The sequence below is a fragment of the Leiobunum rupestre genome, chromosome 11, assembly GCF_980474605.1.
Source record: "Leiobunum rupestre chromosome 11, qqLeiRupe1.1.hap1, whole genome shotgun sequence".
Taxonomy (NCBI): Eukaryota; Metazoa; Arthropoda; class Arachnida; order Opiliones; family Sclerosomatidae; genus Leiobunum; species Leiobunum rupestre.
The window spans coordinates 49,815,801-49,949,729 of NC_143394.1; the positions used below are offsets into that span (position 1 = coordinate 49,815,801).

At 38.1% G+C, this 133,929-nt stretch overlaps 10 protein-coding genes and 1 long non-coding RNA gene across 14 annotated transcripts; 5 read left to right on the forward strand and 6 right to left on the reverse strand.

Moving 5' to 3' along the window:
• Positions 1-15,594: 15,594 nt before the first annotated feature.
• On the reverse strand, positions 15,595-18,814 carry LOC149923155 (lamin-like). Its single transcript, XM_090162780.1, has 10 exons — positions 18,330-18,814; positions 18,133-18,265; positions 17,919-18,068; positions 17,689-17,859; positions 17,276-17,622; positions 16,979-17,213; positions 16,815-16,919; positions 16,641-16,754; positions 16,466-16,579; positions 15,595-16,406 (listed from the first exon to the last, which is right to left on the reverse strand). The coding sequence occupies exons 1-10, from the start codon at positions 18,812-18,814 to the stop codon at positions 16,365-16,367; spliced, it is 1,896 nt and encodes a 631-aa protein (XP_090018906.1). The 3' UTR covers positions 15,595-16,364.
• On the forward strand, positions 18,460-19,086 carry LOC149923156 (uncharacterized). The gene is made up of 2 exons (XR_016477179.1): positions 18,460-18,550; positions 18,667-19,086. It is a non-coding gene; the product is annotated as an uncharacterized LOC149923156 (long non-coding RNA).
• Positions 19,087-19,633: 547 nt separating this feature from the next.
• Atg1 (serine/threonine-protein kinase unc-51-like protein Atg1) lies at positions 19,634-27,053 on the reverse strand. The gene is made up of 22 exons (XM_090164103.1): positions 26,825-27,053; positions 25,561-25,873; positions 25,396-25,485; positions 25,204-25,254; positions 25,009-25,041; positions 24,788-24,824; positions 24,673-24,723; positions 24,416-24,615; positions 24,188-24,348; positions 24,046-24,128; positions 23,931-23,975; positions 23,660-23,868; positions 23,207-23,603; positions 22,960-23,142; positions 22,578-22,895; positions 22,313-22,518; positions 22,115-22,243; positions 21,766-22,054; positions 21,555-21,703; positions 21,443-21,487; positions 21,295-21,385; positions 19,634-21,217 (listed from the first exon to the last, which is right to left on the reverse strand). The coding sequence occupies exons 2-22, from the start codon at positions 25,648-25,650 to the stop codon at positions 21,141-21,143; spliced, it is 2,934 nt and encodes a 977-aa protein (XP_090020229.1). The 5' UTR covers positions 25,651-25,873; positions 26,825-27,053; the 3' UTR covers positions 19,634-21,140.
• Positions 26,925-27,800, forward strand: mRpL54 (mitochondrial ribosomal protein L54). The gene is made up of 2 exons (XM_090164105.1): positions 26,925-27,316; positions 27,369-27,800. The coding sequence occupies exons 1-2, from the start codon at positions 27,226-27,228 to the stop codon at positions 27,755-27,757; spliced, it is 480 nt and encodes a 159-aa protein (XP_090020231.1). The 5' UTR covers positions 26,925-27,225; the 3' UTR covers positions 27,758-27,800.
• On the reverse strand, positions 27,773-30,630 carry LOC149923159 (ATPase family gene 2 protein homolog B-like). The gene is made up of 9 exons (XM_090164104.1): positions 29,759-30,630; positions 29,177-29,686; positions 28,954-29,118; positions 28,688-28,897; positions 28,476-28,635; positions 28,395-28,417; positions 28,199-28,306; positions 28,003-28,125; positions 27,773-27,949 (listed from the first exon to the last, which is right to left on the reverse strand). The coding sequence occupies exons 1-9, from the start codon at positions 30,521-30,523 to the stop codon at positions 27,794-27,796; spliced, it is 2,220 nt and encodes a 739-aa protein (XP_090020230.1). The 5' UTR covers positions 30,524-30,630; the 3' UTR covers positions 27,773-27,793.
• Positions 30,631-42,950: 12,320 nt separating this feature from the next.
• Positions 42,951-56,061, forward strand: sim (bHLH transcription factor single-minded). The gene is made up of 7 exons (XM_090163764.1): positions 42,951-43,052; positions 43,785-43,971; positions 51,733-51,818; positions 52,151-52,240; positions 52,816-53,329; positions 54,280-54,427; positions 54,496-56,061. Exons 2-7 carry the CDS (start codon positions 43,797-43,799, stop codon positions 55,925-55,927), a joined length of 2,445 nt encoding a protein of 814 aa, XP_090019890.1. The 5' UTR covers positions 42,951-43,052; positions 43,785-43,796; the 3' UTR covers positions 55,928-56,061.
• Positions 56,062-56,873: 812 nt separating this feature from the next.
• On the reverse strand, positions 56,874-70,063 carry LOC149923161 (nose resistant to fluoxetine protein 6-like). 2 transcript variants are annotated; one of them, XM_090162970.1, is made up of 15 exons: positions 69,612-70,063; positions 69,317-69,549; positions 66,910-67,024; positions 66,753-66,840; positions 64,764-64,873; positions 64,159-64,335; positions 63,997-64,090; positions 62,028-62,129; positions 61,804-61,969; positions 61,370-61,449; positions 61,187-61,309; positions 61,000-61,120; positions 60,746-60,932; positions 58,873-59,015; positions 56,874-58,222 (listed from the first exon to the last, which is right to left on the reverse strand). In XM_090162970.1, the coding sequence occupies exons 1-15, from the start codon at positions 69,949-69,951 to the stop codon at positions 57,959-57,961; spliced, it is 2,343 nt and encodes a 780-aa protein (XP_090019096.1). In that variant the 5' UTR covers positions 69,952-70,063; the 3' UTR covers positions 56,874-57,958. The 2 variants fall into 2 exon arrangements, with proteins under 2 accessions (XP_090019096.1, XP_090019097.1); XM_090162971.1 differs by lacking the exon at positions 56,874-58,222 and adding an exon at positions 58,566-58,599.
• Positions 70,064-84,204: 14,141 nt separating this feature from the next.
• Positions 84,205-85,208, forward strand: RpL17 (ribosomal protein L17). Its single transcript, XM_090163099.1, has 4 exons — positions 84,205-84,287; positions 84,477-84,700; positions 84,761-84,956; positions 85,018-85,208. Exons 2-4 carry the CDS (start codon positions 84,485-84,487, stop codon positions 85,161-85,163), a joined length of 558 nt encoding a protein of 185 aa, XP_090019225.1. The 5' UTR covers positions 84,205-84,287; positions 84,477-84,484; the 3' UTR covers positions 85,164-85,208.
• Positions 85,209-85,219: 11 nt separating this feature from the next.
• LOC149923163 (junction-mediating and -regulatory protein-like) lies at positions 85,220-88,212 on the reverse strand. 3 transcript variants are annotated; one of them, XM_090163098.1, is made up of 7 exons: positions 87,026-88,212; positions 86,821-86,968; positions 86,603-86,757; positions 86,449-86,535; positions 85,996-86,386; positions 85,738-85,923; positions 85,220-85,476 (listed from the first exon to the last, which is right to left on the reverse strand). In XM_090163098.1, exons 1-7 carry the CDS (start codon positions 88,013-88,015, stop codon positions 85,340-85,342), a joined length of 2,094 nt encoding a protein of 697 aa, XP_090019224.1. In that variant the 5' UTR covers positions 88,016-88,212; the 3' UTR covers positions 85,220-85,339. The 3 variants fall into 3 exon arrangements, with proteins under 3 accessions (XP_090019224.1, XP_090019223.1, XP_090019222.1); XM_090163097.1 differs by having other exon boundaries at positions 85,738-85,941; positions 85,975-86,386; XM_090163096.1 differs by having other exon boundaries at positions 85,221-85,476; positions 85,738-86,386.
• Positions 88,213-90,524: 2,312 nt separating this feature from the next.
• Upf1 (Upf1 RNA helicase) lies at positions 90,525-96,233 on the reverse strand. Its single transcript, XM_090162106.1, has 19 exons — positions 96,146-96,233; positions 95,292-95,483; positions 94,887-95,035; positions 94,723-94,812; positions 94,445-94,654; positions 94,171-94,383; positions 93,938-94,110; positions 93,780-93,878; positions 93,598-93,706; positions 93,327-93,534; positions 93,028-93,263; positions 92,488-92,963; positions 92,156-92,430; positions 91,895-92,080; positions 91,701-91,832; positions 91,544-91,634; positions 91,311-91,484; positions 90,986-91,239; positions 90,525-90,916 (listed from the first exon to the last, which is right to left on the reverse strand). The coding sequence occupies exons 2-19, from the start codon at positions 95,478-95,480 to the stop codon at positions 90,791-90,793; spliced, it is 3,390 nt and encodes a 1,129-aa protein (XP_090018232.1). The 5' UTR covers positions 95,481-95,483; positions 96,146-96,233; the 3' UTR covers positions 90,525-90,790.
• Positions 96,234-110,068: 13,835 nt separating this feature from the next.
• Positions 110,069-113,172, forward strand: LOC149923165 (uncharacterized). The gene is made up of 4 exons (XM_090162360.1): positions 110,069-110,528; positions 110,946-110,987; positions 111,055-111,273; positions 112,543-113,172. The coding sequence occupies exons 1-4, from the start codon at positions 110,169-110,171 to the stop codon at positions 113,170-113,172; spliced, it is 1,251 nt and encodes a 416-aa protein (XP_090018486.1). The 5' UTR covers positions 110,069-110,168.
• The last annotated feature ends 20,757 nt before the right edge of the window (positions 113,173-133,929 follow it).

A 133,929-nucleotide genomic window follows, 5' to 3' on the forward strand; every position in this document is an offset into this window, starting at 1 on the left:
CTTAAGCCTATTCGCCACCGAAAGCCGTCGAAAACTAGATAGGTAGCGTAGCAGACGCTATTACCGTTTGGCCACCAGTAGCGTTAAAATATCGTCTGCTTCCCAAATTCTATTAAACAGTTTCCAAAATCTACCCTTTTAATTTGACAATGGCAGACGATGGAGCATAGACCTACCTCGGAAAAGCATGGCGCCGCAGCGCCATCTAGATTCGTCGCGAATAAAAGTTATTGTTTAGAGAGTTATGTGAAAAATAAACGCAACCAATAATTTGTAATGTTTTCGACTATGTAGTACAAATTATGTTTCTTCTAACACCTAGAAGCAAAACATTTTTGTTCATTTTCGATATATCCCGAAAATTTCAAACCTCTGTTCAAATTTTATTTTTATATTATCAGTAAACCTAACCTGCTACTGGTGGTTTTCAATTTATTTTCCTAAAGCTAAATATAAAGCTATAAATGCATTATGGAAGGCAAAATTAACTTGAATTTTCCCCCTTTTAGAAGCTGGCTTCACAACACTCGGCTATGAGAATTATAGAAAGCCCGGATGAACACGCGTTCGCATATTCAAGTTCCCGCCTAACATTAGAAGGATCAAAAGTAATCCAGTCCAATTTATAGCTATAAATGGCGAATAAAAAGAGCAAAAGCCTCCAAGAAATGGATTTGGAGAGATTTTAGAATAGCCGGCAAAGTCTCATTTCAAGCGGAATAAGACCGGAAAAATCAACGCGTTTATAGGAGAGATTTCGACTAGGTATGGTTTGGTATGGTCCTTTGGGATGTACTTTTTCTCTTCGGCAGGAATAGAACCGTTTTGACGGTCCACCATTAGCGACGAAAGACGTTCTGTCCTTTTCCATAGTCAAGACGACTTTTGCGTTTGTCAAAGACATTTCTATTTCGCAAACCGGCGACTAGGCCTTGGCTCGGAAGCTTCTCGGAAAAGTGCCCTTCGACTGGAAAAGATGTTTCACGCATTTATATATTTACGTCACATTCTTAGAACAAATACGGGCGAAGGTGAATAACAACAATTTTCCGTTTGCAATCGGCACAAAGTTTCAAATTATACTATTAAAATTTAATTAATTAGTAGTAGCTACAGCGGCATTTATACCTAAAATTACAATAAAAACCAAATGTGGACTCTTCTATAGTATTGTTGTAAAATTTAATTTGCCTGGAGGTTACGACGTGGAAGTACAACATTTGAGTTACGAAAGTTGAAATTGGGTAAACTTAATAAGGGAATTTATAGATTAAACGAAACAAAATGATATCCTATTATTAGATAGCGATGGTTTTAATGAAACAAATAATATTAATTAATATTAATTAACATTAATAATGCTAACACTCAATAGCGACGCTAGATAATTTTTATGGAGTGCTTTCAATTCGAAACTCACGACGTCACCGATGTAATTTGCCTATTGATAAAAAAACGGTAACTGTCATGGAGACCACTATTAGCACTACAGCTGTGACGTTGCAAGTTTTCAAAATCATATAAGACGAAAACACTCTATAGGTAACCTACAAACTATGTGGTCTCTATAATCTTTTATAATTTTTTTTGTCTTCCATATTAAGACTAAATTTTGATTTAAAAAATTTGAAAATTAACTTTAAATGTTGATTTTCTTACGGTTTGATCATTGATAGCGTTTTTCATTTGACTGCTCTCGAGCACTCTAGATCGCTCTGATCAACATTTTATGTTCCATTAGCGTGCTCTGATCTGCTCCGACCCTCCGATCAAGTTTCGCGTGTTACATTTCACGCTCTTGGGTTTATCAAAGCCCAAAAATAATTGAATTATCTAGAAAATTAAAGTACACAAGTACGGCCAGCTTTGATTATTCGCTATACAGTGGTAGCACATGATCATAGTTGACCGTACTCACTTATTTATTGCGTCACCCACTTCCCAGTTCCAAGGCCTAATGGCCTATTTCTTTCCTTCAACACGCTTGTAGTTGGCCGTATTTGGGTGTCAGAAGGTACAAGCCAAACACTCCAAGGAGTATAACATTTCCATTCTTGGCCTACTAGGAGTAATAAAACCGACTGGAAACGGCGTTCTTAAGTTAACAGAAGGGAACTTTCTAAAATGTCTTTAATTATCGCGCAAATATCGGAATTATAGTACGGAGAAAATCGAAATGTACTATAATTATAGTACGGTTGGTAACGCTGCCGCGATCTCAATATTTGGCTAAATACACATAAACTTGGTAGAAATAACCGTTTTTTAATATTTGGCTCTTGTGACCCATAAAATGGACATTTGATTTTTCTGAAAGAATTTGGGCAAAAAAACTAATTGATTCATCATTTTGTATTTGACATAGGCATACCGATAGCGGGGGCATGTTGAACCGGGCGCCGCTATAGAGGTCATCTGGAGGGGAGTCAAGGCCCAAAATTAGTCCAAATATACACGTAGCTTATATTGAAATGTTCTCAAAGGTCTTTTAGACGCGTTTGACGTTTCGAATTAATGCGCGCGTAGAATTTAGTCTTTAACGCTTTAAATGACCGAACACTGTCGAAGGTCGAACCATTGAGTTGGGAATATTAATCTAGAGATCCAATCAAATCTGCTCCCCGCGAAACAAGTTTTTGAAAAATACGAATGTGACGTCTGCTCTAAAATGACGAGCAAACGTTATCATATGACCCGTGGCGCCATCCATTATTTTGAAGAAAAAAATCTTTTTGCTTGAAAACGCGTCTTATTTGAACGAATCATTGAGAGATAGACGGCGCCACGGGTAGAATGATAACGTTTTCTCGTCATTTTTAAAAACTTGTTTCGCGAAATACTGAAATCCGACGTTTCGATTGGACCTCTAGATTAATATTCCCAACTCAATGGTCGAACTCATCTGGATTTCGTTGGGAATTTATTCGTGAGTTCGTTGAAGGCAACCGTCTTGTTTTGTATATATATATATCGTTGATTTATGATATTTCAGTTTAAATGTGCCAAACGTTTATGGACCAGACACATTCTGAGTCACGTGACCTCACGTCACGTCAACTTACGTGACCAGGTGATGTAGGCGTGTCTACTTGTTTGTTAGAAATTTTCACCAAGAGATTCCCAATCATAGAAATCTTATCTTATGTTCCTTACGCGTTTATTATTGAAGTAATCGTGAAACTAATGAGATCGTCTATTCGGACACCAAATTATCGATTTTATAGCACGCCAATAACGAATTATCGAAAAATAAGTACTATATAGTACCAAAAGTGACATAATTACCAAAAGTGTGTCAATCGGACCTATTTCTTAATGAATGTTACGAGCGAAATACAAGTTGGGAGGGGAGAAGGGAAAGTATGCCTTGGGGAGGGAAGGAACGTTAAAACCAACAAATAACGCCTCGTAGTGAGGAACGGAGGAACTAAGTAGCACTGGTCAAAGTTAATGTTTTTTTTATTTTTCGTCGTTCTGTGGAGATGCTTACGCCATCTACCTGCGATATAATACCATAGACTAAAAAAAGATCCAGAAATGCGACAATAAATAGTCTTTTATGTGGTCGATCTCGAGTCGAGCATTCATTAAACCTTTAGCATACGAAAGTACAGGGATTGTCACACTTTTTGTAATTATGTCACTTTTGATAGTACGAAGTTGAAATAAAGTATCCCCCAAAAATAATATTCTATACTAGAAATATAGGACGTCTGGCAACGCTGATCTTGGCCATAATAGGAAGATACCATATGTCTATAATACTATTCCATAAGTTTGTCACTTTGTGGAATATTTTACTGAGAGCTAGTAACGAAGTGACGTCATCACAAGAAGAAAATCACACCCTAGCGTTAGCAAGCGGACGCAAAACTGCGACGAAGCCCGTAATGCAGTCTGTCTTGTGAATAGCTCTCAGACATATGAGAGACATATAAGAAAAAGAGTCTACCTCGAAAGCTCTTCCCTAGCTTCCAGCACAGGTTTCCGGAAAACTTCCAACTTCACCAGCCTCCCTCTTACTACACTAGCGAGCCAATCATATTGTTAGAATTCAAATCTTTATTTTGGTGAAAAAATAGTATCGCGACACTAGCGACCCTATTAGCAGGGTACCCTGCTATTAGTAATTCCAGCGAATTCACGAAACGTCGTCTGCTTTAGTTAACGAGTTTCCAAACGTTATAATCGTTTTTTATTATACTTTTACGTGAAATAAATTTTAAAATGTCGGGAAAGAAAAGTAGGGTGAAGTTGACAAATAAGTCAACGCAGTACAATGCTTTTGCACAGCTTAAAGATGTTCGGGAAATTGATGTTCAGGGCCTTTTCAAGATACTTGTTAAAGGGGAACGGCCAAGCTCTTCCAAATATGGCCTTATTTCCGTATCAAAAGATTAACAAGACGTTCAATATACTAACACGTACCTTTTTTTGTCTTGAAAAAATAGCTTTTGGACCAAAATGTTGAAACTAAAAATAACGCCAGGTGTTTGGGTTTGAATTTTCGCCGCCATATTAGGGGCTGCCGCCAGCGCCCCTAACCCCGTATGAGCGATTTGCGAACTATCCTAACATTTAAAATCGCTCAATTTAGGCCTAGGTCTCTTAAAACTGGAACGCGCCGCGCGTGAAAAACAAATTTTTGGCGTCTTCAGCAGCGCGCGTTTTTACGTTGTTTTTCTGTCTCACCGACTTCTCACCAGGTGTCGCGGCGGATGCGCGCTTTTCGATTTCCCGAAATTTCTTTATTTTATTAAAAATTAACCACTCAATATTTTTTGATGCGGTTTTCGCCATAAATTTTTGTTTTTAATGGGCTATAGGGCTATCTAACTGGTTAAAGCTTGACCGTTCCCCTTTAAGAATCAATCAAAATTGTGCGTATATTAAAAAAAATTATATTTTAATTACTTATACATACTATGTCTCTCGCTTATACTGATAACTCATATCTTCTAATATTTCTTTTAGGCAAGCGTTATCTCTGAATGCAATTTATTGCCGGTTTTCTTACTTCAGTTTCATAATATTTCAATATAATTTCCCTAGTTTCCATTTCAATTGGTTTATAAAATTTTCAGTGCTTCCTAACATCAAAAGAGTCTCTTGCTAACATTCAATAAATATAATTTTTTTTTCGATATATTCAATGTGGTGTCGGAATTATAATATTAAATAACACACTAAGCCTTAGTAAAAACGTGTTTGTTAAGTTGCAACTATGCAAGGAGTATAATTTCAGCCAGAATATTTTTCTCAGCCGAATAACGCATTTTCAAAGTGCTACGCCCGTCAAATTTCTAGTAATCTAGCGCCACCCCTCAATGGGAAAAAAACTGAGGGAGTAGTTGGAAGTTTTCACGGCACACGGGGGCAGCGCTGAGGCAGACTCTTTTTCTTCTATGTCTCTAAAACTGTTGCATGTGAAGAATAGGAAGTGTCACACTTATATAACAATATTATACTCTTATGGAATTAGCTCTGATTCCCAACTTTTTTGACGTCCCAACTTCGAATCGGTAGGGTCCGGTTTTTAATGAAAGACACGATTTCTCGAACATACTTTCTGTGAAGTAAAAATTATAGCTTGGTTCGTATCACGAAAACTGCACAGATGGATCGATTCTGAGTTCAATTTCCAAATTCGTACAGGGATAGGGAGATCAAACGTTTTCACAGCTATGATAAGTCCAAAACCTCTTACCATTAGCCTATCACCTCTAAGTTTGAAACGCGCATAGCGCCCTTTGTACCACCACTGAAGAAAAAGAAGAAATCAGGCGATAGTATCGCCACCTGGTAGAGATAAATTGAAGCTTCTTCCTTCCCCCTTTCTCTCTCTACGCACCTCTCTCTTACCAAAGCAGCTGGCATCATGCATTGCGGGACGCGTTACGTTTCTATTTTCCGCCACCGGGTGGATTTAGCGCTGTACTATCGCCAGTCGTTTGCTTGAACCAACACTGCCTTTCGATTCAAACTTAGGGTTGATAGGCTTATGCTCTTACTTTAAAGGGAAAAATCTTAAAGGTGTAGTATTCTTGAAGGTACAGTGAGCCTAAACAATCTTCAAGGTATAGTGAATTAAAAAATCCTTAAACTTATGGTGGGTCCAAAAATTGTCAAAGAGATAGTTAACTCAAAAAATCTGAAAAGTATAGTAATTCAAAAATGGAAGTTTAAAAAAAGTAAACTAAATTTTTTTTAAAGGAATAGTAAAATCAAAATTTCTTAAAGGGGTAGTAAAATCAAAATTTCTTAAAGGGGCAGTAAAGTCAAAATTTCTTAAAGGGGTAGTAAAGTCAAAATTTCTTAAAGGGGTAGTAAAGTCAAAATTTCTTAAAGTGATAAATATCAAAATGAAATAAATCTTGGATAGAAAATTATCTTATAAATTATATTTCAAAAAATATTTTCATTCCTAAAACAATTTTATACAAAAACGTAGTTTTGATTCGTAATGTAGATAAATTAAAAATTAATAGTTTAAGTTCTTGTTACGCAATAAGAAAGTAGTTCTTCGTCACATTACCATTAACTTTCTATTTATCATTTTTGCTCTAAACCTAATGGTTCTCGAGAAAAGTTTAGTATGACCTTGAAGACTTGGTTCAAGGTCATTCAATTTTCCGAATATTAAAATCTCCCACCATGATGAGATTGTCAAGCAAATTTCGACAATGTAGCACGACTTGATTTGGAGTTATTAGCGCTTTCTTGCAATTTTCCCTTTTACGACCTTTGTGATTTTGGTAAATGTTTCTCGACTTCCTATTGGTCGAATCCGATTGGGTCTACGCTATTTAGATCTAAAACGTGACGGGGAACACTTTTCTAATTGGAACCAACTTTCTTACACTTACGGTTCTCGAGATAGTTTTTGGATGACCTTGATGTCTTAAAATATACTAAAAAATATCAGTCGCAAAATTGTATCTTTTTTTAATGACGAGAAATTAATTTTTAAACGAGCGAAATTTACCGCCAAGCGAGCTGCCATTTTCTTTCGCCTTCCCTCCGCAGACCGCACGCGGAGCAAGCGCGCGCGGGGAACAGAGCGCTGTTCAAGCCTGTTATAGCGCGAACAGCGCGTGATCTAGGAGTAGTAAAAACATCCGGATGTTTTTACTACTCCTAGGCGTGATTAAAGTCCTAAATCGTCACCCCGAAACAAAAAATGGCAGATCGCTTGGCGGTAAATTTCGCTCGTTTAAAAATTAATTTCTCGTCATTAAAAAAAGATACAATTTTGCGACTGATATTTTTGAGTTTATTTAAACATGATCTTTCAAATAGACCCAAGTTTTACCAAACCTGGACTTTTCCTTTAAAATTTGGCTAACTTAGAAAATTTAAAATTGAATGTGTTTTAAGAATATTTATTAATATCCCCCCTTTTCATTTTGCTCTATGCTTAAAAATTATTAAATTTTTCAATATGTCGCCACATCCTACGCTACTCAAACATTGCAACTTTCAAATACGGAATGCCGGTTTTGAAACAAAGCAAAACTTCATATCCGATCCTTTCATCGGATTCGTTTCGATAATTACGCCGTTATCAACGCTCCTTTTCGACGACTTACGAGTATTTGTGATAAGGCGCTCTTCCTCGCAATACGGTGGAGTGTCGCCGTTGGAACATTACTACAGGCGCTCGACAGGGAAAATTTCGAGTCAGAGACGCGATAATTGGAAGGGAAAAACCGTGATCAATCTGTCAGAACAGCTTTTATCAATTTGCTAATACTCGAAAGCGTATCACTCAGAACGAAATAATTATCGTTCGATACGTATAATCAAACCATTTCGGAAAACAGGAAGAAATGTAAATACCGTGCGCGTTCCAAGAACTTCCACTAGAGCCTAAAGTTCGAGAAGTTGAAATTCTATAAATGGCAAAGCGTCGCCTTTCAATAGAGCTGAACTTCCACTTTGACCTCTCGCGTATTAATAGAAGCGTACTTTATTAAAAGGGGTGGAAGCAACTATGAAGGACCTTTTCGTAAGAACGTGAATAGATCATTTCCTACTCGAAATTCTATTAAGTTAGTCCAGTTTAAGAATATTTCCAAAACTAACTTAGAAAGGAAACTTTTAAAATATACATGAACGTAATATAATTTATTTTTTAAAGAAATGATCATCGCGACATTCAGTGACTGGCACTCGGGACTCTTGGTTGAGCTTTAGTTAAAGTCCCATGACCCTGCCCCCTCAATGTACCCTAGTTCCCTGAAGATTTGTAGGGGGAAGGGAATGAAGAAGGTAGCCTAAAGGGAGTATTGATATCAAATAATAATACAGATGATTCGGAGAGAAAGAGAGTTTGCTAAAGGATAAACACACAAAGATCTGCACTGAACCAATAAAGAATCACCTCAAATATATTTTGCTATTAATTTACTTTATAAGCTTTTCCATATACAAAGGCTTAGTTCACTAAATCTAAAAATATCTCATACGAACGTTACAAAAATTGTATCCTTTAACCGGTAGCTAACTGATGCTTACATGTATGTAACTTTTGCAGAAATTCGCACACTTCAGTAGGTTAAAAACTAAGAACTAACCCTTATAATTTGATAAAGCCAACATGTCATAGATTTCCTATGATAAATCTAGATAACTTTTAGGGAATTAATTTAAGGCCAACCTCACTTAACATAAAACCTAATAGTCCAAGAGCCCATGACAAAATAAGCATGTGATAAGGTACACGATGGGTCAAGGTATTTTGTAATTAGGTTAGTGATTTGTAACAAAGAACTGTTTGTCTTACGGGTCAAAGTGGAGGCTTTCCGGAAATACGAACCACGTGACGTCACTTCCGGTGACCTTTAAAATTGATATGACCTGATATTGGTATCATTCGATTGGTCTCAACGTGCTCTTACCAAATATCAATAAATTAACCTTCAAATCTGAACCAACCAGCGATAGGCGTAATAGGCTAATATCCACTGCGCTAGTGCGAAGGTATCACCATAGACATGGGTATCACAAGCAGCAACCATGCTTAAAATTCCGAATATTGAACGTAAGCTACGCCACCTCCTAGCTATTAAAGATATTACTATTTCTTTTCTAGCAGACCACTTAAAAATTGACAGGTGAATGCCAAAAGAGGACGCTACCTAACAGGATCGCTCCGTGTGATACTTTCGCGTTTGCGCAGAGTGAATAACGCATTTTTTCGCCTGCAGAGTGATTTCCCTAATTAGTGTGGTTTTTAGGGGAGTCAAAACGTCCCTGTGTTAATTAGTCGCTTCGTTACAAAACTATCAATCGGAGAGCTTTTTGAATTTTAATTTAAGATACGGAGTTCTTTATTATTTTTGGTGGATCAAAGACAAACTAGTTGGTCTATGGGTGGATTGATTATCCTCATTCACCTTACGAATGTAGAATGGCACCAACCTTGGACTATATTAGGCCTAATTAGTCCAAGCAAGCACCGAACATCTTAGCCCTAGATGGTAGAACCGGTAATGATATAATTCGATATACGCGGCATATACGGGTGAGCCGTGGCATCCGTCCACATATGAGACGATAGCGAGCCTCGGGTAAGCGACAAGGGTCCCAGCAGCTTCGGTACTAACGGATCCATGGAAGGGCCGTCAGCCAACACCGACAATGCCGAGCAATAATCTGAACAGACAACCGTAGACAAGATCTTATGGTCAATATGACAAAATAACTCCAGACACAAGGCACATATATCTCGGCGCGGGAAATAATCAAACTCTGGGGACCCCGGTAATGACGATGAATACCCAAGCAAGGAATGACGAAGTTAAATCTCTCAAAATACGAAGACAAAACCCGGGCACATGGCACCGTTTCAGATAGAGGGGATAAAAGGCCGAGGTAAAAGAATGGGCATAGTTATCGGATTTGGAAGCCACCGTGCATCCAAAAAAAGGAGGTTTATTCGGAGGTCAAGAAGGAGAGAGAACCTGAGAGACAACGACATAAAAAAATCTGTCAAATCCCACCGCTGGGAAAGTTGGACGAAGGTACCACGAAGGGAAATATAGGGCAGAACTTGGCTGCGAAACCAGCTTTAGGTCAAATGAGAGGGTGGGTCACGAAGACAATACAAGGTTAGTGAAGACACTGAGAATCACGACGAAGAGAAAGGGGAGGCGCAAACGGCATCACCGACACCACCGTCGAACGACGGGTACCCAAGATAAGACGTAGCGCCGCACATTGAACGGCATCTAGAGAACAGAAGGAGAGATGTACAGTAAACAGCGGAAGAATAACCAAGCCAGCTGCGGATCGATGCAGAATAGAAAAATCGCAGGATGACTTGATCAAGTCCCCAATGTGACCCAAAGACGTCCCGAATAACGGACAAAAGCTGGAAACACCGAGATCGAAGTTCCTCTGGGCCGGATTAAAGGGCCACATCGGCATTGGAATTTGAGCTGCTTTCACGCGCTAGTTTTCAGAATAGGATTGGTCGTATATCAAAAGTAAATAGTTGGAGAAAGTCTATCACTGCCATCAGATTTTACCTTCCACCATGCTTGACACCCTTTTTAAAGAGCTAGTGATCACGTGATATTTCTAACCATTAAGGATAACACATTACGCGCGAAGTAGCGCATTTGTGGTATTCCGGTCCGCGCTCAAGATGAAAATTTTGAATTTTATACCCTGGCAACCATGTCACCGTCTCGCGATTTCAAATAGTCTCCCTGTCAAATGCTGACCATTATTTCCTTCGATAACGGTTGATTTTAATTAATAATTACTATATCAATTGTAAAATAAACAAAAAAGCTCGTAGCTATAGCTATTATTTCAGTTAAACTTGCTAATTGTTAGGCCTTAACATCGTAGATTTACCTATTAGTCCCGATCTCTGCTCTTAGATGGCGCCACGCTCTCCACGATTTAAGTGAGCGTTTTTCTAGTTACGGTTTATTTCTTTTCAAAAGTCGTATTATTATTTTTCAAATGTCGCATTTTAGTTTCTATCATATATCTACTTTATTTAGGAACTAAATTAACCAAATTATCGAAAGCAAAAGTTTAATATTCACGTATTTTATAGAGAACAATTTTTCATCGTGGCGGAATACAACCGATCCCTTTGTGTCCCTGTAAAGAGGCGAGGGGAAGTCATTTTCGAAGACCAAAAATTTTACCCCTCAAATAAGACGTCGTGCGGTTGGACAAAAGTGCCAGACTTTCTCCCCCTATTTAATTTTGATCGTATCTGCTACCACAAGCCGAATTTTTCCAATGCGGGTGTGGCCCTTTAAGGGGGGGGGGAAGTAATCTTGTTATATATCAAATCACGCAATCCAAAATATTTTTAAAATGTGTGATATAAGGCAGTAACTAGCAGCGGCATGACTAGGGACTTAAACGGGGTGTTACGTTTTGCGGCCACCCCCTTGGGTTTTGAGCCCGTTAGGGGGCGTTCACGGAGATATTGTCCCCGGACGAAACTCTGCTTAATTCGTCCCTGAGGAGCGCCAAGTAAACCTCCAGTCAAAAGCAGCACTGAAACCGTAAAGGAAGAACAACGCTAGAAATCTTAAAGGGGCAGCCTCCGAGACGTCCTGTTTCAACGAGAAACAAAAAAAATACTTCTCGGGAAACAAACAAAACCCCAAGTTTCCCAAAAACAAACTCTGCACAATCTAAGGCTTCGTGCATTACTTCATTTGACAGACCAGCCAGGGCAAAGGAAAACTAGGTAAAACCAAATTAATATCATCAGCAATTAGCGTACCATCCGGAAGAACCCGAGGAAGATCAACAAGGAGCAATCTAAAAAGAAGTGGGCTAAGTACCGCCCCCTGGGGCACTCCGCAACTGACAAGATAGGCATCGGACACAAAAGCCAGACAAGTGGTCAGTCAAATAGGACATAAAAACCTGGGGTAATGTAAAGAAAGCCCCAACATCGAAAGCTTGACAAGAAGTTGATAATGACGACACTACCGAAAGCGTCCTCAATGTCCATAAAAACCGCCAAGCAAGCCCCGTTAGGAGAGACCACGCAGCGAGCGGTATGGGAGAGATACATCATAATATCGGCTCTACGTCAACCATTACGAAAACCGGACTGGAACAGAGTAAGGTTATCAGCCGACTCCAACCACCAGTCCAGACGAACAGTTTACCAAGTACCGATAGAAGCGTGATAGGGCGGTAAGACAATGACAAGCAAGCATTTTTGCCCGGTTTAAGAAACGCCAGAAAACCCCAAGGTTCGTAAATCGTGCATGCTCTAAGTGAGAAAACCCACTTAGAATAACAAATCTACTCCTTTTCGGCATACCTAGCAGGCTTTCACATCCCTAAAAAAATTCCCCCTCAGTCTTTGATGAGAGTTCAGTTCAGTACGTTCCAGATCTAAGACCGTCGGCGCGACTCGCATGAATGAATCACGTCGGAAGAGATACGGGTCAGTCCATGTCAAATCGAGAGGTTGGGAGGCACTACCTCACTGATTTGTACATCAAATTTTGGTGCGTAAGTAGCCTTGAAATAATGACCATTTCCAAAATTTTGGCCCTCTATCGATAAAATTGGCCATTTTATGAACAATTGAAATTTTCCCACACCAAAGGCTCCGCCGACCCAAAAATCAACATTTTTGGCCATATCTTCCAGCTAAATACCTTTAAACAATCGCAAATTTGTTTTCTAGGCGTATTTTGGACAAGGAATCGTATTATTGCTTCAAAAATTACCTGTAGATATTGGTTTGGAAGAGATTAACGTTTTCGGGGGGTCTAAGAAACCCCCAAAAAACGGAAATGACGTCACCTTCGATTTTTTTTCTTGTTTTTTACATTTTTTAGCTATTGACCCAAGAATCATACATTTAATGTTTCAACAATGAGAAATGTTTGGTTAAAAATTTATAAGAAAAATTCTAGTTCGAATTGAATTTTTTAATCTGTTGATATTAGATATAATTTGTGAATGACCTTGAAAAAGGTGTTCAAGGTCATCAAAATTTACTTTATCGCTGGGCCATTTATATGGTTAATGTGCCCTGAAAGTTTGAATTATACGGTACTTTTAGTTTCAGACTTATTATACCTGAAGTGTATGGTCATAGACATTATTCATTTAGAGTTAATATAATTTCGAAATAAACTCTTTACATTGAACATTGTTCAGTTTATGTTAAACAGACATGGTCCAATAAGACGCACTTAAGGGTCAATAATTCTAAAGCTAATAATGTCAAGTAAATGAAACTTTTAGGGCACGTTAACCATTTAAAAGCCTCAGCGATAATGTAAATTTTGATGACCTTGAACACATTTTTCAAGGTCATTCACAAATCAACAGAATCAAAAATTCAATTCGAACTAGAATTTTTCTTATAAATTTTTAACCAAACATTTCTCATTGTTGAAACATTAAATGTATGCTTCTTGGGTCAATAGCTAAAAAATATAAAAAAATTAAAAAAATCGGAGGTGATGTCATTTCCGTTTTTTGGGGGTTTCTTAGACCCCCCGAAAACGTTAATCTCTTCCAAACCAATATATACAGGTAATATTTGAAGCAAGAATACGATTCCTTGTCCAAAATACGCCTAGAAAACAAATTTGCGATTGTTTAAAGATATTTAGCTGGAAGATATGGCCAAAAATGTTGATTTTTAGGTCCGCGGAGCCTTTGGTGTGGGAAAATTTCAATTGTTCAGAAAATGGCCAATTTCATCGATAGAGGGCCAAAATTTTGGAAATGGTCATTATTTCAAGGCTACTTACGCACCAAAATTTGATGTACAAATCGGTGAGGTAGTGCCTCCCAACCTCTCGATTTGACATGGACTGACCCATATCTGACCTATTTGATTTTTTTGGGGGAAGGAGCTTGCTCCTCGAGCATAAGGGGGCAGTGGCGTAGCGAGGATATTTGGCGTCCAGGGCAAAAATCCAAAATTTGCCCCCCCCCCGGCTACCCATTATATACCCACAAAACTGTCCGTAAAATTGACAAATATCGTTAATTTAAGCCTTCAGTCATGTTCGAGAACTAAATGGTTATTCGAAAATAAGCTTCCTAGAAAACCAGGAACAATTATTAGAGTTTAATTGCTAAAAAAAAACGATATTTTTTATCTTTCTTCAAACGCCCGTAAAACTGACTACCGAATGGCAGAAAATGCCACATTCACAATTCAACTTTTTAATTTTCAACAATAAAGAGTGTAATATATTAATACAATATCCGTTTTAATACTTTGGGTGCCTCTTTGGCGCCCCTCTGACCGCCGGCGCCCGGGGCGGATGCCCCGCCTGCCCTCCCTTCGCTACACCTCTGTAAGGGGGTAATGGGAGCCACACTTAAATTCATCTCAACATGATAATTCGCCAGTTTTAATCATGTAAAGCTATTTTCAAATACCACCAGTACAGCCAACTTCAATAGTTTTGACGAGTGCTTTTATTTTATCGCAACTCGCCAATATGGTGCTTTTGCGCGAGGCTAATTTTAAGAACGCCCTGCCTCATTCAGTGGTAAATTTTTGAAACCGATAGATGGCGGTAATTTTATTGAAACTGGCAAATTATCCCCGAAGTTAAAATAATACATTCCTGTTTATACTTAGGGAAAATGACTAGACAGTAGAGACGATTTTCAGCGTTGCTGCCAACATGGACTGGTATTTTTTGGTTCAAGCTGCCAATCTCCCTCATGCCTCATGCTCAAAGAGTAAGCTCCTGGCTCTTAAAAAAAATCTCATTGGTTCACTAAAATTTGCTTTTTCCTACGTTGGTTCCAAAGGGGAATTGTAAATTAAACCATGATACCGCCGTGAGTAGTGGCGTAATCCTGTAATCCCAAGCGTCTGGGAGGCAGAGTTTGTGGATGGCCGTGTGGTTGACCAAAGATAATTTAAACTCGTACCCTAGATTCGAAATCACTCTCTCTTGCGTTGCCGATAGCGTTTACCCACTTCCCGCCGGAACTCAGAAAAAATTCGCTCCATGGTTTGCGCCTTACCGCAACCACGGCCAACTTCGATCACGCGCTATATAGCGCGGCAGCGCGTGATTGAAGTTGGCCGTGCCACAACCGATGGAGCCCGATTTTTCTGAGGTCACGTGCCGGAAAAGGGTAAACGCTTCGTAACAAAACCGTCAATGTGAAAGCTCTCAGTATTCGAATCTAGGGTACGAGTTTAAATTATCTTTGGGTTGACATACTTCTGCCACGGGTGGCCCGTCCCTATCCCCAAGTATCCCCCTGTTGGCGTGGCCGTAACACACATCCCATACCTGATTAATCAGATGGATGAGCGGACTGAATTATCCCACACGTCACAATCGCTCATAAGGAGTTTTAAAAATAAACATGATACATCTACTCCCCTGATGATACCCAAGGACCCTTCAACATAGTCATTCTCCATAACTATTGTAAGTATAAATAAATACATTCAAAATGCCTGTTGGATATTTTCACAAATTAACATAAAAAGGAAATAATGAAACTAATTTCTATATTTATTAAAAAGAACTTTTTTAATTATTGGTAAAAACAACCAAATGAGAGTAGAATATTTAAGTTTAAAAACCCAACGACTTAACAAATGGTTGGGCTCAGTATTTTGTAAAATGACTTTTTCTTACATGGCACAAAAGATAAAAAAAATTGTTGCATTTTAGAGAAATTGTGATATTTTTTATCAACAGAAAAAAAAAGGAACACAAAGAAATTTGTTAGGCATCGCTCGCTTCCTTACAATACTTAAGAACCAATACATGTATTAGGATAAAATTGTTTTTCCCTCTAAATTTATTCATTTTGAATATTTTTCATAGAGAATGCCATTAATTAAGGCACCATTATTTTTTCTCATATCATAATCTAATTGTATTTTTTCCTCATAACATTACAGACCTTACAAAAAGTTTAAAGTAATAAAAATATGGTTATTGCTTATAAAAATGCAGCAGACCTTTATCCCCATAAATAAGAATTAAGCCTTCTATATAAACTAAATCTTATTTAGAACAAAATATTACAGTTAATATTTGTTTATAAAACTAAGAACTAGTCTACTTTAGCGCACGCAAATCCAAATTTTGACTAGACTATTACAGCGAAAAAAAAGTAATTTTTTTATCTAACAGAAAATCTATTACGTGGTGCAATATCTATCAGAATCGGAGGAAAATAGAAACAAATGATTATGTGATATTTAAAATTAAAACTAATTAAATTTACTAGACTTAAAACCCATATATTTATAAAGATTTGTTTTAGAGAACTAGTCTTGATGGAAGTTTTATTTTGTAGTCTCTGTAAGAATATCCCATAAACCTGACCATTTTTCATTAAATAACTAATAAATTCTTTCACATGATTGAACACTTTTCCTGCGAACTATTGGGATCTCCCTGCAACATAAATTGATATGAGATATTGGTATATGTAAGGTATATTTTAAGTATCATACTATCTGATGATAAATATCTTCTCCTTCATCAGTCTCGTAAAAGCCGCCAGTTTCTCGAGTCCTTTCAGCAAGGGCGCTCGTTAGAGTTTTGGATGTCTCTCGAATAGCTACCTCCTATGGAAATAAGTAAAAATAATTATTATTCAATCATTTTTAGATGATTAATTTATCTTACATCTCCATCAATGTTTATCAATTTAGTGACCATGGAATCAGATACAGCCCAGCCTTGTTTCATTACAAAATCACTCGGTGGATTATGAGTAGCATTTGCATTTGAACTCCAAACCTTAATAAAAAATTTACATAAGATCCGAATTATATTAAACTAAAACCCCACTTTACTTACAGTGATAAAAGAATCAGCTTTAATAACAATGTTTCGGTGAAATTTGTAGTGAATTTCCTGGTCTCCAGCTTGGCGAAGTAACTGCCATCCACCGATTGCTATGTCCTGTAAGTTGTGATTTATATAGAAGTGTGGTAGCACATTTAGAGCAAAATTCAAAATACCTTAGTTCCCTTGTTATACAGCCTAACAAACTTTCCTTCTTGGCAGTGTTCATGAATTTCCACTTCACCTTTAGCAGAAGCTAGAACTTGACGGTCGCTACTACTTTTCTTCTCAGACTCTGTAACAATTGTACGCTTGCGTTTGACACCACGTACTGGGGTTCGTCTGATGGGGGTCATCCTACGATGAGTAGTTTCTTCAGCTGGTGAAGTGGCCGAGGGTGTGATATTCAATCTATAATAACAAAATTTTGGTTTAAAAAAAACAATAAGTTGTTAATCTGCAGATGTTATTACCTAGATTCTTCCGACTCGAGAAGTTTTCTATAGGCAGCAATTTCAAGATCCAATGCAATTTTAATATCCAAGAGGTTGTGATATTCTATAAGCTGCTGATCCAATCTCTCCCGAAGTTTTCTAATTTCTTCCTCCTTGTCCTGCATGGCTGTCAAATGCCAATCTCGTTCTTGCTCCAGCATTCGTTCCAAATCTTTAATTCGACTTTGCAAAGAAGAATTCTGGGATTCCATATCTGCCAATTTGCCAGCTAGAGTTTCAGCCCTGCTGCGATAAGTTCGGATTTCTTCTTGCCAATTTGCGGTTTGGGCTGTCTTTTGTTGAACGAGATTCTCCAAGTCATTCAACTATAGATGAAAACAAATACCGTTAAGACTAGGTTATATATAGAGTTAATTTTAAAGATAAATAACCTTAGCATCATAAAGCGTTTCAATTTCATCTCTATTAATTTTCATTTGAGATTCATATTGTTCTCTTATTTCCCTGAGAGTATCCGCCAGCTTTTGTTCATATTGATCTTTGAGACGGCTGTCTATTTCCGATATTTCAGTCTGCTTAATCATGCGAGTCTCTGACAATTGCTGGAATTGAAGTTTGTATTAATGAAACTACAAATAAATTAAAATTTTAAAAATCCAACCTTCTCATGAACATTTTCCTTAAAAGCCAACTCTTCTTTCATACTCTGAAGCCTATTTTCCAAATCGACACGTCTTAGTGTTTCATCCTCTAATTGGGCTTTGGCAACTGATAATTGTTTGGCCAATTTATCTCTTTCAATATGTAATTCCTAAAAATGCAAACAATTGTATAAATGTTGATAATCTATCTGTTATCAAACATTTTTAATTTACATCAACTTCATCTTCTAATCTTTTACGGTCTTGTACAGCTTGATTAAATCGAGCGGTAAGATCATTATTCAAAGTTTCAAGAGTGACAACTCTTTTCTCGTAAATAGTGCAATCTTTTTCTTTCTTATTGTACCTAGAAATCAAAATATAGTAAATAACACAATATATACTTGAGAGTAACAAAGGAGTTTCATTACTTAGTTTGAAGTTCATCCACTTGACTTTTCCATTTTCCAGCCTCAATTTGCATTTTGGCTTTCTCTTTAGCAGTATCATCCAATAGCTTTCTAGCATCAGAAAGCTCTTGTTCGTACATCGTTTTAATATTGGTGACCTCACGTGTGATAGTTTCTTGGGTGGTTTGCACCTGAACGGTGAGTCTGCTGTTTTCATTTTCCAAGTGTCGTACACGATCAATGTAAGTAGCTAGCCGATCATTCAGGTTTTGGAGATCAAGTTTTTCTTGTAATCTACTGATTCTAGTTGGACTTAGGGGAGAACTGGACCTTTGCGAAGATCTACTTTCTTTTCCAGAAGCCGAAGACGATGAGGCAATCACTTGCTGAGGAGTTTGGATAGACTGAGATGAAGTACTGGCTTGACCTATTTGTTGGGACGAAACGCTACTGGTAGTCGTGACTTGTGACCGCCTGGTCGTCGTTTTGCCACTTTTAGCACTCATGTTGTTGATTATTACTTATTTAATCTAAATTTTAGTACTTAATATATTCACCACATTGGTTATCAAACCTTACGTTTTGTTACTTCAAGGAAAAAAACCACAGCAACAACGGGCGATGGAAGAACACGCCTTGGCCTTCCAACACGTTACCGGACCGGGAGAAAAAATGGCCGCTACTCTTCGCCGCTATGAGATTATCACGTGACTAAAAAGCGCGAAAATGTTGCAAGAAAGTTTGTAAGCGCAATAGCCGAATTTTTAAACATTAAAAACACAGCAAAAAACAGCGTTTCTGTACAAATATTTAGTTTCTAAAATCTCGGGTTCAGGATGATTGAACTCAATACCGTAAAAACGGTGAAGAAAACGCTAATTTCATTGTTTAAAATAGCCACACCTAAAAAGAGCGGTGATAAATTTCATTCGTTATTCAAATAGCTAACGCCCACACTCAGCGAGGCCAGTCAAAGGTGATGTACGAATGAGGTCATCATTCTCCGTAATCTCCTCCCACCCCCTCAATTGAAATCCAGCGTTATCTTTACTTTTTTTTTACCGGTATCCTTAATTATAAGGCTTTTTTAAGAGGTACAAGATGAGCTACTCAAAATTTTTAAAAAATACCGTAAAAACTAGTTTCAACATACGTAAAACCAATATGGGACATAGGGCGAAACATTCTTCAAATTTCCCAACACAAATTCACCCCAAAAACCGCTTAAAAATAATTTAGATCACTATAGTTGTCATCCCCAATGAAAAATAGTTATTTTTTTAAATTTTTTATTACTATTGTAGGACAGATTCGCGTGCTTTTTTTTAAGTATTGCGACTTTTTGAGTCCTGAATTGCACTGTTCAACATTTCCATCATAATAAAAATAAACAGAAACTGTACATAGTAAAACACCAATATACACATAATGTTATACACCTTATATCCTAAATTAATATAGGACTAGCGAGAACCTCCTTTCAATTTTATATTTCAGTTGATTTCCTTATGTTTATTATTTACTTTGTACATGTTTCGCTGTAGTAAACGAATGTAAAACCCAAAATATTCAAACTTGTACATGAAATATACATTGGAGTTAATGGGTTTTTCAATAGAGTTTAGTAGTTATGAAGAAAAAGGGGGTTTCAAAATTACATCACTCCTAATCGATACAAGCCACCTACCACTTTCTTCAACAATATGTTCACACACGTAGCTTACAATTTGCCAAAAACTAAAGAGTTTCGTTTAAGCTTCTTTAAATTAGATTATATACATGAGAGTAAATAAAGGATATTTACAATTTTTGTAGTAAAAAATGCTTTCAAAATGCAATATTTATAAAGTTTCGAAACACTTTAGAGCATTTTCACGTGTCAACTATTATTCAAAGGCTGTTAATAATTTATGTAAATCCCCTAGGGCTATTAATGTCAACTAATAAGGATTAGCTATATGATAATGTAGATACCAATCAAACAACTACACACTACTTTTACACACACATTCGCATAATTTATAGTTTTATACTTCGTCATCTTTATCTAAAATCAAGCTACACAGCCTTTGGCACACTCAAATCTATTCTCTTCTTTTTTAAAGGCCTAAAATTATTTAAACCATACATCGGAAATATATCTAACTTAACTTTAGTTTGATAAAAGATCCAGCCTTTTAAACGTTTTTTTTTTTTTTTACAAGTCAGTCTAATTACAATTATCTCCTCATTCAAATATATTTCCAATACTAAATAAAGCTAATTGTAAAATTTTTGTATTTCTTTTCTTTCCATACATAAAAAAGGGTACTATCGCTTTCCCAATTTTAAATTTTGAACGAGTTTTCAACTTTTCTATGATAAAAAAGGAACTTTAGGCCGCATTTCTATTTTTTTTTGCCTTATCTTATCACCTTATTTCTAAGCATCCTGTATGATGATATGTAAACAATTTACCAGTCGTAAAGTCATTTACACAATTTGAAACCTTTCAGTACAGTTAAGATACACACCGGATAAGGTAAAACGCGCACTTAAATTTTCTTTCACATAGATTTTCAATTTTTCATGTCAGCTCTTACTTTTTAGGCGTAGTTTGTTTTAGCTTCATAGATAACGTACTTTATCTAATTCTAAATTAAATTAAACAACTACTGAATCTAGTAGCTATGCCTAACTTACACGATTAAAATATTACATAAAGAGTATTTATTAAATAAAATTAAACCTAGGTGTTAAAAGAAAACTAAAAACAATAAAGCTCTACCTTATTCAGTTCCTGTACATTTTCAGTTTGGTCGAGATCGTTATTTACTTTGCATAATAATTGATTTAAGTGGTAGCATCATACGCACACACGAAACCTTGACTTTGAAGAACAAAGAGTCGTTTTTCAACCGCATCTTTATCTAGAAACAAATAGAGAATACCTTTTCTTAATAGTACTTATAGTTAATTTTAAAAATGCCCTTAAAATGGTACGCACATCGTAAAAGAACTCTCCTATCATCATCAAATTCAACTTGTTGGGCCAAACTATGCAATAATATTTGCGCAGTTTGATAATGGTGAAAACACTGAAATTATAAAATAATTAGGAAAAACCATTACTGCCATTATAATTGTCAATTTACTTCTTCGGGATTTCCAAATAATTCTTTCAGGGCTGCAGACTGACACTGTAATAACATATGAAAAAAATAATGTAAGGGCTGAATTTGAAAAAAAAATTCAGTATTAAATTACCATTTCAATAGCATGATCATAAAGGAGTCGGTCTGCGGTGAGACTAGAAGCAAGGGGATCCACTCCAACCCCTTTCAACAGAGTAGGCGAGTCCAAGGCTTTACAAGTCTCCAAACACAAGTGAAAGCGATCTTTCATTGTTTTCAGTACTAAAATTAAGAGGATAATTTTTAGTATACTACACTGATGGCTATAGGAAGTTGTCTCATACCATTCCTAACTGAGGAAGATGGCCTCAGTTTCCCAGCTTGAACCTCCTGTCTCGAAAGTTGTAAAGAAGATGAGAGAAGTTGTAGGGCTCTCATGTAAAGAACCAGTTGCTCTGCTCGTTTGTAGCTATCAGAGGATGTGTTCCCCATTGCAGTTGCGTTATTACTCGCCGCCAAGACGGGAGAGGTTGCATTTGGGTTTGACCCTGGACTGGAAGAGGGAGAATTATTTGCTTGGTTGTTTGCTCTTTGTTGTTCTGCCGTTTGGCAAGACTCTTGTCTACTTGATTTCTGTAGAAACAAAAGGTATTAGTATTACGATAAGTACATAAACTTCCAACCTTATATTACATCTCTCCTCGCATTTGATGAATGCGTTAGAACACCAAATGGTGTCGCTTTCGATTCGGCCAGTTCCAATATACAATCAACCAATGCCAAAACAAAGTTAAGTTTGGCTAGAGTTTCATTGTGTTCTCTCTGAAATATGTGAAATAAATTAAATTACTTATTTTAATTACTAATATTTGTAAAAGCACTGGACAATACTTCAAAAAGAGTTTCCTCTGACAATTCGGGAGCAACAAAAGTCAGAGGCCCATCCATTCCATTAGCACTAGGCAAGGACGAGCATCGTGAAATTGGCTGAGGAGGTGAAACTCCAGAAGACAGAGCCAAATGACTTTCGGATTGATTTCTATGGCAACGTCTCTGTCTACGGTTTTCAGACATCGAGCCCTCAGTCCCATTAGTACCTAAAACCACAAAAGCAAGTTAGGTAAACAAAGACGTTCAAATACATCCCAAAACTTGCCCTGCGGCCAAAAATTTGGTTGATGATGAGGACTCATGTCCGGCAGTGTGAAGGCGCGACCAGAACCAAAAGCAACTTGAAATGGAGCAGGATTTGGTGAAGTGACATCCATACCAGCTTGGTTTAAATTAGATCCATAAGAGTCATTTGCTGGCCTCTTTTGGGATGAGAAAGGAACAAGCGATGGTTCAGTTCGATTTTGTTCGGCCCATCCCGTTCTCATAGGGTTAGTCAGTTTCTCCTCATCAAGCACCAAATTGTTTTGTTGGAAATCCAGAATAGGAGATAATACTGGGTTCCCATTCATTCTCACGAGAGCTAACAAACAATGTTTAATAAAATTATAATTTGATTAATATAAGTTATTAGATCAATGGCGTACAATTTCTACGGATGTAGCCAGCAGCACCAAGGCCAGAGGACTGGTGTATTAAATATCCTGGGTTTACAATAACTCCTGTTCCAGGAATGAAACTAGAGGGTGGAGGAGTAGTTCCCGTACTACTTCTGCTCCCACTGAGACTTCTTGTCCTTCCACCCGGAGGCGTTCCAATAACAAATTGAACTATAGTAATGAGCAAAATTAATAACGCAATCAAAATGTGGAAAAAATACAACTAAAATATTACTGGAAGGTGGAGATATGGATGCAAGATCTGGAATTCCCCTGCTTTTCTCACTAGATAATGATGAAGAAGAGGAAGATTCGTGTAGGCCTCCAGTTCGTGACTTCCCAACACCAGGTGATCCTGCCACTGGTGATTTACTCTTTATTGGTGGCGAAGCTTGAGGAAGTGACATTTCCTGAGCTAAGCTTCTTTGAATTTGCTCATAAGCTTCCTTCTGGGTTGGGACTGGTACTGGTTCAGTATTTAGATGATGTCCACCTCGAGAAGCATTTACTGGATTGGGGGAATTCCTTCCCACGTAAGGTGTGTTAGCATTATTTGCCGAATGACTGGAGATTTCGCATATATTGCCACTGGAAGTCTCATTACCAACACATTCAGGAACAAAAACAAAATCCTGTGAAAATAAAGAGATTAAAACTGAGAAAATTGTCACTAAAAGAATAAACCTACCTGCTCATCCGGGGACGACAATGTTCCCCCATCACCCATATTTCGTACATTGCCTCTGGCATTGCTAGCCAATTGAGGAGATGTAGTTTCCATAGGATTTTCTCCCCATGATGATAAACGAGGCGAAACAGGTATGTCTGTAGGTGACATACCACTGCCAGCTGCCATAGGAGAGCTTGACCTTCGGTGAGGAACTGGCATTGGTGAACCTTGACACACAAAATCATATATGTTAAAAAGTAATACACTAATATAAGAGGACTGTATTTACTAAGTTTAGTCGTTGATTTCAGAAAGGGATGGGTGAAGAATTCATCTATTAATTATTTATTAAAAAAATTAGGTGACATTTCTTTTCTTCCAAATTTATTTTTTAAATTTCTTACCAAATTCCATTCTGTCTTTTGAATTTCGTTTTAAAAGTCTCAATAATAAATTAGTCAGATCAGTGGATGTGTCACTCGGTATTCTGTAATCAAATTTTAAATATTATAAATCACATTAGAAAATGAGAGTTAATTTTCATACTTTGGAAGCAGGTTTGCATTTTTTTCATAAAATTGCTTCAGAGCTTGAGGTGTTTGAGCTTGGAACGGAGCTTTTCCAGTTAAGCACTGAAACACAATCGTCCCTATGCTCCAAAGATCAGCTTTAGCATCATACTGTAGTGACATAATAACTTCAGGAGCCTAAAATGTACGCAATCATTGTTAAATTTAAACTTACACAGAAATGTATGGTAGATATGTATCGTACCATATACATTGGAGAACCGCACAAAGTAGCTGCCATATTGCCATCTTGCAGGAAACGTGCAAACCCAAAATCGGCTATTTTTAACACTATTTCAGTAGGAGGTGGATTTACACGACCTGCTGCGTGGCATAAAAGAATGTTCTGTGGTTTTAAATCCCTATGTACAACTCCTTTCTGGTATAGAGCTCTCATGGCACCAGCTAAAGAGTGTAAGAAGAATTAAACTTACGATTAAGTTCACATGTATTAATTCATACCAATTTGCCTCAAAAATGAACGTATAGTGTCTTCACTCAGGGTCCCTTTGGCTTTAAAACGATAGTAAACATTTAGATAAGGGTCTAATTGTTGTCACAAGAAAGAAATAATTACCATGCAAGTAATCGGCCAAATCTCCTCCATTACAGAACTTTAGATAATAATAATAAATACAATTAACAATTTTATCTTAAACATAATAGTTTTAAAGGGTTAGAGATAAGAAAATCTATAAAAAAAATTAAAATTTAAGTCTAAATAGACATTTACCAATAAAACTTGAAAATTTACGTCTATAACCCTTTTGAAATATAAAATAATTCAATATAACATACTTCCATAACTAGGTACACGTGATGAGCAGTTTCCTAATGAATAAATAAAAAATGTAGAAAATTGTCTTTGAATTGTGCCTACACATTTTATCAGTATTCTAACAATGACTATACACATAACATATTTTTGTATGATTATGTAATGTCAAAGAGCTCTGGCTAAAAACCTAGATTCTAAGATATTCTTAGAATTACTTTGCAATCCAGTAATGCCACTACATTTTCATGATGAAGTTCCGTAAGTTCCTAAAAGTTGAAAAATTAAATATTTAAGTCATAACCAATGTTATTGAGAAATACGTATGACACACCAGCTCAAGGAATGTAATACATTATAGAATGCAAAGGCAAAGTAAATGCCAAACACTTAAGGATTCAGAGAATTACCTTGAGTATTTTTATTTCCTTTCCCAATAAATTTTGTGACTTTGCCAAGTTCTTTTTAGTGATACTCTTGATGGCAACAAGAGTATTGCGCTGAATAAATGGAATAAAAAAAAAATAAATCTAGGTCCTAGGCTCTATAAAGATGTTTATACGTAATTTACATACTGCTTTATGTCTGCCTTTAAAGACCACCGCAAATGCACCATGACCAATGAGATCTTTGGTGTTATACTCAAAATCTCCGATAGTTTCCATAGTAAATTTGTTTAGTTTTTCTTTTCAGGTGGTACAATGGGTAGTAATAAAAGGCTCACGCATTTAGCGAGTTATTTTTTTAATGTAATAGCAATACGCGATGTTATGGCACTCATGATTGTCCAGGAAAGTGACATATCCTACATCTTGAATGATGTACTTTCACGTCACAACGTTCCATAATCAAAATTGGGTTGAAATTTGTAAACCATTGTAATTTTTTCTGTAAAATATATCACTTCTTAGCTAACCACATCAATAATAATAATACCCACACCAAACTTATATACCTTTTATAAGTCAACTTTTTTAAAGTTTTCCAAAAAATAATAATGCACTATTTTTTAATCATTATAATCTGCCCATTTATATACCTTAAAGTGAAAAAGAATTGGCTTACACAAGGTAGTGGCATTGAACTTTAACAGATTTGAGGTTTTCCCTGAACAAAATGTAATACTATCCATTTTAAGAATCCATTTCCCACGAAACAATATACTTTAACTAAAGATTGTTATATAAAGAAAGTATAATCAAAAGGTAAACAGGTAATCAGTTTAAACACCGAGGGGCAAAACACAACCAATTTGCTTGTGCTATTTCTTACAGATTACTCTAACATTAACAAAAAAGCCATGTGGAAGCTTGTTCAGACACTTAAACTGGCCATAAAACAACCAACGACAGGGAAGCTAAAACATTTTTATGTTTAAGCAACTACAATGTGTGATGTAAAGTTAAATAATTGTGATATTCTTAAAACCCATAAAGGTATAAATAGAGCTAATAATTTATTTGGGATAGTGAAATTGATTTAAAATGGTAAAAAACCATTAAAACAATGAAAGCAAAAGCTGTTAAGTTAATGAAATTCAAAATTTCTTGTAACTATGGTAAAACGATTTAGTGGTTTGTAGATTGTAGGTACTGCAATAAAATCTTTGGTTAATTATGGGATAGCTGTGTTTTAAAATTACATAATAATTTCGAAGGGTATTAATTAAATCCTACCAAGGCCTCATGTATTTTAAAGGGACAGACAATAACAAAGGCCTATTATTAACATTATGCTTAAAATTGTTCAATTACTTGAATACAATCGCAAATTAATGCACAATACTAGCTCATAGAGTTATTATCACATGCAAAACAAATTATTTAAAGACATATTTACATATTTTTTAGGAAGCCAAATTCATTGTAATCCAAAAAAACTTAACTTCCAAGATCAAACTGTTCAAACCCAACTTCGTCACTCGCGTCTTGCCATCAAGCGTGGTTCCCATTCAACAACAAAAAAGAAGGCAAAAGTAATCTCTTCGCAATACTATTTTCACGGCCCCTATTTCCTGTCGTTGAAAACGAGGCGAATAAGGCATTTTTTAGCCTCACGTAAATGCAGCGAAGCTTACGCAAAAGATTGATATCTGATTGGTGAAAATAGTTCTTATTTTTGTATCATGTACCCGAAACGTGAACGCCCTTAGAGGTCACGAACTTTGTTTTAGATTTATTTCTAATCTGAAAGTGTCAATATACAGATATAAAAACCATCGTTAACGAACAAAAAAAAACATGAACTTTTATTTACGCGTGAGAAGTGTACTTTTACCTCCCAAAATATTGAAACATGCAAAAGCAAATTACTCCGTCAAAAAAGCTGAAGGTATATTTTGTATAAATTTTATAGCAAAAATCTCAAGTATCTTAATCCTTAGTTAAAGGAAAAGTAACAGCAACCACAGGAAAAAAGAGGTTGCCAGTTGAAACAGATCCAGTTAAACTAACAACTCAGGTTTGCGGCTTAAATTTCTATAAGACTGGTGAAGAAGTGAAGCTAAAACCAGATGAAGAATATCCAGAATGGCTTTGGACGCTAAGAATGGGAAAGCCCCCTTCACTGGAAGATTTAGACCCAAATACAATAGAATATTGGGAAAGGGCGGCTGATTTACAAACTCAGCGTAATATGAGACTTAAAAAAGGCGCTAAATTTGGGAGAATGGTTGTTAATAATAGGGAAAAACTGGCGGAATTAAAAGATTTAAGATTTAGAGCCTTAGCCGGTCATCATTATGATGCTGGAATTGACGAGCAATTTAAATAAGCTTAAAACTTGCATTTGAAAATAAATTTATTTGCATTACTCATTTGGTATATTATATTTTTTACAAATTTCATCAAACCAATTTAATTGTTGACTGGTTAACGATGGCTTCACCATTTTTAATGCGTGATTGAAATGCGATGCATTTAAACTGATACAGTTTATATTTTCATCCATAGCATTTAAAGCCGCCTATAATTGAGATTGAGTATGAAAAAGAAAAGAAAAATATATTGACTTCTCACCTCTTGACAAAGGTTTTTTAAGTCGGCTCCAGAGAATAAGTCAGTTTCTTTAGCTAAATATTCAACATCAACATCCTGCACTGGCAATTTTCCCAAAATGTTTTCTAGAATCGCTTTCCTTTCCTAATAGAAATTTCATTATTATAATATTATTTGATTTATTTCAAAAGTTAAGCACATAAAATTTAAATATTACTGCAAATTTTGGCTGTCCAACAAAAACTATGGAATCAAACCTCCCTGGTCTTAAAAGAGCCGCATCCAATAAATCAAACCGATTTGTAACTCCAATTACAATCACATTCTACTCAAATAAAAACTACTATAGTTACGATTATTGTTTCCTTGATAGAGAGATGTTTTATTAATCGCAGGTTTCCCTAATGACTTACATCTTTCTCCTCTGAAGATGCACCTATGTTAAGAAAAAAATTATTAGCTGATAACAGAGTTAGAATTGTGAAATTTCTTACAAAATCCATCCATTTCATTTAGTAAAGCAGAAAGCACTTGTTCTTGAACACCTCTCTGTATAGAACTAGACTTAGAGCCATATTCCCGGGAACCAACCAGAGAATCAATCTCATCAAAAAACACAATAGCTGGTGTAGCTGATCTAGCAGCTTCAAAAATCTTAAGGAAAATTATAGTTAGGTCTTAAATTGAAACAGCAGTCATGGTGTACCTCTGTTATAGTTCTTGAAGAATCCCCCACAAATGGAGAGAAAATCTGAGCTGGACTCGCAGAAAGAAAAGTTGCTTTGCACATTGAAGCCACTGCCCGAATCAGAGTAGTTTTGCAACACCCAGGTGGTCCAAAAAGTAAAACACCTTTGGGATGTTTCAATCCCAAGCGTTTGAATGATTTTGAGTACATTAGCGGCCATTCAACTGCCTAAAAAAACCTCTATTTTAATAACTTTACATTGCAACCAATTTTGAAACATATACCATTTTTATCCTTTTCTTTATTTTTTCCATTCCTATAATATCCTCCCATTCAACAGGTGTTAGTTGTATTTTCCAATCACTCATTGATTTATAAGCGGCAGGTCTGACTACTAAGAAAGCTTTAGATACATCTTCTAACGTGATTTTATCAGATATATTTTCTACCTGCAATTGGAACTTAAGCATTAGTTTAAAATTTAAGTATTGAAAAAAAAATATTAACATTTTTATCTTGAAAATGTAAGAAGACAATATTCTGCCATAAATTGAGCAAATCTGATGTCCCATATCCTGGCGTCTTCTCACCTATCGATTCAATATTTACTTCATCAGATAAGTGGTTTTCGCACAGGTTTTTCAGAATTTCAATCCTTTCTCCATATGACAGCCCTCCTATAACCACTTTCTTGTCGAGTCTTCCAGGTCTCAAAATAGACGGATCCACATCATTTATTGTCCGCAGTGTTCCAATTACGGCTATGTTTAAACCAATTTCTTCATCCAGAAATTGTAAAAAAGCTGTTAATAGCCTTTTCGATAGTCCTGCTTGCGATCTTGAGCATGAAAATATTATGTCCATATCTTCCAGTATTAGCACAACTGTACTTTTTGCAGACCATTCATACGCTTTAAATAATTTATCTTTCAATAGCGCCACAGTTTGCTCTATTGAATCTCTGAGAATTTCTGAAGGTCTTATAACAAATTTCATTGCGCCACATTTATAAACACACTAAAAATGTAGTAAAATTATAATAAACTGGCACTATCTATTCAGACTACCTGATTAATATTCTTTACTTACTCGGGATATTAATTGGTCTAAATGAAATTTGGAGGGATCTACAATGACCAATCCTTTGATACCTTGAAAACCAATGGGGCTATACGTAATTCCACTTTGAAATATTGCAGTCAACAAAGAAATGATATTTTGTTCAACTTGGTCACCATGCTCACCCCTTTTTAACACGTGCTTCGACATATTTAAACGTTCATTGAAGTAATCAAGTTCCATTTCATCAATAATTTCTACACTGGTATTACTCGTAACTTTTGCAACTTGATTATGTATTAAGCCATCAATTTCCACTTTAATAACCGCAAGACCCATAAGCTTTGCTAAAGGATGATTTTGGCAGGTAACTAAGCATTCTGATAATAGTCCATAATTCTTGAGTATGTATTTAACCCATTTAGAATTAACCTTCGCACCTTTCCTTCTGAAACAATCATTTTTATATATAGCTAACACCCTAATACTTTCAACTTTTTGGGTCTTTAAAACGGCTACACTCTTAACATCACTTTTTCTTAACAATTTACTGGTATTTAAACTAGACGGTACAGCAAATGTTACATATTCTTCAGATTTAACTACACCTATGCCATTATTATCAAACCACCTGAGTAATTTAAGATTTAAAGAACACACAAGAAGTTCTAATTCTGTTTGAATCGAGATATAGTCACCAATTTTTCCATTTTCAATCACATTAGTGAAGATGCTTTCACACATCATTTTAAATTTTAACGAGTAAACAACAGCAACCACGTGGATATCCAGCATGTACGAGGAGCATGTATGACATTTAGGCTTAGAGCAGACGAAACATTTTTATTCAGTTCAGTTCAGCTCTTTTCCCACCCCTGATAGGTAACATTTGCTTTAGGTAGCTCACTATCGCTTCGCGTTAGGGGCATAGTGAGGGGGAACGCGGTTGTGTCAGCACGTTGGTCGTTTGTTAGGTTTTCCAATCGCCTACCATTTATCAAGAAGGTGGCCATAGTAGTCTTCATTGTTAAATAGGTTCAATTCCTTTGAAAAAAGTTTGACGGCAATACAGAGCTCTCTTTTGTCGGAATTGGACCGTAGAGATAATGTAACAATAAAGAGGTGTGAAGAAATTGAGCAGAGGCAGCTAGCCCAAGAGAAAAACACAGCTGGTACAGGTGGACGAAGTCCAGGAATTAGTGCAACAATTGAATTCGATCTTTTCCCCCGAGAAGCTGAAACAACAAAAGGAGGAAACGGAGCTCTTGCGTGAAACAGTTAACGCTTTATCAGGGCAAGTGGAGATTCTTAAATTGAAACTAAACGAAAACACTACAGAAAAATAACTACAAGGTGTCCGGAAGGGCTCCAGTGGAGAATCTTGTCGCTTTTGGGGTTGCATTCGATGACTTGGGTACGCCGATAGAAGCGGAAAATTGGTTGCGTAAGAACCTTGAGTTGGAAGAGTCTTTTTCGTTTTCTGTCTCTACGTGCACGCGTTTTGGAAAAGGGAAGGAGAAAACTAGAGAAGAGTCGGGCCCACTTTTTTCCGGCCCGACCCAGGGCCGGATTAAGGGGGGGGGGCAGAGGGAGCAATTGCCCTCGGGCGCCATCCAAATAGGGGCGCCGAAGAAATCTTGTTATACCCATAGCCATAAGTGGTATTACTCTAAGTACCCAAGACGCGCTGTTCTCTGGGACGTGTTCTCCCCCTTTTCGTGACGTCAGCACGTAAGGTGGTGCAGGGGGCCGTTGCGAGCGCGAAAACCCCTCGAGAGAATCGAAGAGAGAAAGATTTGAATTTTATTTCTGCTAGTGGCGCCCACTAGTGTTCCAAACGGGAATTAACGGGGCGTTTGAAACTCATCGGGTTAGGCCGTTTCTCTTGTATAGGAGATTTTGGGGGAAAGAATATTCAAAACTATCCCCCTCTCCGCGAATCAAGCCGAGCCTCGGGAATCGTGAGGAAACTCGAGAGACATTAATTTTTGGTTTTCCCTTCGGTTTTCTATTAACCGAGCACTAAGGCGTAAGCTTACCGCGGCAATAGTTAGCATTCATTTTAATAGTAGGTAGAGGTAGTTCTATTTTAGAGAGAGAGAGTTGGGCACACTGACTCGCATGGCCCCCATAGAAGCCGTTCGAACTTGGGTACTTAGAGTAATACCACTTATGCCATAGCGAATTCGGAAAACACAAAAACATCAAAAAATAAAATTTACCCGTTTCAAATTTGAATAATGGCATTGTTACACACTTTATTGTCTTTTTTAAAAGTTAGTTTTAGTGACTGAGAGAGAAGAACGTAGCCCCGTTTTGATCATAGGCTAGCATAACAGCAACGAGCAAACTCGTGTTGAGGCGATAATGTTCCGACACCTAGCACCATCCACGGCAATCGCGTTTCTCCTCGGGATATAGATTCTTTTACGCGCGTATTTCATGGGAGTCGCCATTACCGTGCTACACGCGAGAGAACGGGTTTTGGGGAAAGAACTTTCCACAGTAGAGCTACGCACAGTACGTCTATGGCAGCTGCCTGTGTAGCAAATCGTGGGAGGGTCCTTGATGGGGGTAAAGACGCGCGTAAAAGAGTGTATACTTCCCTACTGTTAGTGACGTCATCTGGGAATCTTCTACTCGTCGCTGTAAATGTTAGCCCTAGTTGTATTTTGATTGTTTTTTATTAAACTTTTTATAACAGTCAATGTTATAATATAGACGGTAATTGTTGGTTTTTTAGATTTGGATTTTCAAATGTAAATAAACTTTAAATCATAATTTAAAAAGGTTTTAATTCCCAGCTCAACCTACAACTTTTTAATGTAATTTTTAAATATATCGCGTGTTAAACGGGCATTCAATATTTATTAGGTAATTGTTAAGTTAATTACGGTTATTGGACATTAAGATCGGTAACAAGTAATACAGTTTTAGTGAGTCAACAGACTACAGTGAGATAATGGGCCCCTAAGTGGTATACACAAAATATATATCAATGTATTTTTATTCTAAAAAATATACTATCATACCGAAGAGGGTCGGTTGGAGGGGGGGGAACTGGGGGTTTTGCCAACCCTATTTAAAGGGTTTCTCCGAGAAATTTTCAAGGGGGGGAGTGCTGATGAAGGGTTCACGGAGATTTATTTAAGGGGGGGGGTGCCATTTTGCCAAATGGGCCTCGATTTGCCAACTCTCCAAATTATTGGGGGGCGAGTTCATTTCTTGCACCCCCCAAGGGTACGCCTCAAACACGCTTGGTATCCAAGTGGTTTCCCTCAGAACAGAAACGAAATGCTAAGTTTGGCACCCCCCCTTCGCTCCTCGTGTTCCAAAGGGCGCTCACTCGGAAATTGCCCCCGGGCGAAAGTCGGCTTAATCCGGCCCTGGCCCAACCCGACCCGACCCGAAAAACGTAAAAATAATTTTTGCCCAACCCGACCCGACCCGATAAATTAAAAAATCGATTTTGCCCGGCCTGGCCCGGAAACCCGACAAGACCCGAAAACCAGATAATTCCCGAAAACCCGAACCGACCCGGAAACCCGATAAGACCCGAAGAACCGCCGCAACCCATAGCATGAAGCTTTTTTATTATATAGTGTATATGTAGATATGCAATACAAAATATAACAAGAGGCATTTATTTATTTAAACAATTTTTGTGAAGAACAGTTAGTTGCGAAAGAGTTGAACCTTTTAAATTCGTTCTTCGAGGACCAAGTGTCAGTCCCGTGCTGGAAAATACCCGTTCGTCACTCGTTTGTGACGCGGGAATATCTAGAATTCTTTCAAAGTACGCAGAGACACGCGACTTGCAAATAGGCCTTTCTATAAAGTAACATTGGCCTTCTTGTTTAGATGCCAATTGACGCTAGCATAAACTCTATTTATGTCTTATTAAATCTGGCCGAAAAATCTGCGATAGCGAGCCGAATAGTTGAATATATGCGTGATATACACTCTTTTTCGCGGTCTTTTCCATCCCTCTTTTTGGCCGCCCGCTAGTCGGTCATTAACCACCGGTGGGGGTCTAGGCTCGGGTCTTTGGTCCCAGGATATGGAGAATGGGGGTTAAGGGGGGTAAACTCAACATGGACGCGCCCAGCAAACTAACTGCCTCCATAGTAACGGACTGTGGTGACGCATTTGCGGTGCCTGGTGATATGCGGTCTGACAAGTACGCGGCTCCTAATGAACATGGTGGGGGCACTGCAACTCAAGTTTCTGCTACTGTTAGTTTGCTATCCGAGTTTTCATACAAAGATGTGACCGACGTCATAGCTCGATTGAAAACTGGAAAAGCTGCTGGCCTTGACGGGTTGTATGCTGAGGTTCTGAAGCGTCTTGGTCCAACTGCTAAAACGGCTCTCTGTAAGATATTCCGTGTGCGTGGCAAACGACTAGAGTCACCCTTCTGTATAAAGGCAAGGGAAAGAATGAACTGGAACTCGACTCTTTCCGCCCAATTGCGGTGGCCTCAGTGATGTACAAGTTTTACTCCATGTTGCTCAAAGACAAGCTTAGCGTATATGTCTAGGATTGCGGTCTTCTTAATGAGGAACAAGCGGGCTTTCGTCGGGATAGGAGGATAGCGGATCACCTTTTCGTTGTCACAAGTTTGATAGAGCTGTCGTTTAAGATGAATACACCCTTGGAAGTATCATTTTTGGACTTAAAAAAGGCGTATGACAGCGTTGATAAGTCACTCCTGTGGAAAAGTCTGTTATCAAAAGGTCTCCCATCTGAAATAGTGCGTGACATCTCTATATTGTATACCCACTGTAACTATACCTACAGCCTGCACGGTATTACCACAGGAATGGTCGAGAGTCATTTGGGCTTACGCCAGGGCTGCCCGCTCTCACCTATGCTGTTTATTCTTTATCTGGATGATCTTGCCGTTGAAATCCGATAAGCGAACGTTGGAGCGGAAATTCATGGACCTCACTGGGATGCTTACTCTACGCTGACGACGTGGTGCTTTTTGCGAATAATCATACGGACATGTGTAGGCTACTGGACATTTGTTCAAGTTTTGATTCCCGACGTGGCTTGACCTTTAGTATCGACAAGTCCAACTTTTTGAGTACAAGCCCTATGTCTACCGTCTCACCGGGATATCAGTTACAAGGCAAGCCTACGCAAAGAGTTACTAAATATACTTACCTCGGAGTTACTTTGATGGTCCAGGAAGCTTACCTTGCCCAAATGGAAAAAGACAAAATCGGGAAGTGTAATAAGCTACGTTGGATGGTAAGGAATTTGGCGGAATCGTCGTACAATAAATGCTCTGTTGGACGGACTCTGTGGAAAAGCGCGGCAGTCCCAGTGATTACATATGCCAACGAGGTTATTTGTTACTCCAAGCCAACTAAAACATCTTTGAGCGCGTGCAGCATGAGGTGGGATGCACTGCACTCAATAAAGGGCCAATTACAGCAAACGTTGCAGTTCAGGGTGAAATGGGCTGGAGTTCTATGGAACAGAGGGAGGCCAAAAGCAAACTGAAGTTCTTGGGCCGGTTAAAGTTTATGCCAGAAGCTCGAATCGCAAAAAGAATGATAAACTTTATCAGGTCCAACGTTATACAACTGCATGGACGTTGAGAGTGGCACAACTCGACCGCAGCTAGGGCATTGGGACCCGTCGGGGTACTGCTACCACGTATGATGAGTTGGTTACGACACTTGTGAGGGAAGTCACGGCTGCGGGGCAGCAAAATTGGCGTGCTCTTGTTAAAGGAAAGAAAAGTCTGTCAGTGTACGCCTTACACAAACAGAAGCCTGCGAAGGAATCATGCTACGACGGTAGTTTCAGCGGTGGTTTGCTCTTCCAGGCACGTACAGGGTCGATTCTCGTTGGAACGAGGAGATATGAATTGGACGGTTCTTCCTCAGCTTGCCTCCTATGTGGACATCCCAGTGAGGATTTGGTACATGTTCTCCTATCTTGTCCAGGTACTGCCCAAAATGGATTATTTGATGAGTGGAGGACGATGAATCAGGCCCATAGCCTGGGGGTCGTGTTTGGGCTGGAGGCAGAGAACTGGTGTCCCAGAACTGTACAATCTATCCTCCCAGAACTGTACAATCTATCCTCCCAGAACTGTACAATCTATCCTGTCCTGCTGGAGGTCACAGACGTTAAAAGTTAAGAAGGAAGTTATCGATTCTACCAGTGCTTTCTCTTACTTGAGTTTGGTCCAATGATTATTATGAACTTTGGCTTGCTTCTCGCTCGTCTACACGTTTCTTATATATAGATACGTTCCTTATATTTATAGTTTATTTTTTGTTCAGTTTGTATTGTTTTTTTTTTATTATTCAAAGAAGAAAGGGCTGATTGAGTCTGAGAAGACCGCGAGCCCGACGAAGACACCATCTGATTAATCAGGGCGAGATATGTGTAACAGCCACGCCAACGAGGGGATACGTGGGGCAGGGGTGGGGCCACCCGTGGCGGAAGTATTGCGACCACCCGTTGGGGGATTGGTAGTCGTCCTCACACGGCCATCCACAAACTCTGCCTCCCGGACGCCGGGCACGCGATAGGGTATAGGGGCGCCAAAATTGGTCCATATTATTATATTAGGGGGCGCCAAAATTGCAGCTCGCCCCTGGTGCCATTATCTCTAGCTACGGCCCTGTTGATAGCGTTAGTCCTAGCCATCGAAGGGGATCTGGTACTGGGTTTGGCTCTCCGGGGAGCACTGTCCCCATCGTGGTAATAGCGTTATAATGAACGCCATCCAGGTCAAAATTGTAAATAAATAAAAAAAAAACTGCAGGGAAAAATATAAATTTGGCAAAAAAATATTTCTGTTGAGAAAAAACATAAATTGGGCAAAAAATATTTCTGTTGAGAAAAAATATAAACTGAGCGAAAAAATATTATTTTTGTTGAGAAAAACATTTTCGTTGATAAAAAAATATTTTTGTTGAGAAAAACATTTTCGTTGAGAAAAAAATATTTTTGTTGAGAAAAATATAGTTTTTTGTTATTTTTTCTAAATTCCAATGGCATATTTGTCAGGACCTAGCGGGACCTAGAGGACAGTACCTAGCCATAATCGTACCCAGTATGGTCCAATTCCAATATTTTCTCAACACAAATATTTTTTTCTCAACACAAGTATTTTTTTCTCAACACAAATATTTTTTTCTCAACACAAATTTTTTTTCTCAACATAAATATTTTTTTCTCAACACAAAATATTTTTTCTCACCACAAAATATTTTTATTTTTTATTTTGAAATGAAAGGCGTTAAAAATAATGGTTTTTGCATTGAAATATAAAAAATATCGGTATTTTTTATTTTTATTGCAAAATGTGTGGAAAAAAGTCCATATTTTTTATTTATAATTTTGACCTGGATGGCATTCCATAATTAATGGACTATAATGAAAGAAAAAATTACAAACCAGGTAGTCAGCGTTGCCATAATTAGTATTTTTCGGTATAATTTCCAATAAAACATCCTTCAAGGATTTAATATGTAAAGAAGTAATATTTCCGAGAGCCAGGACCTGCAAGTACTGTTTATATAGTGCTTGTTGAAATAATGGAAACTTTTCACCAGTAAACCGAGCGTCGTGTTTTTTGTCAAAAAAAATCTATCTAGTTAAAAGGGAACACTGTCTTAGAGCCTGTTGCAAAAAAAAAAAATGTTTTTCTAGGATTTGAAAATATAACTTCTATGGTCGAATCCTCGCCAAGCATACTTTTGCAACAGGCCCTTAATACGGTAGTAGCACTCCGTAGCTTTGGCCATGGCCGCCATTTTGGTCGCAAAATTTTTATCTATAGGAAAGGTGACATACTAGAACGTCGCAGTGCCATTACTCTAATGTCGCATACCGTATAGGTGGAAAGTTTCCATTATTTCAACAAGCACTATATAAACAGTGTACTGCAGGTCCTGGCTCTCGAAAATATTACTTCTTGACACTTATTTGAAGATGTATTATTGTATATTTTCTTTGCTTTAACATTTCTTTCGATTTCAGTTTCCACTCAAGTAAGTCCGGCTATTCCAATTTAAAACCTAGTAAACAACAATTTTTCAAATTCGAGAAATTTAATTTATTTCTATTTCGATTTACATTACTTTTTACGACAATGTAAGTGATACTTATATCTCAGCATGAAATATTTTTCAGGGATTAGAATTTTCAAAATTGGGGTTTACTAGGTTTTGCTTTTCGAAATATTACTTCTTGGCGATTTCCTTGAAGGATGTTTTATTGAAGCGTCTATTAAATTAAATGGAACAAAAAAATACGCAAACTAAGAAAAAAAGTGAAAAAAATGTCACTGCAACCTAGGAGCAACAAACACAAGGAGAACGCAGCTATTCTGTAAACACGCTAACGCAGTGTTGCGTACAAATTTTATTGGTCGAGCTTTTACGCTGAGCGTTTTACGGAAAGGGGGAAGACAATTTCCGAATTTCCCCCTTCCGACGGCAGCAGGCGATAAAGCGTCTAACCAATGAAAAATGTACACGAGAAAATGCACGACTTTTGACGGGTTGCGTTCTCCTTGCGTGGGGTGCTGTGTTTGTTGCTCCTAGCTGCAACTGATTCAGGAACATAGATTTTCGCCATATTAGGAACAGTAATGTCAATAAAAATTAATAATAATAAAAAGAGAGATAAAAGAAGTATAATCCATAAAGAAAGTGGCGTCATGCATGTTTTTGAATGTGGAATATGATTTTTGAGTTACAATAACCAATAATATACATAAATTATAGGTGGCACTCTGTTTACTTTACCTTCCTTTTAGCAGTAAAAGACAACATAACTTGAAACGTTTTAGGGCTAGCGTGGTTTGACCAATAATAGAGCTAGAATTATCATATCCCATTGTTTCCCCTTTTTGACCCCCAAAAAGAGTCTAGCATTTAGTCGCAACTATTTATTAGGTCTTAGTAGGAGTGTCTTCTGCTACCATATCGTCTGCTAAAACAGACATAATTTAAAATAGGTCTGTATATAAGGTTAAAATTACATTTATCAAGTAGATAATATAACTTATTAAAGAGGGCTTCTACTATTGACTAGGTATGTCTGTTAACAGTTGTAATTTATAATAAATTTTTGATGATAGCTTAAAAAACTATCGCTATGCCCCCTTTGGTTCGCCATTGAAAACTAAATAGGTAGTGGCTATAGCAGACGCTATTAGTTTTTCCTTATCGTTATTGGTAAATTTGACTTCATAAAAAAAGATACTTGCATTTTAATATGATTTTTGCATCGTTTGCTTATATTTTAATAAGTTTATTTAAGAAAAAACGTTCTTATGACTTTTTCATTTGTCAGTTGCAGACGCTAGATCATAGGAGCAACCTCGCAGAAGTTAGCACCGCTACGCCACCTAGACTCGTTTCGGTTGCGAATAGCAATACAAAGTGCGTTTCTGTATTCTAAAAGGTACATTCGGAAAATATCTAGCGGCAGCACTGCAAGGTGTTCCTCAATAATTTTTTTTACTCAATCTAGAAATGGTTATTTCAACAAGAAAAGTTGATTTTGTTCCGCTAAAGACAGCAAAGATACCAAGCTTTCAAGAATTTTACCTGCAATTTATGTAGATAATTGCATATTCAGACGACTTTGATGATAATAATAGTCTCTTAAATAAAAGATAATTCATATCCGATTAAAGAGTTAGTGCTGCTGCGATTGGACATATAACTGGCTTGTCAATGGTTTATCTTTATGCTGCCAAAGCTGAGAATTCTCTATGCATAGATCTGGCAGCATTTTCCAACAGGGGGCAAGACAGTCAGAGAGGGGTTTATTTAACCGCCTATTGTTGCCAAATCTGTTGCTAATACAATCGACGAGGTTTTTTTTGTACAAAGCAGTGATTTCAGGATCTTTCTTAAAGGGAATATAACCTCAGGTTTTTTGGTGTGGAACACCAACACTTCGTTCATTGCTTCAGATATTTTTGGCGCTGGTTAGTGATTTCCCGCCAAAATTGTTAACATAAAAAACATAAAAAAGTCTTAAAAAAACTTGAGGTTATATTCCCTTTAAAACCAGTTAGTGATTTATCTACGAAAAAAATAAAATGGGTGACGAAGACCTTGGATTTTCCGGTGAGGGTTTAGGCCTAGATCAAATACTATATTAATTATATGTAGCGATAGATTACATAGTCTTTGGCTATATGTGAATACGGTTCGCTGTTTTCTAGTGGAGATAACTATTCGTCAAAATGTTTTCTTTTCGCTTGTTCCGGGATTTCGGAGTAGGGTAAGAACTTAACGAGGGGCTAACCACTCTTAAAAAATCTGTACACCGGATTACGCTTAGATTAGCACTGCCAAAGGCAGGGACTTCAAAGATTACGCGTAATCCCATTAGTACAGTCAAAGGTACGGCTCTGTACACCGATTACGCGGAGTGATCAGCCCCTCGGAACTTAAGAAGAGTAACGCTATAACGTCATTTTACTCCGATTCTGTGGTGGCGAATAGTTTGAGTCGGAGTAAAATCGTTTTTGCAAAATGGTTGCCTGCAGGGTTTTACTCTACTAAAATAAATGCTCTGACTACTAAAATTAATCGAAATCTGGGGGCTCACTAGTCAATTTGACTAGTGAAAAATTTACCTAAATATTCATAAATAATGGCGAATATGGCGTATCATAAATTCGTCATTAATCAATCCCATTTTATTTAAAAAAAATGTGATCGGCCAAAGTCATGTAATTCAATTTTTAATAAATTCCTATTTTAATTCTGATGGGTAAAGCAAAATGTTGGCTGTCCTACTGGACTTTAAACCCCCATTTTTACCCCCACTAGTCAGTGACTACTAAAATAAATTAATAAAGGAGGCTCACTAGTCAGGCTGACTACTAAAAAAATATCCTTATGTCCAACCCGGGTTGCCTGTCGCCTTTTCAGCGGATGAGTTCTGGCTAGCAGACGATAAAATCCAATTTACTCCTTGACACCAGTCCTCGAGTCAGAAGGGCTAAAAAGATTAGCCAGCGAATAGTTTATGGGGCGGAATCGAGGGGTAGGTCACTCCGCGAACTCGGTGTACACTGTCGTACCTCTGACTGTGCTAATAAGAGTTCGTTAACTTTTAAAAATCCGTACCTTTAACAGTACTAAGTACTCGAACTCGGTGTCATCCGAGAGTGTCTTACCCCTCGGGCGGAATCATTCTCATCCCCGGAACTGACGAATAAAACATTTTAGGGTAACTAAAAAGAGTACACTTTTAGTCCGAGAACACGCGAAAAGAAACCACCTAATGTCAAAGAATTTTGGCTACACTTTTACAGTTTTACTCCTGCTCAAAAGCGGGAGTAAAGAAAGTAAACTGATAATATCGTCTGCTTATTCAGACAATTTTACCCTGACTCGAACTATTCCCCATCACAGAATCGGAGTAAAATGACGTCATAGGGTTACACTTCTTACTCAACTCTGAAAAACCCAAAACAAACGCCAAGTATCCACCTAATAGTGTAAAATACGGGGTTTCTATACATTAAAGGTCGCGAACCCATATTAAACGCAACTATTTTAGTTTATCTTAAAACTTCCCAATGAACGAACTCTATACGATACAATACTACAAAGAGCGGCCGAACGGCGAGCTAAAAAGGAATGTACGTGTAAGCTACCATGGTCCTATTCACGCGGAGCTGGGACCCCTTCACGCGAAACCACTTGTCAGGAGACCCGGCTCTTTGTCCCCGGCTGGTGGCGTTCCCGTGGCGCCCTTTCAAATCACTCTCGGCTTTGAATACGAGTAAAGGCTACGCGGCACTTGCGGAGATTCCCCAAAATGTAGCCACTACATAATTAAAGGTCGGCTCTTTTGTATAGAAAACACCCCAAGTACGTGGGTTCGATGCCAATTACTCGTATCAAAATCAATGCACCGTTAGAAAGTTCGGGATAAAAAAATTTACTCTCCCCCTTAACGGGAAAAAAAATCATATCGAAAGGAGTTACAAAAATTTATTGTTTGAGTAAAATAACAACTTAAAATTTTTGCGTCATATGCCTATTTATTCCCCCCCCCCTTCCCCCCCCCGTGAATTAACAAAGAACAAGCAGTCCAATATGCTTCGGAAATGCAACTGAATACGGGAATATCTTACAAGGAGACTACCCGAGGTGTTACACACCGATTTTGTTCAAACTCGGGGGATTGGTAGACCTTCATGTAACTTGAAAAATCCTAAAGGGATTTTATTCAATGGGCAACGGGTTTGCCATGGCAACGAAAAATGTTTTTGACAACATAAAATAACATGGGATTTTGACCAATTTACCTGTGAAATGTTTTTTAAAAATTGATAAAAATGAGACCAATTTTGATTTTTTTCGTAAATTTGTATCAATTTTTTTATTATTTTTAGTATTTTAATTTTTTTTCAATTTTGTAAAATGTTTCACAGGGAATCGGTCAAAATCCCACGTTATTTTCAATGGGAAAATTTCCATTTTAAGTTGTCAAAAAAAATTTTCGTTGCCATGGCAAAACCGTTGCCCATTGAATAAAATCCCTTTAGGATTTTTCAAGTTACATGAAGGTCTACCAATCCCCCGAGTTTGAACAAAATCGGTGTGTAACACCTCTGGTAGTCTCCTTGTTAGTCGACTGTGGCTGCGCAATCTGGTTTCAAAGCTTATATTGTTTCAAAATTATAAATAATACGAAGGAAGGGGAAGGTCGACGCGTTCCCCTTTTAGAAATTTCACCTTTGGACGCGAATAATGACGTCTCGAGAGTTGAGAGAATAGAGATATTTCGGGAGGCCGTACCTTCCAAGCGTCGCCCAAAGCCGTCGAAATCGAGAAGGCGGTCTTTCGGCGGGATGCTCGCAGGCTGGCGGAGACTTCCTGGCTTACAGATTCGCAGCAGCGCCCACGGCCACCTGGAATTCCGGCCCCGCGATTGATCCTCTTTCCCCCGCCTTGACGCGTACCGTCGGGTGACGATCGCGTTCGCCGGCCGCTCACTGAAGAGGAGGAGGAGACTGGTGGATGGAGAGCACATGCGCTTGGTCCGGAGGGAGGCTGGAATCCCCCAACAGGTAACAGTCCCTGCCTCCTAAAAGGGGGAAGAAATACGACCCCTCCACATTTTTACAGCGGAAAATTTAACCCCCATTAGACCCTTGATAAAAGAGAAATTTGGGATTTCAACCTCCTAAAGTCCCAGGTACAGACCTTCCGTCTCATCCCTAACGCCGCGCCGTATAAAGACTCCGTTTAAACCCATTAAAAGCGATGATTTAACTTAATTTACGAAGCGCGCAAATGGAATTATCTAAAAGGTAAGTTAATTTCGTTATCCCCCTCGAATGATTCGTCTAAACAGAGAGCGGAACGACTTAACGAGACGCGAAACGAACGACGAAAGAAAACGAGACCACTTTTTACGAGCGACGCGTTAATGTTCGCGAAACAAACAGAAAATAAGGAGGATAAAGATGGCCGTTTTCACACGATAGTTATTTTTATTTAGCGACGCTAGTTGACAGTGTCTCCGTGCCCGGGGATTTCAGGGCCGTTTAAACCGGGAATGACCGCCAGTATTGTCGCGCGGACACTAGACGAGGCGGGAAAAGAAATCTAAAAAATAGACATCTAAGAAACCACGACCCGCAGCTGCGTAGATACGGAGCCGACACGAGAGTCAACATTGGGATCTACGCCGGCAACGAGAAAGATAATGCTTCCTCCGGTGGCTGGTTTTCCGGGAGCTAAAAACCAAACAAATTCGGCGCTCCACGGTAAACACGGCTCGAACATTCCAAATAACATTTGACCACACCGTCTACGAAAAATTCTTGTTCTACTTAATCCGATTTCCAAGGGTCAGACACGCTTACATACGTGTCGAATTTGCGGACGGATTTAGATCCATTTTAAAAAATATCGCCATGTTTCCCTCGTTTCAGACGCGGAATTATCAAAAGCTCTCCTTTCGTCGTTCGTTCAGTTTCGCCGGTCGAGTCAGGACAGTGTTTCCATCAACGCGTTGTAACAGAATTGTCTTGGATTAGGTAAAAAACAATATGAAGGAGAAATCGAAGAACGCGGCGCGTTCCAGACGCGAGAAAGAGAATGCCGAATTTCTGGAACTGGCCAAACTGTTGCCCTTACCGGCGGCTATCACCAGTCAGCTCGACAAAGCATCCGTCATCCGATTGACCACTTCGTACCTCAAAATGAGGGCCGTATTCCCCGATGGTAAGTACGTCCTTTGTTCATCTACTGAGAAACGGATTTATACAAAAGCGAAAAAGAGGACCACCCCAATTATCACGCAAAGCACATAAAGGGTTGTTTCTTTATCAAATAAAGGTTTTTTTTATTACTTATAGGGTAAATTATTGCAAAAATAAGGCAGATTAAATCCTTTTTTTAATTAAAGATACAAGGTTAAAATTATTCTTTATTTAGGGTCAAAATTAATTTAATGCGAAATTTTATTTATAGTCTGATAGGCTTAGAAAAGTAGCGTATGTCTTAGAAATTCATAAATTTTACTCGATTAAATTTTAGTCTAATTACTTGAATAATATATTGCCTCGCAGCCAAAGGAGCCGGGTTCGATCCCAGCTTGTGGCACTGATGGGTGAAAACTCGAAATAACTCCGCGTTGAGTTTGCAAGTCTCTCCACATTGGCTTAAAGGGATTTGCCCCTAGTTCTCGGTTTCCCCTTTCCATAAAAACTTGTTGAGGTTAACGGTAATAGTAGGGCGCTGTTGGCTCGCGTGGCATGAAGGGCTTGCCACCACACTATACGACGTAATTTAGCCCGGCCATCTGAATTTAATGGCAATAAAAGTCGCTAGATGACTTAGCAGGGTTGCCACAGTAACTGGAAAACCTGGAATTCCTGGAAAAGTCAGGGAATTTTAATATGGGTATAAAAATCAGGGAATTTTAAAACATAATCTAAAAATCAGGGAAATATCAGGGAATTTTAAAACATAATCTAAAAATCAGGGAAATGTTAGGGAATTTCATTTTGGTTGCCAATAGGAAACTTTTACTAAAATATAGGTTAATAATTACAAAATCTTGGCACAATTCATGCACAAAATAAGTCAGGGAAAATCTCCAGAGATGGTCACGGAAAACCTGGAAAAGTCAGGGAGTTTGATTGTGAAAAAACTGTGGCAACCCTCGATGACTTATTATTACTATTATTATTTCATCTTATATTTCAGTAATAGAGTTGTATGGAGGTCCAATCGAGCCTTGACCTCATCTTTTCCGCGTTAACCGATCATCATCCCTGAAACCCGCGCTACAAATTGAGCGGCCTAGTTAACGCGAAGGGTGGTACCATAGTGGGGCCCCGGTCACTCTCCTCACGACGCAAAATCGTAGTCAAGCGGCGTTACATGGACACGTGCCCGATTGTCCGAAACGCTTTTTAATTTGGCCGCGTGTCCTTTGAGCGACCCGTCGTCGATAATAATTGGAACGCGGCTATAATAGCCGTGACTTCTCGGCGTTATTTTTGCGTTTTCCAGCCCCTTATGTCCTCCGAAGTAACGTAATGAGTTGAGCGCTTCGCGAATCCCCGTCGATTCCCCCATTTTTGAAAAGAACGGATCGGAGAACGCGCCGCGGACGGATTCCCGGCTTAAAATTGGCTTTGTTAGCGTCCCAGCACGACCGATCCGCGGGATTTCGAGTTCTAGAAAGCCGCACTCGAACATGTCGTTCACCGCGGCCACCCCTCGTCATTACTACTCTCAAAATGTTTACTTTTCAACTATACCATTGTCCGGATTTATACGCAAAAATAATATCACAATCACGCGAGCTTTTTAGGGAACTGACGAACTATCCGCCTCTTGGGATGGGAATCGCTGGCTTCGGGAACAGATTTTATAGAACAATACCATAAGTCTATAATATTGTTCCATAAGAGTGACGTCATCGCAAGAAGACAATCTCCCCCTAGCGAGGCGCTGTCAAAGGCTACGTGTGACGCGTTAGCGAGCGGACGCAAAACGTCGACGAAGCCCGTAATGCAGTCTGTCTTATCATATGTAACATAATCATTCATAAGTATGCCATAAAAGCATTTTTGTTAATGAAACCTTGTTCACGGGATATGACGTAAATTACGTCACTTACAACTCCGTGACGAAATATGCATCATCAACTTTACAGATGGGAAACGGAAGTTAGTGAGAATTCCTCGCGCGTTTCTGGCTTTGCCAATGTCAATATTAGCTCGTGCCTCGCGATCACATGATTTCATTTCCATGGTAACCTTTTCAATAGCGCAAGGATTATAAGCATTTTTGCATTTTTGGGTCCGCTCAATGTATGTTCCGCGTGAAACCAGGTCTCATTGATTTTTTTTCAATGGAAATATTATACAGAGGCATACTTATGAGTAATTATGTTACATATGGTCTTATGAATAGCTCTCAGAAGGAGACTACCCGAGGTGGTTATCACCGATTTTGTTGTAACTCGGGGGTTAAGTAGACCTTATGTTAGTATGAAATTGCCAAAGGGAAAAGTTGCTTTAGTTTTCCCATGGCAACCGAAAAGGTTTTGACCTTTCCGTTTAAAAAAGCATGGGATTTTCTCGGTTACCCAAATTATGTTAAAATTTAATCAAAATTGATCAATTTTACCCAAAATAGGTCAAATTTATCTTTTTGGGTATGTTTTGAAATTATAATTTTTTTTTAATTTTTTTAAGTAAGTGAAACCGAGAAAATCCCATGCTTTTTTAAATGGAGATTTTTTGTTTTGAGAGATCAAAATTCTTTTCGGTTGCCATGGGAAAACTAAAGCAATTTTCATACTACCATAATGTCTACCTAACCCCCGAGTTTCAACAAAATCGGTGATAACCACCTCGGGTAGTCTCCTTGTCAGTAAAACTTTTGTATGTGAAGAATAGGAAGTGTCATACTTAAGTAACAATATTATACACTTATGCTATAAGAGGAAAGTGCGTTAAAAAGACGAGGGAGTAGGTAAAATCTACACGCGATAGGTCTCGCAGTATCCCTTGTCTAAATAATTGCAAGGACTACCCGCGGTTATCGTTTCCTAATCCATTTGTTCCGAACGCGGCTCCTTCCCCTTCGTCCGATTGTTGGGCGAGATTCGCTCCACCCTTAAAGCCGATATAAAGAACGCTAAATCGGACATTGGCAATTAAAATATAGTCTTCATTTCCGCGTAAGGAAGTGAACAAAAAATTGCAATGAATATACGAAGCGGGGGTATATTCCCATCAATTTAGTAGACACGATGTCCAAAGTAAATAGATCGAAATTTCTCACCTCCCGGCCGAGTCAACAGCAACGGCGCGGCTAACTTCTCACGCCTAAAATCTCAGGCGGGAGGTCTCCGGGGTCTCCCTCGGGTCTAGTCTCGGCCGCCCTCCGTTTAAAGGGGGAACCGCGTAGACTCTATTTAGCGCGTGATGGAACGGGGCGCGGGTGGAAATTGCGCGGAATCACGCCTCATCTAACGTTTCCTTCCTTTCAATCCGAGCCCGGGCAGTCCTCGCTTGTTTTACCGTCAAACCAGCTAGGCCTTTTACCGAATTCTCAAAACCTAACCTTAGCTGAACGAATCGCGAGTCAACGGTAGCGGCTTTCGCTCCCTACGCCAACTAGACCTCGAAGTTTATCACAGGGTTAAACTTCGCGTCTACCGAGGCTTAAGTTAAATGCCAAGTTACCTATTCTTTTTCCGGGTGTTAAACGGAGTTTAAGTTTTCCCTTATAAATGGGGGTTGAATCAGCGGGGTTACTTTCGGCGTAGTCAGACTCGCACCTGTATACCGTCGAGATCGTCTAATACCGAAAAAATTCCGCATTTTTGTTCGCATTAAACAATCGGTAGTGGATAAAATTGCGTAAAAAAAATCCTTTTCTATGCGGGACCATTCATTCCGCGCGGGACAGAAACGGGCCAGCGCTTTTTTAATAAGAAAGGAAGAGAGTAATCGGTTAAATCTAACGCTCTATTCTAGCCTGAATGTGAAAAGAAAATCCGGGAGGAGGGGGTTTGAACATATCTAAAACGTGTTCAAGTACCGATTTGTCGCGACGGTAAGAAGGAGACTGTCTGCTATCGCCAGCGGGCATCGACGACGCGAATCCCGCTCGCCGAACAACGGAAGGCATCGGCACAATCCTCCCGCATCCCGGCTCGATCGTTTCCACCCGTGCCGAGCCCAGGAAGGGATAAATCAATAAAATAACACTTTGCAGCACCCAATATTTTATAAATCATTGTTGAAAACGGTAGAAAGATGTAATGTCTGTGTATTGCGGTAGAAATGCTTCTACAGGAAAGGCGTTAATAAGCGACATCCTGGTGGTTCGCTTCTCCCTGAACACCACTAACGGATTTGCCCTTGTGCTAGGACGGTGTATCGCTTCACGGGCCATTGCCCGCCTCGTAATATATAGGAGGGGTGGATCACTAAGCACCCCTTAGTCAAAATCATTTTTTTAAATTTAAGATAATTAAGTTTTTTGATTTTGATTTATATGACTTCCTATGGTTACGAAAGTAATACTTACTGGCCTGGTTTGCTGGTTAAGATCAGAGTGATTTTTTTGAAAAAATCATTGATTTAAATCATACAATTTATTTTAATATAGAAAAATAATGACCAAAATAGTTTCTTAAAAAATTAAAATACATTCTGAGTAAACTAAAATATTAAATAATAATTAAATTCAATTAAGATTTCATTTAATTTAAGATTAGCTAACTCATAAAAGTAAAATATCCGTTAATTATACAGGAAAAGAACGATTAATTGTATTAAAATCAATAAAATCACACAAATCCGATTTAATTAAAAAAATCGATTGATTTGATTTTTATAAAAAAAAAATAAAAAAGTGCCAACTCTGCTTACTGGTATATATCATCGCGAATGTTTTTGGGGTCATAGCAATTTTTACAGTAACTGCGCAGTTCGAATTTATACTTGAATTTCCTACAAACTACAAATTTTCGAAATTGGTGTTTACTAGGTTTTGCTTTGAAACGGGTTTGTTGGTCAAATAATTAAAGTTTTATTGCAGATAATAAATTTATATAATTATTTAACAACGTATTAATGCGGTCTTTACCTAATTCTTCAATTCTAGTTCAAGAGCCATGCTTTGGCTTTAGAATTTACTTTCGTAATATACATTTTCACTCTTTTACGATAAAATAGTTTTGACATATTTAAATTCAATTCTAATTATTAGAACCAAAAGTATATAATATGTATTTTTACTAGATAAGTATCGTTCTATAGGACATAAAAATGAAACGTAAATCGAATAAATTTCCGGAAAATAACGGAGACCTTTTTTCCGGAAAATTTTCCGTATTTTTCCGAAAAAATAAAAAAAAGGTTGATTCCGCGATTAAACTAGTCTAATATATTGTTTACAAATTTAAATAAAGCTGAATTTTCGCCTAATGTTTCCGAATCTAAAAGTAAAACTAAACCTAACCAGACTAGTTTAAACTGATTAACAATGTAACACTATTAATGTTTTGTAGTATGCTTACTGATATTAATCATTTTATATCGATAAAAAGTTAAAAACATTAAAAACCCTTAAAAAGTAATTTATGTTTAAATTTTTTATTTTTCCGATTTGCGGAAAATTTTCCGCCTTTTTATTTTTCCGTAGAGGCTCTTTTATTCGACTTACAAGGAGACGACCCGAGGTGTTACACACCGATTTTGTTCAAACTCGGGGGATTGGTAGACCTTCATGTAACTTGAAAAATCCTAAAGGGAATTTATTCAATGGGCAACGGTTTCAATTTTGAAAAAAAATTATATTAATAAATTTTAGAATATTTTTTTCAATGTTTGTATTTTTTTAATTTTTTTCTCAATTTTTTTTTCCAATTTAAGCCACATCGATTCATTTTCACCCATTTGGTTCAAAATGTGATCAATTTTGATTTTTTTTCGTCAATTTTTATAAATTTTTTATAATTTTTGTATTTTAAATATTTTTAAATTTTCTTAAAATTCTTCACAGGGAATCGGTCAAAAGCCCATGTTATTTTCAATGGGAAAATTTCCATTTTATGTTGTCAAAAACATTTTTCGTTGCCATGGCAAAACCGTTGCCCATTGAATAAATTCCCTTTGGGATTTTTCAAGTTACATGAAGGTCTACCAATCCCCCGAGTTTGAACGAAATCGGTGTGTAACACCTCGGGTCGTCTCCTTGTTAGTCCATTCTCCCTGTAAAAAGAACCTGGAGAAACGGGTTGTTTGCAAACTGGAGTTGTAAGTCGTAAAATGACCGAGCCTTTTTTCCGGAAATTATTCCGCATTTTTCCGAAAAAAAAGGAAAAAAGGTTTTAATTCCATGATTAGCCTAATATTGATCGCCAATTTAAATTTCGCGCCATTTTCGGCTCATTTTTTAGAATCCAAAACTGAAACTAAACCTCTAGACTAGTCTAGAATAAAAACGCCTTAAAAAGTAATGTTTCAATTTTTTATTTTTCCGATTTGAAAATTTTCCGGAACTGTTTCTTAAAAATTAACAACTCTATAGGGCAAAACTGAGGGGCAGATCACTTCCATTTTGGGTGCGTCTTAATCATAGTAAAATGATTAAATCAGGGTTATCAAGATTAAAAAATCTAATCACGATTTAATAAATCTAATCACCATTTAAACGAGATTTAATAATTCTAATCATGATCTAATCGTTTTAATCAGGATTTAATCATTTGAATCAGATTTAATCATTTGAATCAGATTTAATCATTTGAATCATATTTAATCATTTTATTCACGATTTAATCATTTTAATCACGATTTAATCAATATAATCGGTCGAATCGACATTTTATAATTAAAATCAAAACTAAAGTGCGATAATTTAATATTAATTATTAATATTGATGGTTCTATCGCAATTGTTTCGATCAGGATTTAATCATTTAATCATGATGAAATCAGATTTAAACATTCTAATCATGATGAAATCAGATTTAAACATTATAATCATGATTAAATCAGATTTAAACATTATAATCATGATTAAATCAGATTTAAACATTCTAATCATGATGAAATCAGATTTAAACATTCTAATCATGATGAAATCAGATTTAAACATTATAATCATGATGAAATCAGATTTAAACATTATAATCATGATTAAATCAGATTTAAACATTCTAATCATGATGAAATCAGATTTAAACATTCTAATCACGATTAAACGTGATTTAATCAAAACTATCACGATTAAATCGGATTTAATTTTTTGAGGGCTGCGTCGTTAATCAAGGAAGTGACCGGCCCCTCGGCAAACTAAACCTCTAGTCCCGGTACTGTATCTTATTAACTAATTAACAAAAAATCAACAACTCTATTTGAAGCGATATAAGAATATTGAATTTGTACGGGAGAAAGTAGTTTAAAGGGTGTAAAGGTTTAATCAAAGACATTTACTTTGAAAGCCATTTTTATAGTGGCCATAATTTAGTAAAATAATTTGGCAACGAGACAGCGCATTTTAAACCCTACAATATCAGACTGCAAGCTGAACGGGTCAGAAAAAGGGTGTCTGACTAAATGAGGAGGAGACGAGAAATGGTCGCGGGAGGAGGAGGAGGAGAGAGCAGTTGGCTCGCAGTTGATAGGGAAGAAACCAAAAGAGTAAGAGCAAACACAGATAACTCAGGTTTAGTGTCGAGGGCTTTTTGTTCGACGCGCGAAATGTTTTCAACGGCCCCGGATTCCGATCCGCGGGGTTGGACCTCGCCGAAAGCGGCGGAGAAAAGCTATCCGGGATAATCCTCTGACCTAAAACAAACGAAAGTGGTTTTAGGGCTCCTGCAACCCGCTGATCAATATACCCCCGAAGAGTTATGGAAAATTGTATTTTTCTCCTCCAGCGCGCGTGATCTTCCATAAGTAAATTTCAGACAAATACTGATACATTCGCTTTGCTTTGTCGCAGGACTCGGGGATGGCTGGGGCTCTAGCCCACCGCCGCCCAATCCCAGAGAAGGGGCTATTAAAGAACTAGGCTCCCATTTGTTACAAGTAAGTATTTTTTCTATAAATTAGACCTCATTTGAAGCCGTCTGTATTTGAGCTATAAATATCCGAAAAAATTCCAGCTTAAAATTATGTTTTCGCTTTGGTTAGCGACCTACAATCGCTTATTGTTTTAATTCAAGTCATTTATGAAGATTGGGTTTCGAACGTGCCTCCGAATAAGTTGGCGTTTAATTATCCATTGTGCAGTCTTGGAAGCGAAACCCGCTCTCTCACGGACATATATATTCTGTTATTCTTAAACATTGCCCGTAGATATAGGCCAAAATGAATTTTTGAACGAATTTGACTATATACGCTATTGCAATATATTTTAGACTTTGGATGGTTTTGTATTTGTGGTCGCTCCTGATGGCAAAATCATGTACATATCGGAAACCGCCTCGGTACATTTAGGCCTATCTCAGGTAAGATTCTTACGATCAAAATACTTTTATTTACAAGGAGACATCCCGAAGTGTAACCCACCGTTTTGTTCAAACTCGGGGGATTGGTAGACATTCGTGAATCATGAAAAATCCTAAAGGGAATTCATTCAATGGGCAACCGTTTTGCCATGGCAACGAAAAATGTTTTTGACAACGCAAAATATTAAATTTTCCCATTGAAAATAACATGGGATTTTGACCTCAAATTGATCAAAAGTTGATCAGTTTTGATGTTTTGTTTGTCAATTTTTATCTATTTTTTACTATTTTTGGCTTTTTGAATTTTTGAAATTTATTAAAATTTTTCACAGGGGGGGGGGGGGGCTAGGAATCGGTCAGAATTCCATGTTATTTTCAATGCGAAAATTTAAATTTTTTGTTGTCAAAAACATTTTTCGTTGCCATGGCAAAACGGTTGCCCATTGAATAAATTCCCTTTAGTATTTTTCATGATACACGAAAGTCTACCAATCCCCCGAGTTTGAACAAAATCGGTGGGTTACACCTCGGGATGTCTCCTTGTTAGTTGAACGAAAAGTAACCGTGAATTATAGGTCGAACTAACGGGGAACAGTATCTACGAGTACATCCATCAGACGGATCACGAAGAAATGGGCGCCGTGCTGAGCCTTCACCCGCCATTGCCACCTTCGTACGCTCACCACATGGCCCAGGACTTCGAGGCCGAGAGATCTTTTTTCCTCAGGATGAAATGCGTCTTGGCCAAACGGAACGCCGGCTTGACCTCCGGGGGCTACAAGGTCATCCACTGCAGCGGCTATCTCAAAGTCAAACATTACTCGATGGACGTGGCGCCCTACGACGGTTGTTACCAGAACATGGGCCTGGTGGCGGTCGGACATTCTTTGCCTCCTAGCGCCATCACCGAAATCAAAATGTACGGCAACATGTTCATGTTCCGGGCTAGCCTGGATTTGAAACTGATCTTCTTAGACGCCCGAGTAGCTCACCTGACGGGTTACGAGCCCCAAGACTTGATCGAGAAGACGTTATATCATTACATCCACGGCAGCGATTGCGTTCATATGAACATATCTCATCATACACGTAAGGATATTTTCTTTTACGCGTATAGTCAGGGGCGGATTAACCCTTTTGGCGCCTTTAGGCACAGAAACATTTTTCGCCCCTGGGCATTGTCTAACGGGCTGGTCAACTAAGTAGGGGCAAGCCAAGTACATGGACCGTGGCGCTTTATCAGAGTTTTGGCGCCCCTAGAAAAATTCCGCCCTAGGCACGTGCCTACTCTGCCTAATGGTTAATACGCCCCTGCATATATTCTTAAATAAGCCGATCCTACCGCAGCTAAGTCGGTAAGAATATACTTATCTGTAAATTCCTGCCATAACAGACGAAATTTTGTAATAGACTTTTCTATAAATTCCTATAGCTAAACAGGCCTAACACTTTCACAAAGACAACATAGCGCTACTTCAGTAGGACTTGCAAACTTATTTATTCTTTATTTTTAAAATTTTGCTTATGCTCATTCCTATTTTTCTGAAGCGCCACCCTTAAAGTCGATTTTCAAAATATAGCTAATGTATCATACGTGAAGATAGTATATTTCAGAATATATTAAGTCCATAACTGAACTATTTTCAAAATCAATGAGATATAGTTAATTAACTATTTGTAATGGTTTGTATAAAACTATAACTATTCAATTTGCAGAATTTAATAAAAAATCCAATATTTATCCAGACAACTAGGTTCGCAGGTTTGCCAGAGAATCCTTTTTTGAACCTCCCTGGTGTATGAAAAATCGGGCCAAACCTTCCGCTTCTCTATACACAAAAGTAAATAACCACATAAGTAGTATTTTATAGAATGGTCTATTACCACTACGGCCATCTCTAGATTAATTGCTGAACTACCATTTATCTATTTAATAGTTCCGAAATGAATCTAGCAATTACTAATCGCCATGATTGGGTGGGATCGTCTTTTGATGAAGTTGATTTTATTTCGCCGCTTTACAAGTGTTTAATTTGCAGTTTTGGTAAAGGGACAAGTTACGACCAAATATTATCGATTTCTGGCCAAAAATGGCGGATGGGTTTGGATGCAAAGCTACGCTACTATCGTTCATAATACTAGATCCTCTAGGCCTCATTGCGTCGTTAGTGTAAATTACGTTCTCAGGTAGGTTTTACTTTTAAAACGGTTTCGTATTTATCGCCCCGATACCTGACTAAATACGTTTAATTTAGCGAGCTAGAAGCCAAGAACAACATCTTGCAGATGGACCAAATCGAAACGAAAAGCGACAGCGTGACGGCTTCCAGTCAGCAACTGTCCGAAAGCTCCAACGGGAACGGTGTCCCTTCTAACGCCAGCGCCAGCAACGGGAGGTCGGCGCCGTCCAAGACGCGCAGTCAGAAGAACAAAGCGAGTCGGAAGGCCCCTTACGCTTGCGCGGCTGAAACGCTGGACGACCTTCAAGCCAACCATCGGACGGAACAACTCAACTACGAAGGGAACTCCGGTTACGACGGATGCGCCGCCGGAGGAGACCTGCCGCACATGGCCATCTTCCAATCTCTGCCGCCGTACAACGCTCACAACGGGAACATTCCTCAGTCCCAAGCACCGACGCAACCGCCGCCTCGGTACTTCAACCTCTCGCGGCAGCAGTCACCGTACGCGATCAACCCGTCGCTTCAAGAAGAAAACGGGTGCGGGTTATACTACGCGGGAAATCACGTCAATTCCATCAACGCCGCGGGTGGTGGACAAATGTACCAAGAACAAAGGTACGTGACTCGAACGGACATGGCCAACTTCCCGGGTTACGCCAATAAGGGCGACGAAAGCCACATGAACCAATCTAGTCTATCCAATTCGGGGGCCATCATGAATAACGCTTTCGGACGCGATACGTTAACCACCCCAATCGCGAGTTCGAGGAGCAATAGCGCTCACGACTCGTTCCAAACGCCCGGTTCGGACCAGACGACGGGAGAACCGTACAGCAATCATTCCGATTCCACCGTTTCCGACTTGGACCTGGCCCACACGGACGCCTACGTCGCGTTGAGGAGTCATCATCGGAACTCGCCGTTGCGCGGTGTCTCTCCGGACAGTAGACATTTGGATACGGATCATTCCGCGTCGCCGCTGACCAGACCGGACAGCGGTATCGACCACCGTACCTTAACCCGCGTTAATGTAGCTCCGGAACCGCGTATTTCCGTAGCTACCGACATGGGGACTTCGAGTTTTAAATCGGTCATAACCCATACCACTCCCAACGAGGGAGAAACATTTTGCAATCACGACCAAAGAAAATTAACGGATTACGAGCGTCCGGCTGAAAGGAGATTCCACCAATACGAGGACGAACAACACGTCCTGAACGAGTATTACGGCACACCGCACGACGCTAATCTTCACGGGGTTGTGAACGGGATCGCCAGACGAAATTACGACGAAGAGGAAGACGAAGACGACGAAGTTGGTCAAACGCTGTGCGCTTTAGAAGGCTTGCGACACCATTGCGTGGTGCCGATGGTCCCGTGCGTCCCGACAACCGACCAAGAGACGTTGGCGGTGAGCGCCGGAGCCGCCGCTCCCGGCTATACGAGCGTTATAGTGGACGCCCAACAGTATCACGTTAATAACGACTATTCGCAACAATTGTGAAATTATAACCGCGTAAGTGTTGTGTACTGTTTAAACGTAAATTAGACAAAGCGGAGGTAAGCTTACGTTGGTTTCTATTATATCAATTGTTTACGTGCCAAAAATAATAATAATATAGTTTTAATTTAAAAACCAATCAAATAAATATGTGTTGCAAAACGATTAGCTGAGCATTACATTACAAAAAAAAAGGTAATTTACATTATAAAAAGCTAAGTAAAACGAAATTCCAATATGTTTCGCGTTATTTGGGAATGGAAGATATAAGTATTGTTCCATAGGGGAATATTTTATTGCGAGTTAGTAAAGGAGTGACGTCATCACAAGAAGAAAATCTACCCCTAGCGAGGCACTGTCAAAAGCTACGTGTGACGCAAGCGGACGCAAAACGACGACCAAGATGTTTCACGTTATTTGGGAATGGAAGATAGTTAGGCGTTCGCGTATACGTGCAGCGGAGGCCCGCTAAACTCTCTAATGGTGGAGAATGTAGTAATCGATCGTGTGTTAACTGTGTTTGCTTACGTCTGACTTTTTCGCGATTTTTTCCGAGTCAGCTTTTTATGGGACGAGGCGCCGTTGAAATTGCAATGCCAGCTTCCCGTGACTCTGAATTCTAATTCGCGATATTCGCTTTTTGACAAGGCCTAATATTATTCACGCTTTCGATAGAAACCAAAGTCCCACCTCCCTCTCGTCCAAAAGAATCTATCTCGAATTCCTGATCCTACTTGTCAAATTTAAGCAAAACCATTCCACAAAGCGAACTATCCAGCAAAACCAACCATTTTTTTACCCTATTTAATATTGAGAAATAAGCCTTGGTAAATGAACGGTGCTTTCAAATTAGATAATCCGTATATTTCATTCTACAAAATCAAATACATTAATGGAGATAATTATCAAAGCAAAATAAGGCGAAATGCAGTTCCTTATAACACTTGGCTAAATTTACACAACGCAAAAAGGAGGGGTTTTGCGAAGCGGATATATTTGAAAACGAGGGTCGAAAGTGGATGAAGGGTCGGGATATCTATGTTTACATTTCTACGAGCGGCAGTATCATCTCCGCTTGATTAAGCTCCGAACGCGTGCCCTCCTAGCGGTGTTTACCCACCCGCGCGAGAGACGCGTTTTCGACGGCCCATGATGGAAAATCGCCTAATTAGATACTATTAAGGACATTCTTTAATCCTACTATCCATTAAAACACTCCAGAAAGGACGCGTTATCTTATAGCGTAAGGATTAAACCTCAATAGACGCGGAATAGGACCGAATTTTTATTAGTTCCATAATCTTACTAGAAGGGAAAGTTCTTTAAAAATATAAGTGGGCCTTTAGAGCGGGAAAAAGCGAGCTAAGGGTTAAGGCCAGCGTCTCGACACCTCGTAAACCAACTTATCAGTATTCTATTACGGATCCGGGGAGAGGGCTAATGCTATGAATATAAATTAAAGCTAAGCTTCAGGGGGGACGAGAAAATTGGATCGGAGTAGTGGCAACGACGGATGGAAGGTCGAGAAAAGGTCACGAAAAAGCAATGCGAACGGGGCCAAATGGTGGGTAGAGAAAATGCCGAGGGTGGACCTCCTTGTTTACCTTTGGCCCCGCCAAAACCCTAAACTTTTTCGCGGGTCCATCTCTCCTCGAGCCAATAAAAGTCCAAGTGATTGATGCCTTCGATTTAAAGCGAAACCGAGCGTTTTTCCTGCCAACCCCGAAAAGATGCCAGACGGAACAGAAACACCTAAGCCGAATGCGAGTTTGCGCCCCGAAATGCTAGAAACCGCGAAAAAAGGGGGACCTCAGCCGCGAGGGGTCTTTCCCAGGTGCGCTATCCCGAAACATTACTTTTAGCGCGCCTTCTAGCGACCAGATTTTAAGTAGCCTTTACCGCGTCTTAACGCGGGATTTAGTTGGAATGCCCTTTTCATCCGCTGATATCGTAAATGATATTATTGAAGACAGGGAGGGGGGAGGTACGAGTTAGGAACTGTTCTGTTTTAGTTTATTTCAGACGAGCATTTTTTTAGGAGAATCGCGATACCGTGGTTATTTTTTTCGGCGGGTGGTCGATGGCGTCTTTCCAAGGGGAGTTTTCCGCGACTAATTTCCTCTTATTCTCAGCTTTGTCGACGTCGGCGGCTGCTAGCGTCGAGATGGAGTTGGCTGCCTTTGTCTCCCGGCGTGGAAACAGCGCCTTTTCGAGCTCCACCAAAGGACTTTCGAAAAATACGTGTAGCCAAAACGCCAATACTCCACTTACGACGGCGAATTGAATCGCCAAGCCCACCTACAAGAGATTAAATCTTTTAACGCGACTTAAAGCAAAATGAAACGAGCATAATCATACGTAACATAATCACTCATAAATATGCCACAAATGTATTTTCTTTAATGAAATTTTGTAAATTACGTCACTTCCAACTCCGGAACGAAAAGCGCGTCTGATGAGAAACGAAAGTTGGTGAATTCCTCTGGCTATGAATATCTATAGTTTAAACAGTGACTTGCAGGTCCTGGCTCTAGGAAATATTACTTCTTGGCGATTTCCTGGGAGGATGATTGATTGAAGCGTCTATTGCATATTCCATGTGATTGGGTGCGTCTAGTTTGTAGAATTCTAACTCAGAAGCTCAGCCATTTTTAATTCTGAGAAACTAGACTCGTCTATAAATTATTTATCGTCGATTGGAACAAATTAAAAGTATAATATTAATCGATAATTTCTTTTTTTTAACCGAGCTTGATCTATGGGAAGTTGTAGCAGACAACGGAAGAAATGACCGTGTTACGTCACAAACTGTAACCGGAAAAGAGTAGGCCTAATCTACTTGAAGTCGGAAATGCGACCGACTTTCCGTTCCTCTCTATAATTTCTATGGTTATATAGAGGCCTACTTATAAGTGATTATGTTACATACGGAATGTGACCAAACTTACCAGGGCGCTGTCGTAGGAATCGATGAGGCCTCCCGTCTTCGCGAAATAGTAAAAAATGACGGGCAGGTTGATTAAGTAGACCAGAAACGTGAATTTGGAGAACCATTCGAAACCCTTCCAAGAGAGAATTTCGTTGACGAACCCTAAAGACACATTTTGTTACTATTACATTCACAGACCAAGGCTTAAAACTATACTGCATTTTAAAACATGGAGATAAGTTAAGGGAATTTTAACCTTAACGCGTCACCATAATGCTAGCCGGATAATGGGGGATGACAAAACGGGGGTCGACATCATGTGATCGTGAAGAGGCGTGATGACGTCATAGTCCCAGATTATCCCGCTCTCAGACCCGTTGTTTAACCCCTTTTGTCAGCCCCCATTTTTACGCTGACTAGTTAAATTCTTTTTAAGCACGCACCATGCTCAAAAACAAAATGTCACGGACATTTGAATACACACAATCTCCCCAAAAGTGAGAAGAATATCTTGTTTTTAGGATTTTTTTAAACTCCCCAAAATTAAGATAAGATTGATAATCATGTCACTTTTGCAAAAATTTGTTGTCAACATCATTTTCACCAAAAAGTAGTATTCATTCAGACCTGCAACCCTAAAAGTCAAACAACTCTGAAGGAGCGTTTATTCCTACCGCTTAAGGCTTAGTTTCCACTAGCACGTGTAATAATGTATTTTTCATTACGCTCTTAAAAACCTTTGTACATATTAATGCTTACTGAAGGTGGGGCCCTCGGCAGATTTTTGTGGGGGACTATGTAAGGAAAGCGTAAAATCGCAAAACTCACGTGTCCCGAAGCTGAGTTTATAATGAATTTTCAAATAATAAAGCAACAAGCCTGATATGTTTTTATCTTAAACCGAATCAATGAAAAATTCATTAATTTCATCAGTGGTGGGGGCCTTCTGTTGGTGGGGGCCCATAGGCCAGTGCCTAGTAGGCCTAATCCTTAATCCGGCACTGCAAACTAGATTGCACATTTGGGAATGACGATTTTAATTAAGCCACAACTACTACTTGCAGTTGAGGAATCGCGTGAATGTATTAATTTCCAATAAGAATGTGTTTATTTATATATTTAGATAATATAGACAGCTCGTATCCTAGATTCGAAATCAGTAGCGGCCCTAGCAAGTTTTTGAGGTGGATCAAGATCTCATTGTGGCGCCCCAACAATAAGCATTCCAAGTCACAAGTTATTGGTCCCAATCTATTGTTGCATTTTCGGCGCCCCCCTTATGACGGCGCCCGGTGCGGTCGAACCGTTCACACCGCCCTAGGGCCGTCGCTGTTCGAAATCACCGCGTAGTCAATAGAGTTTACCCACTTCTTGCCGGAAAACATTAGCTCCACAGTTACCATAGTAACCAGGGCCGTGCAGAGGGGGGGCAGGGGGGCAAAATCCCCGGGGCCCAGGTGAAAAGGGCCCACGAGGGGGGCCCCGTAATTGTAGGGCTCATCGAAGAAGCTCAAGGGGGGTGCAAATCAAGATAACTTGGGAGAAGGTTTCAGGGCTCAAGGGGGGGTTCAAATCGAAGGGGCCCGCGAGTAAGTTTTCCCCGGGCCCCAGGTTACCTCTGCACGGCCCTGATAGTAACCAACTATAGATAGCGCCCAAAAGCAACCGGCGGAGCCCGACAAAACCCTCAATCGAAAAGCTATCTGAATTCGAATCTAGGTTACGGAGTTCTATATTATCTTTGCTTAAAAAGAATGACCATGTTGAGACGATGGTAGGGCACCGTGGTTTAGTTTTATTTCCGGTGGCACGAAAGGTTGTAAAGAAAAACGTCACCCTGGTGTGTTTCAAGACCATTGAGATTCCCCGGCAATTTTATTGATATAATTTACCTCCGTTTCCGGTGACGCAAAGGAAAGTCATCCAAGACAGGGCGATGGCGATGAAGGGTTTGCAGAGGGCCACGTACAGAAGAGTTTCGAATTGACCGGGATTGATACCCCGATTCCAACGCACGGACGAGAACATCACAAAACACATCATGAGCGCCGATATCAAGGACCCCAATACGCGTTTGCCCTTTAAAACAAAATCGTACATTTCAAGGGTGAACTGAAAGTTGAAACATTCGGGGTTAAATATATACCCGACTAACGCGGCAAGGTTGCTGCTGGGCCAAGTAGCTTCCCAAGGCCAGTCCGGCGCTGTAGACGCCGACGTGCCATTCCGGTGACTGATGAGCTCGGGCCAAGTATTCGTTTACCTTCCTGCGGTGGCAAAAGTCAAAGACGTTTCTTTCACACCCCAAAATCCCCCCATCCCCATAAATATACTCGATATCGTAGTTGTATTGGATCAGCGTCGGTGGGTCTCCGTAAAAGAACGTTTCCCACGTCGTCCAGATCGTCGACGCGACTCCAGTCGCGATTAGAGAACCGAAAGCTACTTTGCGATTTCTGCAAATTGAAATTACGCGTATTAGAATTTAAATTGGAGTAATTTTAGGCTACAATTACCTGTTATAGCAGTAGGCGAAAAGGGCGAAGACCAAGTAGAGTTGAACATCGACGCAAACGTACCAAGACTGAATACTGCACTGTTTGGTAGAACATCGTACTAATTATTCTATGAAAAATTTATAATTATGTCCAGATAAGTGTATCAGTTCCGTCAAGAATTTATTTATTTCTACTTAAAGGGAATATGGCTTTAGATATTTCTAGCGCTAGTTAGTGAATTCTTGCTCAAATTGTTAGGGTTCGATTTGGAATACTTCAGTTTTAGATACTGTGGGCAGATTTGATATTTTCAGGTGGAAGGAGCTTACAATTCGAGCGTAATTAGTTTGGCAAGAGCCATTTTTAGAATGGACACTCATTTTTGGTTGACTTCAGACAAAGCTCTCTGACTGATTCACTTATTGAACGTAATTATTGACCTGATGACTTACAGCTTTGTCGAATGGTATGAAGTTGCTACCGAAGTACAAAATGGTCCACCAATTATTCAGACATTGTTCCGCCGTCTTGTTGATCATCAAATTCCAATTTGGACCAGATCCGAACAATGGTAGTACCATCGTCAAGGCGATCACCAGTAAGGTCATGGGCAAAATTCTAAGGTTTTATAGTCGACGTTACCTTCTGCACCACCAAATTTAACAATTGGTCTTACCTCCAAGCGCGTCGTAACGTAGGTTTGATGATCTCCGAAAATATACCGCCAAGTTTCGCCTCTTTGCCGTGTCGAAATTTAATATATGTTAGCAAGAAACCCCTAAAATAATTATTTTTCAAATATATTTCATTATTGTGGAAGTTTCGTACTTCAACTTTGCTGAAGATGGCGCCACACAACACTTGGGAGGTTTGACTCTTCTATTTCTTTCTTTGACGCATGCTCCGTGGCACGTGTTAATTGGAACGTACACGCAGTTACGCATCTCGCACCGTTATTAAATAAACGCGGGGAAAGGACCAAGTGTTGTGTGACGCCATTTTCAGCAAAGTCGGACCATGGACTAATTAACAATTAATTAGCTCATGGTCGGACTAAAACTCTACCTCATTATATTTAATTCAATAATTATTTAGTTAATTAAGTATATTTATTTAGTTAATTAAGTATATTATTTAGTTAATTAAGTATATTATTTAGTTAATTAAGTATATTTATTTAGTTATTTAAGTATATTTATTTAGTTATTTAAGTATATTTATTTAGTTATTTAAGTATATTTATTTAGTTATTTAAGTATATTTATTTAGTTATTTAAGTATATTTATTTATTTAGTTATAATTAAGTATATTTATTTATTTAGTTATTTAAATATATTTATTTAGTTGTTTAAGTATATTTATTTATTTAGTTATAATTAAGTATATTTATTTATTTAGTTATAATTAAGTATATTTATTTATTTAGTTATAATTAAGTATATTTATTTATTTAGTTATAATTAAGTATATTTATTTATTTAGTTATAATTAAGTATATTTTTTTATTTAGTTATAATTAAGTATATTTATTTATTTAGTTATAATTAAGTATATTTATTTATTTAATTATAATTAAGTATATTTATTTATTTAGTTATAATTAAGTATATTTATTTATTTATTTAATTAAGTATATTTATTTATTTAGTTATAATTAAGTATATTTATTTATTTAGTTATAATTAAGTATATTTATTTATTTATTTAATTAAGTATATTTATTTAAATATTAAAACACTTAATATGATCCATGGAGATAAATATAAATACCAATTTTAACGGAGGAAACACATGGATGTAGAATAGTAATTTTTTATTTCTCACTTTGAAGACAGACTCACGGGTCGAAAGCTATAGTTGGAATTTTTATTTTTTAATTGACTTTTATTTATTTTAAAAGTGAAGAGAGAAATAAAACAATTACTATTCTACATCCATGTTTCCCCTGTTAAAATTTATATTTATATTTATTTATTTATTTAGTTAATTAAGTATATTTATTTATTTAGTTAATTAAGTATATTTATTTAGTTAATTAGGTATATTTATTTATTTAGTTAATTAAGTATATTTATTTATTTAGTTAATTAAGTATATTTATTTATTTAGTTAATTAGGTATATTTATTTATTTAGTTAATTAAGTATATTTATTTATTTAGTTAATTAAGTATATTTATTTATTTAGTTAATTAGGTATATTTATTTATTTAGTTAATTAAGTATATTTATTTATTTAGTTAATTAACTATATTTATTTAATTAATGATATTAAATTAATTAATTATAATAATTACGTAAATTAACTATATTTATTTAATTAATGATATTAAATTAATTAATTATAATAATTACGTAAATTAACTATATTTATTTAATTAATGATATTAAATTAATTAATTATAATAATTACGTAAATTAACTATATTTATTTAATTAATGATATTAAATTAATTAATTATAATAATTACGTAAATTAACTATATTTATTTAATTAATTATATTAAATTAATTAATTATAATAATTACGTAAATTAACTATATTTATTTAATTAATTATATTAAATTAATTAATTATAATAATTACGTAAATTAACTATATTTATTTAATTAATTATATTAAATTAATTAATTTTAATAATTACGTCAAAAAGAAGAAAATGTCCACCGTAACTTGACCATTGATGAAAATCTGAATGTAAAAGCTAGCGTTTCGTTCCCTTAGCTTACCATGTCCACCTAATTAAAATCACCACATATTTTTGGAAGAGCAATCTAAATTATTTAACATATTTAAAGAGAGTTACGCATTATTTTTGCTTGAAAGGCCACAATGAGCATATGAATGGCGATGACCCAAAACATGGTAATGCATTTTACTCCGTTTATGAAAGCGGTTGATGTGTCTGGTATTTCTACAACGGTTAATGCTTTCGACGTGTTGCGATAGGCTGACAAGGCTGCGATGATTCGTGATGGAAGACCTGAGAAGCGTAACGTTAAACAAAAAACCTTTTAATCGAATCTATCATCAAGATTAATCCATTGAGTTGGAATATTAATCTAGATGTCCAATCAAATCGTCGGATTTCAGTATTTCGCGAAACAGGTTTTTAAAAAGTAAGAATACTGCCGTCTGCTCCCAAATGACGAGAAAACTTTATCATTCTACCCGTGGCGCCGTCTATCTCTCAATGGTTCGTTCAAATAAGACGCGTTTTCCGGCAAAAAGATTTTTTACAAAAATAATGGATGGCGCCACGGGTCATATGATAACGTTTCCTCGTCATTTTAGAGGAGACGGCACATTCATAATTTTCAAAAACTTGTTTCTCGGGGAGCAGATTTGATTGGATCTCTAGATTAATATTCCTAACTAAATGAATTAATCTGGTTTAAATGTTAATTTTACTTTGTTCCGCTTTCTTAACAACGCCCCCGTCAGTCAGGTTGGTATCAGCGACCTCAGTCTCCATAAAACTACACAGTATTCCGGTCAACACGACCATGCTTAGAATTATCCTACGAAGTAATATTACGTTGATTTTTATATACAGTTATAAATGATTTGGTTACATAAAACCAGAAATAAATAATATATCCTTTGCAGAGAAGGGTCTATAAATGAAACCGGTACCTTCGTGGGCTCAAGACCGTATCCAATGGGAGCGATTTACCACACAAACTACTGATGTGCACGCGTTATCATTATCCACGCAAATTTATTTGACAAACGATGTAAAATTTATAAATTAAACAGCGTAGTTATATTTAACTTAATCATAAACTGTATTTCCCGATGTCACTAGATGCGTAAATCGAGGGGGTAGCCACTTAAGAAATCTGATGTACCAACAGTGAGAAATCGAAAAATTTATTTACTAATTCTAGAAATCCACAAGAAATAACTTTTTTTTAAGAAATATTAGAAATCCAGGATACATATTGGAAATCTAGAGAAATATTAGAAATCCAGGATAAATATTGGAAATCTAGAGAAATATTAGAAATCCAGGATAAATATTGGAAATCTAGAGAAATATTAGAAATCCAGGATAAATATTGGAAATCTAGAGAAATATTAGAAATCCAGGATAAATATTGGAAATCTAGAGAAATATTAGAAATCCAGGATAAATATTGGAAATCTAGAGAAATATTAGAAATCCAGGATAAATATTGGAAATCTAGAGAATTAAATAGAAATATTTTCGATATTTCTGGAAATCTAGATAAATATTTAAATGTCGGAAATATTTAAGAAATATCGGAAATATTTTAGAAATATCGGAAGTATTTAAGAAATATCGGAAGTATTTAAGAAATATCGGAAGTATTTAAGAAATATCGGAAGTATTTAAGAAATATCGGAAGTATTTAAGAAAATTCGGAAATATTTGGAAATCAGAAATCTGGTGTACAATAGGCGGTTAAATAAACCCCTCTCTGACTGTCTTGCCCCCTGTGGAAAAATGCTCCCAGATCTATGCATAGAAAATTCTCAGCTTTGGCAGTATAAAGAGAAACCATAGACAAGCCAGTTATATGACCAGTCGCAGCAGCACAAACTCTATGATCGGCTATGTATGATATTTTATTTAAAGGACTATTATTTTCGAAGTGGCTACCCCCTCGCCGTAATTAAGTATTACAATTAGCAAAAATCATCACCGTACTGATTTTCAAAGTTATAGCGCAGGTATAGTTCAGCAAAGAGCCACCTAGTGTCTAAATATACAACTATCAAGGACGATACTTCTAAATTCGGTTGCAAGTCCAAGTGGGAGCTGGTGCGAGACTGTCAGTGTCGAAAAAAGGTTCGGTAAGGAAATTTGCTGAATAAAAAATATGAAGTGTCAGACTAATAATTGTTACGTTACTTATGCTACGAAATGTATTTTGTAAAATAAACGACTGCCTACGAAGCAGTGCCGTATTTCTGCATAGGCCAACCTAGGCCGTGGCCTAGGGGCCCATCCTTGGAATGGAAGGGGCCCTCCAGTCACCGTAATTACTGTATTCGAAGGCATAAATCTATAATATAAATCGTAATTTATATTGGAGAAATTCCTAGGTCGAAGATTTTGTTTAAAAATTACCAAAATGTCTGCCTGGCAGTTTACGGACGCAGCCTTAAATCTCGATGTTGCATAATTATCGCGTATTTAGTCGACCATTGTTAAGAGCTTTTATTTAGTAATATAACCGTAGAGCTCAGACTTCTACGCTGAATCAGGGAAATTCAGGCACAGCCTAGTTCCAGGGATAAGTGTTAATGCAGCGTGTGAAAAGGGGGCCCAGACTTCTTATCTGCCTATGGGCCCAGGATCTCTAAGTCCGGCCCTGCTACGAAGGTACAAGTTTCAAGCTTGCAGGATAGGGTGACTGATTCTGAACGTACATGATGGCCACGTGATATCCTTCAAATGTCTTAGGCTGAGAAATCTCGCAAGATTGTACATTAGCTTGGAATCCAATGTGGTTCGCCACTACGACAACGAAAATAATTTAAGGCTATTTCGCAAAAGCGCGTAACTCAACTAGAACAGGTGAATTACCTGTATTGGCTATCCGTTCTATTTCATCTGGACGACACGAGGATGGTACGCAAATACCGAATCGAAACCCGCGATTGTAAAACTCCCATCCGTAAGACTGAAGCTCTTGTACGAACTATAAATACTTTGCGTTAAAATTGTCTGTTAAACTTAAGTACCGTTCAGACTATGCAATTTTATAAGTGCCAAATTAGTTGTTCATAGTTAATAAGCCTTTCTATAAAGTCATCACGCTGCCGAACTTGTTTGAATGTATCGCCTTCGTCACGAGATACGTAGGAGTTCAGTTTCGTTTTGAAGGTTAGATCATGGAGGAAGCACGTGACTGATACGGACATCTCCTGGACCATAGAAGAGGAGGGGTTCAAAAATCAAGTGGCTCTGCCGAACGGCGGAGACACGAACTGAGTCTAAGCGGACGAATTTTCGTTAAAATTGTTTTTTCTCCCTAATGCTTTTCCTACGGGAATTTGTTTTCCTAACTGTGTTGCAATTCGGAGACATTTTAATAATTTTAGTGTTTGTACTCAACTTGGAATTTTTCATATGATTTTTAGTAAGTTTTCAGGTTTTATTTAAGACTACTTTCATAATTTTCCCTTAATTATTTCGCTTGTAATCTACTTTTAAAATCGACGAAAATTTTAAGGTGAGGAAATGAATTCCCCGCCTTTGGGACCTGTATTTGTGCTAGGCCTCGGTATTGCGCAATGATTTTTAAATTCCAAACATTAAAACTCGTCGAATTTTAATTGGCTATCATAGTGAAACGTTACTTCTACGTCACGAGTGATGCGCCCGATACATCTAAACTAAAAGGCCAATGTTATTTTATATAGAAAGGCCTATTGGTTAGCCTACGCTGTTTACACTTTTCCACCAAACAATGTGTTTATACTTAATTTTTCTAGGTCGCAATAGGCGCTTCAATAAATGCCGCTCTCTTTTTCTCTTCTCGGCCACACGCATGCGCGAGTCACTGAATAAATTAGTCCGCTTTTTAAGTTAGTTTTATTTCTAAGGCTATAAAGTTGATAGCGCGTGCATTGTTATTCTTTCAGGAGGCGCGTGCGAAATTGAATGAACATTCTATAGGTGGTTTTTTCCGCCTGTTCTGGGTTTTTTGAGCAGGTTAAAAAGTGTAGCCCTATGACGTTATTTTACTCCAATTCTATCTTGACGAAAAAAACGAGTTGGAGCAAGAAGGGAGTAGTTAAAAGTTAAAGGTTATTTATTTGCCGTGGCAGCCGTAGTTTTGTTTTAGGATGGTGGCCGGTGGTGAGGTCATCAATATGTGGCTCATTTTTCTCATTTATTTAATAATAATAATAATCAGCTAGGCTAATAACCAATGCACCACCTTAGGCCTGAGTCATCAAGCGACTTTTAAAGTCATTAAAAAGCATTTAACAATTGGATTTTCGTTATTATTCAAAACACACCATGTTTTCGCGAAACGAAAATTAAACAGACGAATTTTCTATATAAGCTAGATTACTCCCTCTACACTTCTTTTAGAGGAGGAGTAAAAAGTGTAACCTTAGAGCTCTGGACAGGGTAAATTTTACCCCGAGAACCGGCGAATAAAACGTTTTAGGGTAAAAAGTTTACACTTTTTGTCCTAGGACAGTCGATAAAAAACCACCTAGTATTGAAATATTAAGCAGCACGCGCTTTAAAATAAGCTCTCTGTATTACTACTTCTAGGCAAATCGCTAAACAGTTTTTATTTAAGCGTCTATAGCACGACAATTGTTCACTCGGAGGCTAACGATTTAGGTTCCTCCCAGCGGCGTAGGAACCGGGAGGGGCAGGGGGGCAATGCCCCTCCCAAGAATTTTGCTGGGAGGGGCAACTAATGTTATTGCCCCCTTCAACCTTTGGTCAGTTGAAATATTCAAAAGGCTCAAATTATCGTTTTAAAAGCATATACAGTTTATAGAACCTCAACTGTGTTTAAATTTCAGTCTTTTCCCGCCAATTTACATAGTAGTAACAAGTACACATGCATTCGGATTAGCTACACTCCATTAAAAATTAAAAACCATTCTCCAGACCCCTTTTCGTTTATCTTTGCCCCCTCCAACTTCTAGAACGTTCCTACGCCCCTGGTTCCTCCAATGGGATTATGCGCATTTTTGATTATAATATAGTAAGCAATCGACGGGTTAAAGTTCCCACATCAGTGACGTTACGGAATAACTTAATTTTATTGGTTGAATTTCAAATAGTTGTATATCTCAAACAAATTGTCCACCTAACCGAAAAAAGTGGGGTATGGATCTATCAAAAAGTGTACCAATGTTTACTGTTCACGCTGCTTAAATCTCTGCTAGTTAGTTGGACAAAATAATTGGCTTTAAAAATTGTATAGTCTGAACGGCCTTTTTATATGTAAAATACTCGCTTCGTATTTGGATTGCAGTAAATCCAAAGCGGGAATAGTTTTTGGTCTCAGGTAAGTGCTCCATTTCGGTGGTAATGGCGGTTGGAAATCCACGAAACAGTACTGACCTTGGATGGACGTATTCCCTTTACCACCTTCCGGTATTTGTAGCTCCAAACATTGATCGTAATCGCCGTACGAGGACCAGTTGTCGAAGAACCGTCCACCAGTATGAAATCCGCTGGAATCTACCACTAATCCGCAAGTGTTCATTATAGCGTCGTAATCGGACGAGTATCACTTTAAAAATACGTACTTTTTATCGCCCACATCCTCAAATCTTTCAAATCGCGCAGTAGCTTATCAACCGAATATTTGCATTTCGAACTTAGGTTTATCTTCCTAGCGGTATTGTTAAAACTAGGCCACACACTGTCCAAGACTTTGTCCACCATCGATTCCATTCGCGGTCCGACGCGTTCCCAATTTAGTAAAGCCGCGATGTCCGATTCCTCGACGCTAATTTTAGCCGCGGAAAAGAACCCGGATCCCGTCGCTTCCACGAATATTTTCTTACCATCGCCTTGACTAATCGGAGCCCAAAAGACTACTAATAACAACAATAACACGTTCATTTTGCGATATTTAACGCCCATGCTAAAATGATCAATTTCGGAAAGAACGGCCCGTTACGTGGACTGCGAAGAACTAACGGGGTTTCAAAAGTTCCCCGAACTCATTCTACTTGGAAAATGGCAAAAGAAGTTCAAGTAGAAGGGGGGGGGGGGGGGCAGGAATATTTGATTTTCGAGGACGCGTCTTTTAAAAAAAGAAACAACGGTACTTTTCAAGTGCAGGGTTGCGTTTGAGCGAAGTCACATTGGCCTCCTTTGCGTGCTACCTGTTTGTATACCTGTTATTTCCATCGCCCCCGTAAAACTTCTCTCGCATATTTTTTCCGCCCGCCACCCGCCTCGACTCTCGAAGGAATCAACTCGATAGTCAAGACCAAGGATGCGTGTCGATCACCAGTTATCTTTGCAAAACCAAATGCTAATCTTAACCCCTTCCTAAATCTAGGCGCGCGAAAATTTCCTTTCGGTGCCAAGTGCTTGTCTCGCGGACTACGAAAAATAAGGAAAATTAAACAGAGACACCTTTATTTGTTTTGGTTAATATTTAGAAAATACTAAACTATTAATTCAAATAGGGAAATATTTTTTCAAGAAAAACGTTTATTTAAGGATACACATAGCTGAATGCCTGAATTATGGATATTTTCGCTTACTCTGGGATATCGAGAATAGTATTGTTCAGGTTGGTGTAGCATATACAGGATAAAAGAATAAGATGACACTAAAATAGTGGTCTTCTGTTCTAAACTATACGTTTTATAAAATAACTTAACTTATAGGTTTTATAACTTTATTCTAAATTAACCGAATTGCATCCACCTTATGCAAACTATCGGTAAAAATACTACAAAACTTTATTAGTGTTACATTGTTAATCAGTTTAAACGGTTTGAGTCTATTTGATCGATTCATAAATGATCGAACGGGTCCCATTTGATCGAACGAAATTTGATCGAAAGCTACTGTAGGGTAAAACTACTAGTTTTTGGGAGTAAATCGAAAAGGCAACATCTAGTCATGATCTAGTCAGAATGAGATACAGTAGACTATGAATAATAATTATTTCTTTAAACTGTACTAACAGATTCAAACTATTCTCCACTATATTTATAATACAACTAAAAAACAACAAAAATTCAAAAAATAATATACAGAAAAAAACCTGAGCGCAGTGACGTAGAAAACAAAATATTCTGTCGGACATCGGTGGTCACGTGATTTGGTTAAGTACTACCAAGTTGAAAGTATCAAAATTGGCCCTTTTTGTAAATTCGTCTGGCTAGTTGGGCAAGGGTTAGCGAGATTTCTATAATTTCATTGTTCAATCGAAAGGATTTTTCGTTTTTCGTTTTGAGAGAAGTTTGCCAAGTCGTTAAATTAAGGTAATTGATTTATTAAATGAAATATTTTTAAATTCTATCCAAATTGATTTTAATTCATTTTCAGGAATAATGGAAACATGTATGTAAATATAACCTTGTGTCTTCTATTAAAATTGGGCTTGTTTCTTTATCAATACTTGGTCTAGAACTATAAGAAATAAAAAAAATATATAATAAATTTGTTAACTTTATGTATTTTTAATAATTTTAGAAAAATACTAACTTTTCAAACAATCAATCCATGGTTAGTGCTTTTTACTAAACGCGGACGACCGCGGGCCTCGGTAGGTGCAGACGAATTTAAGCAGCCGACGCTTTGTCAAAAAATAACCAACTCCCGTGAGCCTCTGCGCGTAATTCTTTTTCATAATCACCTATTAATAGAAATACCTATTAAAACAAGTTCGCCAAGGGCGATAATATTATTTCGTTTCCTATGTAAACGAACCGAAGTTACCAAAGAGCCTTTCTTAAGAAATGTCAGTTGTTACAAAAATTATTGTGTTTTTTTTTCAGAAACTCTTCGTAAAAATCTGTTAGAATTTAGTGGGTAAAGTTTGGCGTCGGAAGTAAAGCTAAACAAAGAAATATTTCTCCTTAATCTTTCTCAGTCGGAATTCTTTTTTTTTTTACTAATTAAATACACTGTTACTGCTATATTATACCCTGTTCGCATGGAGAAGCTAGGGTGAAAAGATGGACCAAAAAAACGGAGGCGGACCTCGAAGATGTTCGCCTTCGGTTTTGCTATCACCTAAGGGGGTGCGATCAATAACTTTCTTCGGTGCGAACAATTGACGGATTACGGAAAGTCCAGTTCCGAGAACATATGCACGTGCGAACGCTTTATGGTACCTTCTTTTCTTAAAATATTAGGAAATACTGAAAAACCCAAAGGAAAAGCCCACTTCAACACTTTTCATTTTAGTGTAAGTACAAATGTGTCACGAGGACATAAAAAGGTGATTTTAATTATACTAATAATTATTCCAGGGCAGGTCACTTCCTTGATCAACGACGCACCCCTCAAATGATTAAATCCGATTTATTCATGATTATATCGATTAAATTAGTTTTAATCATAATTATATTGATTAAATCCGATTTAATCATGATTAAATATTATATCGTGATTAGAGCACCAGAAAATCGAAATAGCTGTGTGTTGTAAAATCGGTGCAGAAAAAGAACGAGCGAACGGTTTCCGGAGTTACAAAATTCTGAGAAATAGGCGCCACGAGGCCCACGAATATCAGCCGAATTCGTTGGAAAGGTTCAGTCATGGAAGAAGTAGGCCCAGGAAAATCGACGACATAGTGAAGCGCATACAAAACAACGGAAGCGGCTCGCTCACCTCACAGAAATTAGCCGCTTCAGATTTAAAAAGATAAAAGCGTCGTCGCTGGTCAGAAAACAATACGGTCCTCAAACCAGTAAAAGCTTAGCTCCAGGCCCCTCTTTCCCACTGGGCACTCTGGGCACGTGCCCAGGGCCCCGCGATCGATAGGGGCCCCCTAGTTCTTGCCAGATCATCAAACGATAACCGATATTTATTACCGAAATATTATACTAGTCTATTCTAAAAAAATAGTGCTTTGTCATGGTCATAGGGGCCCCATTATCCTAATGTGCCCAGGGCCTCCAATAGGTTAAAGACGGCCCTGCTTAGCTCCCGCTGGCTTTGAGTGGTTTCTTCGTTTTGCCATATTCAAAAAGCGCATTGTAGAAGGCAAAGCCACATGAAGGAGGGGAACACGGTATTTATCATATCACTTTCCCGACTTCTACCGCTAAAGCTTTCAGCGTTTGCCAGATCGTGAAAATAAAATTATTGTACCAGGCTTAAAAATGATCGATTTTAGGAAACAAAACCAAACCAGTAAAATTAATAACGCAAAATAATTCGACTACATTATTTATTCTGCCTTTGGCTTGTTGGAAGATTATAAGTTGGCAGTCTGCGTGATAAACTGAAAACGTAGTTAACCTTTCAAAAGAAATCTAGCTGTTCCTAATTTAAAATTTCGACGGGTTTAAAACAGAAATTAAATATTAAAAATGTCATTTTTAACCATTTTCTGTTAAAGTTAAAAAAAATACGCACATTATCGTACGCCTCGGCAGAATTATTCAAAATGACGGGTTTAAAACAGAAATGAAATATTAACAAGTTGGCAAGCTAAAATATACCTCTCCTCGGAAGAGTTTTTAATTATCAGTTAAGCGTAACTGTATCCGTGGTTCTGCGGTAGAACGCTCACCTGTCGTGCAACTTTGCAAAAGGGCTCGGGTTCGAATCCCGGCCGATTAAAAAATTATACTTCACCCAATGACAAAAAGAGGGCGCTTTTGGAAAAACCTTTTCCCTGATTCTAAGAAACTGGGTACGCAGTGATTACCCTTTGCCCCGAAAATGCGAACGCGTTCGAAGGACTGACAGACAAACCCACCCACAGACAGACATGGTGGTTGTATAACCCCTCCTAGGGTACAAAGTCCCCTCGGAGAGGTAAAAATGTAGTTTTTAACCATTTTCATTATCGACATGTACCAATAATTATCGTACGGCTGGCAACAATGCTCCAACTTTTTTATGCGGCCTGAAATACATTACGGATACTCAGTAACTCATGCGCTACGGATACTACCAAGGTCTAAAATAGAAGTTTATAATATAACGATAGGTTAGGTTTTCCAAAAACGTTGTGTTACTTTAGTTTGTCAATAAATCGTACATTTTGCTATGGAAAATGCGTGGCGAGATATAGTTACGTTGGGGGGTCCCATAGAACAATGGCCAGGAATTGGTGTACTTTGCACTTCAAGGTCAAACGGTTCTGCACCTAGTGGTTTTGCACCGACTTCTCCGTCTGGCATTGGTCTATCTTCCACTGCAAGGTTAGACGGTTCTGCAATTTGTGAACAACTCGAAGACACTGGCGAACTTGTACCTATTGACTCTGTATTTGTCTCCCCAGTTGGCAAATCTGCAACAGAAGTTGATGAAGCAACGGTAATTTGTTTTTTTGGCAGCATAAGCAATCCGCCTTTTGAGATTTTGTCGATCCCGGAAAGCAGGGTCTTGGTCTTGGCTTTTGGCAGCGTACCTTTCCCTATCTGTAGCCCTCTTTCTTTGCCTATGGTCAATTTCTGAACCAGTTAGTGATGCACCTATCGGCAAAGAGGTTGGCCGAGTGTGTTTATTTGGCGGTTCAGCTAAGATTGTTGAAGTTTTTGGTTTCATGGCCGATTTTGCAATTACAGAAATTGCAACGAATCGCAAAAAAGATGAAAATTCAAAATTATTTCCTAGCAGAAATATCAATTGAATTCCATAAAAATACAAATTCAAAATCAGAACGCTATAGAAATACGAATAAAAAATTAAGACAAATCCAAAAAAAAACAAGAATCCAAAAACAACGAAAAACAAATTAAGAAAAATAGAAATACGAATAAAAAAATAAAATATAAAAACCAAACTACCTGAAAATATAAAAACCAAACTGTTTCATATGAAGTATAAGAAATACAGCCTGAATGACGGGCTTAAACCATCAAAATTCCAGCTTGTCCTCGTGAGAAGAAAACGCACATTGGCCAAATAATGACTTCACAACGCACTACTCACTTCACTGAACACAGACCGCGCAAAAACAGTTCCAACGATGGCACTACCGAGGCACTACTTTATCTATGGAATTTAAATAAAAAACCGCGTTGGGCATAGAGTTGGAACAAGTCTAAATATATTTTGGTATTTTAGGACCAACGCATCTGGAGGAGCGACACATAATTGAACAAAATTTATATTATATCGTTTTAAATATATTTAAACGAATTAAATTTTCTTTAAATAATAAAGCAAATATCATATTACCTCGAAATATAGAAATTCTAAATTTGCCATCTTTAAGATTGAAATGCTAGCTAGTTTGCCAACTTTGGAAAAAAGTTGGTGGGGGAGGCCCCTGGTGGTGCCTTGGATATTAGTCTAGCTGATTATTATTATTATTAACAGATTACTTGCATTGAAATTTTAATACATTTTGTGTTTTATGGCGTTTTTCTTTGGTCTGCAAGCTAATAGTTTAATTCAGCATAAAAGGCGTATACCTTATTTTTTTCCACAACAAGCGAAAAGTATACACTTATTGAGTGTCCCATTCGTCCATCGAGTACAGATCTCGGATTTAAACTAGTTTTATATTGGCCAGAGACCTTCTATCTAGATACTGATAGAAGGTCTCTGTATTGGGGGACCTTGATCCGTGAGAGAGCAACCAATTCCCTGCTACTTTAATTACTGCTCCGAGGTCAGTGACGGAGCAACGGAATTGGGAGCAAGTTCTTATTAAAATAATAAATTTTGAAGACAAAATGTTTCATTTTTATCGCATTAAAGTTATTCTTACTGTTCAGAAGCTAAGTATTTAAAAAATATATTATTCTAATTAATGGATTGATGAAAAATGTAGTTAATATATTTTCTGATGAAATAGGACTTATGAGGAGACTACCCGAGGTGATAATCACCGATTTTATTGAAACTAGGTGGGTACTATATGGCACGCCATCCCGGTCAAAATTAAAAAGAAAAAAGGTTTTCGTTGAAAAAAAAAAAAATTGATATTTTTCCAAAAAAAAAAATATTTTAAAATATAATTTTTGTTGAAAAAAAAATAATTTTGAAAGAAAAAAAATAATTTTGAAAGAAAAAAAATAATTTTGAAAAAAAAAAAATTGAAAGAAAAAAAAATTGAAAGAAAATAAAAATTTGAAAGAAAATAAAAATAATTTGGAAAGAAAAAAAATAATTTTGAAAGAATAATAATAATTTTGAAAATTTTGAAAGAAAAAAAAATATTTTTTTGCATATACCACACATAGATGGCTCTACTTTACGCTTGCAGGGACTACTAATACTGTCATGGGATTATTTTGATTGTGAATTCAATGCATATTTTTGTACACCGCTCCCTTTCGACGAAACCTAAAGAAGCTCGATATTAATATACAGGGTGCTAACTAAAAATCGATACAGAGGCAATTACTCAAAATGTGTTTTATTTAAGAATTTGAAATTTGCAGGTTACATAGAGAGTGCAGGGGGACAAATGACAATGAAAATTTCAATGACCTTGAACCAGGTCTTCAAGGTCATTAAAATTTTACGTCGAGAACCGTCAGGATTAGAAGAATGGTTCCAATTAGAAATGTGTTCTACGTTTAATTTTAAGTCTAACCTTATGGTAACAAGAAATTTTACCAAGGGAAAAGTTGCAATGGGCATTAGTTTTACCATGGCAACCGAAAATGTTTTTGACAACACAGTATGTATATTTTCCCATTGAAAATGACATGGGAATCTGAGCACTTCTAAATAATAGTAATAATAATTCTAATTAAAATTATTAATTTTGATCAAATTCAAACAACCAAATTCTATTTTATTAATTTTGATAAAATTTATTACCGTCGATTTGGCGATTAGTTGGTAAATACAACTTTTTATTTTTATATTTCGCTTTTCTCCATTTTTACCGGTTCTGATCAAATTTGATCAAATTGACCAAAATTCATCAAAATATCATAAAATTAATTTCATTTGTCAATTTTGATCTATATTTTTTGGTTTTGAAAATTTTCACAGGGATTCCCATGTTATTTTCAATGAGAAAATATACGTACTGTGTTGTCAAAAACATTTTCGGTTGCCATGGCAAAACTAATGTAAATTGCAACTTTTCCCTTGGTGAAATTTCATGTTACCATAAGGTCTCAGGGCCGGATTAAGACTTTATTGGGCCCTAGGCCCAAGTTAATTTTGGTGCCCCCCTTTCAATAGCGAGCGAAGCGAGCTAGGCGCTTCCTCAATTTATATTGAGAAATGGAAGGAAAATTCATTTTGTTGCCAGATTTAGTATGTCGTCAGACGTCAGGAGCTAGACGGCAGTCCGTCAGAGAATGTGACAATCAAACGTTTTTAGTTCATAGGGGTGGACGCATTTACTAAAATAACTCCTGAAAATATTTTGTGAAAAGCAAATGATTAAAGTTTTGTACTTTTATTTTTTTCGAAGCATCTTGGTGCCCCTTGTACCAGGCCTATTCGGCCTATTGGTTAATCCAGCCCTGGGTCTACATACACACCAAGTTTCAACAAAATCGGTGATTATCACCTCGGGTAGTCTCCTCGTTAGTAAACTTTAGCGTTATCATGTAAGATTTTATGGAAAGAAGTATTGAGGGCTGTTAGTCTTTTACCCCCTCACATTTGACCTAGAAGTAGCAAAAGTGGGTGTTGTGTTTTTGTTTATCCTAGATTGGACGATGAAACTGAAAATTCTTACACAGATTCGAGCCCAAAAAAATATAATAAAAGTCCTCACCTCTGTGACCTCTAAAGCAAGAACTTCCGATGACATCTTGGAAAATGTCATATAACGGCCAATTTCGATGACGTGCCGTTGCGCGAACATTGCGTCATAAAAGTTGGCCGTGGTATTATCTATCACTTGTATATAATTAAACACATTCTGGTTACCTGGAGGGCTAATAAAGATAAGTGGCGTCGGGAAAATATTTAGGAATTTAAATGTTTATTCGTTATATCATGTGTAACATTATGTTACACATGGTTATATACACATTTTTATTGTTGCTGTCTGTAACTTATATTTGGTTTAATGTTGTGTATTGTTTTTAAACCGTGCTCCCTTTAATTTGGTGACGCCGCCCCGATTTCAAGGGGTTGTACTTTGCATGGGTTTACCAATAAATCTTAAATCTATAGTTACCATGGTATCTATGGAGGTAATTTTTTCGGAGTTCCGAAAGGAAGTGGGTAAACACTATTGCCTACGCGCGAGGCAGTTATTTCCAATCTAGGGTACAAGGTTTTTATTATCTTTGATTGTAGTATCCATAATTTCAACACCTCAATGTCCAACGTTCTGGATTCTGGGGCAAAAACGCGCTCAGATGAATGAGAGCCAATCAATCGGCCAATCCTTTTCTGATCCTTAAGAAGATAAATAAATTTACTGGCTTAATACGAAGTAGTTCGCGAAGTTTCTTGCAAAATTTCAACTATTTACAATTTAATATTTAAAAAAAAATGGTACGCTTCTGTCATATAGCAAAATGTACCTCAAATTAATGTTTTAAATTGCTAATATAGAAACTTCAATCGTTTTCAGCGAATCTACGATTATTTCGTCTTTTTCCAAAGGTTGCATTACCCGTTCTTAGAACACTCAAGGAAGTTTGAGTTAGTAATATAAGGCGAATGTATAACTATCACAATAAATATTTTTCTGAATACTATAGCTTTTGAATAATTTTAAATCTTCGAATTTGTTTTTTTTCTTTAATGCAATGCCCTTTCCCCCAAGAGCCCACACAATGTTTGCTTATAAACTGCGTAATGATAATCTAATAATATTTTAGTATTCGCGACCGAAAACTATCGCTATGCCCCCTTTGGTTCGCCATTGAAACCTAGATAGTTACCCATAGAAATAGAAATGAGACTAGAACCACGATCGGATTGGGGGGAAATGTAACAGCTAGATGGCCGCCATTAGAGTGGAATTGCACATGTACGCGCCATCTAATAAAAATAATTTAAACTAAATATGATCACGTGGCATAACGTCTTATGCAACGTCGTCTGGTTTGTTTGTGTTTTTCGATTGGTTTTCGACATTGTTGAGTTGCAAAAAAAAGATTTATTATTTCAACGACAACATAGAAGTTATTTAAACAAATTTGAAATTCATTATGTTCACAAGAATCTACATTACCGTAAATATAATACACGTTTTAAATTTACTGACCTTGAAATAAAATAGGCTTAGAAAACTTGTGTATAATAGGTGTTTCTATAAAATACGGGAGGTCACAAGTAAATGTTTTTTCTACGTCGCTAGCTATCGTGCGAAACGCGTGTGCCAATAAAGCACTGAAAAGCTTAAGCTCGTGACGCGGGGAAAAACATTTCATACATTTAATTTATTTATTGATTTATTTTATAGAAACACCTATTGCTTTCCCTTTCATTCCCAGGTTTTTGTCTCTTGAAAAATAATTCTTATAATATTACATACTTGTGAAATGAGCATTTTATTTCCGAAATCGGTTATTACGAAGCAAAAAAATAATTTTTTTACCATTTTTAATTATCCGAGGTTACGCTTATCACGGCCAACTTCGATCGCGCGTACCCGGCTTTAGCGGCCCCGTCAATCGCCTGAATTTACCGTGTATATATTTCCCCACCAGGCTTTCGCTACGACCAAAATTTAACGTTAGTCAGATAGGAAAAATCCACAAAAAATAATTATTTTTAAATAAATTTTGAAAAACATTAAATTAAACCGAATGTAGGTTAATATTTAACTAATAGTATAATATTTTTTTCATTATTCAAATTTTTTAACGGTGTTTATAAATTATAAAAGAGTTAAACAGAAACCAAGAACATCCTCTAGATGCTGCCAGCAACATAGTATTATTGTTTAATACTTGAAACACATGTAAATAAATAAATAAAACAAAAAGTGAAAAGAAGATCACTGTAACTTCAGGGTAAATATATTATTTTAACATTTTTTGTTAAAATATTATATTATTTGTTAATAATATTAAGTTAAAATATATTATAGGCGCAATAAATTATAATATTGTATATTTAGAAAGGGCCGGTTTGTAATTTTATCTGACTAAAACTTTTTCCATAATAAAGGTACAAACCTGAACAGAAATCATCCTCCTTGAAATGCAGGCTGAAGACCATCTATCTTTTACCTATTTAGTTCCAAAGATGTACCTAAGCATCTTTTATCTTCAATTATATTAGTTTTAAGATCCTTACTCTTAAAACTAATTAGATTTACAGAAAATACTACCTAAGAACGGTTATAAACTCGTGAATTAAATATATATATACTATTAATAAAGATTTGTTATTATTAAAGATTTATAAATTTTAAGAGATACATTATTTACGCGTCAAAACGCTCTAAACACCTCTACAGCCTTCAAAACTATGTATTATAATATGGCGCCTTCGCGTAAAAAACGCGTCTCTTTTTCTTCATTTAATATTTATAAGGTAATATTTTTTTGATTATGAATTATACATAAATATATTGCGAAAAGGTAGTTTAACTTACTAAACCTTGTTTTTTCTAAATAGGAAAGTAGAAAACCGAAGAAAAAAACATTTTTCCGCGATTTCGCTTGTATTCCCCGCCTTTGGTGATAGTAGGTTTTTGGTCGTATGTAGCGCTCCTATCGGGATTATTCATATACGCAAATTAACATTAGATGCGAGGCGATTTACGGGGCCGCTAAAGCGCGGTACGCGTGATCGAAGTTGGCCGTGTGCTTATAGACGCAAAAAACGCAAACACAAAAGTATCGTCACTGCGCACAACGTGATTCGCAGTGGCTAAGCGGCTTAAAAATTTCCTCCGTAACTATGGCGACAATGTTTAACTCGCTTGTCAGATGGCGCGGATAGCCCGATTCCACTCTAATGGCAGCCTTCTAGCTTGCCCGTTTCCCTTGGGATTGGCGCAAAGCGCAATGGTTCTAGTTTCATTTCTATTTCTATGTAGGTAACGGCTAAAGCAGACGCTATTAGTAAATTTTACTTTCTAAATAATGATACTTGCATTTTAATATAAATTTGGCATTGTTTGCCTATATTTTGATAAGATTATTTAAGAAAAAACGTCCTTTTGACTTTATAATTTGTCTGTAGCAGACGCTAGATCATAAGCGCTACCTCGGAGAAGCTAGCGGCGTTATGCCACCTAGACTCGTTTCGTACGCGAATAGTTATCACAGAGTCAAAAACGGGTTATACTTTTGGAAGAACTTATGGGAAATATTTTTACGCGACAGGTTTACACATAGAAATCTCATAGGTAACTAGAATGCTGCCGCCTACGGCCGAGCTTGACGCCAGTTCACCTTGAACCTTCAGCCAATGAGAGGCCGTAGAGTGGTTCCGCCAAGGAGGATAATAATCCTCCTTGGTTCCGTTACTATAGCGGGAGATAGGTGACGTCATTCTCTCCGGTGACATTAAATTCTTGGCGAGAACCGCTCTTTGAGCTCTGATTGGCTGAGATCTGGCCACGGCGTTTGGGCCATTTGCCAGTTACACGGCAGCATTCTAGTTACCTATGAGATTTCTATGGGTTTACAGGTTTATTTATTGCCGTATAAAATCAAAGATAATATAACTACGTACCCTAGATTCGAAATCTCGGCGTTTCTCGATAGCCCGTTTTCTCGTGAGACTTTTACCATAGAGGAATAGCCCTGGAGTCAGTAGCGGCGCTAAGGGTGGGCTGAAGTGGGCTTTAGCCCCCCTGCATTTCTGAGAGGGGCCACATATTTATATTAAAGGGGCCACAAATTTATTATTAAGAGGCCACATATTTTAATTTATGAATTTTCTTTATCTCTAGAAATTTGTTTTATTGCCTTTCAAAATAAATTTTTTTACTCAATAAGATAGTAGACCATAAACAGATAGATTCGGGAGGAAGGGAGCGGAAATTGAGAGAAAGTTGAATGGACAATAGAAAGAAAAGAAAGGAAATTTATGGAAATACCCCGGGCATGTACGTGTCCCCTCCAGGTCGGATACAAGGTCATATAGGGGTCCAGTAAACCCGACGAGAGCCGCAACAAGAAAACGACCTTGCTCTTCTCGCTTCCTGTAAAATGTATAAGGGGTCACTAAATTTTTAAAATGGAGTAAAGCTACACTCCATGGTTGTAAGGGCCACAAAATTCTTAGGGGCCACAAAATAATTAGCCCACCTGTGAAAAAACCTTAGCGCCGCTACTGCCTGGAGTGGTATTGATAGTTCTTATTGGGCTAAGCACTGACATTCCTCTTCAAAAATCGCGTAAAGGGGGATGTAGAAACGGGGGGTATGTCGAGGTAGACTTTTATCTATTCATACATTCCAACAAAGGCAGTGCGATCATGGCGCGATCTACCGGTTAGGGTTTGAATTCTTTAAAAAGTCTACCTCGACTTTCCCCCTCTTTTTTTTTTCCCTGCCTCGAACTGGCACTACGCTGTCGGATTTAGCGCCTTCTTTCCTTTCCCCTCCTCTACTATTCCTCCATGCTTTTACTGAGTTCGCGCCGGAAGTCGGAAAAATTGGGCTCCATAGCAGGGTGAGAAATAAGGAATTCCAATAGATTATATTACTCACCTTTAGTTTTCTTTCGTTTAAAAACATTTTTAGAGCTACAGGCATGATCCATTATTGTTTTAAAACAATATAACGCAAAAATATCTGGTATCTTGAAAATCACAAGTCAAAAACCACAGGATTATTATTATTATCCTCCTTGGCGGAACCACTCTACGGCCTCTCATTGGCTGAAGGTTCAAGGCGAACTGGCGTCAAGCTCGGCCGTAGGCGGCAGCATTCTAGTTACCTATGATATTTCTATGGTCGGAATCCCATGCTTTAGAGGTGGGGACTAAAAAATTCAGTTACGATATTTTGAAACCGAAATATTTTCCAAAAACAAGTTACTTAAAGGGCAACGCAAGCTCTGTGGCTAAATAAAGAAAACGTAACGTGCTTTTTAACCCCGTACGCCCCCCCCCCAGTACTGGCGAGACCACGCAGAGTTTACCGTAAATTTCGCACTTTGCATACACATTCACACAAATGCCAGCTCACTTGCGTTGCCCTTTAAAATCACGAAATCTATTGCCTGTATGATTTAAGAAAGTAAATTACTAAAAAGGTCGTTCTTTTTTGCATTGGAAAATGTTTGAAACAGAGTTAGGAATTTAAAAATCAAGTAATGCCTAGTCTTTCAAATATTTTTTTAAAATTCCCGCCAAATGTTACGTTGTTTAGGCTTTCAGATAGGATTTTTTATTTTATTTATAGTATAGTAACTGTGTAATCTATACAGTTCAATTTATAAATAAAATAAATAATAAATGCCATTAACAAGATTTATTTATTTATATGCAGGTAATGTTTTATGTTTTCTAACACTTTTCGCACTTCGAGCTTCCAATTTTTTACATTTAGTACCGTCCAAAGTGTTTCCCGAAATTGGCCATAAGGTGTGAGATGGCAGCAGTGTTGGAAATAAGCTTTTTAAAAGTACTGGTCAATATGACCACAATACCCCCTACTTAAAAAATAATTTATGGTCATGACCACTCTTTTCTACCCCACTTATCTCCCTCCCTCTTTTATTTTACTTTTGATAGTTAATAGCGATTAGGAACTATAATGATATTTATTTATCACAAACCAAAGAGCTTTGATATTTATCACATTTCTTAAGGAACTTTAAAAAATATGTCATTATCTTCTTGTGCTTCGAATAAAAACTTATCCGTATTTACAGTTTTACATCATCTTCTAGTCCTTCGAATAAAAACAGTTTTACTCCTTTCTGACTTTCTTTTTGTTTCTAAAAGCCATAAAGAAATTTCGGGATAGGCTTTAATGTCTTCTATGCTTATGTTTCTTAAACATATTCTTAATGATTGATCTAGATGTTTCGCATTTCTGACTGATGTCTGATTGTAGCAGAAGAACGTCAAAATGCATTACTGCCAGATGCCAGGAAATACATTCGATTTAGGAGTAGAAATAAGTCAAAATCCGCAATTTCATTGGCTGTGAGAAGCTGAGAGCTTTTATCATTTTCTCTTTTCGGTATAGAATTATACTTTTAATTAAAAATAAACTGGTCATTATGACCAGTGAACCCCCAGATTCCATTTAATTTAATGGTCATAGCCCAAAATAAACTGGTCTTTGACCGACGCCACCGCCTTATTTCCAACACTGGATGACAGGCTATTAGCTCATTGTAGCTAGTATAGCGCCATCTATCCACTGAATTTCCACAGAAAGTGTCTGGAAGAAAATATACGCGTATCGTGTAGGGCAATTTTTGGTTAGTATGGTTTTGATAAATTTAATCCAATCAATCTTAATTTATTATTTCTACATAACTATTTGTTTCATTGTCTATAAATCTAAATACGTGTAAATTTCACGTTGTTTGTGCTATTTTGTTCTCTAAATAGATTTATTTTCGAACTGTCCATGGCAATTAATACTATATAAGCCTTTGCCATTACAGGTTCAAAAATGGCACGGTATTCAATGGAACCAGAGAATGCTACGAAGGCTTGCAAAGCTAGAGGCTCTAACCTAAGGGTTCACTTTAAAAACACGAGAGAAACAGCCCAGGCCATTAAAAAGATGCCATTGCGTAGAGCCCAACGATTTCTTAAAAACGTTGTTGCTAAGAAGGAAATAGTTCCCTTCCGACGCTTCAATGGTGGTGTAGGACGAAAGGCACAGGTATAATGGTTGGGTTTAAACCATTTTTAATGCATTAGTCTAATATTGAAACTTGCATAGGCTAAGCAATGGGGTTGCACTCAAGGCAGATGGCCACAGAAGAGTGCTGAATTTTTACTCCAGCTTCTCCGTAATGCTGAAAGCAACGCAGACTGCAGGGGTTTGGATGTTGACAGATTAGTCATTGAACATATTCAAGTTAACAGAGCTCCCAAGATGAGGAGGAGAACATACAGGGCTCACGGAAGAATTAACCGTAATATAAATTTAAGTTTGAGAAATTACCTGAAATGTTAATTAAATGGTTTTTCTATTAGCTTACATGAGCAGTCCATGCCACATTGAAGTAATTTTATCTGAGAAGGAACAAGCTGTAGCTAAGGCTGCAGCTGATGAAGAAGCTCCTAAGAAGAAAGTGTCTAAGAAAAAAATGGCAAGGCAAAAGATGATGCAGAGAGATTAATGGGACTTGTACTATATCATCAGTGAAATAAAAAAATTAAGGTTATTGCTGTATTTTTTTATTCTCAAAATTTCTATACATAATTAGAATAATTTAAAACATTAGGTTAATATTATATAAATCTGTATAAATATATATAAAAAATATTGGATACCTTTAATAACAAATATAATTGTCTAATCAAAATCTGCATTATCTTGACTACAATCTGAATCTGAGTCACTAATATGAACCCTAATTCTTGACACAACCGATCTTAGAATACTTTGTAAATTTCCATCTTGTGGTAAAGGGAGTTTGCTGCGATTTCCATCTGGAAAAGGAAAGTTGTATACTCAAGTTGACAATACAAGGTATTCCAAAAAGGAACCATGGGTCAGAATTTATAGCCCGGTGTACCGGTAACAGAGACCACACCACCGGAGACCTGTCATCAGAATGCCCTACTCCAGCAATGTGAATTTTTTTTTAAAAGAAGGCCAATTAAGAATTTGTCTCAGGTGCCATATACCAGCGATACGCTAGGGATAAAATTGTCTTTGACAAAGTAGCGAAGTTCCTAATATATACTCACAATCTTCATCATCGTTGTCTCTTTTCTTCAATTTACCCCTTGCTGCTATGATATCTGTCAGACAAATACTCGGAGGGCCACTTGCTTGTATGTTTTCTTCCCTTAAATGTTTTGGGGTAACTGGTAATTTTGGTTTGACTGGTTGTAAATTAGGGAATAGTGGTGGGGGAGGAGGATGTGGAGGAGGTATTAAGGCAGAAGGAGGTGGTGGGGGAGCGGGAGGTATTAAGGCAGAAGGAGGTGGTGGGGGAGCGGGAGGTATTAAGGCAGAAGGAGGAGGTGGTGGGGGAGCGGGAGGTATTAAGGCAGAAGGAGGAGGTGGTGGGGGAGGTATTAAGGCAGAAGGAGGTGGTGGTGCTAGTACTTCCGGTGATTTGGGTTTAAAATCAGGGGGTTGTTGCAACTTTTGAGGTGCATTTGTATTTTTAGGGACTGCTAATGGAGTATTTTCCGTTCCTTTGGTTTCATCAGTTGTTAACCAATCAGAAGGTGGAGGTGGAAGTTTGGACATCTCTTCTTCGGTCAAATTATTTTTTTCCTCTTTTACATATTTATTTCTGTAATTTTTGAGTCTTTGAAGTGTTTTTTGCTTCTCCATCTCTCTTTGCTCCTTTAAAGTCTTTTCTTCTTTATCCCTTTCCACCCTTTTCTGCGAAAGGGGAATTTGCAAAGCTATAATTATTTGGAATGAAAATATCAATAAATACGCACTATTTGTATCGAATGGTGCTTAATTTGTTTAATCAGTTTCTGCTCTTTGGATTTCATGATCATTTTACGGGAATCAGTTAAAGCTTTCTGAAATAATTGAGATAAAAACACATTTAATACAGCAATTTAAGGTCATCTGTTGCTGAATAAAGACCTTTTTGTTCCGGATAGTAGCGCGTTTGCGGAAGATGGAATTAAGATTTTTTTTAAGTTTTAATAATTCTGGATTGACATGTACTGGATCATCCAAACCATCACAATCTTCAAAGGTTTCTTGGGCATCAAAAAAAATTCCTTCTTCTTCTTGAGCTTAAAATCATAAAAGTTTAAATTTAAATAAAAATTCAAACACCAAGGTTTAAATCAATTTACTTTGCATTTTATTCTTGATGAAAGTAATCTTTTTCTTCAGTAAGTTTTCTTGTTCTTCTAAAATTTCCAGGCCCATTTCTAAACAGTTCATATTAGCTACGTAAACTTCCTCGTCGTGATAAGATTCTTTTTTTGAACTGACTTTCCTCTAAACATAATTGAAAAAATTAAGATAAAATTAACTACAATTAAAAATTTCCCTTACAATATCACATATCCTATCTCGTTGTAATTCTCTAGTGGCTTTTACAACATGAAGGAGCTTCAGTTTCTCTTGGCTACACTTAACATCTACGTTGTGAAACATTTCCCATGCATGAAGACTATAGGCAACTTTGCCAAAATTAAATTGGTCTTCTTTCATTCTGTTTCGTTGTTCTAAAAATATTTTACATGTATGTCTGTAATATTCTTCGTAAAGTTGTTGTACAGCTTCATCTGCAGACATATACTGCTCCTTCCACTTTTCCAGATTGTCTTGTAGATTTCTTCTAATCCTCTCACCTATCTCCCTGGTCTTTAATTGTTCAGTAATATTGTCAACTTTACTCTGGGCAAATTCTCTTTCATCAAGAAACTGCCAAAGTTGGAAATTATAAAAGTTTCCCATAGCCATGACCAATTTCGTCACAACCTCTTCTTCAATGTTATAAACTGAAACCATCTCTAACATTGTTTCACATCTGTTCCTTAATAACAATATTTCATCAAGTTCTTTAGTAGCCTCTTCAACATCACTTTCAAACCCTTTTTGTCTCAATTCTGTTACACTCTCTTCATAATTAGAGAAAATATCCCCCTTTTGAAATAGGATTCCCCTCATCACATTTATACCGCATAATGATAGAGCATCAGTTAGATAATATTGTAAATTTATTGTTGCTTCATTCGGGTCAACCTTTGCTGTTTTATGAAAGAATGTTTTCTTTGTTTGGAAGCATTGCGGGAACTTTATATTGGGGTGAAGTAGAGAAAGTTGCTGATGGAAGTGGAAGAGCTCTAGTATACTAAATATTCCAGCTTCAGAATGGCTCCAATTATCACTCGCTTGCCGACTTCTTTGTAGCATAGTTATAGAGGCTTTACCTAGTTCTTCATTCCATGCAATTAGGAACTTGGCTTGTCTTCCCAAATCAGCGGGTACAAATATATCCTTCCGGACAGCAACCCAATCTTCTAATTCCAAATCACTCATTTTATTGTATAGTGCATACCAAATTATAATTAAAAATTAACTTCTGCTTGTATTAAACCTTCAAAATCAGACGACAGAATCAACCTTCTCCGGTCACGTGCAATTTATTACGATATTTTTATCACATCTTCCGGTTTTACAGCTGATTCCAAAGACCACGTGACGTGACGTCTTTAAAAGTGACGCAACAGACACGCGACTTTTTGGTGATCTTGCATTCAGCTGATTGCAAAAAGCAACAACTTGCAGGTTGTCAATTTTTAAAATAAAACTGAGGTCCTCAGAATGACATTGATCACATTAATTTTCGTTACCTTAGTTCCAAAATCGAGTACCTCAAAAAACTAAATTTTGTGTACAAATATTTTTTAAATGGTAAAAAAATTGATAACTTTAAAAACTATGTGTGCACTATTATTCATATTTTTACTATAAATGAAGCTTGAATTATTCTTACAAAAAACAACAAAAAAGAAAATTTGCTTAAATCTAATTACCTGATTTTGGTACTAAGGTAGCGATTTACCAACTATAAGAATTTGTGCTTGGCTCATTAAATAAATTAGACAATCTTGTGACTCTGAGGCCTCTTGTGACCAGCCTTGGAAATAAGGTTTTATTTTAAACTGGTCCTTATGATCAGTGACCCCCTAGCATATGAATTATTAAACTGGTCCTTATGACCAGTGACCCCCTAGCTTAGGAATTATTAAACTGGTCTTATATAAAATGTTCTAATGTCATTTATAAGCCTAAAAAAACCTATACTACATGTTTAGAAGTTAGATTATGTTGGTAACATTAACTTTACACGTATTCAAAATAGTTAACTGTATTTTATGAGTACCACAAGAATAGTACAATATAGTACTATCTCACCTAAGACTACTACCATAGCCTAGAAGACGCTCGTAATTTACCGTATTATCTCTCTTTCTCTAGGCCCCGTAACTCCAGAGTCTCCGGTCCGTTACCGCGTAGCCAGGTAGCCTACCGTACTCCAGGGAAAGCGAGACTAGAGGATTGAGGGTTTGAGGCCAGAGGGGGGTTAGACAGTTTGACTCGTTCGAGAGATGCGAGCGAAGGGACTTTACATAAAACCTCGACGTGCGCCCGCGGCGCTAGTAAGCGGAGTCGCTGTACATATAAATCCAGTGAATAGGGAAATCAAAATTGATTGATTATTTGGAATTATTAAACTGGTCACCTTCTGTTTTTTTGTTATTATTTCGAATTAATAAACTGGACACGGTGACCAGTGACCCCCCAAATTTTGAATAAATAAACTGGTCTGAGCAATTAATTAACTGGTCTTTGACCACCTGACCACCGTTATTTCCAAGGCTGCTTGTGACCATAGCTTGGAAAAACCTCATCTTATAGGGAGTTTACAGTATGACGTGCCACTACGTCACCCGTGCTTTTTCCTATTGATAAAAAATTTCCCCCCACAATGGCGGCCATGCTCAAAGCTATAGTTGATATTAAAAAGGTATCCATTGAAGCCCAATAAAATTTGTTAAAAAATAAAGAGAGGCATAACTATATAATACTAATTTCTGAGACACGATACTTATGAAGTATCGTGTCTCAGAAATTAGTATTATATAGTTAAAAATTTCACCATGACTCAAAAATAATTTAAGATAAAGAATTAAAGAGATGCATGTCTTCTATACAGTAACTTTAATGTCGACTACAGAAATTTCTTATTCCTATATAAATAGGACAAGAAAAAAATACACCTCGAGAAAACGATATTACAAAAACATCCTGAAAACTAAATATTGAAAGCTTATATTACACTGCTAAAGAAATTAACACCCCTCCAAGAATATGTTTTACCATTGTTGAAGATTTTATAAAACATACTTTTACAGTGCAATTATAAGATAAACTATCGATTATATTTAAGTGGAAAATGGCAATTGACGCGAGATTTTTTTAAACCTTTTTTTGTACCTATATTTACAGACAGAAATAAACGAAACTTACTAAACAAAAACCTACAATCTATTTATGGATATAATCAGGGACAAAATAAAATTTTTCGAATACAGGGTTCAAAGTTCATCTCTGATTTCCAGACAAAAATAAAAGGAAAAGTGAAATAAAGGTCATAGGTAAAAACCATCAATTTCCGCATTAGATAATTTCCCCTGATACAACATTGCGTACTTTGTGTGAGAGAGAAGAATGTGTTACCTAAATATTTCTCACAGTGGCAAGAATTCAAAGCAAATCTGCGATATGTAAAATTTTCCCAATTTCAATTTTAAAACAAAACCATCCTAAATTGTTTCTTTAGCCATTCTTAAAACATTAAAAAAGGGGTAAGGCTCAGTTTAAAAATCCAGGCCTTAAAGTATATATATTGGCTGCTCTCACTTCAGACTAAATTTAGCCAACTCTTTCTTAGAGCATTTTTATCTTTTTCCATCTTCCTGGGAAATTTTACTCGTCAGAACTATCGTTATTCTTATAGCACTGATTTTTTCTTTTTATTTAAAAAAAAGATATCTCCGTCAGTGTGGCTCAAAAATTGAAACAAAAAAGCCTTTATCCTTTGTCTCATCAGATTCTTTGAAATGCTTATTTTGCGTGTGGCTTTCTTATGTTTTATATATTTCATTTATATTTGTATCTCCTTTTTCAAACCGATGATTTTGTTTTTATCGCACATCATTAAACCTCTTCATCATCTTACTTTTTATTTCATCGACTCTCGCTGGTGACCAGTGGGATACGATTCGTCAGTCACTTCTAGCCCTGTTTTCAGTAGGGCTGCGAAAACTGCCCGGATTGAGAAGCAGCGAAATAAGCTCGATCACCTTGGTAGGTTGAATCTTGAGACAACATCCCTTCAGCCTGAGAACGCAACTCATCGACCAAATAACTATCCTGTTAACGCAAAAAAAACCAGAAACATTTACAGCAAACTTCTTTGATATAACCTAAAATAGAAAGTACCTGCGACAGCTCAGGTTGAGACAATCCGGGCTGTGAAAGTCCAGGGAAAGTTGGCTGGCTCATTTGACTCATGGTTAATTGACCTTGGGTAAGTGGTCCTTGAGAGAACGTCATCATGTCCTGGGAAGCTTGACTATTGAATCCTGGTTGAGACAAATTCAAACTTGCACCATTCTGTCCACTGCGAGTCATTCTGTTTGGTCTACCAGTATTGTTTCTCCTATTATTGCCTCTGTTTCGTTGCATTTGTCGAGCTAATCAAATTGTTTTAAAATTTTAAAATTGAAATGGAAGTTCTAAAAATTATAAAAAAAGGTTTACTCACTTATATTCTGGTTACCTTGCAGGGCCTGTTGATGTTGGTTGTAAAATCGAGGGGGAATGTGTGCCATGTTCATAAACATTCCAATTGGAACAGGTAAATTAGCGACATTGCCCTGAGCTCTTTCAGGGCTGATATAAGAAATTTGGTCGTGCGTACGATTAAAGAAAGGAGGTCCTGAAAAGACATTAAAATTAACAAGTGATTTTTTGCAAAAATAATTAGGATAAACTTGCCTCCATTGAGATGAGATGATCTATCGTAAACACTACCAGGTATCATAGCTTCTCTTGCATCAAACATGGTGGTGTTCATAAAATGACCTCCCTAAAAAGTTAATAATCACATACACATTTGAACCAGATGGAAAAGTGGTGCCAAGAGGGATCTTACAGGATTGACAGTGTTAACCAATTTCCGTGGTTTACTGAACTGAATCATGCTCTCTTTTAGGTTATTCAGGGGTCCTTCCACCAATACTTTATTTTCTTTGTAAAACGAAAGTAGATGATTCCACAAAGGTTGCTAAAAGAACAAGACAAAGTGGTATGCAATTCGTGAACGATTATATTTACAGAGCGAGTTACCTTTGAAAGAACTTTAGGGTTTCCAACAATGATAATTCCAAATCTAGCTCGAGTTAAAGCAACGTTCAAACGTCGAGGGTCATTTAGAAAGCCAATTCCTTGATGTTCATTAGAACGAACGCAAGACATGATTATCAAGTCTTTTTCTCTTCCTTGAAAAGCATCAACACTGGCCACTTCAATTTCCTACAATACAATAAAATAAAATAAAGAAATGAAAAATTATTTTATCATGAAAATGAAAACAGTTTAACGTATTACCTGGTATAACTTAGCGTGAAGGGAGCCATTATATTGCATATACTGAACCAAATAAGCTCTTTGGCCTTCATATGGTGTTATAATGCCAATCTGTTCTGGTTTAACACCGCATTTGAGGAAACGAGTTGTAATTTTTTCAACTAATGCTGCTTCTGTTCTGTTCAAATAAGAGGTTCCGGAACCGGCAATTTCCTCCTGACCTTGACAGGCGTAAAAGAACATTGGCTTATCGGGTTGAGGCCATGGGAAATCTACCCCTTTCATTTTACGTTCATCTAAAGTCAAAAAAATTAGGAAAATGGAAGAAATTTGGTTAATACTTTTAATCTTACCTGCATACACTCCATTTTGCAAGGAACCTTCGTAGAAAAAGTTAGAAGGAAACTTTGAAAGCTGAGGATGCATTCTATATTGCACTTCAAGTCGCAAGGGCCTGATTCCTAGAACAACCAATCTCTCAAAGAGAGATTGAGACAATCCTGCTCGAGCTGCTTTTTTGCACATAACAACTGGTCCCAGCTGGCAGTGATCACCCACAAGAATCAATTGCTTAGCTCCCAAAACCACCGGAACCATACACTCGGGTTCAGTAGCTTGCATGCTCTCATCAATTAAAATGGAGTGAAATTTAAATCTAGCCAATCGTGGATCTCCAGCTCCAACGCAGGTACAACAAATCACATCAGCAGCTTCAAGAAGTTCCTTTTCACAGGCTTTCTTAAGCATACGGTATCTTTTCTCATCAGCGGATGACAGTTCTCCAGTTTCATCTTTTAATTGTTGGAGTTTGTGAAGTTCCGAATGACTTCTGCAAAGAGGAAATATATTAAATTAGATTGCGAAAACCTCAGAATGTAGAAAAAAAAACATACCCTTCCATATTCCGAATTTGATTGTGTAATGCCAAGAAAGAGACGGGAGAATTAATAGCTTCTCTACTTTTAGCGCAGAGCCTAACGACTTTCAGTCCAGTTTTATGAATTTTTTCCGTCAGCTGGTCGACTGCAATGTTACTAGGAGCGCAGACCAAAACAGCTCCGTTATTTTGCCTGACCAAATGATAGACAATCGTTGCAGAAGTCACAGTTTTACCCGTTCCAGGAGGACCCTAATTACAAGCACTCTAATGAAAAAAGTGCCCAACATGTCAAAATGAAATCATTTGATTAACCTGAATCAGTGACAAGGGCCTCTGTAATGAATGCTTCACAGCGTATACTTGAGATCTGTTTAGTTCTGGCAGATTTGCTGCAGAAAAATGCTTAGGAAGCTGGCATCGTATAACCACATCTTCTACTTCGTGTCCAAGGAGTTTATGGTAAATATAAGCAGAAACTGAAGTCTCATCCACAGCAAATTTTCGCAAAGCCGCTTGCATCCTACAAAATTTTTGGCAGGTTTGAATCACAAAGTAATGGTACAAACAAGAAAAATACACCTACCTATCAAAGGAAGTAGACTTCCAAACAAAATCAACAACAAAATTTGATGTACAATCAGATGGTACACCTAAATTAGTTTTCATTTCAATTCCAACCTCTTCACTATAGTCTGAAGATAACAAGTGGTTAAGGTTCAAATATACCTAATGACCATATATAATTGAATCATTGAAAAAGGATACTATCAGGGATTTTAATCACATGTCCAACACCAGACCAAGGCTTATGAAGTTCACCGAGGTATCTCAGTCTAAGTTCATCGCCATGCATCAATCGCATGTCTAAATAAAAATAAATTAGTATTTTACAGAAATAGAACAAATAAAATTTCCCAATTTACCCGTATCTGACTTGGCGATTGTGAAATAAGCAATGATTTTCTTATTCAGTCCAATGTCCCATCGCACTTCGATATTATCTTGCGTTTGCGATTCTTTTAACTTTTTGTCATAATCTGCTTCCATTTTGACTAAAGGACCAAATATGTTTTGATATTGATAGCCATCTTCATATCTGTAGTTTTTTTAAAAGAGCATTAAAAATTAAAATTTTTAACTTGACAAGGTAACAAACCTCAAAAGCACTTGTTGAGGTTCTTCGTCTACTCCAGGTTTTTCCAAGTCTTGAAAAGACGCATCCACATTATCCTTCCACAATTCCTCTAGTTTATTTATCTGCTGAGCTGTTATTTGTCGAGCTCTTAGCTGTTCCTGCTCTTGAGGAACCTTAACCAACCATGACAGAAAGCATCGATCGTTAATCAGTGGTTTCCACTGTTCCGGGTCCCTGAAAATTATTTTTAAAATGAACATTTTGATGATTGAGGTTACTTTTTCCATCGATATACCAATTCATATCTTTAAGACTACTCTGAGCAGCACAAGGCTGGCGACATAGTAGTACAACAACTGATTCAGCCTTTGCTGGTATAAAACCGAGCACAAATACATTGCGGCAACCACAATTGTAACATTCCAAGACAGTTTCTCCCAACGGTCCATCCTTATGCAAAGTCACTTCCTTGTGTTTGGCTCGAACCAAATGATTGATAATATGGCTGTATTTTAGAAATCGTGATTAATAAGAAGTGTTTCAATTACAAGGTAACAAAGATAGTCAATGTACCTTCCTGAAGTGTTTCCTCTTCCATTACAGAACCACCTTTTACAAACATTACATTGAACAACGCAACTGGGATCATGAATGCCACAGTACCTAAAAATATGAAATTACATCCTCCAATAAGTGACCTCTCAATTAAAAGCAGTTGCATTTCCCCACAAACATACTTGCAAGCATGATCGGGTAAATCTTTATTATAATATTGGTCTTCATCATCTTCTTCAAAAGTTAATTCTCCTAAACCTTGAGTTGCAGCAGCAGCAACATCTCGTTCAATGCCATTATGAACTGGCAAATGTATTTCACTGCCATTTATCTGAAGGGTACAATTTAATTTCATCAACTGGCCCATAATATCCCGCAACTGAATTGTTATTATTATTATTATCAAAGTGTGATTTTTATCCAAGGGGAGGGAGAAGCTACTTTTAATAAAATGATAGCGTAATCATCACATGAACAAGTTATATGTATATATAACTAGATGCTTCAGAAAAAGTTACAGCTGTTACTAGTATAATTTCTCGTTAAATTTAAAACATAATTCATTAATAGTTATAAGAATGTACTACCTGAGATCTTGTAATGTGAGACTTGGCATGGTCAATTTGAGATGCTTGTGTTTGAGATGGCAATGTGAAATCGGTGAAATCAAACTCTGAACCTTGTGTATCGGCACCTAATAAACCAATTTCGGTCCCCTCATCAGGATCTAAAAACGTCAGCGTTTGAGAGCTGGGTCCATACGCGTCTACACTCATGGTCTGATAAATAAAAATAAAAATACTTTTGTTAAAAGACAAACTTTACTACAAAAAGCCCTTAACCAATTTATAAGAATACTATCTTCTTCTTCTTGATTAAAATCCCTCACAATCCAATCTTTTATCATTGGCCATAATATCAATCAGCTGTGCTTATTGCATTCTTTTTACAATAATATGTTCCAACACATTCTCACTAAATTAGTGGATCGGTTCTAGCAGTCATTCACTCACTTAACCTAAATATGCCAAGCGAAAATACTTTAATTAGATTTAACTCAATTCTCAAAAAATCAAATTAATGACTGGAATTCCCTACATAAGAATCTCATTTTACCAACGGATTAAGCTTAATTCTGCTTCTCTTTAACTGAGCACTTGCGCAAAGTGATAACTACCTCTATTTTATTTTATATATTACTTGTTTATTTTTCATGTTCTCTAATTAATAGTTTTATTAAATTGTAGTATAAGCGAATATTGCTCTTACATTTATTAATTTTAGATTTCACCACTGAATAAAAAATGTGTTATTTCACCATGGTGAAAAGATAATATTCATCAAATTTCAGTGTAATTAATGACAAGGCTTAACTTATATTTTGGTTTCTAGTAAGTAACAAAAATTAGCCTTCTTTGAAGCTAACTTCTACTTTATTTACCTTATGTGTTGGTTCATAAATAGCGAACACTTTATACTTATTAAAAGTAACTCAACTTTAACTGTTTATTAACAAAATAAATTAAAGCAAGTCTCGGCTCTATCAAAACAAGTAAAAAAAAGTGAAAAAAGACGTTCTTGGCATGTGCTGCCACCTAGTATTAAAAATTGAAACTAATTAAAAGCTGTACTATCGCCATCTGGACTTGAGATTCTGTACCAACATTATAAACAAAACAAGCTGACTAAGCCCAGTTTTTTTTGAAATTTATGGTGCTGCCATGTTTATTTATGGAAGGTAACGAAATTAACACAAGTTGACTTGCAACTGAAGTTGTATGATAAAAATAAGATGTAAAATGAAGCTCAACAATTTATCATAGTTTATTTCCTTTATTATTGATACAAAAACATATTTATGATCATGTTAATAATAAAATAGCAATAAAGGAGTTATTTATACAAACTTGGGAACCTAATTTTGCGATAGGAACTTGTACAACGTTGAATGTATTCTTATGTATTGCCACGTGTTGAAACCATAAATTTATTTACGCTGAAGATCAAATATGCACAAGATTTTATAAATTATATCAAAAATATTATAAAGAACGCTTCGTTTTACATTCTTTCAATAGAGATGGTGCAAATAGTTAATTTCAGCAACATTTACTAGCGAGTCGCGACCAGCCTTAGAAATATGGTTTTTTCTAAACTGGTCCCTATGACCGAATCGCTTTTAATTATTAAATGGTCTTTGTGACCAGTGAAGTATTTAACTGGGGAAAACGAGACTAGAATTAATAAAATGGTTATCTATTTTTTGATCACGTTTCGAATAATTTATCTGGTCTGGTCACCTTTTTTTGTTATTATTTTGAATTAATAAACTGGACATGATGACCAGTTATTCCCCAAATTTTTAATTTATAAACCGGTCTTTGACCACCGTTATTATTTCCAAGGCTGCTAGTGGCCCCATCTCAAAAACGCCACAGACAAGTCGATTATTTGATTTTCGAGGCTAGGAACTCAAAGAGGAATACTTGGATTCTACTAGAAATGCATGTTGTCTTCGACGCATGTCAAAGAAAAGCGACTAGGAAAATTAGTGCGCTTACCACTAAAGACTTATTCACCAACGAGAAATCGGTATTGATTGGTCGGTTTGCGTTGTTAAAGTTTGTCTTTCACGTGTCTAAGAAAATTCCTGGTAGACACCTTGTTTTTGATTACTGCTAAAGATATATTCACCACAGTCAAATAGATTTTTTGTTCCCAAGGCTAGGAACCCTTGGGGTATATTTATCTTAAAAACATGACCACAAATCCAAAGGTGGTTTATTTGTGGTGAGACATTGTATAAAAGGCACGAATAATAGCACATTAAACAATGTTATACATGATATATACAATATTAATTTCAAGACCGATCGGTATAATTTGGGGACAATGAATTTGGATACGGGAAACAGAATCATCTAACCATGAAGCAATCTTTTTTAGGAAGGCAATTGAAATATTTTGGGTGGCATATTGATCCAGTCGTTAATTAGTTGACATATAACGAGTTGATGTATACAAAGTGGCTTTATTAATTGGCTTGATGTTCCCTTGTACAAGTATTAGTAGTGACCAACAGGAACTTCATTACCAAGGATTAGAACCCCAAAAAGTTCCGTTGAAAAAACACTTCCGTCATCGAGGTGTCAAAGAAAATCACTGGTAAAAACATTAGTTGCCTTATCGCTAAAGACTTACTCGCCACTGACCAAGGGAAACTTCATTACCAAGGATTAGAACCCCAACAGGAAAAAGCTCCGCAGAAAAAACACTTCCTTCTTCGAGGTGTCAAAGAAAATCACTGGTAAAAACATTAGTTGCCTTATCGCTAAAGACTTACTCGCCACTGACCAAGGGAAACTTCATTACCAAGGATTAGAACCCCAACAGGAAAAAGCTCCACAGAAAAAACACTTCCTTCTTCGAGGTGTCAAAGAAAATCACTGGTAAAAACGTTAGTTGCCTTATCGCTAAAGACTTACTCGCCACTGACCAAGGGAAACTTCATTACCAAGGATTAGAACCCCAACAGGAAAAAGCTCCGCAGAAAAAACACTTCCTTCTTCGAGGTGTCAAAGAAAATCACTGGTAAAAACATTAGTTGCCTTATCGCTAAAGACTTACTCGCAACTGACCAAGGGAAACTTCATTACCAAGGATTAGAACCCCAAAAACTTCCGTTGAAAAAACACTTCCGTCATCGAGGTGTCAAAGAAAATCACTGGTAAAAACATTAGTTGCCTTATCGCTAAAGACTTACTCGCCACTGACCAAGGGAAACTTCATTACCAAGGATTAGAACCCCAACAGGAAAAAGCTCCGCAGAAAAAACACTTCCTTCTTCGAGGTGTCAAAGAAAATCACTGGTAAAAACATTAGTTGCCTTATCGCTAAAGACTTACTCGCCACTGACCAAGGGAAACTTCATTACCAAGGATTAGAACCCCAACAGGAAAAAGCTCCGCAGAAAAAACACTTCCTTCTTCGAGGTGTCAAAGAAAATCACTGGTAAAAACGTTAGTTGCCTTATCGCTAAAGACTTACTCGCCACTGACCAAGGGAAACTTCATTACCAAGGATTAGAACCCCAACAGGAAAAAGCTCCGCAGAAAAAACACTTCCTTCTTCGAGGTGTCAAAGAAAATCACTGGTAAAAACGTTAGTTGCCTTATCGCTAAAGACTTACTCGCCACTGACCAAGGGAAACTTCATTACCAAGGATTAGAACCCCAACAGGAAAAAGCTCCGCAGAAAAAACACTTCCTTCTTCGAGGTGTCAAAGAAAATCACTGGTAAAAACATTAGTTGCCTTATCGCTAAAGACTTACTCGCAACTGACCAAGGGAAACTTCATTACCAAGGATTAGAACCCCAAAAACTTCCGTTGAAAAAACACTTCCGTCATCGAGGTGTCAAAGAAAATCACTGGTAAAAACATTAGTTGCCTTATCGCTAAAGACTTACTCGCCACTGACCAAGGGAAACTTCATTACCAAGGATTAGAACCCCAACAGGAAAAAGCTCCGCAGAAAAAACACTTCCTTCTTCGAGGTGTCAAAGAAAATCACTGGTAAAAACGTTAGTTGCCTTATCGCTAAAGACTTACTCGCCACTGACCAAGGGAAACTTCATTACCAAGGATTAGAACCCCAACAGGAAAAAGCTCCGCAGAAAAAACACTTCCTTCTTCGAGGTGTCAAAGAAAATCACTGGTAAAAACATTAGTTGCCTTATCGCTAAAGACTTACTCGCAACTGACCAAGGGAAACTTCATTACCAAGGATTAGAACCCCAAAAACTTCCGTTGAAAAAACACTTCCGTCATCGAGGTGTCAAAGAAAATCACTGGTAAAAACATTAGTTGCCTTATCGCTAAAGACTTACTCGCCACTGACCAAGGGAAACTTCATTACCAAGGATTAGAACCCCAACAGGAAAAAGCTCCGCAGAAAAAACACTTCCTTCTTCGAGGTGTCAAAGAAAATCACTGGTAAAAACATTAGTTGCCTTATCGCTAAAGACTTACTCGCCACTGACCAAGGGAAACTTCATTACCAAGGATTAGAACCCCAACAGGAAAAAGCTCCGCAGAAAAAACACTTCCTTCTTCGAGGTGTCAAAGAAAATCACTGGTAAAAACGTTAGTTGCCTTATCGCTAAAGACTTACTCGCCACTGACCAAGGGAAACTTCATTACCAAGGATTAGAACCCCAACAGGAAAAAGCTCCGCAGAAAAAACACTTCCTTCTTCGAGGTGTCAAAGAAAATCACTGGTAAAAACATTAGTTGCCTTATCGCTAAAGACTTACTCGCAACTGACCAAGGGAAACTTCATTACCAAGGATTAGAACCCCAAAAACTTCCGTTGAAAAAACACTTCCGTCATCGAGGTGTCAAAGAAAATCACTGGTAAAAACATTAGTTGCCTTATCGCTAAAGACTTACTCGCCACTGACCAAGGGAAACTTCATTACCAAGGATTAGAACCCCAACAGGAAAAAGCTCCGCAGAAAAAACACTTCCTTCTTCGAGGTGTCAAAGAAAATCACTGGTAAAAACGTTAGTTGCCTTATCGCTAAAGACTTACTCGCCACTGACCAAGGGAAACTTCATTACCAAGGATTAGAACCCCAACAGGAAAAAGCTCCGCAGAAAAAACACTTCCTTCTTCGAGGTGTCAAAGAAAATCACTGGTAAAAACATTAGTTGCCTTATCGCTAAAGACTTACTCGCCACTGACCAAGGGAAACTTCATTACCAAGGATTAGAACCCCAACAGGAAAAAGCTCCGCAGAAAAAACACTTCCTTCTTCGAGGTGTCAAAGAAAATCACTGGTAAAAACATTAGTTGCCTTATCGCTAAAGACTTACTCGCAACTGACCAAGGGAAACTTCATTACCAAGGATTAGAACCCCAAAAACTTCCGTTGAAAAAACACTTCCGTCATCGAGGTGTCAAAGAAAATCACTGGTAAAAACATTAGTTGCCTTATCGCTAAAGACTTACTCGCCACTGACCAAGGGAAACTTCATTACCAAGGATTAGAACCCCAACAGGAAAAAGCTCCGCAGAAAAAACACTTCCTTCTTCGAGGTGTCAAAGAAAATCACTGGTAAAAACATTAGTTGCCTTATCGCTAAAGACTTACTCGCAACTGACCAAGGGAAACTTCATTACCAAGGATTAGAACCCCAAAAACTTCCGTTGAAAAAACACTTCCGTCATCGAGGTGTCAAAGAAAATCACTGGTAAAAACATTAGTTGCCTTATCGCTAAAGACTTACTCGCCACTGACCAAGGGAAACTTCATTACCAAGGATTAGAACCCCAAAAACTTCCGTTGAAAAAACACTTCCGTCATCGAGGTGTCAAAGAAAATCACTGGTAAAAACATTAGTTGCCTTATCGCTAAAGACTTACTCGCAACTGACCAAGGGAAACTTCATTACCAAGGATTAGAACCCCAAAAACTTCCGTTGAAAAAACACTTCCGTCATCGAGGTGTCAAAGAAAATCACTGGTAAAAACATTAGTTGCCTTATCGCTAAAGACTTACTCGCCACTGACCAAGGGAAACTTCATTACCAAGGATTAGAACCCCAACAGGAAAAAGCTCCGCAGAAAAAACACTTCCTTCTTCGAGGTGTCAAAGAAAATCACTGGTAAAAACATTAGTTGCCTTATCGCTAAAGACTTACTTCAATCATGGCTATCAACACCAGAAGGGAAATATTCCCTTTTCCGTTGACTTTCGGTAATAGCTTGTAGAAATAATAACTTCCCTTTACATGACGACGTATCGCCACCTAAGCTTCTATACTTGATATCCAAAATAATTTTGGATATCAAGTAACTTGATATCCGAAATAAGGCCTCAAGTTCAATCCAAAAGTTCGTACGGGTCAAAATAAATTCGGGGTAGAACTATCCGCGGAAAAATAAATTTGGGATGCAAAATTATTTGAATATATCATGAAAATGCCCCAGTTTTAGATACCTGTGAATGTTTCTTGTAAAGGTAGGCTGCTCAAAATGTTCCCAAATCACAGACTGCTTTATGTCTATTTACTTTTGGCATGGCTTCACAATATTCGAGCTTACAAAAAGAATACCGCCACTCTCTAAAACTAAAACAGCGAAACCCACGTGATCGACGCATTTCAAAGGTCATTCGGCTCATTCCATTATCGCCCACAAAAAAAGGGAAAGGATGAACCTATTTCAGAATGGTCGTTTATAGCCTCAATTTACGATTTTCATATACAGAAACCCCGCGCCGTTCTGAAGAAAAAAAAATACCAGAGGATTGCCCGGGTAAATCGTTTTCTACTGCAATCCGCGGTGACGGGCAAAGTCCAACTTTTTTCGGACCGTCACTTTGTAGTAGTTTGCCTACTCTTTGTCTAAAGCCGCGAGAATTTACAATAAGGCTTTATCGTAATATCAATTCTTATTCGTAATTATAAATTAAGCAAACTATTTTAACTCAGTGAACTACTTAACTAAGTTTTCATGTCACATTTAAAATGTTATTTACCAATCTAATGACGCCTGAATTAAATTTAAAACGAGTTCTGTTGAAGAGAATTCGTCGATTCCCGGGGACCTATACGTAGCTATAGCTTCCACTGTATAATTCACCTTCACCATATTCTCCACCACCGCATACATCAGGAGTGAAAATAACAGCGTATTTCCTCTATAATAGGCCTGACAAGAGAGGGGGGAAGTCGGTACAAATTACCAGGGCCCGTACAAGCTTTGGGGGCCCCCCGTTTGAGCCCTTCTACTATACTTCTCCCGCGAAACATTGTTAATTAGAAAAATAACGTAGCTCTTGGGGCCCGAAAGTATTGTTTTGTCAGAGCCCAGGCCCGCTCTCGGCGGCCCTGAAGAACACTTTTTACCCAAAATACTAGGGGTTTCTGTGTATTATTATTAGTTTCACGTTCACGTAGAGTGTAGCCGATGCCGCCGTGTCGCGCATATCTCTTCAACAGTTAGGGCTAGAAAAGTCAATGATATCTTGTTCGAATGTACATATATATATATAAAGAAATCGATAGTCTTTGATACATTTTTGAAATCTGAGCCCTTAGATTACCACTGCCAAAGGCAGGGACTTCAAAGATTACGCGTAATCCCATTAGTACAGTCAAAGGTACGGCTCTGTACACCGATTACGCGGAGTGATCACCCCCTCGATTTAAGTCCCATTTTCATGACTTATATTTTTGAATAGCTGTGGTTTCCATACAACCTAGATTTGCAATTATGTTGCTTAATTTTAATTATAAGTAAGGTTTTTTGGACAGCGTATACGGACCCTCACAACTCAGTGGCGTAGCTATCATGGGTGATACCCGGGGGGATATCATGGTGTGCTACTTACTAGTCTCTAGTTTGTGAAAGTTTTAATTTATTTTACGGTCGGGTGTCACCCCCAAATCACGCCCAAACGGGGGCACCCGGGACGGACCACCCCCCTAGCTGCGCCACTGTCGCAACTTCCAAAATTGTAAATCCGCGTGTCTATAAGAGTTTCACCTCGCATTTTTCAAGGTCGTTCGAACAATTATTTGTGTGAAGCTCAACTTCTAACCAGAAGTAACAAATAAGTGTGACATTCAACTTCTGACCAGAAGTAACTAATAAGTGTGACCAGAAGTTAAAAATAAGTGTGACAATATACATTTTTATAATCTGATCCCAAGAAGTTGTGCATTTCCCCATTTTAATGCGAGGGATACAAACATTGTCTAGGAAAACGAAGAGTAACGTAAAGAGTTACCAATATTTAATGAAATACTAAACTTTAAACGTCAATTAAAGAGGAACAATCACTGCTGATATTATTTCCAGGGACAAAATACATAAGAGCCAAATTACAAACATGAAAACCAATAACCCACAACACGTAAGAACTGGTTTAACAATATAAATAGACAATATAGCACCTTATAATATTATTCAAGGCTCAAAGCTCAAAAACAAAAATGATTTGAGAGCAACAAGTCGATTAGCGGTTCTTAGTGGTCCTTCGGCTCGGTGGTGACCCGCACTTACAATGTTGATACTCGCGGTCTTCGCAAATAACGCGTTCCGCAATGAATTCGCAGACATCGCGTGTTGGACAATTTGCCCGCAACGCAATGATGCATTTTGTTAATTTTACGCGGAGTTAATATAACCGGACAGAGTGATCGAGAGGGAGCCCCGCGAACCCAGAACTTGGGTTAGCGGTGTCACATTTGGACTCCAGCGCGCACTTCTTGGTCTCAAGTTAAGAGTTCAAACGTATCGGAGCGAAGTCTCCCTGACTAAAATCCTCTTTTTTTCGCGCACTGAGCCTTTTTACGTGGTGCTTCGAAAACTCCTAGAGGGGGCCCGGATTAGAGCTTTAACTAATCCATTTTGGTTAGGTTTGAAAACCCAGTCAAATGGATAGGGTTGGGGAAGGGTCCGTAAACGTCACTGGGTAGGATCCGCCCTTGCCATGTGGCTTTGGTATTTTAATTAAGGTAACACACACGCGAGGCCATCATGTGTGGCGCAAAAACCACAGAAGTAACAAAGTATCGCCTTGTCGGTCCAATAATAGATCGTAAAAATGGTCTATTACGTGCTCCTCCCAAAAGAAAGAGGCTCCACGTGGTTAATGGCTTCGAATGCTCGAAGGCAAAGTTGAAACACACGTGTTTGATACAAACACTACCAAAACACAATCACTACCAAAACACAATCACCACACAAATAACGCAAGATCGAAAATGTTACAACACAAAGGTATTAAAATCTATAGACAGTAAGAACAACAAATAACAAATATACTATTGCGCATAACGCAACTTGTTTAAAACAAGTTATAATATCGAATTGAATGAGTATTATCAAATTAATATGCAATAATCAGTGACATGTGATATGAAATAATTAACCGATCCCGGATGGACCCTCAATTGCCACGTTTTTCACCTTGAAATCGTTGAAATCGAGGTTGTAAAAGTTTTAGTTGCAATGATGTCTAAGTACATAATTAGTTTGACTTTACTATAATACCGAAACCTTTAGTTATTTAAATGACATGGAGGAAGAGAGAGGAGGCTTTATGAAAATGCTTTTTACCTGAGGTCCCACTGTGATTCCAACTCCTACAGGGTCGAAGAGTAGAAACTGACAAAAAAGGGGATTAGCACTGGTCCGTTTTTGTGTCGTCTGAAGAGGGAGTCTGTTAGAATTTAGCGAGGGGTAAGACACTCTGCGAACTCGGTGTACACTGCCGTACCTATGACAGTGCTAAATGGAACTCGCGAACTCTTGAAAATATGCACCTTTAACAATGCTAAATGCACGAACTCGGTGTACAGATTATCTGAGACTGTCTTACCCCTCGGAATTTAGAAAACGCTTCAGCACAATTAACACGATCAGCGGGCCACAGGGTCCAGTTTAACCCCGTCGAAGGAAAACGACATTAGTAATTCTTAGGACAATTATAAAGGGTTTGAAACCAAAAGTAACACATTTTATAAGATAGTAAGTAGCAAACTCAGTTTAAAATAGTATTCATTGCGCTCTTTGAACCAAATGGTACCAACAATTCGCTCTTACCTAATTCTTATTCGTGGAATCGACTACGGTGTGCTTTTCTTAATTCCTCTTTAGATGGTGGATCAACCATCCCTCTGGTCGAATGTATACGTTTGGGATGATCTGGAGCTAAATCGCTCCTGCATTTCATGGAGCCCTTAATTTGAAAATGTTTAATGACATCTAGGAGTAACAAACACAAGGAGAACGCAGCTAGCCTTTAAACACGCTAACGCAGAGTTGTGTACAAATTTCATTGGACGAGCCATTTCGCTTAACGTTTTACGGGAAGAGGGGAAGATTATTTCCAAATTTTGCCCCTTCGACGGCAGCAGGCGCTAAAGCGTCTAACCAATGAAAAATGCACGCAAGAAAATCCACGACTTTTGACGTGTTGCGTTCTCCTTGTGTGGGGTGCTGTGTTTGTTGCTCCTATATGGCATCACGTATAAGGAATATAAAGTTGAGAGTAAAGAATAATAGTACCTGAAATTCAGCTCTTTTTTTGAATATATCGTCTAAGAGCTCATCAATGTAGGTATACTCCTTGGGTTCCTTCACAGGCACAATATACCACGCCTTTGTTCGTTTACTGAAGCACCTTGTGTCTCTGTGTACAGTAACAAAATAATGTTGGTAATTAAGTACATGTGTCAGTATAATATTTATAGCAAATGTACATATATTTTGGTATTGGAAGACTAGAACAAAATTTTTAATTATAATTATCGTAAAAATGTAAACCAAAAATGTTTTTTACCTCAGCGTACCGTCTTTGGTTTTGGCTTGGGGGCGGTCGACATGATGATTATGGTCTATACATGCTAACTTTACTCGCATGTCAAGACTGTCGTAACTAAAATATACACAGATCTAAATTAAAACATATCTAATACAACTATGCGCTATAAATTTTATCTCTTACCCGAATGCAAACCTCTTCGATGCATACATCAAAATTAAATTGTGGTAATTTTCCAAAAACCCTGTATGTCGAAAGTTGACATAATAACCCAAATTGTTTCTGATGTAAGGGCGAGTAACAAATTTAGTTAGTGCTTCCAATACATCGGAACTAGGTTTGAGCCATTGATGCTCTTCCAATTGCTCCGGTGTTAGCTCATCATGAGCGCAGCATAGCGGTCCATTAAAGGTCATTGGGTTAAACCATTCGTGGCGGTTACATACGTGATTTAACGTTGTATACCAAATCCCCTTTATTAAAAGGAAAATTAATGAAAACAGTACAACGATTATATAAATATAGATGTACCAGCATTGTTTCTCGAGATCCATTACATTCTCTAGCGGCATACCAAAAATGGTTCCTAATGAGAGGTGCCCAGTGGGCCAATGCGTCAAACCCTTTTTTTTGGGATAACTATATAAATAAATTATCATGGTTACATAAACAATTAGATAAAACGTTAAACCAAGAACGTATTTATTTAAATTTAGGAAGAATGGCTATGTTGAGACGATCAGCGGCCGTCATGATCTCGCTTTTCTCTAGTCACGCGCAGGATAAGGGCAATGACGTTGGACGACCCAAATCATGGGGAACACCACGATATGATTGATGCGAAGGGAGAGCTCTACGCAATACAATGCGTTTGAGTGAGATAAAAGCAAAAAACCGGTTTGACATCGTTATTTGCTGGACCCGACCCTATCAGACTTGGGTTTGAAAATCGTAAACACGAAACGTACCCGAAAGCAGGCCTACATAGTCATTATCCCAAGTGTAAAAAATACATTCTTTGTTCAACGACATCGTAAAAATATTACAAAAACACACCTCCATTAATTTCTTCAAAATATTTTTAGACGCGTGCCAAATGTCCCAAGAGTGTTTAACCTTTTCATAAATACCTTGTTTCTTTTCTATTTGTAATTACTTTCATTTATAACAAGAGCTAAAACATGCTTTATTCGGAATAAACATTTTCTTACTGAGCAAGGCAGTGACTTGCACGTGAGCATCAGTCACAAGTTCTGTTATTTGACACCCAAACCGCTCCGAAAGCTTATGGGCTTCGTCAAAAGCAAGCTCAAAGGCTAGCACTTCCATATTCGTGCTCTTGCCTTTAGAGTGCCTGACATCTCTGGATTTCATGGCTAAGATCTTCTTGGAATTTGTGTCCGCCAAAGTATATTGGCAATCCTTGGCCGAATGCCCCGGTGAGTCATTCCGCGCATCACCGGCTAAAATTAAATGTTGGCCACTCAGTTCTTCGAAGGTTTTTAATTGGGTCCTCTCCCAGAATTCATTAACAGCTGGTGCAATTAAGTGGTATTGATAGCTTTAAAAAATAAAATTAAAATTTTAATGGAAGTTAACATAGTTATAGGTGCGAAGGAATATTCAGAACTTCAACTGATATAAGTACACACAGCGGCGTAGCGAGGGGAGGGAAAAGGGGGCATTAAGCTCCGGACCAGAGATAGGCAAAAACTAAATTTCCGAGCCCGCTCTCGTGCTCTTTTAAGAGGAAGAGCTAGAACTCGTGGTCTGCTCGTAATTAGAAGCGCCCTCTCTCAGAGACCGATTCTGGGAAATTTACAATTAGAAAAAGCACCACGTGATGTGATTCGTGAAGAAAGGCGGGAATCAATTGTTTTAAATTTCGCTCTCCTCTCTAAGGGCGGCGCTTAAGCTCGCGCTCGAGCTCTTCTCTTTTTTCCCGAAGAGTGGAGCTCGTGCCCAAAAATAGCTCTCGGACTCTTTAGAGCCCAGAGCCCGCCGATCTCTGCTAGCGTGGGTTTGAGCTAAGCTGACGATGTCTGGTGGGTCTTCGAACGCCAGATCCCTGATGTGTTCCCCAAACTCCAGACTAAACGCGACCTGGTTCCCCTAATGGTCACACCTTGCACGGTGGGGGGCTTACGGTGGATTGTTGACCCGAAGGGCTGTTGGCGCAGTGATTTTCCTGTGTCCAGCTCGTCCCGGAGGTGAGATCGCCTAACTAAAGTGACTGATTCCCTATAGGTTACGCCTTGTTGGTGGGGAGCTTCAGGGAGTTGTTTGACGTGCGGGCTGTGCTGGGTAAAGGTTTCCTATACCAGATTGGCCGCGCTTAGACTCCTGACCGAATGTAACCGTCCTCTGTTGAGGTTTCGGGTCTCGACTATGGCCCGTCTAAAACTAGTCCCGCTTGTTGGCCGTGGGTGGCGTCCTGTAGCCTGGGTGAGGGGGGTTGAGTCGAAGGATGCAGTTGCGGTCGCTCAAGGCCCAACGGTCCCAAGGCAATACACTGCTTTGGCCTCTGAATCCGGGGTAGATAGGCGGTTGGTATTGGCCGATATCAATCAATCGGCTGTCCCTCGGGACAAGGTCAACTGGGCTCCGGCTGCTTTATTGTTAGTCGGGTCCGGGTATATCCGTCCCGTAGCTCTGATCTACATAGCTAGATCCCCTTGTTGGGCTCCATGGTGGGTGGAGAGCGGGGCGGACGAATTTTTTCACTACTCAAATATGGATCCTAACTCAAAACCCATCAACTTCCGAGTTGACACCCACTGCGCCTGCCACGTATGACCAGAAGTAACAAATAAGTGTTATCAGAAAGACACTGATCGAAGGAATCTTCGATGCTTTCAAAGTATGACTAGAAGTAACAAAGTAAATACAATTATGTGTGGCCGTGGATATATATATTGGTTGTGATACCGGCGTTGCAGGTTGCTGTGAATAGCTCAAACAAACTTAACACATTAGAAGGATTGTGTGTATTCTGACCGTCTTACGTCTTGTTTATCTACCCTTCGATTAATTTTTTATCGCTCGCCCTTTTTGTATAAATAATCACATTTATTCGTATTCAGTTTTGTTTCCGCTATCGACATGTAACTACTATGAAATGAACGTGACCCACTATTGTACAATAATTTTTTTTATTTAAAATACTCCAGCCGTTTCGGCGCCAAAACTAGCGCCGTCGTCAGGCAAGAGGGCCCATTCTCACATATAGACATGTAACTATATCTAGTTGTAAATAAACCGTTGTTATTTTTACTTAACGTATGCCTCTAAAATTACTTGAGCTAAATAACCAGTCGAATTTAAGTTAGTCATCTGAGTTGTTGCCCCTTTACCTTTGGTAAAAAGTTATATCACCTATTTCCAAACCCTAGGGCCCAAAATCACACGGTCACCTCAGAGTGCAAATCCCATTCTAAGATAAAAAAAACTCAGCCATAGTGGCGTAGACAGAAATTCGTAAGTGAAGGTAAAACGAGGGGTCCGACGAGATTTTGACGCGGTAGAAAAAAAGGGCGAAATTTCGAACAGTGAACGCTAGGTCCAGCCAATGGAACAAAGCTTTCCTTCAAGGACAGTGTGATTACATAAATTGACTAAGTAGCGCAGGGTTACCGGCCAATTTGTGGACGGCGAACAATGCAACTGTTACAGGAGTCTTACATTTGCCTATGCCAGACTCGTGTAAAACTAAATTGTTTTTCACATAAATATACATTTCGGGGAACAAATGCCTCCCCGTTGGCTACGCCACTGGTCTACAGTCTACAGTTAAGCCCAGGGCGGGGGAATGGGGTTTCAGTGGTACATTGTACCCCCAATTAATGTCTTTCTTATACTACGCTTGTGATTTTTTTGGAGTTTGTACCCCCCTGAATAACGAATCTTCCACCGCTACTTGTTAAACCCAGGAATTTTGAATGACCTTGAAAATTCCCTTTGAAATTACGGCCGTATACATGAACCCTAATACTGTAGCTGATTAGAACGCCCCTGCGAGGGGGGGGGGGGGAAGTCCGAGACACCGTGCTTTATATTTTCTAAGACGCATCACGTGAATATTTCCCATTTCGGTTTCAGTAGCCGAAAGTTCTGGTCGTTCGTTAAAAATGGATCTACCATTAGTAATTAAAGAGTCGTTGAAAAATACATGGGACGTTGCGTGTAACTGTAAAGCAGGGTGTAACATTGTTAAGGGGCGAAGTGTGTGTGCTTGCAAGGCTAGTGGAAAGCTATGCACATCTAGATGCACGTGCGATGTAATTGGCAGTAAAAAAATTCCGTGTAAAAATCGAAAAAATCGAGGAAAGAAAATAAAATTTAACCAAGAGGCGACAACTTCTTTCGAAGAACCCCTTGATTCTGGAAGTTCTTCCGAAAATGAAACACCTGTACCTTCCGATACAGATGAGGAAGACCCTCAACCCAAAGCAAATTGGAATTTAGATTTGGGTACATTGTTGGTACAAGTAAGTAAATTGGTTTAAATTCATTAACCAGGGCTACGTTCAGCAGCAGTCAACGAAAAAAAAAACCCGATGGATTTGATATTTTCCACCGATGAGCTTTTTCGTCATAATGACGTCGTAAGTTGCTGAACGCTTTTATTCAGTCATCGGTGTTTTTTTAAAATGCCGTAGCTTTTATAATAGTTTTACGTCAAAAATGACGTCAGTCATCGGAAAAAACCGACTCCTCCAGCCGATGACTTCGGAGAGTAACCGATGACTATCGTGACGTCAAAACCGGAAACGCGACAAAGCGTACAGTAGGAAATCGATGTCACCGATTAGTAATCGGTTAGTCCGATGAGCTCTGCTGAACGTACCCATAGATAGTGAATACCGTCTTAAATTACCCAGTTTTGATTAAATAATTTTACTTAGGGCCGTGAGGCATCTCTTACCGCAAATGTTGATTTTGAGGAGGTAAGAACTACACTATACGCGAACCCGAACTAAAACCCAGTTAAAAAGCGATAATATTATTTTATAGGAATACGAAGTTGAACCTTGGGAGGTTGTTAAACCCAAGAAGGGCAAAGCTAAAACGGTCAGGGGAATAAAGAGACCGAAACCACCGTCCAACCCTCGAAGAAAATCCGGTCAAAAATCAAGGGGCAACAGATCCATAAAATTGGCTATGGCTCAAGTTGATGAACATTACGAGTCTTACCTCGAAAGTGGTCTTCAAAAAAGGGAAGAAGAGGTTAAGGTAAGTGTGCTCATAAGTAACGTAATAAATATAAGTATGACACAGCGATTTCGGTTAATGATACTCCGTCGAGACTGTCGTAGAACTATTGCATAAACAAAAGTTTGGGAACAGGAAACACGCCCTGCCTTACTATATGCGTTGGCAAACTAGCTTCCAGTTTATGATACCAGGCAGTTTCCAAAGATTAAGAGCATATCGCGGAATCTTGTTAGTTCTTACGAGGAGACTACCCGAGGTGATAATCACCGATTTTGTTGAAACTAGGTGGGTATGTAGACCTTATGGTAACATGAAATTTAACCAAGGGAAAAGTTGCAATGGACATTAGTTTCGCCATGGCAAACCGAAAATGTTTTTGACAACACAGTCTTTATATTTTCTCTTTGAATATAACATGGGAATCTGAGCGCTTCTAAGGGTCCCCCCTGTGAAAATTTTCAAAACCAAAAAAATAGATCAAAATTGACAAATGAAATGAATTTTATGATATTTTGATGAATTTTGGTCAATTTGATCAAATTTTATCAGAATCGGTAAAAATGGAGAAAAGCGAAATATAAAAAATGTTGTATTTACCAACTAATCGCCAAATCGACGGTAATAAATTAATTTTATCAAAATTAATAATTTTAACTAGAATTATTATTTTTTAGAAGTGCTCAGATTCCCATGTCATTTTCAATGGGAAAATATAAATACTGTGTTGTCAAAAACATTTTCGGTTGCCATGTCAAAACTAATGCCCATTGCAACTTTTCCCTTGGTGAAATTGTTTGTTACCATAAGGTCTACGTACCCACCTAGTTTCAACAAAATCGGTGATTATCACCTCGGGTAGTCTCCTCGTTAGTCACATAATGAATTACGTTGTCATTGGCGAAACAAGACTCATTAAAAAATAGCATTGAATTAATAGGAAGTGTCATACTTATGTTTCAACGCACTATTTTTATATATGTATATTTATTATTTTTATTATTAACTGTTTTGTAATCAAGAAAAGTTCTATTAGAATGCCTTAAGTATATTAACAACCCACAATCATAAGTAATAGCAAAAACCACGACGAAATGATATGGTTTCGTTCGGCCCTAGTATCTAAAATACGCGATATAATATGACAATTAAAAATTAAGCAGTGTCATATTTATGATAATTATGTTATTTACGGTATGCTTCGTCTGATAAAGGAAAAATTATCCCTAAAATTTATGTCAGACTTATCCCAAGGAAATGTGATATAAAATGATTTCCTTTTTGTTATAGGATATAATCAAAGGCATGCCGGGTAATGCTAAGGATATTTTGCTTTTAAAAGTAGCGCAAATATTACCGGAATTTGCTTTGCTGGCCAATGAGGCCATAGCAGAGAGTATTGCGAGCGAAATCAGTGAGATGAGCATTCAAGGGTCAGGACAATGCGAACTTGTCGAAGGACAAGATGTAGCGCCCTCACATGCAGCATCTGAAGGAACGACAAATGTATGCCGAGCATCAGAGGATGACCCGCCTTCTGCTCCCCCTAACCCCCATCCAGAGTTTTGTGTCTGTGGAAATTGTAGACCAATGCCCACAGACATGGAAAATCATTGCTGTAACCAGCATAATTGCTTGACTAGAACCCCAGAGTTCCGCATATTATGTTTAGAACCGTTTGTTTTGGTTCTAAACATGCGTATGCGGAACGAGCTTCTAATGGATGTAAACATGCTTCAAATAGCCAATGACCGTTTGCGCTTCGCTGCGTACTCCAATTTAGCACTGTGGCTATATGGACGTTTGGGCGTGGGGAACCGTCTGGTGCATCCGTCTTGTGCGGTCCTCCAAATTCGTCAACGTTTCCCCAGTCCAAACGGACAATATAGAGGTTTTAGAATGGGTTATTATCCGGATTAATAAAGACCGCGATGTTCTTACTCGACCCTTATTTTTGTATAATAAAATTAAACCAATATTTTACGATTGCAAACATTGGAAAGAAGCAACTATTTTGTACCAAAACATTTGCCTTATAAACCTTATTTTGTTACTAAATTAAAAGAAAGCTTAAAAATAAAGTTTTGATTGCACTATCCATCAGTCGTAGATCTGTCCAAATATTTAAAAAAAAAATAATAATCAGCTAGGCTAATACCCAAGGCACCACCTTAGGCCTAAGTCGTCAAGCGACTTTTGAAGCCTTTAATTCAGGTGGCCGGGTTACAATGCGTAGGAGGGTGGTGGCAAGCCCTGCATGCCACGCGATCGAGCCAACAGCTCCCTACACTAACTATTACCGTTAACCTCAACAAGTTTTTATGGAAGGGGAAACCGAAGAGCTCGGGGGAAAACCCCTTAAACCAGTGGGGAGAGAACTTGCAAACTCAATGCAGAAGGAGTTGTTCCGAGTTTTCACCCAGTGCCACAAGCTGGGATCGAACCCGGCTCCTCTTGCTGCGAGGCGAAAGTGCTAACCACTCTGCCACCCCACGAAATTTCAACCATAATTCCTAAATCTAACAAATGGATAAAAGATTAGAAACCCCTTGTATTTTATTTCTTTTCAGTCAGGTTGGATAACCACATTATTTATATAATTATAATAAATAGAACGACTCTATTCGATTGTTGCCCAAGTAAAAACTCCCCTTTATTTATAACTCAGAAAGCTTATATACATGTTTAAAAACAATTGAAAAAAGATAAAAATAATATGTACACGTTTTTTAAACGCCCACATTACTATGAATTTATATAAATTTGAGTGATTTTCGAGATGAGAGATGCTGTTTTCATGTTTCTCTCAATCTCGGGTCCGCGAGCCAATTGAAAGGGCCCGCTGCTAAAACATTTGGCCCGGGCCCCAAAAACCTATGCACGGTTCTGGCGGTATAAATGGGCCATGTGGGACTGATTGGGGCCCGCAAATCAAGGGGTAAGTCAATAACATTTTCGAAATGTTTTAAGGTCTCATACTGAATAGAAGACTAGAAATAACTAATTAACAATTAAAAGTCTTTTCAATGACATAAAACTCCGTTTATACACTTTTAACAAGAAATCCTTGTAAAAACCTCAAAGTACTATACACAACGAAACAGTATAAAATGAAAGCAATTTTAGTTTATTCATTTTCAGCTAATCTAATGGGAATTTTTAATGTATGGCACATCTGAAAATATTAAAATTACTACTTGGAATTTTAATTGCATTGCTTTACTTTGACAATTTCAGTAGCACAAACAAATAAAAGAAGGCACCTGAGATTTTAGTTATCAAGATATAAGGTTTTGAACTTGGGCGCTCCCAGAGAAGGGAAAACGGGGCCATGCAAACGGGGTAGCTAGCATAATATTTGATAAGAATTACAATCTCTTTTTCAAGGATCTAACCGACGCTTGGCCATTTAGAAGACCCTTGGCCTCGGTCCGAGGGTTTTCTTAGTGTTAAATGATTGAACCGGGTCGAGGCTAATGGAAAACGATACTACACTTTCATCGTGATCAAATCTTGAAGAAGCTACCTTTAATTCGTGGACTAGACTCAAAAGTCAGTCATTGACACAAGACGTCACATCTTAGTACCTTAAATCCTCCCCCCCCCCCCCCCGAAATGAAATCCTGGAATGGATACGCCCTTGTACATTACGCGGCTCCCAATATCAAATAATACTTATCATCAGCTAGGCTAATACCCAAGTCTCCACTATAAGCCTAAGCTAATTCAATAGCAATTACAAATCCAATAGGACGCCCACGTTCTCGGCCCCCGATCGCCGATCAAGGGTTCTTAATTTGGATGATTTCGTTGGAAAACAAGTCGGCCAAGGCCGTAATATTAGTTACAAATCGACGAGGTGAAATTAATTTGTATCTAATTCTTGGCGCGTATAAAAAGGGTTAAACATAGGGTAAGACTTCAGCTTCTTGACTGTATTAAAAGTTTGAGCTCCGTATCTCAAATCCAAACCAAACTACGAAGAAAATTCATGTAGGATCTTTAAGCCTTGGCGCGTGTTAATATGGTTAAGCATATTGCCAAACGTAACCACCTTTACCTATATTCAAAGTTTAAGGCCCGTATCTCAAATCCAATAGAAACTACGAAGAAAATGTAAATCAACGCTCAAAATTTGGAAAAGGGGGGATGTAGCGCCCCCCGTTTAATTTACAGAGTTGAAACTTGCATACAGTGTAGAGGTATAGCATTAATATAGATTAACAATGAAACGGAATTTAAAAGTCATCGTAACCAAAATTATAAGACTGCGTATTTTTTTTTTAAATGTTTAAGGGGGGCCGGAGAAGGAGCTGGCAAATCGCCGCTAACTACTTTTAACCAGCGAAACTTGATTGTGCAGATAGTGGCAACCCTATTAAGTATTCTTACAAGTTAGAAAAAACGGGGTGGTTATGTCTCCCCGTCAAAAAGATATGGAAGGTGTTGCAAATGTGGACGCCAACAACAACGACAACGACACTTCACAACATTCTAACGAAAACAATAGTCCCACTCGATATATATATATATCAGCAACCATAGGTTAACGTCAAGAGCTGGACTCGAGCTCGCCTCACTGAATTCGTATATGATAATATGAGCTTATGGTTGGTCTCGGGCTCACCTGGGTCTCACCAATTATTGGCCGGGTCCCGGGCTCGAGATCGCAATCAAAATTTTCCCGCCGATGTGAGGTCTCAAGCTCAGTAGATTTAAAATCTACAAACAGTCTCGAGCTCGCGCTCACTATATTTACAAATCGACGGGTGGTCTAGGGCAACAAATACATTTCGACATGTGATCTCGGGCTCAGGTTCACTATAGTTACTTACAAATAAAATGCTGGAATCGTGCTCGCTTCTAACGCTTTTTTTTGCCAAAATAAATTTCGAACGTGGGCTTAGGTCTAAACAATATCAGGAATTCGGAGGTCAAGCTCATCCTCAGATATGAAAACAGTATTCAACTCGGTCTCGGGCTCGGGCTCACCTCAGATATGAAAACTACCAAAATCAGTCTCGAGCTCAGGCTCTTAGTACGTTAATTTTTAATACGGGCTCGGGCTAGAGCTCCAAGTAATTTGAATTATGAAATGGGTTCAAGCTCGAGCTCGAAGTAATTTGTATTTTAACAGGGGCTCAAGCTCGGGCTCACTAGTTACAATATGCGTTTCGCAATACCTCAGCTCGGGCTCGGCTTTAACTTGAAAACTTATCGGTCTCGCCTCAGGCTCACAATATTTATTTAAAATACCTGAGCTTGGTCTCAAATTGAGCTCGGGCTCGGGCTACTTGAAAACTTATCGGTCTCGTCTCAGGCTCACAATATTTATTTCAAATACCTGAGCTCGGCCCGAGCCCGTTGACCTATGTCCGCAACCATCGTCACTGACAATAGGCGGAAAATAAGGAGGGCATCATTTTCAAACTGTGCTATCTGACAGTTATAGCCATCGAAAATATAAAGTACTAGGACTTTTCATTGGCATCATTATGGTTTTTGATAGATCTCCGTCTTAGTTATGGTTACGACAGGACTTGACGTTTACGATGAGAAATAACAAGATTAACAATATGGTCCCGGCCACACAATAGCCTAACTCCTAACTCTTCTCTTGTGTGCCGCATATGCAACCACGGGTTTTGTTTCTCGCTATTTCGCACTCCCCAATCCTAAGCCCAAAAGATACGCCACGCAATCGTCCGACTTGTCCATTCGTTCGGGTATAATCTTTTCGAACGTTTACGAATTTCGGACACTCAACCACGGTATTTACCGCGGCGGAAAGTAAACTTTAAGGAAAACAGGTAAAAGAAAAACTACGACGTTAATAGTTACAATTTTTACCCCTTCCTTTATTTGGTGAATTAGGTAAGGCGTCATTTTTGTATATATTCGTTAAATGCGTGATCACGAGCGTGAACTCCGTGAATATTGGGTAAATGCGTTATCACGCGTGAATTTCGTAAATATTCGTCGATTGCGTGACGACGCGTAATCTTCCTGCATATTCGTCTTAGGGAATTATCGCTAATTACCTAGAAGTAACTTTTGTATTTGGAGGAGTAAAAAACCTGTTTCGATTAATAACAACGCGATACTTTGTCGTCGTTAGATAGAGCGAACTAATACCAATCGAATGACGAGAAATCGCCGTTTCGCGGTGACCTAGAAGTAACTTTTACATTTGGGGGAAGAAAAAAAGTCCGTTTGATTATTAACAACGGCGCTGCTTTAGGGTAGTTAGATAGAGGGAAGTAATATCAATCCAATGACGTATCTATTAAAAACAAAGTTTGTTTCAGAACTTGCGCCACGGTGTATTCATCACCACCGCCAACTACACCATACACACCAGGAGTGAAAATAACAGCCTCAATCCCTCTATAACTAGAGGGGTTTAGGCTAAAAAGCTAATACATGGAAATTATAAGAGTAATTACGAAACATTACATTAAAAACTTACTTATAAAATGTATCTTGCTTGAAGAAAAAGATCTTTGAGTGCCTCATAAATAAGGCTATCTTTCCATATAAATTTCCAGACAATGGAATGCTACTTGCTACTATTAAATTTCCTGTATTTAAGCCATGGAAAAGAGGTTGACTCATCCATCTTCCCTACAAAGAAAGTTTAAAACAATAGTACTATTGCTGATACAAGTAAATCAATAAAAACATACTTTAGTATGCCTTTTGCCATCACTACCAGGTCCAGAACATTTGTACACAATTTGTATTGCTGTACCGAACAATTTCGTTTCATAAGTCAGTGGCTCAGAACATCCGATACACCTTTTACCATGCGCCTTTTTAACAAGAGCTAACAAGGTAGGATGGTGTACGATTGCAAATGAATCTTTCACATTATATTTAATGGGCTCTGAATGAGTCTATATAAAACCAATTTAAAATTTGTTAAGTGAAAACTGTTCTCAATTTCATAAATGGTTTTTATCTTGAGTTAAAATTATATAAAACAAATTACTTTTAAAATTGGTTCAATAATTAAAGAATCCATTTCAGACTCAATTTCCTCCATTGATTCATCATTATCTCCTAAATCCTAGTTCAAACATAAAATAAAGTTAAGGTTTAAAATTAAACAAAAGTTTAATTCTAGCACAACTAACTTCAACATTTGTAATATCACCATCGGTAAAAGCGTGAGAGAAATTGAGTTCATTTTCATCAGACTCTTCTACAATACTGAAATAACATTACCACTTTAGTTCTCAAACATCTGTGGGTTGCTTAATTAAAATTATGTAGATAAACAAGGGGAGACATGGAATTTCAGATACCAGGGCATTGGCTGACAATCACAGACCTTTACTAAAAGGTGGGTAAGAATGTCGACCCACCCTGCAGAATTATTGTTTTCGACTTGCCATCATCTGTATTTCAGACGACGTGTAATGAAACAGCAGAGTTTGATATAAATTCAATTTCTGCAGGGTGGGTTAGCATTTTTAAGCAACTTTCAGTATAGGTCTATAAAATCAAAAATGACAAAAATAGCCAAACTTGCTACTAGGGGCTTGGAAAAATAGCCTTACCCTATAATTATCAATTGCAGAGAAACGTTTAACATACAGAAATATTTTCAATAAAATAATTATTTGACATGGGTTAAAATGGGAAAATGTAATATTTATCGCTACAAAAATGGGAAAATAATATCGCTACGAAAATGGGAAAATAATATCGCTACGCTATAACTTACTCTATATCCTCAAAATCACCGTGGACTTCATGTTCCTCAGCGCTGGCCATTCTGGGTTCTACCTGACTTGCACCTTGGTCATCACCTGCATCTTGGTAGTTCTGATGTGGTAAATCTTCCCACTCCTTGTCTGATACAGACTCATCTAATCTATAATTATAAAATATTTAGGTTGGTCTATATTTACAAACGTGTGTCTATTTTATAAACTATTATGTGTATTATGATATATCATAATAGCTACAAACATTCTTAGAAATATCAAAATATTAAAAATTTTAAAAAGTAGTAATATCCATACATAAATTTTATCATCAAATACTCTACTGTCCAAAAGAATAAGTATTGAACTTTCAACTACTTACATTGGAGAAAATGATCTCAACAAAACTTTAAAATGACTTTTCGAAGATTTTGCCTTTGAAGCAACTGGTGTTGAGAAAAGACTTCGTTCTTGAACCTTCTCTGGTGTTGCCTCGGGATCAGATTCCATTGCCAAACCATATGTAATATGCGACACATTTTCTATGATATTTTGATTAAAAAATTAAATGGCAATAGTGTTACACACCTGATTCCATATAAGGTACATTGATACCAAATTGAAGTCTTAGACAACATTACCATGCATTACATGGTGGCAGATATGGATAACCGAGAAATGGAAATAGAGGTACTTACTTGGTTGGGGTTTTCTTTCATAAGTCAGAATTGGTGTAACCAAAATTTGGCTATCACTTTGGCTGCCAACGTCCCGATAATATTTTGTTGGTGTCTGTGTTGCAGCAGTGTCATTTAGACACCTTGCTTGAGTTGATATAGAAACTGTGACTGGTACAGCTTGAACATGTACAGATCGATACATTGGAATTTCAGATGGAATACTCGAAGACGCACTACTTTGAGGTGCATTTCTTATAAGAAAAAATAATCATTCATAAGAGGCCAAGATCGAGTACTCATTCCAACTTACAATTTACGGATAAGAAGAGCAATAAAGGCATCAATGCTCATACCTCTCTTTTTTCTCTCCAATTGAAATACCCTAAATGATTCTTCATTGCAAGTAATTTTTTTATATTTCGCACCTAAATCGAAATTAATTAATTATTAATTAATAAAACGCAATTATAATTCTAACACAATCTTACTTGTCTCCATATTTCACAGTCGAAAGTTACTTCTAATCACTACTTGCTATTATTCGCGAAATTACTATTATAGAATTTGAGAATAATAAACAAAGGCTTACGTCTAATTGACACTTGACAGTTATAACTCACGAAAACGAAAATACGTTAAAAAATAATGGACTGTACATTGTGGGGCATTTGCCTTAGAAATAGTATCTACTTAAAAGTTATTTAGTCTTTGTTATATTCAACCAATCATAAAATATGCTCCATATTAGACACACCTCCCTAGTGCGACTTTGATGCTTAATCATCTTGTTTCAATAACTTTGCTGGCGACATCTACCTCCAGCGAAACAAGTTAGACACAAGCCGAGACTTGCTTTAAATGCTATATCAAACCCGGAATTTGTGGAAACAAAATTAACGAAGAGACGAAAGGACTCGCTGTCGCCATATTCTAACAAAAGTACTTCGTGAAAAACGTTGCTCGCAATGCGGTTGGCTATAATTTTCCCTAATGACGTCAGTAATGACGCAATAAATAGTACACACTACACACTGTGCTACCACAGGGTATAATTATATTTGTTCGAAAATGAGCTTCAAAATCTGGTGTCTAAACCACGGACGTTGATCATTCTTTATAATTCAATGAATTGTTTTGATCTGTCTATTATCCTGAAAATCACTAGCAATTATGCAATAACTAATACTATTCTCGACCGAAAACTATCGTTATGCCCCCTTTGGTTCGCCACTGAAAGCTAGATAGGTAGCGGCTAAAGCAGACGCTATTAGTTTTTCCTTATCGTTATTCGTAAATTTGTCTTAATAAATAATAATAATAAGAATAATAGTTTAATTCGGGTAATAGAAAGCTTACACTTATTGAAAATATGTACAATACGGTTAAGAGAGAACGAGAGAGGCATGATCCCGTTAATTACATTCATCAAAAGGAAAAATAAACATCAGTACAAAATGTAACATATAAAGGTCCGACAATAATACAAATACCGAGAAAAATAATTAAAAAAAACGAATTTAAATTAAATTAGGGTCTATCAACAAAAGATGAAGGGAGAAAGTAGTTAATTAAGTACCCGATTAGTGCGAGCCACGAAACTTGTCAAGTCGACACTTAAAGGGAGTATAACTCGTCGTGTTTGGTAGGGTGCGCTTAAACTACAGAGTAGTTTCAGTTCGTAGCTTTGGCTATGGCCGCCATTTTGTGCGGGATTTTTTCTCTATGGGAAAAAGCATAGGTGACGTCGTGTCACGTGATACTGAAATCACTGTATACCGAGTAGCTTCCACAAGCCTTCCTAGCGAGGGGCAGCTAGGAGTTAGTTTAGTTAGGGTGTATAACCTTTTCCGGAATTTGGTTGAAAACCCGATTAAACTAACTCTTTGCCGCACGTCACAAGAATGAGGCGTATACGATAATTGCATTAGCTATATCATAACAAAAGTTTGTCTGCTTTTTTATATAGACTTCGGGCTTAGGAAATATAGCACCATCTGCCTTATGTGAAGAAATAGCAGACTACTTTTCAATTTCCATGTTTTTAGGTTGAAACCATTGGGTTGGGAATATTAATCTAGAGGTCCAATCAAAACGTCGGATTTCAGAATTTCGCGATACAAGTTTTTAAATAATAAGAATACTATCGTCTGCTCCCAAATGACGAGAAAACTTTATCATTCTACCCGTGGCGCCGTCTATCTCTCAATGGTTCGTTCAAATAAGACGCGGGAGGGGCGGAATAAAGTTTTAAAAGTTTTTGGTGTATATAGCGGGGGCCTTCACACCAGGCACGCAATTTAAAAACAAACAAAACAAAAAAGAAAAACAATAAAAAGCCCGAAGAACACTGTACAAATGGTAGAATTACACCAAAAACAAGGGAAAACAAAATAAGGAAACCGATCAGAATGTCAATGCACCGCACGTCGCAGAATAGGACAGGTGGCAATAATAATTTCCATATGACCTCCATGTACTGCTTTAAGAACCCCCACGAGAGTGTTCGGAAGATTGCGCTTCTGGAGGGCTGAAACCAGCGCTGGGCGACGCCCAGTGTGATAGGGGCAGGTGAATAAGATGTGGTAAGCATCGTCGATAACTCCGCAGTGAGTGCAAGCGGCCGTCACACTGAGGTTGAACCGGTGTAGGGTCGCGTTTGTGGGAAGGCGACCACATCCTAGTCGCGAGAGAAGGGTATCGTCCTTGCGCGAGAATTTCAAGTTAAGTATAGCACTAGAGCCAGGAAAGGGTTTAGCCTCACGAAGAGGCCGCACTACCCTACTGGTCTGCCAGTCCGTACTCCACTCAGCTGACAGAATCTTTATTTCTACAAGAGTAGACGGGAGGAGACGCGTTTTCCGGCAAAAAGATTTTTTTTCAAAAATAATGGATGGCACCACGGGTCATATGATAACGTTTTCTCGTCATTTTAGAGGAGACGGCACATTCGTAATTTTCAAAAACTTGTTTAGCGGGGAGCTGATTTGATTGGATCTCTAGATTTATATTCCCAACTCAATGGTTGAAACTTTCCGCGGTTGTGCAAAGAGAATATTGAACGAGCAGACAGCTTTCATATATTTCATTTAAAACTCGGTCGAAAGGCGGCGATACTTGTGAACAAAATTTAAACTACGCACGAAGCTTATAGTGTGAAGCCCTTGCTTGTTTAATTCCCACACATCTACTAAAAAATTTCTTACGGCATTTTTTGCGGTGCTGCGGAGTTCGTAACTGCTCTGAACTCCCACACAGATCAATTAAAGGGAATATAACCTCAGGTATTTGGTGTGGAACACCAACGTTTGCAGCTCTGGCCACTCATGCCTTTGGCTTTAAAAATGTTTGGCGCCACTGTACACCAAATACCTGAGGTTATATTCCCTTTAAAGGGGCTCCAAAGTTCGGTGGCAAAATGTGTGAAAAGTCAGTAAAGTGCGAAATTTACGGTTGACTCTATCCACGTCTGCCAAGGCCGAGTGAGGGATTGGGGGGAAGGAAAAGCATGCTCAATTTTCTTTTGGAGTCCCTTTAAATTTGGAAGCAGTGGAAAGCAGTTTCCCATTGAGAAACACCATATGTTTTAGGAGCATCATTCCAAGGGGTGATTTTAGGGAATAAAGTTTGTGTGCAGGAGTAGAGATTAAAGAATGGAGGATAATTATATTAGCAATTCGTAATTAGGTAATGACAATATTCACGAGCGCGTAAAGCTATTCGTAACTAAGTAGTGAAAACGCTCATACGCCGAAGACACTATTCGTAACTTGGTAACGACCGCATTCACGCACGCTATTCATAACTTGATAGTGACAAAACCAGTGTTCCTAAAAAGCCACCTTTTTGTAGAACAATCCAGACCAGCGACAATTAGTGGAAAAAAGTGGCTTATAGTGGCTAGTAAGGGAAAATTGCATTAAAAAGGATAAGAAAAAGTTTTATATAAATCTTATTTTGAATATTATTTAGTTTTAACTGAAATTAGTATTCATATTTTCCAGAAAACAAAACAGACCAATACCATCCTTGTAGCTAGGAATATGGATGACCCGTATCCATCCTCCTAGCTTGTAGTAAAAAAATTTATGACCACATTTGGCCAAATTAGCCTATAAATTCACTTTTGCCCAAGCAGGAATTTTACACTATTCTCCACACGATTGTTCACCTTCGGAACACTGGACAAGACCCATACATGCGAGATCTCGGAGCAAAATGGAGTAAGAAATTAAAAGATGTATGACGCAGCAACGTCCCAATGTAAAACACGATTCGAATGGTACCGGGGAAGCGAAAATACGGTATCATGAACGATCCCCTCGGGGAACCAGGCGAAACCCCGTTGTAATTAGCCCTCCGCCCGGACAGAGGATTAAGGGCGGTGACCTTTTACTTTCCTCTTTTCTCGTGGGACCAAAATGGAGTACCAAAACAAACAAAAAAAAAACCGGGCAAGGGTTTGAAAGAGCCCGGCCTTAAGCAAGGGGAGGGCTCGAAAGAACCCACCCTTAAGCAAGAGGGACTGTCCCCAAATAGAACCCGGCCTAGCTTTCAACGGTCTGCCTCTGGCAAGACCCAGCTGGCGAAGCAAGGGATCGATGGGGAAACGTCCCTCAATAAAAACCAAAGGCGGAATCGACGCCGCCGGGAAAAGCAAAGGTCAGGGGAGGCCTCCAATAAGGAAGACCCCCCTCCTACGCAAGGCAAAAGACCAAGGGGGGACGAAACTCCGGACTCCCAGTCTCAGGTCTCCAAAAGGTCTAAGGTCCACGACCAGACCTATAGTGAGACTTTAAACTCCATAAAGATGGCCATCACTATTGATGGCTATCCCATGAAAACCATCTCTGAAGAAGAGATGGGCACCATCCAGCGAAGGATTCTGGAGAGGATAGATGGGATCATAGAAATCTTATAACATAGAATGATTCCGTATAAATACAAAATGGGCCAATTACATATTCGGAGATTTCGTCATTATCAGCCAATCACGATTCAAAGAGTGACTACGGCAACGACTCGTTGCCATCTAGTTTGAGTTACTGAAAATAATAATTCGATTTTAGATTACGTCACCTTAAGAACCCGCATTTGATTGGCCCACGTCAATCGAGTCACGGCCCCCTGCACGCGCTCATCGAGTTTAATGTAGTTTTTAAACATGGTAGACTGTTTCTTTACTCGTAAAGATTTTTCTCTTATATGCAAACGTTTTGGATAACTATTGCGTTTTTTGTTGTTATGGCTCCTCGATGTTTCATTTCCACGGTAATGTGTCGTTGTACAGATAAAAGTTTGGGTTTCCTTAAGCCTCGGGGCAATTTGAAATGTTAACCAACGGCGGGCTTTCAAATTGATGATTTGGTAAAAGTTACTTCAGGGAGTTCAGTGAGCCTAGTGGAACAACAACTCAGGACCATAATTACTGCAATATCCGTTTAAAAAAACACTTTATTTAACATTGTAAATATCGGTCTTCGTTGAGTACTATCTCTTATGTTGTTTAACAGTGGAATGTGGAATTTAAGCAGAGTGCGAGACATTTATCTTGGCTAAGCTTCTCAGAGAAAAAGCATATTATTAAATAGAAGGTAAAGTTTTGAAAAATAAGACAATTATCAGTATGATTGTTGCTGTTTAATTCAATGACTGTCGTCAATTCGTCATTAGTGTCATTCTTTAGTGTAATGTATTTTTAGTGGGATATAATTACTCTTTCATAAGGTTTTTATTTATCTAAGTTTCTACAAACATAATAATAAATATAATATTACTTACTTTAAATGTGAAATAACCTTTAAATACAAAGGTTAATACTAAGGACCTTCAGTCACTGCTTCTCCCAAAACTGCCATTGGCATTGCCTGATATTTTAAAAGTTGGGCCTATGTCAGGCCTAGGCTTAAATATTTTCAAAGCGAACCTAAACGAAATCTTATTTATCTTCCTCACAATGGCATTTAAATATTCCTTATAATAAGTAAATATAAAAACAAAACTAAAAGTTCAAAAAATCTTAACACTTATTAAATAAAAATCTAAAAACGTTGAAGTGGTTCATGTGAAAAACTCCAGCAAAAACCTATGGGAATTCTGCGAGCTTGGATCGGATGGGTCCTGTAAAAATCGTCTGAGCTTCTACTATTTTTAACCGCCATGTTATGGCGCTAGCGGCTTGCCGTAGTCAATGAATGGCCGTTGATTGGCTGAAGCTTAAGTAAAGACTATATAATCATTAGTCGTTGCTACAAAATGACTTGGCGTCAGGTTCTCCCGTAGACTGGAGCATTCTAGGTAGGAGTATAAGATTTCTATGGATGGGATACCCTCGGGAGACCGCCTACCTCGATTCTGGAGTTTTAAGCTGGAAGGAGGCGCAGTACACTACCTGTGTAAGGATGTGTCTACTGCAGAATGGTTGGGGAAGGAGTTTGACCAGAAGGAGTCTTTTCTTGGGGGGTCATTACTTTCAGTAATTAAGGTAACAGACCTGCCGAAACCATTCAAGTTCGCCTTCCGCACCATGGATGTGTATACGAAGGACGCTAATGTCCTTCTACGCAGACTTAAGACTTTCAACAGCGCGTTGAATACGCAATGCTGGAAGATTGTCAATAAGTCTGAGGTCCCGACTGCCATCCGCTGGATTTTTCAGATGGATGGAGAGTTGGTCAAGGCCATCAGGGAAGCAGGTTTTAGAGCTGAAACCGGCTTGCCCTTCCGCTCTCAATGTACACCTCCAGGGATATTGCCACGGTAAAACTCATCACGGATGGTAGTGGGGAGGTTACTATGGCATAGGCATACCTACCGTACGACGATGCTCTCCCCCTCCTCGCAGGGGATGGCCAGATTGGTCAACTACTGTGAGAGTTCGGGGAGGAAGCTGGTCATCGGTTGCGATGCTAATGCTCACCACGAAATCTGGGGCAGCTCAGACTGCAACCAGCGTGGTAAAGACTTAATGGAATATCTGGTTAGTACCAGACTTCACATTCTGAATAGGAACAATGTACCAACTTTTGTTACTTCTAACAGAAGTGAGGTCATTGATCTCACACTGTGTACAGCGAATGTCGCAGATAAAATCAAGAACTGGTATGTGTCTAACGAACCGTCTTTGTCGGATCACAGACACATTTGCTTTAATATTCTGGTCAAACCTGTATGGGCTTGTACCGCAATTCGTAACCCTAGGGGCACAGATTGGTCCGGTTACAGGGAAGACTTAAGCTTCTTCCTTAAGGGTGATAAGCCACGGCTGTCATCGGTGTTGGATTTTGTTTTGGCTGTTGATCGCGTTCAACAGTGCATTATCGACACCTATCATCGTAATTGTCCGTCAATGCCTGCCAACCGGCCAAGATTAGTGCCTTGGTGGAACAACGAGATTGGCAGGCTGCGCAAAGAAACTCGTAGGCTCTTCAATAGGACAAAGAAGGGGGGTGATTGGGATGCCTATATACGCACCCTCACCACCTACCACAAGTCTATCCGCGATGCCAAGAAGGCTTCGTGGAGGGACTTCTGCGAGAACATAGTGGATGTTCCCAATACGGCCAAATGGACGCTTCAATAAAAGATACTCGGTTTTTACTCCCCTCTCCAAATTCATCTGGGAAGGAGCTATTTCCGGTCGGTCGGTTAAACGGTTAGAATGGATAGCCAAAAAGTTATATTTAAGCCAATTGGAGACGCGTTTTTGCCCTTATGAGAATTTTGCGTCAGATAAGAAACGCGTCGGCTCACGTGTATAAGGAACATACTAATGTTAATTTTCTATAATATATTTTAAGGTAAAATATATAATGTTACTAAAACTAAGTATAAGAAGAGAATATTATTATTATTATCATCTTCTTATGGTATAAATAATTAAAATTATATGAAATATTTTTATAATACCGTGCAATTTTAAAGCTTCTCATGGAGGCAGAGTTAATTCATTTCGTATTAAATTATCTTTTGGAAAAATATGAAAATGCATTACTTTAGAAGAAAACATATTTCTTTTGCAGTACGGTACGCAACAAGACTTAGTGTTTCCTTTTAACCAGGTAACTTTTTTGCATGTTAAGTCTTAGCAAAAAACCGATGTTACGTTCGAGAAGGTTTCCAGCTTTCTAATATTTCAACAAGCACTATATAAATAATAACTTATGAGTCCTGGCTGTCGGAAATATTACTTCTTGGCAATTTCTGGGAAGATGTTTTATTTTAGCGCCTATTAAAGGGGCTGGAAAGTGGGGTTTTGAAATCGTCTAGTGACGTGGTATCTCCAAAAAAATTCGGACCCTGCTTTATTTTCTTTTTTCACCGCTCGATGAATTTGGCTCTGACGGAGATGTTTTGAAAATAGTGAGGAGCGACCCGAGACAGATTAGTGAGAGGTATTCATACGCGAGCTAAGATATTCGGGCCTTTGTGGACATGGTTTTGGTTCTAGTATTTTAATATGTATTTATTTATAATTGACGAGTTTAATTCAAATAAAAAACGGAAACGTGATGATGCGAAAATATCTCTTGTTGGTGAATTAGATAAGTGGGAAAAGGCATAAGAACTGTGGTTGAGTACCAATAAGGTTTATCAAAATGCTCCAATGAAACACCAAGGGCCTAAGAAATTGGCTTCGATTCATCTAGCGTTTTTTTACCAAATTCGATGAAACTCGCAAATAATAATTAAAAAAATCACGAACACACTACTACCAAAAGACCTTATCGCTCAAATGAATTTTTCGTTAAACATTTGTTGTTTACTAAACTAAATCTCAATAAGGATTAATGAAATTTGAAAACTTCCTACGAGCTCAGCTAACACTAACCAAGACCACGCTGGATTTCGTCATACAAAAATCCCAACACAGCGGTGCCTGTTTACATCTTCGCGAACTTGAGAAAAAGTAGTTCTACGCGCCACATTTCGTTAATGACGTCACGGATGACGTTATTCAAAACCCCACTTTCCAGCCCCTTTAATGAAAATTTTGGCACACGATAATACTAAGCATCTTGACACCATTAAGTTGAAAAATGGTAGTTTTTCCACGTCCGGTAAGGACACTCTGACACATATGTTAGATGTACACTTTCCGGACTCTAAGGTCACCAGCAAGCAGAAATCGTGGCACTGGCACTCTCCCTTTGAGGATCAATCGAACCAAAGGGAAGATTGGGCAGTGGCGAATAAGGTCGTCACGCATTCTAGACTTATATTGGCTATAAAGTCATTTAAACCCTATAAGTCCCCGGGACCGGATGGGATTTTTCCAATCCTTTTACAGGAGGGCAGTGATATTCTATGCCCTCTGCTGCTGAGAATCTACAGGGCTTGTATTGCTCTAGGGAATTTACCTAGCACCTGGAAGCTGTCTCAAGCAAACTTTATATCCAAGCCTGGTAAATCTGATTACCTGGAAGCTAAGGCATTTAGGCCAATTAGTCTTACCTCTTTTCTCCTAAAAATTCTGGAGAAAATGGTGGACAACTATATTAGAGAGGAGGTTCTTTGAAACTCTCCTCTGTCGGCTGCTCAGCATACCTATCAGAAAGGCAGGTCTACTGTGACCGCCCTGCATGGTATCAGCAGCTTCCTGGAAAAGACAATTGAGTACAAGGAAATTGCGCTAGCAGTTTTTCTTGATATTGAGGGAGCCTTTGATAAGGTCTCCAGCGCAGATATACTTAAGGCTTCGAAAAGATTTGGTATCAATGACACATTGTGCCTTTGGATCAAATCTATGTTAAGAGACCGGAGAGTGACATCCTCCTTGCTGGGTGACCCCCTTATGGTCTCCACCAGTCGTGGTTGCCCACAGGGGGGGGGGGGTTTCTCTCTCCCCTTCTTTGGTGCCTGGTGGTGGATGACCTTGTTCGGAAGTTGAACAGGGGAGGATGCCGCTGATGATATTTCTATCATCATTACTGGGAAATTCCCGGTAACAGTGAAGGACGTAATGAGGAGGGCTCTAGCATCAGTTGAGAGCTGGTGCAGGGAGGTAAACCTCATGGTTTATCCTAATAAAACTGTCCTGTTTCCTTTTACTCGTAAAAGGATAAAAGGCATGTTCGAGGGTATTTCCTTATTTGGAAAGGACCTAGTGGAGAGCACCTAGGTGAAGTACCTCGGGGTCATCCTGGATAGCAAACTAACATGGAAGCCACACAATGACTATATAGTCAAGAAGGGGAAAATGTTATTTTGGAGAACTAGAAGTACAGTTAGCAAGACCTGGGGCCTAAGCCCCAGAGCTGTGTACTGGCTGTACACCATGATCATCAGACCTATCCTGTCTTATGCAACTGTGGTCTGGTGGCCAAGAGTTACTTCAAGGACTGTGCAGTTTGATCTGCGCACTCTACAAAGGCTGGCTTGTGTTGGCATTACAGGAGCCACGAGAACAGCCATAAGCGCTTCTCTGGAAATTCTCCTGAATATGCTTCCTCTCCACCTTTTTATTGAGGAAGCTGCCTTTTTAGGTACCTATAGGCTTAACCAAAATGGCTGGTGGAAGGCTAATAATTGGGAGCATAGCCACACCAAGCTCTATCGGGATATTTCCAGTCAGATGCCAATTCTGACAATGGGTTCTGATATGATGGTTACTAAACTTAACTTTAGTAAACCTTTTGAGGTCAACTTCCCTAGCCGTGCGGAGTGGAGTAACTTGACCCTCGGTACCAGAGGAGAGATCGTCTGGTTCACTGATGGGTCTAAGGCCCACTATGGCACTGGTGCGGGGATATATTGCCTTACTAATAATTTTGGCTTTTATGAAAGCCTAGGGATACACACTAGTGTATTCCAGGCGGAAATTTTTGCCATTTGCTCCTGTGATGCTTACTGTTTACATCAGGGGTATCATGGGAAGGTTATCTAGATTTATTCGGATAGCCAGGCCGCTCTTAGAGCTCTCAGCCAGTATAGTATTCTTTCTAAACTGGTTTTTAGCTGCTTAGATCTCCTCTGTTCTCTTGGGTTGCACAATAAAGTTCAACTTTGTTGGGTACCTGGGCATAAGGGGCATCTTGGGAACGAAAGGGCCGATGCCTTGGCCAAGGAAGGGGCGAGGGCTGGGTTCATTGGGTCAGAACCTGCTCTCCCCATCTCCCGGAGACTTGTACGCGGCTTGATTTCCAAGTTTATGTCAGATCGTCAACTCAGACAATGGTCTGAGATTGAGGGTCAAAGGCAGGCCAAAGAGTTTACTCTTGGCCCTTCGAGGGAGAGAGCCAGAGAATTACTCTCGCTCTCTAGGGCTAGTATTAGGATTGTTATTGGCCTACTTACAGGCCACTGCCATCTAAACAGACATTTAACTCTTATTGGGCTCAGTGATGACCCGATTTGCAGAGCTTGTCTAGCTGAGGAGGAAACTGCTTCACATGTACTCTATAGCTGTGATTATACTATGCAGCCCAGAGGTTTGAGCATTTGGGTATGCATCGGTTCATCTAACATCATGGCCAGGCAGATTTTAAGCTCTGTGTCAGCAGTAGGACTTATTTAAGTCACCCAGTTTGGGGATGCACAATGGACCTTAGGTCGAAGTGTTTGGCTTGCCACCCCACTCAATAATAATAATAATAGCTATAAAGACACGCTTAGCTTATAATACATGATTGTACAGATCTTTTATCATAAGGTACGAAAAAGAACAGGTTGCTTGATTTTAACCCAGATTTTTTCATATATTGGAGTGGACTTTTACTGTTTTATTATATTAGAATTATCATAATCTTCGTGATAATCAAACGCAGGGTATTTGGAATTTATTACTTTGAAAATTCAATTTAAAATTAAGCCTAAAATTCCCCACCCGATTTCGGGCTACTCTCTTTTCAGGCAGGACCGTGGCTCTTTGTTTTGAGTGTTCATTTATATTTTAATTGTCTCCTTAACTAACCGGGGTCAACCACCCACTATTATTGCTGTCCTTTATTGTTCTAATAACTGTAAATATGATAACCATGATTTGTTTTGTAATTTTCTAACAGCTGGTAATGTTTATTGTGCCTGTCGTCATTTAATTGTCCCATTTAATAGGCGCTTAAATAAAACATCTTCCCAGAAATTGCCAAGAAGTAAATATTTCCGACAGCCAGGACTCATAAGTTATTATTTATATAGTGCTTGTTGAAATATTAGAAAGCTGGAAACTTTATCGAACGTAACCATAGATATAAGAAATGTATATAAAGGTCTAGATAAATTTCGGGGCGTCTAAGCCTAACATAAAATACGGAATTGAAACCTAGCAGACACCGAGGATGGCACGTGACCAAGAGCGCTGGCTCTCTTACCATTTTAGTACTAAGTGCTTGACCTTTCCGCAGGCCGTAGTCTTTAGACACCATCTGTTGGTGACTTTTAGTATAATTTTTAAGCAGGAGACAATGGCTCTCGCGATGATAGCACGAGCTTTCTTACCGATAGATAGCCACTATAAGGATAGCCTGCAGAAATTACGCGTTTCTGATAGCTGTCACCTCCGTATTCACTCCCTTTGAAATATTTTATCTAGACCTTAATATACGTTTCCTATATCTATCAACGTAACCAAGGAGTATAGGTATAGAGTAGTAGCACTCTGTAGCTTTGGCCATAACCGCCATTGTGGACGCGAATTTTTTATGAATAGGAACAAAGATAATTTAAACTCGTACCCTAGATTCGAATACTGAGAGCTTTCCTATTGACTGTTTTGTTACGAAGCGTTTACCCTTTTCCGGCACGTGACCTCAGAAAAATCGGGCTCCATCGGTTGCGGTAAGGCGCAAACCATGGAGCGAATTTTTTCTGAGTTCCAGCGGGAAGTGGGTAAACGCTGTCGGCAACGCGCTAGAGAGTGATTTCGAATCTAGGGTACGAGTTTAAATTATCTTTGATAGGAAGAAGTATGGGTGACGTCGTGTGACGTAGCACTGCAATTACTCTATCCTTCTTGACGTAACATCGGTTTTTTGCTAAGCCATAACATACCAAAAATAATACCCAGTACCGTACTGCAAAAGTAATATGTTTAGTACTAAAGGAATGAGTTTTCATCTTTTTCCAAAAAATAATTTTATACGAAATGAATTAACTCTGCCTCCATGAGAAGCTTTAAAATTGCCCGGTATTATAAAAATATTACATATAATTTTAATTATTTATACCATAAGTCGATGATAATAAAAATAATATTATCTTCTTATACTTAGTTTTAGTAGCATTATATATTTTATATATATTATCAAAAATTAACATTAGTATGTTCCTTATACACGTGAGCCGACGCGTTTCTTATCTGACGCAAAATTCTCATGAGGGCAAACACGCGTCTCCAGTGGCTTAAATATAACTTTTTGGCTAGCCATTCCAACCGTTTAACTGACCGACCGGAAATAGCTCCTTCCCAGATGAATTTGGAGAGGGGAATAAAAATCGAGTATCTTTTATTGAAGCGTCCATTGTGGGCGACTTTTTATGGCAATCTCTCTTTCCAGCTCATAATGCCTGCCAATATACTAAAGCCTTTCTTGAATATATCATTCTTGTTTCTCTAGCCCAAATTATCGAGGTCCCCACAAGAAATGGGGATTCTTTCTATAGATACAATGTTCTTGACCTAGTGTTTTCGTCGGATCCCTCTTTTGCCTTTGACTAAACGAGTCATGTTTTCGTTTAAGCAGACGACAAAGCTAGATTACTCCCTCTACACCTCCTTTCGAGGAGGAGTAAAAAGTGTATACTTAGAGCTCTGGAACAAGCGAACAAAATTCGGGACAGGGTAAATCTTACCCCGAGAACAGGCGAATAAAACTTTTTAGGGTAAAAAGTTTACACTTTTTGTCCTCACACTTTTGTCATACAAAGAATATAAAGCCCCAGGAATGGAAGGTGTAGCTCCGTCTAGTGGAACTTTTGCGCCTCTTGTTTTTATAGAGAGACCGGGTTGCGGTAATGGTTTCCGGTTACTCTGATTTGCTTTGCCGGAAGTTCCTAACGCAGCCAAAACACGCGGCTTTAATATCAATCCTTCCATTCCTGGGGTTTTATATTCTTTGGTATAACATAATAGCAGCCTCACCACTGCCATTTATTTTGTTTGTCTTCCCCTCGGTCTTCCCTACCGAATGGTGGTTCTGAATTTGCAATAGAAACGTCACGTTGCGTTAAGTTAGTTTAAAAATATCGTAACTCGAACTTTACCGTAATTGTGGCCTCAGCAAATGCTGAAAAATTAAGTGCCCAAACCGATATCAAGCCTGAGATGACGTTTCATCAACAATTCATGGACG

What these genes read in the sequence shown, in the direction of transcription:
- LOC149923155 (XM_090162780.1), bottom strand. Translation starts at nt 18,814, where the DNA reads ATGAGTGCTAAAAGTGGCAAAACGACGACCAGGCGGTCACAAGTCACG. An exon ending in AAACGCTTTATGATGCTAAG is followed by an intron (nt 17,623 to 17,688) that starts GTTATTTATCTT and finishes TTTCATCTATAG; the next exon opens with TTGAATGACTTGGAGAATCT. An exon ending in TGATAAACATTGATGGAGAT is followed by an intron (nt 16,580 to 16,640) that starts GTAAGATAAATT and finishes TTATTTCCATAG; the next exon opens with GAGGTAGCTATTCGAGAGAC.
- Atg1 (XM_090164103.1), bottom strand. Translation starts at nt 25,650, where the DNA reads ATGGAAACTATCGGAGATTTTGAGTATAACACCAAAGATCTCATTGGT. An exon ending in AATGCAAACCTGCTTCCAAA is followed by an intron (nt 24,129 to 24,187) that starts GTATGAAAATTA and finishes ATTTGATTACAG; the next exon opens with AATACCGAGTGACACATCCA. An exon ending in CAGAGGAAACTCTTTTTGAA is followed by an intron (nt 22,244 to 22,312) that starts GTATTGTCCAGT and finishes CACATATTTCAG; the next exon opens with AGAGAACACAATGAAACTCT.
- mRpL54 (XM_090164105.1), top strand. Translation starts at nt 27,226, where the DNA reads ATGAACTTTTATTTACGCGTGAGAAGTGTACTTTTACCTCCCAAAATA. An exon ending in CTCCGTCAAAAAAGCTGAAG is followed by an intron (nt 27,317 to 27,368) that starts GTATATTTTGTA and finishes CTTAATCCTTAG; the next exon opens with TTAAAGGAAAAGTAACAGCA.
- LOC149923159 (XM_090164104.1), bottom strand. Translation starts at nt 30,523, where the DNA reads ATGCTGGATATCCACGTGGTTGCTGTTGTTTACTCGTTAAAATTTAAA. An exon ending in TAAAGAAAAGGATAAAAATG is followed by an intron (nt 28,898 to 28,953) that starts GTATATGTTTCA and finishes AGGTTTTTTTAG; the next exon opens with GCAGTTGAATGGCCGCTAAT. An exon ending in TTGGACAGCCAAAATTTGCA is followed by an intron (nt 28,126 to 28,198) that starts GTAATATTTAAA and finishes AATTTCTATTAG; the next exon opens with GAAAGGAAAGCGATTCTAGA.
- sim (XM_090163764.1), top strand. Translation starts at nt 43,797, where the DNA reads ATGAAGGAGAAATCGAAGAACGCGGCGCGTTCCAGACGCGAGAAAGAG. An exon ending in TAGGCTCCCATTTGTTACAA is followed by an intron (nt 51,819 to 52,150) that starts GTAAGTATTTTT and finishes AATATATTTTAG; the next exon opens with ACTTTGGATGGTTTTGTATT. An exon ending in AGTGTAAATTACGTTCTCAG is followed by an intron (nt 54,428 to 54,495) that starts GTAGGTTTTACT and finishes CGTTTAATTTAG; the next exon opens with CGAGCTAGAAGCCAAGAACA.
- LOC149923161 (XM_090162970.1), bottom strand. Translation starts at nt 69,951, where the DNA reads ATGGGCGTTAAATATCGCAAAATGAACGTGTTATTGTTGTTATTAGTA. An exon ending in CAATACAACTACGATATCGA is followed by an intron (nt 61,121 to 61,186) that starts GTATATTTATGG and finishes TTGCCACCGCAG; the next exon opens with GAAGGTAAACGAATACTTGG. An exon ending in ATTCCTACGACAGCGCCCTG is followed by an intron (nt 58,223 to 58,872) that starts GTAAGTTTGGTC and finishes AATCTCTTGTAG; the next exon opens with GTGGGCTTGGCGATTCAATT.
- RpL17 (XM_090163099.1), top strand. Translation starts at nt 84,485, where the DNA reads ATGGCACGGTATTCAATGGAACCAGAGAATGCTACGAAGGCTTGCAAA. An exon ending in GTGTAGGACGAAAGGCACAG is followed by an intron (nt 84,701 to 84,760) that starts GTATAATGGTTG and finishes AAACTTGCATAG; the next exon opens with GCTAAGCAATGGGGTTGCAC. An exon ending in GGCTCACGGAAGAATTAACC is followed by an intron (nt 84,957 to 85,017) that starts GTAATATAAATT and finishes TTTTTCTATTAG; the next exon opens with CTTACATGAGCAGTCCATGC.
- LOC149923163 (XM_090163096.1), bottom strand. Translation starts at nt 88,015, where the DNA reads ATGAGTGATTTGGAATTAGAAGATTGGGTTGCTGTCCGGAAGGATATA. An exon ending in AGCACCATTCGATACAAATA is followed by an intron (nt 86,387 to 86,448) that starts GTGCGTATTTAT and finishes CCCCTTTCGCAG; the next exon opens with AAAAGGGTGGAAAGGGATAA. An exon ending in AGACAACGATGATGAAGATT is followed by an intron (nt 85,477 to 85,737) that starts GTGAGTATATAT and finishes TTCCTTTTCCAG; the next exon opens with ATGGAAATCGCAGCAAACTC.
- Upf1 (XM_090162106.1), bottom strand. Translation starts at nt 95,480, where the DNA reads ATGAGTGTAGACGCGTATGGACCCAGCTCTCAAACGCTGACGTTTTTA. An exon ending in AGAGGAAACACTTCAGGAAG is followed by an intron (nt 94,655 to 94,722) that starts GTACATTGACTA and finishes TCTAAAATACAG; the next exon opens with CCATATTATCAATCATTTGG. An exon ending in CCTCAACAAGTGCTTTTGAG is followed by an intron (nt 94,111 to 94,170) that starts GTTTGTTACCTT and finishes AAAAAACTACAG; the next exon opens with ATATGAAGATGGCTATCAAT.
- LOC149923165 (XM_090162360.1), top strand. Translation starts at nt 110,169, where the DNA reads ATGGATCTACCATTAGTAATTAAAGAGTCGTTGAAAAATACATGGGAC. An exon ending in TGGGTACATTGTTGGTACAA is followed by an intron (nt 110,529 to 110,945) that starts GTAAGTAAATTG and finishes AATTTTACTTAG; the next exon opens with GGCCGTGAGGCATCTCTTAC. An exon ending in AAAGGGAAGAAGAGGTTAAG is followed by an intron (nt 111,274 to 112,542) that starts GTAAGTGTGCTC and finishes TTTTTGTTATAG; the next exon opens with GATATAATCAAAGGCATGCC.